The sequence below is a fragment of the Armigeres subalbatus genome, chromosome 1 (assembly GCF_024139115.2).
Source record: "Armigeres subalbatus isolate Guangzhou_Male chromosome 1, GZ_Asu_2, whole genome shotgun sequence".
Lineage (NCBI taxonomy): Eukaryota > Metazoa > Arthropoda > Insecta > Diptera > Culicidae > Armigeres > Armigeres subalbatus.
In genome coordinates this window covers 34,357,184-34,501,362 of record NC_085139.1, presented here as the reverse complement: position 1 = coordinate 34,501,362, position 144,179 = coordinate 34,357,184, and the positions used below count along the sequence as shown (strand labels likewise).

Genomic DNA, 144,179 nt, shown 5'->3' with positions numbered 1-144,179 from the left:
CTCATAAGCAGAAAGTTGTTTGGAGTCACCACTTCTTCTGTTGAGTCTTCTATGGGCACAAATGTAAGAGGGTGGGAGTTGACGATCAATTCGGCTTCTGCAAGAAATGTCATCAGCTCTTCATCGTCTAAACGTTGATTGTGGTGCAATGCCTTGAAAGCGTCCTTGATTGAGCGCACCTTTCGTTCCCACACGCCTCCCATATGAGGAGCGGAGGGTGGATTGAAAACCCACTCGGTTTCGGCGTTGGAAAACGTGGACGCCAGTTCCCTGTTGATAGCTTTTATTTCATCTGCTAACTCATATTTTCTGCGGCGATCCTCTGCGTGAAATGAAACGACGAATTGCCAATTTACATGATGCGGCTGATGTTATGTGCACTGCCTCTACGTGAACAGCTCGTATAGTAACGCACGTGAATAGTGCCACCCACCTCTTCTCATTAGTGCAACGTCGCTTAACGATCAATGGTCCGCAATTATCCAGTCCTGTGAATGTAAACGGGCGAACGTATGGCATCACTCTTGGATGTGGTAGAACAGCCATCTTTGGTTCGACTGGCCTCGCTCGATTGACCTTACACCACATACACAGTTTAACCACAGTTTTAACGACAAATCGGATATTGGGTATATAGTATCGTTGGCGTAGCTCATTGATGACCGTATCGACGTTTGCATGTCCGTATCGCTGATGATATTTGTGTATAAGGAGATTGGTAGCGTGACTTCCTCTGGGAGCTATTACAGGATTTTGAAAGTCGAACGAATGGTAGACATTCTTCATGTTAATGCGACTACGCATCCGCAAAACTCCTGCGTCGTCTAAGAACGAAGAAACTTTCCTGAGGGCACTTGTCTTTTCCAACGATTTTTGCTCATTGATCGGAAGCTCAGAGTTTTTGCGAATAATGGAGATTTCTGCGGGATATGTTTGGCTTTGTACTACGCGCCACACACTTGCCTCTGCTGCCGCATAGTCTTTCTGATCCAGAATTGTCACTCGGTTGTTTGTTTTTACTCTGTGTAGTTTTTGGCAACAATGAACAAAGTGATACAAGTAGCTTAGATTTTTCACAAGGTCCTCCCAACGTGAAAACTTTGAGAAATCGATTGCCGGATCAACAAATGCGACGTGATGGTGGACGGCTTTAATTTCTTGCAACGGCTCCGCAAGTTTGATCGCAGACGTGGCCACTCATTCTCTGGTCGAAGTAGAAACGGCGGTCCTGTGAACCATGAGTTTTCTGGATTGAAACATGGTCCATTGCCCCATTTAGTCCCCTTATCAGCAAGGTTCAGGTTAGAAGGAACGTAATGCCATTCTTCAATTTTCGTTTCCGATTGAATTTTTGCTATTCGAAATGCCACAAATTGTTGGTACTTCCTTGGGTCAGCTTTCAACCAGGCTAACACAGTGGTTGAGTCGGTCCACATATACCGTTTCTTGACTGGAATGGAGTGATTCTCTTGGACACTCTTGAGCAGCCTTACTCCAATCACTCCGGCACTTAGTTCATTCCTTGGTATTGATTGAGGTTTCAGAGGTGTCACCTTTGTTTTGGCCGTTACTAGAGTACACCTTGGAACGCCATTGTCGATGATCCGGAAATAGGCTACAGCACAGTAGGCCAACAAACTAGCATCTACAAAGAAATGGAGCTCAAGGGTATCAAGACGTCGTGGGCTGTAGTTCGGGAAGTAACACCTTGGCATTCGCACCTCCGCCAGATTTGGAATTAATTCCACCCAACGCTGCCAGGCTCCATAATCTTCTTCCGCAATAGGATCGTCCCAATGAATTCTAGATCTCCACACGTCCTGGATTAGTATTTTACCATGCACTGTGTAGGTGGCTATGATTCCGAGTGGGTCAAAATGGCTCATAACTACCCTCAAAATTTGCCTTTTGGTTGGAACGATATGACCGGACAGTGAAGGCTTCAAGGCTGAAGGCTGTGATGAATTTGAATAAATCGTTTTTGGGGTCCCACGACATACCAAGAACACGCTCTGCAACAGTAGACTTCTCCACTGAAAAACGTTTCGTAGTCGCATCGACGTCTACCCCAACCCGTCGAAGAATCTCCTTGGATTGCTAGTTCCTAATGTAGAATCCAGCTCTACTAAAAATCCACCGAACTTCCTCTACGATACGCACTGTTTCTTCTATTGTATCACGGCTATCCAGTCAACGTAGGTGCTATTGATAATCGCCGATGCTGCTTCTGGATAAATCTCCTCGTACTTCTTTGCATTGGTGTTCTTCACATATTGCACAAGACATGGAGAGCATGATGCCCCGAAGATAACTACGTCCATAACTTAAACAATTGGTTTTTGTTCCGGACTCAATCGAAACAGGAATCTTTGTGATTGTCGATTGCTTTGCTTAACCAAAAGTTGGTGGAACATTTGGCGAACATCTCCTACCGCTACGTACTGTCGTTGACGGAACCCACACAAGACCTTCAGCAGTGGAGTTAGTAGGTCTGGTCCCGTCAGTAGCATAGAGTTTAGAGATACCTTTCCTACCCGCGCCACCACATCCCATACAATGCGCACTTGCCCTGGTTTGTGTGGGTTTTGCACTATACCCAGTGGAAGATACCAGACCCGATATGGATCACAATTTTGCAACTCTTTTTTTGTGGCTTCATGCGCATAACCGCGTTCTAGATATTCATCGATCTGCTCAACGACTTTTGTTTTAAGTGCTGGATCCTTGCCCAGTTTCCTTTCCAGGCAAACTAATCGACGTTCTGCCATTTGGTAGCTATTAGGAAATGCAAAGTTGACGTTTTTCCATAATAGTCCGCATTCGAACCTTCTGGAGAGTTCAGTGCGTGATCTCTCATGTTTCGGACAGCAGAACGATCGCGCGGTCGGCCGAATTATTGTGTTCTGCATTGCGCGGCCGGTAATAAAATTAATCAGTTCAGTGCGTGATCTCTCATGTTTCGGACAGCAGAACGATCGCGCGGTCGGCCGAATTATTGTGTTCTGCATTGTGCGGCCGGTAATAAAATTAATCAGTTCAGTGTGTGATCTCTCATGTTTCGGACAGCAGAACGATCGCGCGGTCGGCCGAATTATTGTGTTCTGCATTGCGCGGCCGGTAATAAAATTAATCAGTTCAGTGCGTGATCTCTCATGTTTCGGACAGCAGAACGATCGCGCGGTCGACCGAATTATTGTGTTCTGCATTGTGCGGCCGGTAATAAAATTAATCAGTTCAGTGCGTGATCTCTCATGTTTCGGACAGCAGAACGATCGCGCGGTCGACCGAATTATTATGTTCTGCATTGTGCGGCCGGTAATAAAATTAATCATTTCAGTGCGTGATCTCTCTTGTTTCGGACAGCAAAACGATCGCGTGGTCGGACGAAATATTGTATTCTGCATTGCGCGGCCGGCAATAAAATTAATCAGTTCAGTGCGTGATAATTGTTTCGAAGCGGGCTTGGTAGTCATATGGCTACTGCTTCTGCCTCATACGCAGGAGGTCGTGGGTTAAATCCCCGGTCCGTTCCATTCTCCTACTGTGTATCTTTCTCTTTATTTCTCATGCTCTAGCAATCGCTAGAACTGGAAATGGACTTCCATACCGTTTCCATTACTATTCCTATACCTTCAACTTGAGAATTCTAACAGTAATCTGCTAGAATCGGAAATGAATTTATATAGCTAGTTTCCTACATCCAATTACAAATTCCATCAGTTACCTTTTCCTATCTATCACATTGGCAGCTCGTTAACCAAGACGGACCTCTGCCTCTCCAACCTAACCCAGAAATTCCAACAAATTCCGCATGAACTCGTGGCAAGTGCAGAGGTATATTCGGCTTGCAGTGGGCGAGTGATTGCATCATCATTTTCTCCCCCTTCCCTACATTGACTTGCATTCTGACGTGGCAGGCGCCAGTATGACCTAACAAATGAGATCACCAGTACTTGTACATTGAAGATGTGTGCTAGTCCCAAGCAAACATCTGTTGGTTCCCTGTGCAAGAACAGCTGATCTGGTCATAATGGAGTAGCAACTACGAGCAGTCAATCAAGCTCAAGCTCAAGCTCAATAGTCCGCATTCGAACCTTCTGGAATCGGTTCGTTTTGTGAACTGTTCCAACATCGGCCTAGCACGCTGATCTTTAGGTGACTCCAAAGGCAAAATAGGTCTCACTTCGATGGATTCCAAAGCGAAGTAATCACCAACAAGACTGTTGAGCATTTCGTCCGCCTCACAGTTGCACTTTTGAAACATCACGCGACCGGTAGACTGCTTTGCTTTTACTCCACCTCCGAAGATGGTCCACCCCAGTCGTGTCTTAGCTGCTATCGGTTCTCTGCTGCGTCTCTCCCGTTTATCCAACGTTAACTTCAGCGTCGCATTATCCAGTCCTATAAGTATTCGAGGAACTGCCTTGGAAAAGCTTCGTATGGGGAGTCCTTTCAAATGGGGAAATTGCTTGCAAAGTTCCTCATAATTTAAGCTTTGCTGTGGTAGGCCCAGATTAGGAACAGTTTGCACCTCCGAAAGCTTGTAACCTGGACCACCGTTGACACTTGAAATACGCAACTCCACTTGGCATGATGCTGGCTCGGTCCTCGTGACACTTCCCGTCCATTGAATGCACAGCGAACTAACATTTCCGTTCAATCCTAGCTCCTCTGCGATGTCTTCTTCCACCAGCGTAAGATTTGATCCATCGTCCAAGAAGGCAAAGGTGAAGATAGACTTTCCATTACTAGAAAGAACCACTGGAAGCACTTTGAAGCCTAACGGTCCTGCTTGAGATACAGTGCCGCCTGGTCTGGTGTTCGGTGTATGCAGCAACTTATGATGAAATTCAGTGCAGCCGTCAATTTCACAGGTTTTTTTTTTGACCTACAGGGCCACTTGCCATGGCTACCCAAGCAATGTTGACATATATTCAACTCGCCGACTAAACGCCTCTTCTGGTGCACACTGAAAGCAGCGAATTTCTCACAGTTCCGAAGTTTGTGACTATTCTTGTTGCAAGCCGGGCAAGGTTTGAAGGTTATTTCGGTTTTGGTAGAGAACTCCTTTTTAGTACTTGCTACGCTAGCACTTTTTCCTTCCACAGTGTGTGCGTTTATGTAACCACCTTTCTCCTTCTTGTTTCGCCGACTTTCGTCCTGATAACTATCGGTAGGTAGCGATACTTTGCAAGCAGCCGATTTGATCGAGGTAACGTATTCGCTAAACGCCTTCAGTGATAGCTGGGGAAGCTTCTGCGTGTGAAGTCCCCATTCTAATCGTAGACTTGGTGGAAGCTTTCCTACTAGCTCCGACAATAACATGTGGTTAGATAGATGGTCTTGCAAGTTCGCCCCTTCGATGTAGGTAACCAAGTTCCTCACTTTTCTGCCAAACGTTATAAGAGTCTCGAGTTTGTTAACATTGGGCGTCGGAGCATGTCGTATCTTCACTAGCAGACAGTGAACTAACTGTTCCGGTCGACCACATTCATCTCGTAGTGTTTCAATTATCTCTGGAATCGCCGCAGGGAGTGTTAGAATGCTAAGAACTTTCTCCCTGGCACAACCTATCAAGCTTTTTTGCAGCCTCGCAAGGTTCTCGTCCGGCTGAATTCCGCACATTGCCGTAGTAGATTCGTATGCGTTTATAAACATCGGCCACTCGAGCGGATCCCCCGAAAATCTAGGAAGCTCGCGCGATACCACTTGACGTGCTGCCAACTGCTGCGCACTCAAGACGCTTTCCATGTTGGATACCGGATGGAAGCTCGAGACTTGACCCGGATGTGTCTGTGGAATGCTATATCCTTGATTCTGCTGCACGGTTCTAGTGGACGTTTCACCAGCCGCATTCGTCAACGGGTTTGATGTATTTTGAGACATCCAAGCTGGTATTGTTTGCCATCCCGTGGGGTACGTCTGCTGATAGTGGCTGATCGGATGAGGAGCGTTGAATGGTGATGCGACTGGATGCTGGTTAAAAACTGGGAACTGGTGATGATTTGCTGCATTGCTTACATTAGCATTCTGTGGCCACTGTACAGGAATAGCTGGCTGCGATGTAGCGTTCCGATTGCCTGTTGACGGCGGATAGAAGACGGTTTGAAAGCCACCTAGTTGTTGCTGAGCTTGCTGCCACCTGCTCTTTTCCGGCTTTTCCATATTTCTGGCATCGGCTTGGAAACGACCTTTAGAATTCCCTGGTCCAGAAATTTCACTTTCCTTCGACTCCGCACTTGGTAAAAATGACTCCTTCTGACCTGATTGAAATATCGGTGGAGGCTGTCGTTCCTTCGGATATGATGGATGTTGTTTCTGAAGATCTTGGTCGTTCGTAGACTTATGCAAAACTGGATTTGTTTGAGCAGATGCATGGATTGCAGTACTATAACTTACAGCACCTGCTTGACATGGTGCGCTGGGGACCTCTGAACTATCTGGCGCAACGGTCGTTTGAGAAGGGTATTGTGTACAGTTGTCTGATGAGCACTAATAATTTCCTGAACTACCACAGAAGGGCCGGGTTGAGAAGCAGCTTGGGCTGGTAAACTAGCTTGTTGGAACGGTTTCATTGGATCGCTTTTCGTTGAAATGATGGGAGTTGATGTTGATGCGCCGCCTTGTTGAGTAGTGACATTCGGTGTAGTGTGGGCAGTACCGGAAAAGGTCGTGATCGTCATAAGACAGAGAGAAAAGTGCTTTTTTCTATTTCAAGCGACCAAATGAAAGAATCGTGGGTACTTTGATCAATTTCGCATGAAAGGCAGTCATGAAAGAACGTAGCGCTTTATTTTAAAATTAATATTTCTAAATTATTTCAATAGTTACATGCGAAGAATAGTGACTAGTCGATTAATTAATCATGTTCCTTCAATTTACCGAGTTGACAATGGTAATAAACACTCAAATAAAGCAGATATTGCACACTTTCATGCCCTGTCACGGGACAAAGATTTTTTGAGAAATTTTGTAGCATGCCATTCATCCTTCGCATTTCTATAGATATTGAAAGGGGCAGATATGTAAACATCGCGTGACATCTCTCATTGAAAATGAGAAATTCCAGTACTGAGTGTGGGTCGCCTGATTTACCCACGTTCGAACTTCACTTCTATAATTGCTACGACTTCCGACGCTGTGCCTGCTCTTGAAGCTAAGCATGCTTCCCCTAAGCTCTCTATCCGACTGGATTTGAGCCTCCAATTGATGCTTTTCGGCCAAATAGGCACGCTCCCGTTCGGCTTGTTGCAGTAGAAGGCGATCATCAAGCGCCTTTGATTCTTCTAGTTGCTTCAGTCGTAGGCGGGCACTAGAACTACTGGAACTTACCGATATCGCTGAACTATGTGTACCATCATCGCGGCTAGAGCAATATCCGCAATACCATGGTTTGTTGCAGATAGATGGCTGCACTCCCGCACAGGTGAAGTGGAGCCATGTTCCGCAAATGTCGCATGCCACCATGTCCTCAGTGTGATCCGGCCGGTTGCAGACCTTGCAGTTATTTTCATGATGCGCTTCTGAACTGCTCATAACTGTTCGGAATCTTCTAGGAAGTTGTAATTTTCGAGTTTGTTACAAACTTTTCCGAAGTTCAGTTTTTCCGTAACTCGACTGGAAATATAGTTTATTACGTAAGAAGATCAATTTAACAAATTTTAGTCTACTTACAAATTAGTTTTCACACTGTCTACAAATTCCAATAAGAATTCCGACTCTAGTATATGAGGTGAAGCAACGACTGTCGAATAACAATTTTTATTAGGAAATTTACTACGAATAATGAATTGTACTTACGTTTCGGTACAAATGCGATTGATATTTAAGTTTTAGGATAAATGTAGACTACAACTTTATCGGTGCTATAACTGCTGGTTTTAATTATAATTTTAAGAATAATTAGTTTCAGAGATGAGCATGTTTTAACAGTTTTCAAGGTTGCATGAATGTAATTCTCGCTATAGATAAACTAATATAACCAACCTCTCAATTCTTGCTATAGATAAACTAATAACAAAATCAATAGTTTAGAAAATTCAATAGATAATTATAGAAATTATAAATTAAAATCACTAGCTCTTTATATACTTCACATGGCATATTATTCCACTCGTTTTCTGCTGAGGTCATCCTTCGCAAGCTGTCAGAGACATGTCATCGTTGGCAATCAAAGCACCTCGTCTAAATGCTTCAGCGTCGACTCGTTGATGATTCGATCCAAAGGGCAGGCAATTCGCAACACTCACCTAACCTATGTGAAAAGGGAGGTTTAGTATCATTTTTAGGATTTTATTTTGGATTACCTGAAGTTTCTTCTTAAGAACTTTCACACACATTTGCCATACTGGAGCTGCATAACTGAGTACCGGAAAAATTACACTTTTATAGATCGCAATTTTGTTTTTTTTTCTGAAAAGTCTGGATTTGCGGTTTATAATTGGTACTTTGATAAGGAGTGAACACTTTGATTTAGTCTTTTCTACGTGTGCCCTAAACAAAAGCTTCTTGTCTAGCAGCATGCCGAGAGACGTGATTTCGTTGGACCACTCAATCCTATTGCCACCCATTATCACCGAGCAGTCTGGGGGAGGATCTAATCACGTCGAGTTTTTGTACGGAAAAAATATGACTTGCGTTTTGGCATTATTGACTTTGATCTTCCATGTCTCAAGCCAGGTGGTGAAGATGTTCAGGTACGATTGTAGCTTACGGGTGGTGTGCCTTGTTTGTCTACCTTTCACCAGGATTGTCGAGTCATCGGCGTAGAGATCCAGGCAGGCATCCTCTGGAAGCTCCGTAACATCGGAGGAATATAGGGCAATAGTACCGGTCCCAGAATACTACCCTGGGGATCTCCGGCGGGAATATCTACACGGTCAGACGAAAATCCACTCAGGTGAACCCTGAATGACTTGTCTGAAAGGTAGCTTTGGAGAATTTTCACCAGGTATGATATAAAATTTTAGCGATGAAGCTTATACACAATGCCGCCATGCCAGACGTTATCAAACGCCTTCTCGATATCAAGAAGTGCTATAACTGTTGATTTGGCTACTAGTTCATTTTGCCTAATAACCTTCACCACTCGGAAAAGCTGTTGAGTAGTTGAGTGTCCCCTCTGAAATCGAAACTGCTCGGGCGGGATGATTCCATTACGTTCTGCATGTTCTAATATACGGTTCAGTATTACCCTTTCAAATAATTTGCTTACAGATGAAAGCAGACTAATGGGGCGATAACTATTTGGGCTGGTTGGATCTTTGCCTGGTTTTCTAATTGGAACTATTTTTGCCAGCTTCCAACAGTTCCGATAATACTGAAGATCCAAACATCAGTTTAAAACTTTAGTCAGGTAGTCGTATGCTCTGGTGCTCAATTAGAAGTCATTTTTTTTAATATATTCGTCAATATTGAATATAAAAAGTAACTGTCTTCGCCTTGGGCATTATTCAAGTGCGGACATTATTCATTCAGCACTTCCACAGTTATTAACTGCGAGGTTTCTAAGCCAAGTACCATTTTTGTATTCGTATATGAGGCTAACACGATGATATTTCTATGTCCAGAGAAGTCAAGACAATTTCCAATCCGAAAGTTGCCTAGACCGGCACCGGGAATCGAACACAGCCCCCCTCAGCCTGACGAGTGGCGCCTCAGCCACGTTATTCCGATACCTGAAAACAGTTTCTCCTCCCGCGACGCAGCTGATTATCGGCCTATCTCGCTAACCTCCTGTTTATGATAGGTCGCCGAGAGGTTGGTCAACTGTAAGCTGCGTAAAAAGCGTGAGTCTGACGGACGACTTGGTTTTCGCCAACACGCCTTTTGACCGAGGTATTGTGGGGCAAGTTTGTACTTTTCTGGATTAGGAGACGTACTCCAAAGTGCCTTTGACCAAGGGAAACACGTCGATCTAGTTTCTTTGGATATTTCCAAGGCGTTTAACCGCACTTGGACCTCACTAGAACTTAAGCAGCTGGTGGACAGGGGTTTCACTGGCAACATTCTAGCTTTTGTGTACAACTTTTTCACCCGCCGGTCCTTCCGGATCTTTATCGACTGGGCATCCGCAGAGGTCTGTTCTGGTAGTAACAATGTTTCTGGTTGCCATGATTATCCTAATACAGAATTGTATTATTTTAATACAATATCTGTATTAAAAGCTTACAGAATTGTATATGTCCAGATTTTATACAATAATTGTCAGATTTGTTTTTTGGGTGTAGTTCTAACTGATTCCGCCAGTGCCATCGTTGCGCTACAAAGTAATCACCCGAAACATCCATGGATCCAGGCCATCCTCGCTGGCAAACAACTGCGGAGTGCCAGGCAACGTCACTGCGGACATTCTGGTTGGAGCCGGCCACCAAGGCCGACGTTTCACAACATTTGTTTTTTTGGCTGACGTAAAAAAAGCCTGGATAAAAAAAAATCATCAGCCAAGATTGGAAAAACCAATGGGCTGATTCCAGAACCACGTAATTGCGGAAGATCAAGGGATCCATGGCACCCTGGAATGACAAGGACCAGCAAGTAATCTCCCACCTCTGCACCGGCCACCATCGATTTTCACATAACTTCGGCGGAAGGCCCTTTCGGACTGTCGGTGTCATCTGCGGAGTACAAAACTCAGTGGAACATGTGATCCGCCGATGTCCAAAGTTTCAAATTCCCCTCTCCAGCTACGGAATACCGACAAACATAAGAGATGTCCTAGCGGACGATACCGTTAGCTTATCTGTCCTCATCTGATTCTTCAAAGATGGAGGACTGTACCACCAGATCCAGCTTGATTTTCCGGGCACCCCAACGGAGGTAAACGAGCTTCCCTGGTCTTCCCAGGGCTGTAAGTCCCCACGCTCCCCCACAGTCCCCATGGCCAGTACTGGAAAAGGTCGTGATCGTCATAAGACAGAGAGCAAAGCACCTTCTTCTATTTCAGGCGACCAAATGAAAGAATCGTGGGTTCTTTGATCAATTTCGCACGAAAGGCAGTCTTGGAAGGATGTTGAGCTTTATTTTAAAATTCAAAGTTATTTTAATAGATATATGCGAAGAATAGTGACTAGTCGATAAATTAATCATACTTCTTTTATTCACCGAGTTGAAAGTGGTAATAAACACAAAAATAAAGCAGATATTGCACACTTTGTAGATTTTTGTAGCATGAAATTTATCCTTCGCGTTTGTATAGATATTGAAAGGGATATTGATAGGTAAACATCGCGTGACATCTCGCATTGAAAATGAGAAATTACAGCACTGCCCATGGCTGCGTTTCCTCCCCAGCTTCGCTAACATCGTATCCTCATCTTGATACCAACCGACCAAGTCCTGTTTAGCAGGAATACGAAAGCTGTCGCTCTCAGAGTGAGCTACGCTTGTTTTGAAGTTTTTGGTTTTATTTTTAAATTGCGGAAGGCCCCTAGGTTGAACCTGAGGGTTGCTGCTTTCAGCGCCTCCTCTTGCCAGTTGCTCCCTTTGCGCTGGCAATATCATGACAAGTGAAGAACTGAAGTAATTTCAAAATTCACAGAAATTAAGAAAAAAAATCATGTTTTTTATTACGACGGACATCTTTGTAGAACATTTGAATAATCTTAAAAATATATTGACGAAAGTATCGTAAAAAAACCTGATTTTTGGGGGTGGTTCATAAATAACTTTGCGATCTCAAAGTTGCTACGAAAAAGCTTGCAATATAAATTTTAGCTCTACCTGGGACACCGCAAAAAAAAGGGTGACCTGACTGTATGCGATAACTGGCGAGGCATTATGTTGCTGTGTACCGTACTCAAAATTCTGTGCAAAATTATCCTAGCCCGGATTCAGGAGAAGATCGATGTGACTCTCCGGCGGCAGCAAGCCGGATTCCGTGCCGGAAGATCCTGTATGGACCATATTGTCACGCTCCGTATCATTCTGGACCAGGTCAACGAATTCCAAGAGACCCTTTACTTAGAATTCATTGACTACGAAAAAGCTGTCGACCGTCTCAATGACGAGAATATGTGGGGCGCCCTGAGACGCAAGGGAGTTCCTGAGAAAATCATCGGCCTCATCGATGCACAGTACAAGGCCTTCTCGTGTAGAGTGTTGCACAATGCACTATGGTCCAGGATACAGATTTACGCGGAAAGATGAATTTTACGCCAAAACTATATTTTTTAGAAAAAACTGTTGTTCTACAAAATTGTTCGAAATAGTAAGGCCATCATTATGGTTCTACCAAAAAATAGGGTGGCCCATCATATAAAAAAAAAATAGAAAATATTTTTTTTATTTCTCAGAATATTGACATTTTATGTTCTACAAAGTTGTAGCGCAGCTAGTTCCAATCAATTTTGCTAAAAAAACTTTTTCTGTAGCTCTTAAGTTGGCTGATTTAGAGCAATTATACCTAATTGGATTAGGGTGTACCTCAAAAAAACAGTATTTTTGATCTAATTTTTTTGTTTCAGATTTCTCGAAAAAGTCGTCTTCAGGTGACTTTTAGAGCTCAAAAAAATGCAACTTTTGATGGGTAAATATGCACAATATCTTTTCCGATCAAAAGTTATAATCGTTTTGTCAAATTACATTTTTCATAAATTGATATCTCCGGTTAGGGCAGACCAAAAAATATATTTACACGGCATCTGAAAGAGAAATTAATATTCTTCATTATGTCAAAAAGTTGGAGATATGTTATTTTTTATCTCAAGTTTCACTAATTTTTCTAAAATCATGTTTTTTCAAAAAAATTGATATAACTGGACAACGGAAGAAGATACAGACGATATTCTTATAGCAAAACACGCGTTTTGAAAAGCCTCAAAAGTCTTCAGAAGGTGACATCCGTGAAAAATAAAAAATGAAATGAGCAGATCATAAATCTTGTTTTTTGAGGGACACCCTAATCCTGGTAAGTAAAATTACTCTAAACAAGTGAGCTTAAGAGCTACATAAAAAGTTTATATAGTAAAGTTGATTGGAAAAAGCTGCGCTACAACTTTGTAGAACATTTTACGTCAATATTCCGCAAAATAAAAAAAATGAAGATTTTACATTTTTATAAAATGGCCCACCCTATTTTTCGGTAACTCTATAATAAGGGCCCAAGTATCCAGAAAAACTTTGTAGAACAAATTTTGTTTCTTAAAAGTATGCTTCAGACCGAAAATGCATCTTTTCTCGTAAATCTTGCAATACGATGATAATGATAAAACTTATAAAAAGTGTTAGAGCTGTAGATTTTTTATTTTTCATTTCTCACGAATGTCATCTTCTGAAGACTTTTGAGGCTTTTCAAAACGCGTGTTTTGCTATAAGAATATCGTCTGTATCTTTTTCCGTTGTCGAGTTATATTAATTTATTTGAAAAAACATGATTTTAGTAAAATTGGTAAAACTTGAGATAAAAAAAAACATATCCCCAATTTTTCGACATAATAAAGAATATTAATTTCTCTTTCAAATGCCGTGTAAATATTGTTTTGGTCTGCCCTAACCGGAGATATCAACTTATAAAAAAATGTAATTTTGACAAAAAACGATTATAACTTTTGATCGGAAAAAGATATTGAGCATATTTACCCATCCAAAGTTGCATTTTTTGAGCTCTAAAGGTCACCTGAAGACGACTTTTTCGAGAAATCTAAAATAAAAAAAGTAGATCAAAAATACTGTTTTTTTTTTAGGTACACCCTAATCCAATTAGGTAAAATTGTTCTAAATCAGCCAACTTAAGAGCTACAGAAAAAGTTTTTTTAGCAAAATTGATTGGAATAAGCTGCGCTACAACTTTGTAGAACATAACATGTCAATATTCCAAGAAATAAAAAAAATATTTTTTAATTTTTTTTATATGATGGGCCACCCTATTTTTTGGTAAAACCATAATGATGGCCTTACTATTTCGAACAATTTTGTAGAACAACAGTTTTTTCTAAAAAATATAGTTTTGGCGTAAAATTCATCTTTCCGCGTAAATCTGTATCCTGGACCATATTGCAATGGGGTCTTGTCCGACCCTATCCGGGTCGTAGCTGGTGTGAGGCAAGTATGTATTCTATCATCGTTACTGTTCCTCATCGTAATCGACGAGATTCTGGTAGATGCGATTGACCATGAACCAAACCGCGGGCTGTTATGGCAGCCTATAACCATGGAGCACCTAAATGACTTCGAATTGGCGAATGATGTTGCACTCCTCGCGCAACGGCGCTCTGATATGCAGCGTAAGGTCAACGACCTTGCCGAGCGCTCCTCTTCGGCAGGTTTAGTCATCAACGTCAACAAAACCAAATCGTTGGATGTAAACACGGTGACTCCTTCCAGTTTCACAGTAGCCGGGCAACCAGTGGAGAATGTTGAAAGCTTCTAATATCTTAGTAGCCAAATGGCGTCAGACGGCGGTACCAAAATCGACATAGGCGCACGGATCAAGAAAGCAAGGGCTGCCTTTGCGAGTTTAAGAAATATCTGGAAAAACAGGCAGATAAGTGAACGCACAAAAACACGAAATGTTCAACTCTAACGTAAAATCTGTGCTGTTATACGCTAGCGAAACATGGTGTGTATCAGTGGAGAACACTCAACGGCTGCAGGTGTTCATTAACAGATGCCTGCGGTATATAATTCGGGCCTGGTGGCCTCACAACTGGATCTCAAACAACGAGCTCCATCGTCGTTGTCACCAGAGGCCGATAGCAACAGAAATTCGGGATCGGAAGTGGGGCTGGGTCGGTCACACTCTACGTAGGGGCGGAAACGAAATCTGTAAACAAGCATTAGACTGGAACCTAGCGGGACATCGCAGCAGAGGCAGACCCAGAGGCTCATGGCGGTGAAGCCTCTATAAAGAAATAAAAGCCGGGCAACGCTCAGGATGGAGATCTTTCAAGTCGGCCCTTTGCACCACCGGAGGTGTACAGGAACCATAAGTAAGTATGTTTGCGTTCTCATATTATATTTGAATTAACTATATAATAATCTAAATATGCAATCATGCAAACATGCAAGTGACTTCAACGCCGTTAAAGCGATGATCCCTTTTCTACTTTGTGACCAAATAATCTTGGAATTTTCCCAATCAAACAACAAAAACCAGTAACCAGTCAATGTTAGAGGTCGAGAACTACAAATGCAACACATGAGCTTCGCAAAACAACCTTTTTTTCTGATTTTTTAGCCCAGTGCACTATGGTCCAGGATACAGATTTACGCGGAAAGATGCATTTTACGCCAAAACTATATTTTTTAGAAAAACCCAGATTAATCCACCTAGCGTTGGTGGTGCCTTTCTCGCATTTAGTTAAGACACCAACCTTATATGGGGTTTATATGGTCCGATATACCATTTTCTTCATAACTTTGAAACGCAATGACCGATCGTTATAAAATTCAATAGTGATCAACAAGGCTTTGTCCCCTGTCGAATGAAACTTGTTGCGAGGAAATCGGCCAAGGATTACTATACGAAAAGTTGTCTAATGTTTTTTATAGCTTTTGTGCACACACACATACACACATACATACACACGGACAGACAGACATGTGCTCAGCTCGTTGAGCTGAGTCGATTAGTATATAACACTATGGGTCTCCGGGTCTTCTATAAAAAATTCGTTCTTGGAGTGAAATGATAGCCTTTCAGTACAACTTTGTTGTACGAGAAAGGCAAAAACTGTTGTTCTACAAAATTGTTCGAAATAGTAAGGCCATCATTATGGTACTACCAAAAAATAGGGTGGCCCATCATATGAAAAAAATAGAAAATATTTTTTTTATTTCTCGGAATATTGACATGATATGTTCTACAAAGTTGTAGCGCAGCTTATTCCAATCAATTTTGCTAAAAAAGCTTTTTCTGTAGCTCTTAAGTTGGCTGATTTAGAGCAATTTTACCTAATTGGATTGGGGTGTACCGCAAAAAAACAGGATTTTTGATCTACTTTTTTTGTTTTAGATTTCTCGAAAAAGACGTCTTCCGATGAAAAAAAAATGCAACTTTTGATGGGTAAATATGCTCAATATCTTTTACCGATCAAAAGTTATAATCGTTTTTCTGTCAAAATTACATTTTTTTCATAAGTTGATATCTCCGGTTAGGCCAGACCAAAAAATATGTTTACACGGCATTTGAAAGAGAAATTCATATTCTTTATTATGTCAAAAAATTGGAGATATGTTATTTTTTTATCTCAAGTTTTACCAATTTTACTAAAATCATGTTTTTTCAAAAAAAATTGATATAACTCGACAATGGAAGAAGATACAGACGATATTCTTATAGCAAAACACGCGTTTTGGAAAGCCCTAAAAGTCTTCAGAAGGTGACATTTGTGAGAAATGAAAAATATTCACCCATCAAAAGTTGCATTTTTTTGAGCTCTAAAAGTCACCTGAAGACGACTTTTTCGAGAAATCCAAAACAAAAAAAGTAGATTAAAAATACTGTTTTTTCGAGGTACACCCTAATCCAATTAGGTAAAATTGTTCTAAATCAGCCAACTTAAGAGCTACAGAAAATTTTTTTTAGCAAAATTGATTGGAATAAGCTGCGCTACAACTTTGTGGAACATAACATGTCAATATTCCAAAAAATAAAAAAATATTTTTTTAATTTTTTTTATATGATAGGCTTGTAGAACAACAGTTTTTTCTAAAAAATATAGTTTTGGCGTAAAATTCTTTCCGCGTAAATCTGTTTCCTGGACCATAGTGCAATGTAATTAGATTGCGCCCGACTTGCATGCCGTACGAGAATTAATTATATTCACTCGTCTCTCTTTTGCATGCCTCTTTCTAGTTTTGACAGTAAAATGCCAAACTCCATTTGACGTTTATTAATGATGGATAATTGCTTTTTAACTGGGCAGTAGCCCAAATGGCAAACACCCAGTTAAAAAGCAGCCTCATTAAAGAGCGCCCAGTTAACAAACGGTTACTGTACGTTTACCATATAAAAATTTGACGGTTTACTTTTAGCTGCATTTTGTGTAGTAGTAAATGCCATGGTATTTGCAGCGGTATGTTGGAAACCAGACACAACTTCCTATTCGCTGTTTCATTACCACCTAAACACCAGCATGCTTAATATACACTCCATACCTATCGTATATTTTCTAAATCCAACAGTTATCCCGGATTCTTTTTCTAAGCATGCCAACGTCATCATATTCAATTATATATCTCGCATTTACCACAATCCATAACCGACAATATTTACGACGGGCTATGCGCTGGATAAATATAATATTTCCATATGAATCAGCGCAACGTCGAGCAAAATAATAGAGATATTCCTCCAGCACTAACACCAGCATTGGGGACACATATCATTCAAAAAGATAAATAAAAGTCCATGCCATAAATATTTCATGCCCTCAATCTGTGCGGCAAAAATACTGCACGCAGAGCTTCCACTTTTTTCAATAAACAATAGACGCATAGACTCGCAATCCATATCCAGCAGAACCACTCCACCAACCAACGTTACAGACATCGTCGGCTTCATTATTGTCCTTATCATCGGCCCTCCGCCGGCTGAGGGCTAATTATTACACCCCGCCTTCAAGTGCCATAAATATCCCGTGCGTCGAACTGGTTGTAATCTCGCCGATGCGATGGCGTAGTGCCGCGATGATACGACTGAAATCACAGAAAGTTGCGTGATTGGGCCACGGCTACCGGCTCCGAATGGCTACTGGCGGGCGGTGTGACATCACAAGGCCACCCACACAGTACAATTTCCGCCAGCCACTGGGAAACTAAGGGTGGGGAAGCTGAGAATTTTCCCATTGAGCACGGTCCAACGCGTAACCAAGCATGGCATAGCACAGCATATTGTTTCGATGACACCTACTTTGCCTCGGTAGGTTAGCGCGCGTAATTTGTCATTCTGTGCTCTTCTAAAGCGCGAGCAGAGCGAATGACGTCAAACAAAAGAAAAGCAACACCTACTTTGTGGAAGGAAGGTTCCAGTGCATACACGTGGGTAGATTTGGCAAAACAATAATTGCCACTATCCTATTTCGGCAACTCATGTTTTATTCATAAATTAGTAGACATCCTAATCTAGTAAGAACGTGGATTATTATTTTAAACGTTTTTTTTTTTTAGATTAGGTTGATAGTCAAATCTACTTCTCCATCTCAGAGACACACATCTCAAAAGGTAAGATTCTGCAACCAGCAAAAACCATGTCCTCTTTGCTGCTTTGCAGCATGCATTATAGCATAACTTTTAGATTTGTTGAATGTTGATTACCCACGGTCACGGTGCCCCGAAAGACCGTTATTATTAAAAAATGTCCATCAAAACTAAATACAGGGCTCGATTCTTGTGCTAATTCTGCACCTCTGGAGTAAATTTTTAAAAAATCGCTAGGAGGAATTTCGAGAAATCTTGATTTGAAGATTTTATGTAAGAAATCTTTAAATAATCCATATTTGAATTAGACAATATCACTAGGGTACCTACGAATATGTCCAAAGTCCAAGTTTTCAGCCATTTTGTTATGGTTTATTAATTCTAATTTAGTATGGTTTCTATGTTTGATGAAATAAAAGGTAAAAATGAATTTCAATTCAGTGTTTATGGTAAACGAGTAAGCTAAAACATGTGATTGCTGTTATAGTCGATCACAGCACTCAATAACCGATAACCGCTGCCAAATCTCGTCGAAATCCGAATGAACGAACTCAGAAGCTTGTTGTTTATGTAAGCCTAGACCTCTACCGGTTTCCCTGCAGAAATCTGGAACATGATATTTCAAAATATGGTACATATACGGCAGGCATGAAGAATGTTTTTATAGAAGTCGATTTGAAAGCGAGCGGAGGCAATATTTGTGATGGCACATATCACGACCTTCCTTCTGCCAAGCTCCCGTATGAAGGGGAGGGAAGAATATCAGTGTGGAAGCTGATATATCTCCACTGGCAAAAGGAAGGTGGTTTGACTTGCTCATATGCCATCGCGTGCGGAAGGATTTGCTATCGACGAGTACTGTCTCCAAATTTCTAATATGACATCAGCATTTAGTCGAATAGGATTTTTATTGCACAGTTCTGTTTTCTCATGTAAAACTTGTTGGACGATTTTTTTAAAGTTATTTTGATGGTATTAATCAATTCAAATTCAAAATTCTTCCTAGGGATTTTTTAAAAAATTGAGGTGCAGAATTAGCACAAGAATCGAGTCCTGTATTTGGTTTTGATGGACATTTTTAATAACGGTCTGTAATAACGGTCTTTCTAGGCCCCGTGACGGTGTCTTTGTCCGAAGAGGCCTATTTAAAAAAAAATGTATCTGTATCTCTAAAACACCCACTAAAGTATGGGTTTTCCTTTTAAACGTAGGTGCATTTTTAAAATCGGGGGCCATTTTTCCATACATTTTTGGGGGACAAAAAAAAAAAAAGTGAAAAAAAAAATAAAAATTATTCAAGATCCCCTGATAGAACATTTTAGTTTACCCACGATATGAAAAAGAAGATCATATACTTTCGCGTGGTGGGTGTTTTAGAGGTACGGTTCGAGAATTGATCCCTGGGAACATCTGTTGGCACCTCGATCGGCTGCTAACCAGCATCGGTAGCATACAACAAGATCCCGTACTGAAAATAGCTGTTCAGATTCCGACACAGATAATCTGGAGCTTGCAAGCGGTGTAGAGTCAGCAATCCCGAGCAAAGCTTGAGAGCAAACCGATAACTTGTTTTGATGTTGTGAAATCAACGATTATGATTACTTAATTTGATATCTTTTTGGTCGTTTTAACGGTTAAAATAACAATACATATAGCAGATTTTTTTCACTGTGACATCAAATTAAAAACTATTCCTGCTATTGATGAGAGCAAATCGAAAACTAAATTTGATATTGGTTTCGATAACAAAATAAGTACACAGTTTGATGTCAGATCATACACTTTAGAAATCTACAGCACAATGAGATCAAAATATGTAATCAATCATAATGATTTATATTTGAAAACAAATTATGGTTTCAATTTGATGTCGAAATCAAAATGTATTTTCTATATGCTCTCCTTATGTTTGCTCGGGATAATCTTATTTGCAATTCTTGATCGTAATTCCTAGTTTACATTTTGCGTTTGAGTGATAAATCATTCTACTTTCCATACCATCCAAATGGGTGCATTAATGACCATTATGCAAATTAAATGGGTTGCATAAAATTCATTATAACACTTCTTTGGGTGCTATAATGGCAACCCGACATTGGAACAGTAGTTATATGTCCACATTTAGCTTAATTAGCTTGAGTGAGTGTTCGAATAGTATATTCTCTGTGTTGCGTAATGTATGAAATAGTTTTGTTACTGCCAACACTGCCCCGCGGTGTGACTGCTCCTGAAACGGAAGTTTCTGATGAAATGTCAGAATGACAGATGAGATAGATGTCACGTAATGCAAGTCACTTCGATTTTAAATTGTGCAAGTAAACGAGTGCAAGCTCGTAGTCTAGTCCAGTCTAGTCTACACGTACACAGCCAGTTCGTGACAGAATCCTGAAAAATGATAAATTCGACTAGGTACATCTATCATTTTTTATGTCATTATTTATGTTTGAAACACATCATAAATGTAGTTCAAACATAAAAGCGGCCAGGCCTACTGTGCAGCGTTGTTTAACCTTTGCATCCTCAACCTCTTTTGTGCATCAAAATTTCAGTGATGTTTTTCCTCTAATTCATTCATTTTTCGACCGATTTGTTTGAAATTTTCAGACATAAACCTAAAATTAGTTTCAAAGAATCGATCGATTGGATATGTTGGTCCAACGGTTCCGAACTAATACGGAATCCTAGTGGGGTCTATCTGGTGGCCGCTTGGGACATTTTTGACTTTTATGTTTGTTATTCTTACTAATATCGTCTTTTTATACCCGTATTGTGAAGAAAACTTATTTGCGATCCTTCTGAACGAATTTGGAAGCATGATGGCCACACTGAAACCGGTTCCGTGGCTCTGGCCGGGGACATATATCAGAACACTTCGAACTGTATCATGAGGCATATCAATCATTGGTATTTTTTACCGAAAGTTTTATTGAAACTAATTTTTTATTTCTACTATCAACTTTGATCCATTTGATCCATTTGATCCAAACATCCCGGGACACCTGAAACCAATTCCGGAGACCCTGTGAAACTTGAATTCGTGTTTTCAAAAGAACAGAGCATGCGACAGCGGTTTTGAAGTTTCACAAGTTCGTTAGCAAAGCTGTTAGTTGTAGAAATAAGATCGAGAAGTTTTAACTCTAAAATAATTTTGAACATTATTGGTCAGGTTTCGGGCACCCGGAACCGGTTCTGAGGTAGATCTGTGCGCCGATTGCAATTTAACTGGCGGTGGCGTGATCGGAGGTGATCGGTAGGTAGGTGATCGGAGGAAGCGGTGCGCAATTCCCTGCACCATTTCCTTCGGAAGTTGCTTCAGGAATTCCACTCAAAGTTACTTCAGGAGTTCCTCCGGAAGTTCTTTCCAGAATTCCTTCAAAGTTCCTTCAGAAATTTCTTCGGAAGGTCCTTCATGATTTTTTTCGGAAGTTCTTTCATAATTTTTTTCAGAAGTTCCTTCAGGAATACCTCCGGCAGTTCCTTTATTGATACCATCAGAAGTTCCTCCAGCAATTCCTCTGGAAGTCCTTCAGCAATTCCTCTGGAAGTTCCTTCAACAGTTCCTCCAAACATTTCTTCAGGAATTCTTTTAGAAATTCCTTTGGAAATTCCTCCGAAAGTTCCTTCAGGAATATCTTCGGAAGTTCCTTCAGGAATACCTTCGGAAGTTCCTTCAAGAATACTTCCGAAAGTTCCTTCAGTAACTCCTCCAAAAGTTACTTCCGCAATTCCTCCAGAAGTTCCTTTAGAAATTCCTCTAGAAGTTTCTTATAGAATTCCTCCGGAATTTCCTTCAGCAACTGCTTTGGAAGGAAAAAATATTTTGAGCTTTTTTAGTTGAATGTATTCAAATGTCTAAGACGAGTTTAGTACTCTCCATTTAATTCCACTGATTATTTTGTTATCTTTGCAGATACGTATTTCGACCACACTGCTTTGGAAATTCCTTCAGCAATTCCCCCGAAAGTTTCTTCAGGAATTCCTCCGTAATTTTTTCCAGCAATTCCTCTGAAAGTTCCTCTAGCAATTCCTACAGAAGTTCTTTCAGCAATTCCTCCGGAAGTCGCCTCAGCAATTCCTCCGGAAGTTCTTTCAGCAATTCCTCCGGATGTTCCTTCAAGAATTCTTTTGGAGCTTCTTACAGTAATTCCTCTAGAAGTTAATCCAGGAATTCCTCCGGATGCTTCTTCAGGAATTCCTCCGGAAGTTCCTTCAGGAATTCCTCCGGATGCTTCTTCAGAAATTCCTCTGGAACTTCCTTCAGAAATTCCTTAAGAAGTTAATTCAGGAATTCTTCTGTAAGTTAATTCAGGAATTTCTCCGGAAGTTCTTTCAGGAATTCAAACGGAAGTTCTTTCAGGAATTCCTCTGGAAGTCTCTTCAGGAATACCTATGAAAGTTCCTTCAGGAATTTCTCATGAAATTCCTTCAGAAATTCATCTGAAAGTTTCTTCAGCAAATCCTCCGGATGTTCCATAAGCAATTTCTATGGATGTTCCTACAGCAATTAATCCGGTGGTTCTTGCAGGAATTCCTCCGGACGTTCCTTTAAGGCAGTGATCTCCAAAGTGCGGTACGCGAGCCGCATGCGGCCCTCTAAGCTTTTTCCTGCGGCCCGCGAACGGTTTCTGAGAATACACTACATGTGGCCCATTGATAAGCATTATATGACAGAAAAGCTTTTCATCATTCCCAATATTTCGGTGTGGCGGGAAAATGTCAAGCACACATTATGTTGTTGAAGCATGATTTATTTATCGTAAATAGTTACATCATTATGATTCATAAAATTCATAACTTCATTCATAGATGTTATGTAGGCCGTCAGCAAATATGTTTCGATGTTATCGCCCGGGTTATTATAATAGTCAATTTGTTTGCAGATTTAAAGGGAACTGAAAGTTAGACTATAGGTAAAAGTAAAAATAATGCTATCATACATTGCTTCGTAATAAGAATGCTTTTGAAGGTTTGGCTTGGTTAGGTTTTAGCGAAAATTAACTGAAATTAAGTTTGATTATTCTGTTCAGATTCTCATTCAGATTCAGACTCGCAAACAGATTCTGTTCAGAACCTTCAATAGGATTCTGTTCAAAATCATAAACGGATTATGTTCAGAATCTCAAACAGAATCCTAAACGGACTCTATTCAAAATTTCAAATGAATTCCGAAAGGAAACTGCTCCGAATCTCGACCGGAACTCTGTTCAGAATCACGAACAGATACTCTTCGAAATTCCAAACGGATTTTGTTTAAAATTCCGAACGGATTCTTTTCAGAGTCCCTAACAGATTCTAACAGAATTTCAAACGGATTATGTTTAAAATCCCAAACGGGTTCTGCTCAGAATTTCAGACGGATTCTGAAGAATCTCGAACGAATTTTGCGTAGAATCCTGAGTGGATGCTTCTTAAAATCTCGAGCGGATGCTGCTCAGAATCTCTATGAGATTTTTGTCAGAAGCTTTTCGTAATTTGCCACGACAAGTTAAAATGAACAATAAAGCTCAAGCATAAAAAACATAAGATCGAAAATACCGAATCGGTCGATTTATGAACATTTGGAAAAACAGCTAAGAATATTTTCTGCCAGCTGAGCCAACAAACCTAAGTCCGCTACGGCAAAAACGGTACTATAGACTAAGGATCTGTCTTATTTGTAGAATTAAACCTAAAGTGACAGTTCGAAAATTAAAAAATCACCCCGTTATAAGAATGGCTGGTGCTACCCAGCAATTCCAATAGGACATCGATGGAAAATGATTCGATATCTGTCAAAAGTAATCTTGCTCTGCGAGCAGGGTTATTTGATAATTATTGAAATGTCACTTTTAAGTTTAATTTCAGTTTAATTATCCAATTGAGACAGACCCTAAAGGTTAGCTACGGCGATTAAACATGTAGAATGAAATACTTTATTTGGAAAATATTCACAGGAATAAAATATTTAGTTCAAATATACAATATTCTGTAATATGCAATATGAACTGAAAAACAGATGTTGCAAAAAACTGTGACCCGTTTCAACAGCTTAAAATTTCTGTGCGGCCTTTAAAAGTAGAGGCATTCCACGGGGGCATGTCAGTCGATCCTGAGCGACCATTTCGAAAATATTTGAAACTCTGCACAGTTTTTCAATTTCATCTAAATCGTCATTTTTCGATATCAAATCTTCATATTGAGTCACGACTAACTTTTCAAAAGGGTGTATGTGAAAATGGTTCAAAAATATTTAAAAAGCTGCACAGCAAAAACGGAATGTTCGATTGTCATGATTTTTTCAGCAAAGTTAGACAACTAAATGGTGATTCTTAAGAAAATGTGCACAGTAAAAAAAAATTTTTTTGCCTTTAAAAATATCATTTTTGTCACAAAACTCAAATATCTCAAAACCCTATCTTTTTTCGAACGTAATTTTTTAGGAAAACGGTCCATTATATTAGCTATCTACCATAAAAATTTGGTGATGGTAAACTAATAAACAAAAAAGTTATGACATTTCAAACATTTCACAATTTTCAAATTTAGTAAAAAATTTTTTCTGTGTAAGTTATTTCGAGAATTGCAGTTTGATGCAGATTTTATTGTTAAGGGACGTGATTTAAACAAGTTGTTTTCATGATATTTTGATTTAATTATTCATAGCATCTATAAGAAACTTAGACACGATCCAGTGTTGTGATCAAAAGTATTGATAGTGTCATAATTTTCATTGCACGTGACTGGCGAAAAATTCTTTTAATAGTGTTGAAACCTGTTGATAATCACGTTGATAGAAACATATCAGAAATGTTATTTTTAAGACATAAGCTGCAAAATCAAAGATTTATATACACGTGTACGTCTATAGTTTACCTGCAAAAAATATACCTCTTAGAGAATAGACTTTATGATCGGGAGGAAACGGGTATCTTCAACAACAACAAATGCATGATAGGTACATACCATGACAATGCTCACGAAAGAGCAAAAAATTACTACTACTAAGGTTGTTAAAGATCTTATAGTAATTTTTTCTTCAGTCAAACAAATGACACCAAACTAGTCAGAAAAACTGAAAAGTGATTTTGTTTATTGAAATATTACGAACAACATGAGTAGCCGCTTTCTCAACTGTTGTAGGCCGTTTGATGGAAAAAAGTGTTCAAAAGAGTTACGAAATCTCACCGAAAGCACCATAGATAAACTGAAAGCGACTGGTTATGCTCCAATGTCCACATTGAATACAAATTTACGCATTTGCACGTCCTGCCGTCTAAACGTTGACAAAAGAGCAATCTGTATATCATCGGTTGAGCAGAGCGCAGGAAGTTCGAAAACGACAGCAACTGAGGAATTGCCAGATGTATCGACAACAACTGAGGAATTACCAGAAGTATTAAGTGCTGAGAGCCTTGCCACCGTACCATCAGTTTCAACAAATCAATCGGAAGATGAGTGTATCCAAAAGGTCAACATCGAACGCTTTAACGAGGGCATAGCTGGGATAAAAGTGACTCCGATTAAATGGAGTAAGATGGACTACGTTTATTACCCGGAGAAAAAATACCGTGAAATAAACGAAGCTGTACGAAGAAACCTCTTCAAATTAGGACCTGATGATGTGGAAAATACAGACTACGATGAGGTAATTATAAATATGAAGGAAAGGTTCTCGAATGCAGCCACGACAAGGAAAGAAAAAATATTGATTTTGTCGATGCTGTCAAGTTCGTGGTCTATTCAGGATGCCATTGATGAGTTCAAAACCAATAGAAATACAGTAAAAGAGGCAAAACAATTGAAGAATAACTGTCTTTCAACCAAAAATACTAGGTCTAGTACTGCATTAACAGATGAGACAAAAAGAAATAGTAGTTCAATATTTTGAAGATGATGAAGTAAGTCGAGCTATGCCTGGTCAAAAAGATTATGTATCAGTAAAAAAGATGGAAAGCGTCAAACAATCCAAAACGATTAATGATGACGACTTTGAAAAGAAGCGTACACACGCTTCAAGGAAATTCACGATAATATTAAAATAGGTTTTCCTCATTTGCAAGCCTTCGGCCAAAAGGCAATGTAAGCTTCTTTCCAATTCAGGAACACATAATGTGTGTGTGTGCACAACCCATGAGAATATTAATCTTATTTTACATAGTTTGAAAAGAATCAATTTAACAAAGGATATTAAAATGTTAACTGGTAGTCTTTTGTGTGAAAATACAACATCAAATTGCTATCTACGATCTTGTTCGGATTGTCCAGATTCTTCATCATTGGAAAATACTTTATTCGCTGAGTTTGAAGAAAAATATATTGATCAGTTATCATTTTGAGCAATGGGTGACCACGGATAGGTGTGACATAGAAACTATTGTAAAACCTGTAGATGAGTTTGTGTCATATTTTTGCTTGAAATTAGAAAGTTTAATCCCTCACGATTTCATTAAAACAGAACAATCTAGCTTTTTTAAAAATACGAAAAATACATTTACAAAATGGTGAATTTTTAGTCATTTGTGATTTTCTGAAAATTACAGCTTTGTATTGCAAGATGAAGTGCAGTCCCATCACTGGAACGTACAACAAGCTACAATTCATCCATTCGTTATTTATTTTAATGGAAGTACGCAAATTGAACACTTAAGTTTTATTATAATTTCCGAAGATTTAAGACACGATTCAGTATCCGTAAACTTGTTCATTGAAAAATGATTAACTTTTTACGCGTTGATAAGCATAAAGAAGTCAAAAGATATATTTCATGTCTGATGGAGCAGCGTCGCAGTACAAAAATCGTAAGAATTTTTCGAGCCTATGTCAATTTAAATCAATGTACGGAATTGATGCAGAATGGCATTTTTTTGCTACATCACATGGCAAAGGTCCTTGTGATGCTATTGGAGGAACAATAAAGCGCATGGCCACAAGAGCAAGTTTAGCCAAAGAACGTGAGCATCCAATAAAACTGCGAAACAACTTTTTGATTGGGCAAATCGTAGAAAAGAAAAAGATTTAACCAAATTATCATTTTGTTTTACTACTACTGAAGAGTACGAAATAAAGGCTTCAGAGCTCAGCGAGCAATTTAATAACGCGAAAACGATCCAAGGAACCCAAAAATTTCACTGTTTCATTCCATTGTCGGAAAATAAAATTAAAGCAAAACTATACTCAAACTGTGCTGATAATAATTCAAAAGTGTTCGATATTTTAAAAATTTGAATAAAAATAAATAAAAAAATAAAGTATTAATAAACTGTTTTCATGAAATTATAACCCATACCAAAATTCAAACCCAAAACTCTTAGAGTTTCTATAACAACATTGTGTAACTGCCACATTTAATTTAATACTTAGGATAATATTAATTCATTTTATTTATTTATACATATAATATTTATACATATAATATACATAATATCGATGAATACATAAATATGGAATATCATACAAACAACTTGTTTAACTCACGCAAGGCCCTTAACAATAAAATCAGCATCAAATCTGCGATTCTTGAAAAAAATACACGGAAATTTTTTTTGTTTACTATTTGTGAAAATTGTGAAATGTTTGAAATGTCATACCTTTTTTGTTTATTAGTTTACCATCACCAAATTTTTATGGTAGATAGCTAATATAATGGACCGTTTTCCCTAAAAAATTACGTTCGAAAAAAGATAGGGTTTTGAGATATTTGAGTTTTTGTGACAAAATGATATTTTTAAAGGCAAAAAATTTTTTTTACTGTGCACATTTTCTTAAGAATCACCATTTAGTTGTCTAACTTTGCTGAAAAAATCATAACAATCGAACATTCCGTTTTTGCTGTGCAGCTTTTTAAATATTTTTGAACCATTTTCACATACACCCTTTTGAAAAGTTAGTCGTGACTCAATATGAAGATTTGATATCGAAAAATGACGATTTAGATGAAATTGAAAAACTGTGCAAAGTTTCAACTCAATAGAAAATCATGAATTAAAAATTTTCTTAAATTTTGATGCTGTTGCTTGGAATCGCTCAGTAAACATGCTGGGGACCACTGCTTTAGGGATTCCTGAAAAAAACTTCAGGAGCAATTTCCTGAAGGAACTGCTAGAGGAACTCATGAAGGAACTTCCGAAGCAATTCTTGAAGGAACTTCCGGAGGAATTACTAAAGAAACTTCCGGAAGCATACCTAAAAGAATCCCTGAAGGAATTTTTGGAAGAATTGCTGAACAAACTTCCGGAGGAATTGCTGAAGGAACTTCCTGGAGGAATTCCTCCTGAAGTTCCTTCAGCAATGTCGGCGGAAGTTTTTTCAGCAATTCCTGCGGAGCTTCAGGAGGAATTCCTCCTGAAGTTCCTTCAGCAATGTCGGCGGAAGTTTTTTCAGCAATTCCTGCGGAAGTTCCTTCGGCAATTGCTTCTGAAGTTGCTTCAGCAATTTCTCCGTAAATTCCTTCATTAATTCCTCTGGAAGTTCATTCGGAAATTCTTCCGAAAGTTTCTTTGTAAATTCGTCCGGAAGTTCCTTCGGGAATTCCTCTGATAGTTCCTTCGGTAATTCCTCCGGAAGTTCTTTCCAGAACTCCTCCAGAGGTTCCTTCACGAACATCTCCGTAAATTCCTTCAGGAGTCCCACTGGCAGTTCCTTCAGGAATTCCTTCGGAAGTTGGGGAAGAATCATTTGGCCGAATGCCACTAGGCCGAAAGTTGTTTGGCCGAATATACAATCTATCCGAACAGACCATTAGGCTGAAAATCATTTGGCCGAATGGGTCATTTGGCCGAAAGGGTCATTTGGCCGAAAGGGTATTTTAGCTAAAAGGGTCGTTTTTTTTGGTTTGGCCGAAAGAGTCGTTTGGCCGAAAGGGTCTTCTTCTTCTTCTTCTTCTTCTTCTTCTTCTTCTTCTTCTTCTTACTGGCATTACATCCGTACTCTGGGACAGAGCCGCCTCGCAGCTTAGTGTTCATTAAGCACTTCCACAGTTAGTAACTGCGAGGTTTCTAAGCCAGGTTACCATTTTTGCATTTGTATATCATGAGGCTAGCACGATGATACTTTGATGCCCAGGGTAGTCAACACAATTTCCAATCCGAAAATTGCCTAGACCGGCACCGGGAATCGAACCCAGCCATGGTATTGCTTTGTAGCCGCGCGTCTTACCGCACGGCTAAGGAGGGCCCACAAAGGGTCCGAAAGGTCGTTTGGCCGAAAGGGTCATTTGGCCGAAAGGGTCGTTTGGCCGAAAAGGTCGTTTGGCCGAAACGGTCGTTTGGCTGGAAGCGTCATTTGGCCGAAATTGTCATTAGACCTGAAGTGTCATTTGGCCTAGATGATCATTTGGCCGAAAGGGTCATTTGGCCGAAAAGCTCATTTGAAAAGTGAGAAATTAGGAATGGGAAGAGAGACGTCTCACTTCTCATTCTTCATTTTTCTTTTCTCACTGTTAAAAGTGAGAAGCGCGAAATCAGTAGTGAGACGTCTTACCACTCACTTCACACTACTCACTTTTTACAGTGAGAAGTGAGAAATGAGGAATGAGAAATGAGACGTCTCACTTCTCACTCCTCATTTATCACTACTCGCTGTAAAAAGTGAGAAGCACAAAGTGAGGAGTGAGAAGAGAAACGTTTAACTTCTCACTCCCCATTTCTTACTCTTCACTATGAAAAATGAGTGGTGTGAAGGGGATAGTGGGATGTCCCACTACTCACTTCGCGCTTCTCACTTTTTACAGTGTGAAGAGAAAAATAAACAGTGAGAAGTGAGACGTCTCACTTCTCACTCCTCATTTCTCACTTTTCAAATACCCTATTCGGCCAAATGACCTTTTCGGCTAAATGACCCTTTCGGCCAAATGACCCATTCGGCCAAACGACCCTTTCGGTCAAATGACCCTTTCGGACAAACGACTCTTTCGGCCAAACTACCCTTTCGGCCAAATAACGCTTTTGGCCAAACGACCCTTTCGGCTTAATGACTTTTGGCCTAATTGTCCGTTCGGCCTAGTGGCATTCGGCCAAATGGCTTTCGGCCAAATGGGTTTCAGCCAAATGACCCTTCCCCATCAAACGGAAAAAATAGTATGGAAAAATTGGAACTTTAACTGTTTCCAACAACTAGTTTTCGAGAAATGAAGATTTTAAAATTGATGGGCGAGAAAAGATATAGCAAATAAAATTAGGTAAAAAAAATGACATGATTAAAACAAACCTGTTAGATTCTTTACACATATTTTATTATATGTACCACAATGGGAACACAACTCACATAAAACAGCCCAGTGGCATGTTTTTTTCAATGTAATAAGAGTGATAGATTCTTTTCTGCATTAAAAATTTCAAAATTTTCAACGTCTGTTGTCTATGATTTGTTTCATCAAATGCTGTGTATGGTTGTCTAAGGTTGTCACTGGTTTTGTTTTCTGCATCTGATAGTAAAAAAGAATTGAAATGTCAAATATTTTATTTTTTTTTGTGAGAATTTCCCCGCGTACTGCGTCTGGTTGGCTAGTCATTGGACAGACAAACAAGGCTATTATATTAATGACTATGTAATTTTGATTTAACACAGTGCATATATATTATATATCGCTGAAAAAATTAACGCGGTGTACATGTTGAAATGTTATGTTACATACAACTTAGTTAGAGTCAGCAGTTGGGCTAGCGTTTAAATTAGATTTGAAAACCAAGTAATACCAACTACGATGGGAATTAGCTCACTACCCTATTCATCATTGGGGAATAAATTTGGGTATTGAATGAAGTAAAAAAAATTAATTTTAGGAACTTTTTCCAAATGGGCCTAATTGATTCTGACCTTGATTACTGGAACGGTGGTTGTGATCTTCATTCGAATTATTTTGGTGAGCTAATGTGCCCTACAGAAAGAATAGATTCTGCTGATATATTTGGTAATACACCCAGGTTTTTTTTACACGGTTTGGTTTTAGTCGTTTAAGACCTTCAGCGTCAATGAAACAATGAGTTAACCCCACGAAAAAATTCACAAAAAATCAAAGAAAATTCACAGGGTATTTGAAAAGCAGTGAAAGTTCAGGTTAACCGAGAAATTAATGAATTCCAACCGCGTAAAAAAAAACCTGGGTGTATCGTAAGTTGTATGGAATTTGCTGAGTATTAGCCTTTTCAAATATCAAGGTCAAATACAGTTACTACTTTTTGAAAAAAAAAGTTCCTAGTATTGTAATATCCTCCAATTGTCATATATTGAGTAACGCCAGTTTTGTTCGTAATCAGTGTCATAAGTAATCAAATTTATTGTCTTATCATATTCACGCATGATGGCACTACATTCCTCAATGTACCAAACTATTTAATTCACGTCGGACGGTCGTGTCTTGTACATAGCCCTTCTGATTTTTTAAAATCAAGGTTTGATTATCGAAAGTTTCCAAAAAAAATCATAAACTACGATAGCTTAAAACTGAAATTTGCTGAAATACTGCAAAAAAAAACGAGATGAAAAGTTTGAAACAGAAATTTCATCCTTCATGTCCTAATTAAATCAAGACTCAAGAGCCATCTTCCGGTTGAAACGGTTGAACCCCTTTCACATATCAAGCATGCCATAAAAAGCCATAAAACTAATTCTTTTACACAAGCTATTCATGACGAATATCAGTATAGAGTTCATTCCCTCGAATTCATAGGCACGAGGCAACGCATGCGCGTTCGCATTTCTTATGTCTCGAGGTAGTCGAACATGCTCCCATACGGTTGATTCCGGAAGTTGAATTAGTTTTAAAATGAGTTGCTGATTGTAGCTGATTAGCTTTAAAATCATAAAATGTTTTAACTAGAATTTACTCACATTTTGATTTGTATTCTCAAATATCGTTCAAGGTAACATAGTTCTTCTAGCGATAACGATGTGATCGTCTACCCGTGCCTGTTTAGTCAACCAGCTGTGAAATATGTGTAGGGGAAAATGGGTGAGGTTAACCAGCTTTATGCGAAGCCAAATTGTTGTTGACTTTTCCTACGAGGCGGTCGGCGATAGACACTGAAAAAAGGCATTGAATTCCCAATCTCTATCGGATTTAGCGTTTGGTTTTGTCTTTAAATGTATCTGAAATCTTAATATAGCAAATGTCTTACAGCCTAGGCCAACTGAAATAGTCGGACAACTATTTGAAAAACATCAATACTCTCAGAACCGAGACATATTTTTTCATTTATGATTGTAAGTACTTGGAAATGCTTTAGAGCAGATTTCAAATGGCATTGGGTAGCGCACGCAGTCTCGCTTCCTTTTGTTCAACAAGCTTGTTGAATTTGGCATCGATCACTCTGCCTATACCACCCATCGCATTCTTATATCAATTACATTTTTGAAACATTAGACCACCATATTTAATTACTTATTAATAACATTCTTAGTGATGTAAAAATGCTCATCCATCTTTCCCACATGTTGATCCTACCTAAATCTCCCCTATGATCATGGTTGTTCAAATACATCAGATGAAACAAATCGTTAAGGATTCGATAAGGCCAGGTTGGTTGTGGTTGGTTTTAGACACGAAGCATTGCCAAAAATGTGTTCACTTCGTTACCAGGCCACTTTACGAGTTGCATTCGTCGCAGTATTGCCATAAGAGAAGGTGTGGGAAATTTACTGCCGTCATTATGATGCGGTTCTGGCGATTTCAAGGTGGTCGAGCTGCTGAGAGGATAAAAGACAAAAAAATCCAGTCAGTTGCTAGGCAAATATTTCGAACTGCATATGAATATGGAGCTGGTTGATTGCTTCCCATTCTTGCATAGTGATTATAATAAATGGATAAATTAAAGACATGCCGATGGCATGCGATTGCGATAGTCTTGGAAAGATGTAGATATTATAGTCAGTATGCGGAACACTGGGTAGTCTATGCTCCGCAAATCCGAAAAAAAATAACCGGATCATCTCGTTGATTATGTTGATGGATGGTTTACTTCAAGGTTGACATCTTGCTCAACGCCCAGAATAGCTGTTAGATGCAACAACGAATTCCACTACTTTGTTCAAGCTATATTGTGGTTCTATCACAAACGCCTGAATGACAAACGCCCTAAAGGACCATTTGCCCGAATTGGCAATACAGTCGAACAGATTTTTTTTTTTGAAGAATAATTTCCCATAGAAGTTGTATAATTTGTTTATTTGTTTATTTGTTTGCTCTAGATCAACAGACTTCCTTTAGCCCCAATGATCTTATTATTTAATTACTAATTACACTCACAGTAAACATAATTACATAAATACGGAATTACATCAGAGTTACTTTTAAAACAATCTAATAATACTAACAAAATATAACAGAAATTATCATCGACATTTGCATAAGACATTTACTAGAGACGGCTCCCAGTATTGTGGCTCATGAGTCCAGGGTTGTTAATCGATAAATTATCGTCGTTAATTTAACGCCAACTTCGATAACGATAACGGTTGTACGATGATGTTTCGTTGACGATAAAGTGAGCGTTGAATCAACGTTATCGTTATCGAGTATTCGTTGATTTATCGATAGTTATCGAGTTAACTGTAACTTGTACTACAGTTAAAAGTACAAATATTCACTAGTTGGGTTTGCAATATCTATTTTAAATTTTGTATCGCCTTAGGGGCTGTCCATATACCACGTGGACAGGTTTCGGTCAGTTTTAGATACCCGCCTCTCCCAGCGTGGACATCCGCTCATATAAATTATACAAAAATTGTATGGATCGTGGACATTTGCCATACATCAGCCTTTTATAATATTCAGAAACACCTTTAAATCCTGAAATTGAATTGGGATTCAAGGAGGTCACCGAATTGACCAAAACAAATTTCTTACAGAGTCTCAATTTATTACAGAGAATCTGAGAGCATTTTTAATTACCCTATTTTTGTTTACGGACGAACGAAACTTTCGAACGAATGCAGTTCGTTCGAACCGTTTCCTTATTTGATCTTCCTGGCGTAAACGAGAATGCGCATCAGTTTTCGTCCGAAAGCGCGTTCGAACGTAAACAAGAATAAGGGTGAACGCCCATACTTAATGGGTCGTATGAATAAAAAGTAGTAAGTTCAACTTTACTACATTTTCAGTAGTAAACGTCACTTGTGGAACATGTTCGTATGAATAAAAGAGACTTTACTACACTATACATTTCGAACATACTACAAACAACTGATTCGGTATGAATAAAACAAAAGTTTACTACTGATTTCTTGTAGTCTGCTCAAGACGTTGCTACTCATGTTTCAAATGCAGATTATTCATCAGAATCGAAGCGAATCGGCTTTGTTCTTGAAAATAGAAGTCCAATTTAGGGAAAACAAACAAAACAGACATGTTTTTTGTTGATTAGCCGCAAAAAATGATGAAATCATCATCGTCATCATGGGGTCTATTTTGTTTTGACGTTTCTCCGTGTAGTAAATGGTAGTAAACTGTAGTAAAGGCTAAGTTCGAATGTAGCATATTCTATAAGTTCGAAAATATTTTTATTCATATCAAACTTGTAGTTTTCTCTGTGGACTTTATTTTTGAGTAGATACTACTACAAGCGCTGAGTTTTGCTACTTTTTATTCATACGACCCAATGTTTAATCTAGCATGATAAACAAAACTTCTATTTGAAGATCCAGATCACCCAGTTATATGATTTTATGACTCACAGTATAGACCAATCCCCTTAGCCTTACCGAATCATATTGAATAGGTGACAAGGATAACCCACCAATATATTGAGAGTATATTTACTCGGTTCTGGTGCTCTATGCCTGGAATGCAGCACTACAGATCGGTGCATCAAATAAATTTCTATTCCTAGTTCGCAATATATCGCCAAGGGGTTCCGATTCCAGTTGAATATTCTTGACAAAGGAAAGTCATTATGTGCGCTCAGTAAATCCGCCTGGGTAGTGCAAATTTCCACTATCTTTTTATCGGAACACCTATGCTGCATAGTGAAGAAAAATCACTTAACCACCAACAGATCACCTCCTTTCCCTTCGTTTCATAGAGTAGCAGGCATTAAGCAATAATTCTGGAGTGCCCAGCTTCAATTAACTCTGGTCAACCAGCTGCAAACAATTTGTTCCATTCTCGGCTTCTGTCAAAATTTCACATCAACTTTGTTCGCGTTTTCTAGTAGCCCGTCGCAAAATTATCGAATTAACTTACGTTAAATTAACGAACTTCGATAATAATTCAGTTAATTCATCGTTATCGTAGCAACCGATAACGTTGATCACAATCAACTTTAACGGCGATAACGATAAATCAACGATTAACAACCCTGCCACATGATCATGCTGCTCATCATCATCGACTCGGCTCATGACATACGAATTCCCTAAACAATCAATCCAGCGGGCCACGTCGTTTCCAAAAGAGCTTTTGCTTTGTACTGCATGTCGAATCCCACTTTGAATGAAACGTAACGAGGATCTTCAAAATTACTCCATTGAGGAACAAGTCTCGTCACATCAGGTGGATCGCTTAGATTCAGCGTTCTGATAACCATTTTCCGTATATCGTCACAGAACATATTGATCCGGTTTTGACTTAGCAATATCACAGGCATTTCTCAGCCAAATTCACATGTTTATATGCCAAAAATAAAACTCAGCTCATAATTTTTCGAAACCAGATCAGATCAGAACAGATCATTGTACGGCCGCACCTACATGCTATAAACGTCTGAGGAATGATGATTTAAAGGTCTGACTTAAGGTACACCGGGGCAAGTTGAAATGCGGGGTAAGTTGAAACGGAAGCTGTAATTTGGATCGGAAATGACCCAATGCCCTGAGTATTTTTTACAACAAACTACTCCCCAGAACGCACCAACTGACTGCCATTCCCGAAAGATTGCAGCTACAAAAACGCAATCCCTGTCTATGTTTATTTTTCGCCCTTTGCAAAATTTGAACCAACTTTTTGACGTGCCAATAAAACAGGTTTCAAAATGATGTTTGGAAGAGTGCTTTCCTTAAATTTTCCCGGTAGGTAATCATTCAATGTTAAACAAACATAATGATTATGAAAAATCGATGGGAGATCCGTTTTAATTTTTGTATTTTGGTCGTTGAGGCACGCCGCATGAAGCTTGAGATCCTGGGACTGAGTGCAGTCCGTTGGCCAAACTTTGGAGAACACAGAACGCCGTCGGGACAAGTTCTGCTATACTCTGGTTTACGAGGTGAACACGCTCCTCGGCAACGCGGAGTTGGCTTCCTACTAAGCGCTCAGGCACACTCTGCGCTTATGAAGTGGGAACCTATAAGTGAAAGGATAATCGTTGCCAGATTTAGAACACGGGTCCGAAACCTTACTATAATCCAATGTTATGCGCCAACCGATGCTGCCGATCTGCAAGACAAAGAGAACTTCTACAGTCAACTCAATGCCGTCGTAGATAGAATTCCGAAGGGTGATATCAAGATCTGTTTGGGCGACTTCAATGCGAAGATCGGATCCGACAACTCGAATCATGAGCGCATTATGGGACGCCATGGTCTCGGAGAAATGAGCGAAAACGGAGAGCTGTTCGCAGAATTTTGTGGTAATAATGACATGGTGATCGGGGGATCGCTCTTCCCTCATCGACCGGTTCACAAGGTCACGTGGGTCTCTCGTGACGGCTTTACAGAAAATCAAATCGACCACATCTGCATCAGCCGAAAATGGAAACGGAGCCTTCTTGATGTACGGAATAAACGTAGTGCCGATATCGCGTCTGATCATCACCTCCTCATCGGCGAAATACGCCTGCGCATTGCGCGGATTCGTCGGCAGGAGGAAAGAGTTGGACGACGATTCAACACACGCCGACTGGAAGATGCCACGGTGAAACGGTCCTTCGTTGAAGAACTGGAGACGCGTGCTGCAGATATTCCGGAAGGTGGCAGCGTGGAAGACCAATGGACCGCCATCAAGAATGCCTTCATCGCCACCAGCGAGAACAATCTGGGCGAACTACGCACCCAGAGAAAACAATGGATCACCGAGGAGACCTGGAGGAAGATAGAGGAGCGAAGAGAAGCCAAAGCCGCGATAGAGCGATCAAAAACCAGAGGAGCCAAAGTTCTAGTCCGCCAACGATACGCGGCTCTTGAGAAGGAAGTAAAACGCTCATGTCGACGGGACAAGCGAGCGTGGGCAGACTCTCTGGCCGACGAAGGAGAGAGAGCCGCCGCAACCGGGGACATTCGCCTCCTCTACGATATCTCACGACGCTTAAGCGGGGCGAAGATGAATGCAACGATGCCTGTGAAAGACGCGAATGATCAGTTATTGACCGACCCAACTGACCAGCTGAAACGCTGGTTTGAGCACTTCGAGCAACTTTTTCAAGTGCCAGCCAGGCCATCACCACCTCGGCATGATCTGCCTAGGATCCGACGTATAACACGCGTCAATACCGAAGCTCCATCACTGCTAGAGATTCAGAGAACAGCCATCCGAAGCATGAAATCGAATAAAGCCCCAGGGGTCGACCGCATATCAGCCGAGATGCTCAAAGCTGACCCCATGACATCCGCTCAACTACTGCATCGTTTATTTCATAATATCTGGGACACCGCAACTTTCCCGGTCGACTGGATGCAAGGTATCTTAGTGAAGGTGCCCAAAAAGGGTGACCTGACTGTATGCGATAACTGGCGAGGCATTATGTTGCTGTGTACCGTTCTCAAAGTTCTGTGCAAAATTATCCTAGCCCGGATTCAGGAGAAGATCGATGCGACTCTCCGGCGGCAGCAAGCCGGATTCCGTGCCGGAAGATCCTGTGTGGACCATATTGCCACGCTCCGCATAACTCTGGAGCAGGTCAACGAGTTCCAAGAGTCCCTTTACTTGGTATTCATTGACTACGAAAAAGCTTTCGACCGTCTCAATCACGAGAATATGTGGGGCGCCCTGAGACGCAAGGGAGTTCCTGAGAAAATCATCGGCCTCATCGAAGCACAGTACGAGGCCTTTTCGTGTAGAGTGCTGCACAATGGGGTCCTGTCCGACCCTATCCGGGTCGTAGCTGGTGTGAGGCAAGGATGTATCCTATCACCGTTACTGTTCCTCATCGTAATCGATGAGATTCTGGTAGGTGCGATTGACCGTGAACCAAACCGCGGGCTGTTATGGCAGCCTATAACCATGGAGCATCTAAACGACTTCGAATTGGCTGATGACGTTGCACTCCTCGCGCAACGGCGCTCTGATATGCAGAGTAAGCTCAACGACCTTGCCGAGCGCTCCTCTTCGGCAGGTTTAGTCATCAACGTCAACAAAACCAAATCGTTGGATGTAAACACGGCGACTCCTTCCAGTTTCACAGTAGCCGGGCAACCAGTGGAGAATGTTGAAAGCTTCCAATATCTTGGTAGCCAAATGGCGTCGGACGGCGGTACCAAGATCGACATAGGCGCACGGATCAAGAAAGCAAGGGCTGCCTTTGCGAGTTTAAGAAATATCTGGAAAAACAGGCAGATAAGTGAACGCAGCAAAATACGAATTTTCAACTCTAACGTGAAATCTGTGCTGTTATACGCTAGCGAAACATAGTGTGTATCAGTGGAGAACACTCAACGGCTGCAGGTGTTCATTAACAGATGCCTGCGGTATATAATTGAGGCCTGGTGGCCTCACAACTGGATCTCAAAAAACGAGCTTCATCGTCGTTGTCGCCAGAGGTCGATAGCAACAGAAATTCGGGATCGAAAGTGGGGCTGGGTCGGCCACACTCTACGTAGGGGCGGAAACGAAATCTGTAAACAACCATTAGACTGGAATCCAGCGGGACATCGCAGCAGAGGCAGACCCAGAGGCTCTTGGCGGCGAAGCCTGAATAAAGAAATAAAAGAAGTCGACCGAAATCTAACCTGCCAGCAGGTTAAAGCGATAGCTGTTCAACGCTCAGGATGGAGATCTTTCAAGTCGGCCCTTTGCACCACCAGAGGTGTACAGGATTCATAAGTAAGTAAGTATGATCGCAAGAGGGGTGCAGCGGGGCGGTACTAAGGTAAATCCCTTTGAGAAACTCTCAAAGTCATGCAAATCGGTCAGCACTAACAATTTGAGCAGAGGCGCATCTACGTTCCGAGTCGTGACACAATAGGAAAAAAGGAGGTATTTTTGGCCAAAATTGTGAATCCTGTTATGTAAATTGTGTCCATCACCAAATTCAATTAAAGTGACATTATTGAGTAACTCACATGAACATTGAAAAAAAAAAAGAAGTTCGCCAAAACACCTGATTAATCCCCCTAGCGGTGATGTTGTCTTTTTCGTGCATTACAAGAAAATGTCTTTTGACCACTTTTCAGCACTTAGTCCGATACAGCCTATTTTTAATAGAGAACAATGCACTATTATCCAGGATACAGATTTACGGGGAAAGATGCATTTTACGCCAAAACTATATTCAGGGATGGGAAAAATCAAATTTCCAAAAAATCGAGGATGATCAAAACTCACCCGCGATCCTAATTTTAAATTATCAAGTGATAAAAACTCGCCAGTGATTGAGAATCGTTTGGAAATCGTTTGAAAATCGTATCTTGTTTTCAAGTATTTACCGTTACAATTTGAATATTTTTTCTTTACTACCTTTACTAACGCCAAATAGTAAATATAACGGCACTGTTGACAATTATAAGTATTGTTTGAATGAAAATTATGTTAAGAAAATTATTTTGCTATTTAGTGGAATGTCTTCACTTGTCATAAGACGAGTTTGTACAATCCCATTGAATTCCACCTGTCAACGTATCTGTCAAGATACAATTAAGTGGTGGAATTCAATGGGATTGTACAAACTCGTCTTATGAAAAGGAAAATTATGTGTTTATTATCGTTTGAGTGCAAAATTTGAGAAGTTGTCGCCGGCGACAACGTGAAAAGTTTTCACATGAAAATTGAAATCATTATCGTCTGATAATGATTCAGCACAACACTGACTATATTTTTTAGAAAAAACGGTTGTTCTACAAAATTGTTCGAAATAGTAAGGCCATCATTTAGGTGCTCTTAAAAAATAGGGTAGCCCATCATATAAAACAATTAGAAAATATTTTTTTATTTCTCGGAATATTGACATGTTATGTTCTACAAAGTTGTAGCGCAGCTTATTCCGATCAATTTGGCTAAAAAAACTTTTTCTGTAGCTTCTCAATTGGCTGATTTAGATCAATTTTACCTACTTGGATTAGAGTGTCCATCAAAAAAATAATATTTTTAATATACTTTTTTTTTGTTTTAGATTTCTCGAAACAGTTGTCTTCAAGTGACTTTAAGAGCTCAAAAAAATGCTACTTTTGATAGGTAAATATGCTCAATATCTTTTTCCGATCAAAAGTTATAATCGTTTTTCTGTCAAAATTAAATTTTTTCATAAGTTGATATCTCTGGTTATGGGTAAAAAAATACATTTATACGGCATTTGAAAGAGAAATTCATATTCTTTATTTTGTCAAAAAATAGGGATATGTTATTTTTTTATCTCAACTTTTACCAATTTTACTAAAATCGTGTCTTTTTTAAATATATTGATATAACTCAACAACGGAATACGATACAGACGCTATTCTTATAGCAAAACACGCGTTTTAAAAAGCCCCAAAAGTCTTCAGAAGGTGACATTCGTAAAAAATGGAAAATGAATTGAGCAGATCATAAATATTGTTTTTTGAGGGCCACCCTAATTCTGGTAAGTAAAATCACTCTAAATAAAATCGCGTAAATCTATATCCTGGACCTGGACCACAGTACAATGGAACAACATCCTCTGACGAATGCAACTTGTTGCTAGTAAAGAGTTTAGATTATTTTTGCTCACACACATACAGACATTCACACACACACGTACACACAGACATCACCTCAATTCGTCGAATTCGATCGGTATACAAAACTATGCGTGTTAAGGCTTTCTTTTAAATGCTTTTGGAGCGATCATATAGCTTCTACGTATATTTAGTGCACGAGAAAGGCAAAACTGAGCATTTTTTTAAATTCATGTATCTTACAAAAAGGTGAATTTGGGCAGAATTTTATTCATGGTGCTCAAAGCTTAAGAGTTCAATAGTGTAGTGCATGATGTTTACTGCGGGGTATTGCGGGGTACCAAACTGTTTTTTCGTTAAATATTGCGGAAAATATGCTTTAATATGCCTTCATCGCCGCCGTGGTGAGTGCGACTGGGTGCAGCCGAAAAATCATTTCCAACACCAACCATTCCATTTCGCATTCAGCCACTTACAAGTCGCTCTGACAGGCTGCTCAGTTCGCGCCTTACCGTATGACTGTGAGTGGCCCATTTAAACGCGTGGTGAATTTTTTCAATTTGCTAATCTATCTTTTCAAATTTTTATTGTGAATATTATTGTACATTGTAGTTAGGTTATCAAATTTTAAAAAACACACTAGCGCCTCCTGAAGGCCGTCATGATACAATATATTTTAAAAATTAAGTAAAAACATAAAAACAATAATAATAATAATAACCATAATTACGTACCATTGGTACTTCGCGTACCTGAAGGAATAAAATAGACCCCATCTCGCGGTCCTTAGCCTCTTACCCAGCAACTCCTATCCCTACCTCTCCGCGGTGCTGGCCGGGATACGAGCAACCTTAGGGAAGATCGGGTAACCAACCCCGGTGGGAACTATGGTCGTATGCTGACAGGGAAGGGGGGGTTTGCTCCTCTCCAGAGGTGTAAATCTTATTGAGCGTCTGTTCTCCATGTCAGGATCGGCTCACAACAGCATCTGTTCTCCATGTTAGGGGCGGCTGATCATCGTCCGAGTGCCAGCGAGGGACTCTAAGTGAAACTGTGCACCATGGTCCACCGGAAATTTAGGGGGTTTGGTGTCAGGCCCTGCAAGCCAGCCTTTGAAAAAACATACGCAACGAATAATCAACAAGAGAGTACGGACCGGAACCATTGTCGAATACCACTGACTGCGACGAAAAGGGACTAGCGATTGGAAACTCGGTTCGTGGAACTGTAAATCTCCCAACTTCGTCGGGAGCACACGCATACTCGCTGATGTGCTCAAGGACCGTGGATTCGGCATCGTAGCGCTGCAGGAGGTTTGTTGGAAGGGATTAATGGTGCGTACGTTTAGAGGTAATCATACCATCTACTAGAGCTGCAGCAACACACACGAGCTGGGAACAGCTTTCATAGTGATGGGCGATATGCAAAGGCGCGTGATCGGGTGGTGGCCGATCAATGAAAGAATGTGCAGGTTGAGGATCAAAGGCCGGTTCTTCAACTTCAGCATAATCAACGTCCATAGCCCACACTCCGGAAGCACTGATGATGATAAGGACGCATTCTATGCGCAGCTAGAACGTGAGTACGACAGCTGCCCAAGCCACGACGTCAAAATCATCATAGGAGATTTGAACGCTCAGGTTGGCCAAGAGGAGGAGTTTAGACCGCTCACCGGCTGACGAACGAAAACGGCCTACGACTAATTGATTTCGCTGCCTCCAAGAATATGGCCATTCGCAGCACCTACTTCCAACACAGCCTCCCGTATCGATACACCTGGAGATCACTACTGCAGATAGAATCACAAATCGACCACTTTCTGATTGATGGACGGCACTTCTCCGACATTATCGACGTAAGGACATATCGTGGCGCTAACATCGACTCTGACCACTATCTATGGTGAAACTGCGCCCAAAACTATCTGTCATCAACAATGTTCAGTACCGACGACCACCGCGGTACGACCTAGAGTGACTGAAGCAATCTGATCTCGCCACTGCTTACGCGCAGCATCTCGAGGCAGCGTTGCCGGAAGAGGGTGAGCTCGATGGGGCCCCTCTTGAGGACTGCTAGAATACAGTCAAAGCAGCCATTAACGACGCAGCGGAGAACAACGTCGGGTATATGGGGCGTAGTCGACGGAACGATTGGTTCGACGAAGAGTGCCGACAGATTCTGGAGGAGAAGGACGCAGCGCGGGCGGTCGCGCTGCAGCAAGGTACCCGGCAGAACGTGGAACGTTATAGACGGAAGCGGAGACAGCAGACCCGCCTTTTTCAGGAGAAGAAACGCCGCCTGGAAGAAGCGGAGTGCGAGGAGATGGAACAGCTGTGCCGTTCTCAAGATACACGCAAGTTCTATCAGAAGCTCAACGCATCCCGCAAAGGCTTCGTGCCGCGAGCCGAAATGTGCCGGGATAAGGATGAGAGCATCTTGACGGACGAACGTGTGGTGATCGAAAGGTGGAAGCAGCACTACGAGGAACATCTGAATGGCGCTGAGAGTACAGGCAGTGAAAGTCAAGGCAGCGGAGGAGATGACTACGTCAGTTCAGCGGACGATGGAAGCCAACCAGCCAAAGTTATCAAGCCGGCTTCGTTGACGTCCGCTCGACAACGGACCAGATCTTTACTGTACGGCAAATCCTTCAAAAATGCCGTGAATACCAGGTCCCAACGCACCATCTGTTCGTTGATTTCAAGGCGGCATACGACAGTATAGACCGCGTAGAGCTATGGAAAATTATGGACGAGAACAGCTTCCCTGGGAAGCTTACTAGTAGACTGATCAAAGCAACTGTGGATGGTGTGCAAAACTGTGTGAAGATTTCGGGCGAACACTCCAGTTCGTTCGAATCGCGCCGGGGACTAAGACAAGGTGATGGACTTTCGTGCCTGTTGTTCAACATTGCGCTAGAAGGTGTCATGCGGAGAGCCGGGTGTAACAGCCGGGTACGATTTTCAACAGATCCAGTCAATTTATTTGCTTCGCGGATGACATGGACATTGTCGGCCGAACATTTGCAAAGGTGGCAGAGCTGTACACCCGCCTGAAACGTGAAGCAACAAAAGTTGGACTGGTGGTGAATGCGTCAAAGACAAATTACATGCTTGTGGGCGGAACCGAGCGCGACAGGGCCCGCCTGGGAAGCAGTGTTACGATAGACGGGGATACCTTCGAGGTGGTCGAGGAATTCGTCTACTTCGGATCCTTGCTAACGGCTGACAACAACAAAATTTTAAATAAAGAAGAATTTTACTACTACTTACTTTTCAATTTGATGGGTGAATGTGTACATTTTGCTGTGATAAATTTCATCCTCGCGGCGCAGTGGATGATGTGAGTTCTGTTGTTTACTTTTCTGCCTCTCCGGGAATGTGAGGTTGATTTCAAAGCAGGAAGAAAATAAAAAAATGATATAAAAAAACATCACCTTCATCCAGTGCTGCCGAATATTTACAACCTTGCTAAAAACTAAATTCAGGACTGATCTATTATTACATTATCAAGCCTATTGCATAGGTCTGTTTAAGAGCTTTATATCGATGTATAAATATGTTACTTTTGAGACGAAAATATGGCAAAGCTGCCCGTTTTCCCAAAAAACGTAAAAATATCATTTCTAGGAGAGGCTAGTTTGAACGGCCCCCACCCCTCCCTGAAAAATCTAAAAAATGAAAACCGTCCTGGTTATACTGCCGTCATACGCATATTTGTCCCATGTTTGCTGGGATTTCCTATATACATGGGACAACTATGCGTAGAACGGCAGTATAATAATATAGGTTATAAGATGTATATTTATCACATTTTACTCGCAAAAATCGAAAATTGGCCTTTTGGTAGTTTTGGCCATTCCTTTATATGGGGCTGTCCTATTGTGGCGTGAGTAGGACAAATAGGTAATACCGATTTGAGCACCAGTCCTGATATGAGCATTAGCACTAGATGATTCGCACAAAATCGTACGTGTTACTATTGTTTACGAGATGCATCATTTCAAACCGTTCACAGATAATGATTTGAGACTAATCAATCTCTCTTAGATAAAAGCAAAGCACTCTCCAACAGTCGATATCAGGTCTGGTCACGTTCTTGCGAAAGGAAGGCAGAGAGAACTCTTCTATTTCTCAAAGGGGTAACGGGAGGTTCCTGTGGAAGGTACAATAGCATTATCTACACACTTAACTCATTTCACAGTATTCGGTTAATTTTACCGAAATCTCAACAGCAGAACTGTTCGGTAAATTTTTCACAGATTTTTTGTAATTTTTGTCATTGTTCAACTGTCAAAATCACCGAAAATCAGTAAAATTATTTACCGAACAGTTCTGCTGTTGACAATTCGGTAAAATTTTACCGAATTCGGCGATTTATTTTAAGTGTGTAGACTTGAGAAAATCTTTGTTGGCAGAATACTCACATAATTCGATAAAATTTCTTCAATTTTCAGGACGAATATTGCTTTTCCAAGATTGTTTATGGTTTTCGAAGAAGCATGGCATCTTGGAATCCTTATGGTATTCGAATATCTTTACAAGGTTTCAGTAGAACAGGTCACAGAAATTTTTATAAAACTAAATAATAGAATTTGCAGATTTCAACCGCTTTTTTTCACCTTTGGAGAACCAAGGATATTTTCTATCATTGTTTTTCTTTATTTAGGTGATTGAGTACTCCAGAATTTTTATGATCACCTGAAAAGTATTTATGAATATATAGAAATATTTGATCGAATGAAATGAAATCTCCACGGGGATGACAAGCTACGCCATCTTTGTGACATCTTTTCTGAATCACCAATACGAGTGCACTGCGCATGCAACATAAGCAATTGCGAGGGTGAAAATGATATAAAACGAACAAATGCATAGACCCAGTTAACATTTTTATACTTATTGCTATTGATATAGGTCATCATATACACATAAGATATTATGTATATAATGCACCGAATCGCTATATACCTACTAAAGTGGAGACCATATACGTGCTAAATAGAACTTTCTCGAGTTTTCATGATCATTTATACGACTTTTGGGAATATTTGAAAAAAATAAATGGTAACAACCCTGTCTCGAACATTTGACCTCTGGAACTAAAGACTGATGCTCTACCCGTGCGCTACTCAGCAACTCTTGAAAAGCAGCAAAATTTTGACAATCATAATCTAGATGGAGATTTATTATTGACAAGAGCTTCAGTATACGATATGAACTACATTGATACGATTCGGATGCCTTGTTGTTGTACGTACAAATGTGGCTTGAATCGTATATGATAACAACTTATGATTATCCTGATAATGTTCCAACATAACAACGATTGCGCATCATTCCAAACGATTCGACCCACGTATAAGCGATTCTGAAATGTCAACATCAGTAATGTCTTTCACCGTGTTTACTTTCGAGCTGTGTTTACAGCTCAATTACATTCTAGTTGTTCGCAGATATTGAGCGATAATGGTTGGCAGCACAAAATTATACCGGCAATAATCGGAATTTTGGCAGATCGGATGGAGTAAAGTAAGTAATTTTGAAATTAATTTAATCGGTAAGGTTCAGTGGCTCAGTGCTCAACACGCAGAAGGTGGAAGCTATATACGTACAACGCACATCGGTATATGATTTGCATGACAATATTTGTATACATAAACGATATTTCCGATTTGATCCGATAAAACTGATATTGTTTATATAGGTTTATGACTTTCATAAACGCAATCGTAAATATTGCATACGCAGGTATCATTTATACAATATTATTGATATTTTAGCCATCTTTATAAGCAGTCATATACGGATGTGAAAGAAAATAGCAATATATGCGATACAATTTATCATTTCATATACGATATGTGGTTTACTGGGGACAGTACCTTGTGCAACTAGCATTCTAAATAATTGAGCAAATAAGTTGAACATTCTTAAGTTTGAAGCATGGAATCGAGTGTAAAATTGTTTTAATTGATAATTCGTTAAATTTTTCTCTATTTTCTTATGATTGTATCATGTTGCATTATTGAGTGGTATGGGCGTTTTTCATCATATTCTCCTGTAAAAACGTAAACATTTTAAATTCACGCACATACTACGCACACGGTACCTCATTCAAATTAACGGGGTTCATTTTTAATTTGAACTTCTGGTTACTCTATTTGCATCAGAAAAACTGGTTTCTGGCCGCTCTCTTTGCTGGTTTGTTTTGATTCTGCGTTCCGTTTCACGATGTTTCTATCGATTCCACGTGCTAAATGACGTTTGAACCATTTTTAATTTGAACGATGTTCAAACCAACGGGGTTCAAATTAAAAAGTGTTCAGATTAAAAGCGGTCATATTACCGGGGGCCCACGGTATTGCAAAATAAATCGTATTGGAGTAATTTGACACTGGGGGATAAATTTATCCCCCAAAAAATAACGAACAGGCAAACATGTCAAAATCCATAGTAAAAAAATTGGATGTCGCTCCTCTGGAAATCTCAAATTAAAATATGAAACCATTTTCCATGCTTCAATTTACAGCAAAATTTTGACAGCTTATTGTTAGAATCGAAAAAAAATTTAAATCACAGATTGCTGAGATCCATCTGTCTAATGTTGAATTCGTTTTTAAAAAGTTCCAACCTAGGTTGGAACCAGTTCCAACCTAAGTGCTGTCAAAGTGTTTTTTTATTCGCTCAGGTTGGAACTAGGTTCGCACTAGTTCCAACCCCAAAGCTGTCGGGTTCGCACTGTGTTGTTTCACGGTTTCGCACCGGGTTCACCAATACAACTGTACTTCAACTGTCAAAACCACGTGGGTGGGTGGGACTGGGCGTAATAAACAAGCAGAAGGGAGAGTTTCGTTTCTGTTTATTAAAATGATATGTGCGTTGAAATTCTTTTTTTCCGGGAATTTTGTGATATTTGTTATTGTAGTTTGTAATGAAATTAATCCGGTACTGTTGTCTGGAATCAATTTTAAAAATAATTGTTAGGGAAGCTATGTATTCATAAGTTCATTCAGGTTTTCCTCACAGATTGTGTCCTAAATTAGGCATTCCTCCATATTTTTTTCAAGGGATCCTTTCGAGATGAATTCCTTTGGAAATTCTTCTGGGAATATCTTTGAATACTGTTCCAGGATTTTCTCTGGAAGTTGCTCCAGGAATTAATTTGGAAATTCCTTCTGGAATACAGGAACTTACACGAAGTTTCCTTCAGGGATTGCTCCGCAAGTTTCGTACATAAATAAATTCCCCCGGAAGTACCTTAAGCAATTCCTCCGGGAGATTCTTGAAAATTGAAGATGTACGGGGCCCAAAATCCATCGGAAAATTATCCCAAGATGTGAGGCTACCTTTATCAGGAGAGGTAGCGAGGAAAAAAATTAGCGAATCCTGGAGAATTTTTATTACATGCTTCTGAGTGTTCTCCGAAAAAAAAACTTTTGCAGAAATAGATGAATGTAGAATAGAAAATCTCTTTTACATACGGAATTCTTGGTATAAAAATGTGCAATTATTGAATATAATTAAATAGGGGAACTGTTCCGATCTCCATCTCACTGAACACATATTTATCTCATCGCGAAACAAAGAAATACGGCACCAATTTCGTCGCTTCTTTTTGTCAACATGTGAGCATGCATGTTGCTGAAAAAAATCACAAAAATAAGAAACAAATCGAATACCTTTCCATTGCTTTGTTTTTGATAGGATGAATATCGGAGCCATGAGATGAAATCCAGGAGCAGTTTCCGTATGTATATCCACCCAAAAGTAAATTCCAAAAATCAGTTCACGCACTTAAACATCATGATCATGATTAGTCAAGGCCAACGCACTGCCAGTGCACTGGATGTCCTGGATCATATGTTTCGAATCAAAACAAACACGATGCTACGCACACCAACATATCCAATGACAGATGGAACTGAAAATGTTTTTTTATTCAGGGTTCGGGTTGGCACTGACCAAATTTAAAAACGAATTCGACATAAGAATTATAGTGGACACAGCATATGTCAAAAGGGGTGATTCAATGCTTCATGGCACCGTTGCGTAAAAAGCTGGATACTTTTTTATAAATTTGCGTGAATTTTGAATAATTTGCGTGACGATCCAACGTTACGTTACCTCCCGTGGCCCTACCTAATGTTTTTTTATATATTTTTCTTATGCCTTATTGCGAGCCAATTCAGATTTAGAAAAAATCATTCATTATCTTTCCGGGTATTCCAAATACGGTATATTGCATTATGTGAAACGACTTTACGCCAATCAGATTTCCACCCAGCTTGGCTAAATTTGTGATTCTAGCAAAATGATTTTTTTTGAACATTTTTTTATTTTAATGGGAAAATTTTATTCTGTTTAAGTGTGTTGTCCCTTCAGGCGGTTGGTTTTTTTTTTCGAACGAATGGAACTCAGTCAAGTGTCGTTCAAGTGTTTGTGATAGAATTCATATGAAAACGTAACAACTTATTAGTCAGCCTGTAATCGTGTATCTGTCCAATGTGATTGAAATATTCAACGAATTCGAGACAGGCATAGGGGTCTCCAGTTAGCCTTGCGTGCAAAGGCAAATGATTTCAAATCCGGAGATAGCGAGTTCGATTCCCGGCTCGGGCCAGGATGTTTTCGGGTGGAAAACATTCTTAACTCCTTAGGCACAGTGTATCCATTGCACTTATTGCCACACAAGACCCATATTCATGCATTTGCGGGCATAGAAAGCTTTCAATTAATAGAACACTAATTTGAAAAGCAGCCCAAGTAACATTTTAAGTTTTATAAGGCTCTTGAAGTCCCTAATTTGCTCTTCAAGAGTGGTATAAAACCATCATAAAACCAAAATGTTACTAGGGTGGATTCCAGTTCCAATTGGATTGTAGAGCCATAGAAGAAGAAGAAGAAGAGACAGACATACGATTACATGCAGTATAGCAGCTATACTTTCCTATGGTTTTTCCTGGGCGCCTAATTTACCTTTCTATATTTTTACGTTGATTATCCATAAATACTTAAAAACACCATCCCCAAATCCCCAACACTAAATAAGCTACAAACAACTCTTATGAGCGAAGGCTGGTACATTGCAATTCGGTCTGATCTTACATTACCTACGCCACACGCCCAGCAGTCAATGTGGGGATTCCCAAGCGTGTAATTGAAACCAATGAAACCCGGAAGAAAGGAGGCGAAACAAAATTGGAGAAGCTTTCGCCAAAGTAGTATCAAAGTTCAACGACCCATCACCGGCCAGATAAACTTGGTCACACGCATACCTTCACCCAGCTTGCGGAGAACGAGCCGGCCGCTCGAAGATCGCGCTGAATACTCCGTTGCTACAAGTTGGCGAGCTTTCGAATATCGAACAGGTGATACACCGTCGAACCTGTCGTCGCGGTGCCACCATATAGGAGAGTGAGATAAGTTGAGAAAGATCGCAACACACCTGTGTGTCGCGGCTGAGCGAATGGATTGTACACGGCAACCAGATCGTGTTCGGAAGATCGCTCTCTTTCTATCCCTCCCGTCCGTGTATGATCGCGCAAGCTCGCCACAGCTTTGCGCACAATGTATTCTAATCTACTCGGATCGATGCGGTGTTGTGTGGCAAAGGTTTCATATTTTATTGTTTTTGTTTTTCGTGGCCTGTACGGGTTTTCGGGGTGAGCCCGCTCTCTCTCTTCTGTTGTTCCGAGGTTGCAGCGTCGTTGTTCTGCAGTGTATGTCAACACGGAGATAACATTCCAGAGTATAAGGCCTCCGTCGTTTGTGATTCGTTGGGTGAAGAGGAAAAAAAAGAGCCATATCGCGAACCTCGCACAAAGATCCAACTTCACCTGACAACCTGTCGGCCTCCCCATCGCCTATCCCATCTCATTCAATTGGGAGATCGTGAGTCGAGTTTGCCTGTGTGGTAGTGGATCGCAGCATTTTTGGGCTCGCGAGACTTCAATGCGCACTTGCATCTGGAAGACGAAACTTGTCTTGACGAACTACTCGCGTGATTCTGCGAAACGGGCTCCCGTCGATCGGTAGTGTGCGGTGTAGATTGCATAAGTTTCCAGCTTCACAGCTTCACGTAGGTGCTAAACTGCAATTTGTTGTCAGCTCAGGCGTGTTGATCGTTTTGTGCGGGTGCGGAACAAAGTTCATCGAAAATGTCCTATCAGTGCAAGAATTGTGAGCGTGAGAAGGACCAAAACAATAACTACGTCAATGCCACCTATGCGGCCAATGCCCATGGCACTCGTGGCAATAGGTCCGGTTCAACCCGGTCCAGCAGAAACGCCGCCGGCAATGGGGGCGGCACTAACGAAAACGCTAACGGATCCAGCCACGGCAGTGCCAACGGGGGAACGGGTTCCCAAGTGACAGGGGCCACCCAGGTGACGGCCAAAGTGATGTGGGGAAGTGTCGGAGCGATCAAAGAACTGCGCGAGAAGGAACAAGCCGAACGAAATCAGGTCACCAGGGCCGGACGCCGACAGTAGAGTCGGTGTGTGCAGAAGCAATATTTAGTAGTAGTGGAAAAGGTTGTTCTAGTGAGCAGTGCGCGAAAGCGGTTTGGAGAAGAAGTTATTAATTTTTTGCTTTTGTTGTTGAGCCAGAACGTGTGCGATTTTTCAATGTTATCAACTTTTATTCTATCTAAACTAGTAGTTAATTTATTATCATTAACATTATCAAATCGTTGAGATTTTTATGACATACTGCAGCACCGACCGAACAACGCAAGGAATTACGTCAATGACAACCAGGTGAGTTTCCAAAGATGCAGCTGCCCGGACTGGTGAAGATAGCGTTTCATGCAATCTATTCCGGTTTTTATTTAATATTAATGATTAATTATGCTTACCAGCCTTTCTCAAACTTCATCATCGAGGCGTGTATGCAATGCATAGTAGAGGTCCTCGACTCGTGGTGTGAGAAAGCACAGTTTACAGTTCAATTTATACATAATTAAAAAGTGAATTTGCATTTTGTCTGTTCTTGCATTAGGGATACCGCACCAATAGTAGAGGTATCATTTAAAACATAATTTTAAAACATCAATTTACTTATTGCAATGCTGAAGCTGTCTTGTAACCTAAATCTCTACTGAAAATTGTTTTTAGCAGTAATAGGTGCACAATTAGTTTTGTGGCATTTATTGCACATCTTAGTTTTTCAGTAAAGGTATTCTATGATTTGTAACAGAAATTATATTTCAAAGGAAACTATTCCGATGGTTCATTTCAACTTTCCCCAAAGTTTGGCCAACTCACAATCAGTCCAAAACTCTTAATAACCCTTTAACTTCTTCGTCGGGGAAACTGCTGGTTTGAGTAAAATGATTCGCTGCTGAAAGCAATTTAATATTATTGTTTAAAATAGTGTTCCACCTTACTGGGTAATTTTTTTCAATAGTTTTGTACATATTTTCGGCTCACACGAAAAGCTATATCAAGTGTACAAAAAATAGAATATTGTGAACCATAAAAATATATGGCAGACTTTAGTGAGATTTTCAGTTTTCAAAATAAGCATTATCCACGTCTCGAACTCACGACCTTAACACATTATACGGATGCTTTGTCAACGAAAGTCAAAATGAAATTAGTAATTCACAGCGTTTTGTGAAGAAAATATGGAAGATGGAGACGCATGGTAGGCTCAGGCTGTTTTTGAAATTTTATCGGCGGTGGCGTGAAAGATCATTTTTAGCCAGCGGCGGCAGCGTGGGTCGGCGTGCGCTAATTTTATGCATCAAACAATCTTCGAATAGCTTCGGAAGCTTCCAGAAGTTTCTCTAGGACAGCGGTTCTCAACCTGGGGTACATGTACCCTTGAGAGCACTTTTACTGGCCCCAGGGGGTACCTCGGACAGAAATGCGTAATGGCAGGTGTATTACAATTTCAATAAAAGCTTATTGATACAGTTTTGATAATTATGTATTTTTTTATTCAGAAACTTTGTATTGTACATAATATGCATGGCGATCAAGAAATCAAAACCTATTGAATTTTGTCACTACAACTAGCACAGTGCACAATGGGAAAACAAATGTCCATAACGCGAATAAATTTAATATCTCGCTTCGGTATTGGCGGATTGCGCTGAAATGTTTAAACAAATTATACAACTTTCTGGGAAATCGTGCAAAAGTGGTTAAGTTCACTGCAAGTCCTCGTTTTACCCCAATGCCCCTTATTAGTTAGTTCCCAAGTAACATTTTGAATTCTATTTGGATTTATTCAAGTTTTATTGCAGTTTTATCAAGGCTTCGCATAAACTGTAGAGTTTTATCATAGTTTTCGTCTAGTCCAAGTTACCTCAACGCTAAATTACCTTATAATAGTTTTATGATATGCTCCAGGTCCATCTTAAGCTGTTTATTTTGATAAATTATCTAGCAAGAGCAGTTTATCCCAATTAAAACCAAATAGTTTTGAGAAAGTTTTATGGTACTCTTCATTAAGAAAGAACGATCTTGAGAATGCCATTATAAAACTTCCTTAAAACTAAGTGGTTTTGGTTGGGATAAATTGCTCTTGTTGTAGAATACATCAAAACAAACAAAATATAATGTCAAATTGAACGCAAATAAGTGTATAAATTAAAAACTAGTGGATCAAAGGCAACAATAATGTAGATTTATCCCATATATGGAAACTCCATTTCCGCAAACATCTGTTTTTTTTCTATCGGAGTTTTCTCTCTATCGGATCACAAGCTGCAGTTTTCTTTCTATCGGATCAAACTTATCACCAGCTGTCTTGATGTTCCAATACCAGGCAGAATGCATATCCTCCCATTTATCATATGAGCGATCAATTTTCCTCAAAATACATTTTCTCAATTTTTGGGCATTCATAACCATAACCAACTGGGTACAACACACAGGCAAATTTCTCCAGTTTTCAACGGACGGTTTAGCTACGCAACAAATACTGGCGAGTTTAGTATTTGTTAGATAGATTTTTGAAATCTTTAACATATTGTTGCAAAATCGCAACCAAAAACTATTATCAAATTATCAAATCTACTCGTATTTCGAAGCAGGGTTATTTTTAATAAAGAGTATTAACTATTTACTTTTTGAATAAAAATAACCCTATAGATGTTTAACTAAAGGTTAACAAATAAGTTATACGCATTTCTTTCTCCAGTTGAATTGCATGTTATTATATGACAATATTCGCAAAATGGAAGATTTCGGCTTAATCTGCGTAATTTTTTATTGCAATCATGCGTGCCCACTACTGAAAAACATCACAAACATGGAATACAAAACATTTTGGACTCCAATTCTTTGTTTTCTATTGTTATTGATGTAGATAGATATTATGAACCCGAGGAGCAGTAACCCTATTGAGTTTTAATTTAATTCAGCATTTTGTGCAAGTATTCAGTTTAGTAAATATAAATATTTAACGGCGAACTCTTTCCAAATTTGTTTTCAATGGATATGCAAACAACATGTTATAATGAAAGCTCCAAACTTATAACGCTCTTCAATAAAACTTCTTAGTTTTGACCAGTACTAGTTAGTTTTATTCAGGACAAACTAAGCTTCGTCAAGATTGCGATAAATCTAATTCAATTTATCATGCTCTTGCATAAAGCTAACAGGTTTTGTATGAGATAAAATGGGTTTAACCAAATCCTATGATGGTTTTAGATAAAACTATTGAAATCATGGCAGATTATCGTCTGCGTCAAATTTTTGATGGATGCCATTTCTATATGAACGCTGAAAACTATTTGATTTCATTTTAAATGCATGAGTCCTTTCACAGATTGGGACCTAAAACAAATATTGTTACATCTGCGAAATAAAATGTAGAGCAACAATTATTTTTTTGAGTGTGTACATTTTTTTGAATAGAAATAGTTTTTCAAAATAATACTATATCTTGCAATATAAATAAGGCGCATTCATTATTTGTTACATTTATTCAGAAAAGCTTCGACAAAGTGGTTGTGGCATGTGGAATTACACGATCACAATGCAATTAAGTTTCAATTTTTCAACGTATCCATCATCATTTTCATCATTATGAGATACTGTTCGATTTGTTTAAGTCAAAGTTCAATATAAACAAGTATGCACATCAGCGGATCTAGATAACGAAAATACATTCTGTCAAATTCCTTAGTAATCCTAACAGGGTTTTATGCTGATCTTTCATGCCATCATAAGCTCACTTTGATAAAACTAACAAGTTTTAAGCGAACCTTGGAAAATGGTCTTGAACACCTTCTCAAGAGTGGGCCTTTTTCGTCTTATAGTGGTTTTATGGCTGTCTTGGAGCAAGCTTGTAGAAGAATTGGTTTTAAATGTGGTTTTAAGGCACAAGTCTAGAAGTGTGCTTCAAGGGCATCATAAAATTAATTTTGTTACTTGGGTTAGGTAGTTTATCAAGTTCGGAGTTACTAATAATCGACAAAACATAACACATTTGACCTAAAATTCTACCAAAAATCTTGTTATGTGCGTTCTGTTTATTGTACGATGTTGGGAATTGAGAACTTGCTGATTTAACTCCACGCTCTCATATGCTTCAATTTGCTTTCTAATAACCTCACATTACTAATCGCATCTAGAATTTTCCAGGAAATTGAGTGAAGTTATTTTGTGCACCACATGACTAAAAAATCTAAAATGTTGCTCCTTTGCACGATTCCCCCAGAAAGTTCTACGATTTGTGTAAAAATTTCAGCGCAATCCGCCAACACCGAACCGAGATATTGAATTTATTCGCGTTATGGACAATTTTTTTCCATTGTGCAGTGTATGATAAAAGATCGAAAGGACAAAACGTCGAGTGACTAAATTCTTGAATCTAAAGATTCTGAACAGTGTTGTGATGAATCATTCGCAATAACTAATACCAGCTAAATGTCAACAGTCTCGTTAAATCTACTACTAAGCGTTATACTTTCGTAAAAATGAATGCTTCAAATTAAGATACAATTTTCAAACGATTCTTATTCGCGGGCTAGTTTTACCAATGGATAATTTAAAAGTATGATCGCAAGTGAGTGTTGATCAAATCAGATTGTATGAAAATTTGATTTTTCCCACCCCTGGTTCGGAAGCCTCCTTTCAAGAGGCTCGTAAGCCTCCTTTCAAGAGGCTCGGAAGCCTCCTTTCAAGAGGCTCGGAAGCCTCCTTTCAAGAGGCTCGGAAGCCTCCTTTCAAGAGGCTCGGAAGCCTCCTTTCAAGAGGCTCGGAAGCCTCCTTTCAAGAGGCTCAGAGCCTCCTTTCAAGAGGCCTCAGAGCCTCCTTTCAAGAGGCTCAGGCCTCCTTTCAAGAGGCCTCAGGCCTCCTTTCAAGAGGCCTCAGAAACCTCCTTTCAAGAGACTCAGGCCTCCTTTCATGAGGCTCAGAAGCCTCCTTTCAAGAGGATCAGAAGCCTCCTTTCAAGAGGCTCAGAAGCCTCCTTCAAGAGGCTCAGAAGCCTCCCTTTCAAGAGGCTCAGGCCTCCTTTCAAGAGGCTCAGAAGCCTCCTTTCAAGAGGCTCAAGCCTCCTTTCAAGAGGCTCAGAAGCCTCCTTCAAGAGGCTCAGAAGCCTCCTTTCAAGAGGCCTGAAGCCTCCTTTCCAAGAGGCTCCAAGCCTCCTTTCAAGAGGCTCTGAAGCCTCCTTTCATGAGGCTCAGGCCTCCTTTCAAGAGGCTCAGGAAGCCTCCTTTCAAGAGGTTCAGGCCTCCTTTCAAGAGGCTCAGAAGCCTCCTTTCAAGAGGCTCAGAAGCCTCCTTTCAAGAGGCTCGGAAGCCTCCTTTCAAGAGGCTCAGAAGCCTCCTTTCAAGAGGCTCAGAAGCCTCCTTTCAAGAGGCCTCAAGCCTCCTTTCAAGAGGCTCAAGCCTCCTTTCAAGAGGCTCAGAAGCCTCCTTTCAAGAGGCTCAGAAGCCTCCTTTCAGAGGCTCAGAAGCCTCCTTTCAAGAGGCCCAGAAGCCTCATTTCAAGAGGCCTCAGAAGCCTCCTTCAAGAGGGCTCGAAAGCCTCTTTCAAGAGGCCTCGAAATCCTCCTTTCAAGAGGCCTCAGCCTCCTTTCAAGAGGCTCTGAAGCCTCCTTTCAAGAGGCTCAAAAGTCTCCTTTCAAGAGGCTCGGAAGCCTCCTTTCAAGAGGCTCAGAAGCCTCATTTCAAGAGGCTCAGGCTTCCTTTCAAGAGGCTCAGAAGCCTCCTTTCCAAGAGGCTCAGAAGCCTCCTTTCAAGAGGCTCGGAAGCCTCCTTTCAAGAGGCTCGGAAGCCTCCTTTCAAGAGGCTCGGAAGCCTCCTTTCAAGAGGCTCGGAAGCCTCCTTTCAAGAGGCTCAGAAGCCTCATTTCAAGAGGCTTGGAAACCTCCTTTCAAGAAGCATGGCAGCCTCCTTTCAAGAGGCTTGGAAGCCTCCTTTCAAGAAGCATGGCAGCCTCCTTTCAAGAGGCTCAGGCCTCCTTTCAGAGGCTCCAGAAGCCTCCTTCAAGAGGCTCAGGAAGCCTCCTTTCAAGAGTCTCAGAAGCCTCCTTTCAAGAGGCTCAGGCCTCCTTTCAAGAGGCTCAGGCTTCCTTTCAAGAGGCTCAGGCCTCCTTTCAAGAGGCTCAGGAGCTTTCTTTCAAGAGGCTCAGAAGCCTCCTTTCAAGAGGCTTGGAAGCCTCCTTTCAAGAGGCTTGAAGCCTCCTTTCAAGAGGCTTGGAAGCCTCCTTTCAAGAAGCTTGAAGCCTTCTTTCTAGAGGCTTGGAAGCCTTCTTTCAAGAAGCTCAGAACCCTCCTTCCAAGGGGCTCGGAAGCCTCCTTTCAAGAGGCTCGGAAGCCTCCTTTCAAGAGGCTCGGAAGCCTCCTTTCAAGAGGCTCGGAAGCCTCCTTTCAAGAGGCTCGGGAGCTTTCTTTCAAGAGGCTCGGAAGCCTCCTTTCAAGAGGCTCGGAAGCCTCCTTTCAAGAGGCTCGGAAGCCTCCTTTCAAGATAATGATGATGGTTTGTTTTTGAGGGATATTAACTCAGGCGGTCATTCATCCCTATTCTCCTTTCAAGAGGCTCGGAAGCCTCCTTTCAAGAGGCCTCCTTTCAAGAGGCTCGGAAGCCTCCTTTCAAGAGGCTCGGAAGCCTCCTTTCAAGAGGCTCGGAAGCCTCCTTTCAAGAGGCTCGGAAGCCTCCCTTCAAGAGGCTCAGAAGCCTCCTTTCAAGAGGCTAGGAAGCCTCCTTTCAAGAGGCTCGGAAGCCTCCTTTCAAGAGGCTCAGAAGCCTCCTTTCAAGAGGCTCCGAAGCCTCCTTTCAAGAGGCTCAGAAGCCTCCTTTCAAGAGGCCTGGAAGCCTCCTTTCAAGAGGCCTCAGAAGCCTCCTTTCAAGAGGCTCAGGAAGCCTCCTTTCAAGAGGCCTCAGAAGCCTCCTTTCAAGAGGCTCAGAAGCCTCCTTCAAGAGGCTCAGAAGCCTCCTTTCAAGAGGCTCAAAGCCTCCTTTCAAGAGGCTTGGAAGCCTCCTTTCAAGCTCGGAATCCTCCTTTCAAGAAGCTCGGAAGCCTCCTTTCAAGAGGCTCAGGCCTCCTTCAAGAGGCTCACAAGCCTCCTTTCAAGAGGCTTTGAAGCCTCCTTTCAAGAGGCTCGGAAGCCTCCTTTCAAGAGGCTCGGAAGCCTCCTTTCAAGAGGCTCGGAAGCCTCCTTTCAAGAGGCTCGGAAGCTTCCTTTCAAGAGGCTCGGAAGCCTCCTTTCAAGAGGCTTGGGAGCTTTCTTTCAAGAGGCTCGGAAGCCTCCTTTCAAGAGGCTCGGAAGCCTCCTTTCAAGATAATGATGATGGTTTGTTTTTGAGGGATATTAACTCAGGCGGTCATTCATCCCTATTCTCCTTTCAAGAGGCTCGGAAGCCTCCTTTCAAGAGGCTCGGAAGCCTCCTTTCAAGAGGCTCGGAAGCCTCCTTACAAGAGGCTCGGAAGCCTCCTTACAAGAGGCTCGGAAGCCTCCTTTCAAGAGGCTCGGAAGCCTCCTTTCAAGAGGCTCGGAAGCCTCCTTACAAGAGGCTCGGAAGCCTCCTTACAAGAGGCTCGGAAGCCTCCTGTCAAGAGGCTCGGAAGCCTCTTTTCAAGAGGCTCGAAAGCCTCCTTTTAAAAGGCTCGAAAGCCCCCTTTCAAAAATCTCGGAAGCCTCCTTTCAAGAGGCTCGGAAGTTTTTTTTCAAGAGGCTCGAAAGCCTCCTTTTTAAGAAATTCAAAAGCCTCTTTTTTAAGAAATTCGGAAGCCTCATTTCAAGAGGCGCGAAAGCTTTCTTTCAGGGGACTCGGAGCCTCCTTTCAAGAGGTTAGGAAGCTTCCTTTCGGTGCTCGGAACCCTCTTTTCAAGAGTCTGGGAAGCCTCCTCTCAAGAGGCTCGGAAGCCCCCTTTCAAGAGACTCGGGAGCCTACTTTCAATAGGCTTGGAAGCCTCCTTTCAAGAGGCTCGGAAGCTTTTTATCAAGAAGCGTTGAAACCAATTTAGCGGCTTGGAAGCCTCCTTTCAAGAGGCTCGGAAACTTCCATTCAGGATGCTCGGAACCCACCAAAAGTCCTCAGTCTTATACGAAGCTTGAGATATAAACTTTATTGGAATAGAAAAGTTTCACGGATTAATGAAGATTTCAAGCAACTTTTGAACAACCATGTATTCCGTTAGTTTTCAGGTCCGTTTTTCAAAAAAAAAAATAGGGAGTACCAATGAATGTAAAAGTTCTTACTTACTTACTTACTTATGGATCCTGTACACCTCCGGTGGTGCAAAGGGCCGACTTGAAAGATCTCCATCCTGAGCGTTGCCCGGCTATCGCTTTAACCTGTTGCCAGGTTAGATTTCGGTCGACTTCTTTTATTTCTTTATTGAGGCTTCGTCGCCATGAGCCTCTGGGTCTGCCTCTGCTGCGATGTCCCGCTGGGTTCCAGTCTAATGCTTGTTTACAGATTTCGTTTCCGCCCCTACGTAGAGTGTGGCCGACGCAGCCTCACTTCAGATTCCAAATTTTTGTTGCTATCGGCCTCTGGTGACAACGACGATGGAGCTCGTTGTTTGAGATCCAGTTGTGAGGCCACCAGGCATGAATTAATTACCGCAGGCATCTGTTGATGAACACCCGCAGTTGTTGAGTATTCTCCACTGATACACACCATGTTTCGCTAGCGTATAACAGGCAACAGCACAGATTTCACGTTAGAATTGAAAATTCGTATTTTGGTGCGTTCACTTATCTGCCTGTTTTTCCAGATATTTCTTAAACTCGCAAAGGCAGTCCTTGCTTTCTTGATCCGTGCGCTTATGTCGATCTTGGTACCGCCGTCTGACGCCATTTGGCTACCAAGATATTGGAAGCTTTCAACATTCTCCACTGGTTGCCCGGCTACTGTGAAACTGGAAGGAGTCACCGTGTTTACATCCAACGATTTGGTTTTGTTGACGTTGATGACTAAACCTGCCGAAGAGGAGCGCTCGGCAAGGTCAATGAGCTTACTCTGCATATCAGAGCGCCGTTGAGCGAGGAGTGCAACATCATCCGCCAATTCGAAGTCATTTAGGTGCTCCATGGTTATAGGCTGCCATAACAGCCCGCGGTTTGGTTCACGGTCAATCGCATCTACCAGAATCTCGTCGATTACGATGAGGAACAGTAACGGTGATAGAATACATCCTTGCCTCACACCAGCTACGACCCGGATAGGGTCGGCAAGAACCCATTGTGCAGCACTCTACACGAAAAGGCCTCGTACTGTGCCTCGATGAGGCCGATGGTTATCTCAGGAACCCCTTGCGTCTTAGGGCGCCCCACATATTCTCGTGATTGAGACGGTCAAAAACTTTGTCGTAGTCAATGAATACCAAGTAAAGGGACTCTTGGAACTCGTTGACCTGCTCCAGAATTATGCGGAGCGTGGCAATATGGTCCACACAGGATCTTCCGGCACGGAATCCGGCTTGCTGCCGCCGGAGAGTCGCATCGATCTTCTCCTGAATCCGGGCTAGGATAATTTTGCACAGAACTTTGAGAACGGTACACAGCAACATAATGCCTCGCCAGTTATCGCATACAGTCAGGTCACCCTTTTTGGGCACCTTCACTAAGATACCTTGCATCCAGTCGACCGGGAAAGTTGCGGTGTCCCAGATATTACGAAATAAACGATGCAGTAGTTGAGCGGATGTCATGGGGTCAGCTTTGAGCATCTCGGCTGATATGCGGTCGACCCCTGGGGCTTTATTCGATTTCATGCTTTGGATGGCTGTTTGAATCTCTAGCAGTGATGGAGCTTCGGTATTGACGCGTGTTATACGTCGGATCCTAGGCAGATCATGCCGAGGTGGTGATGGCCTGGCTGGCACTTGAAAAAGTTGTTCGAAGGGCTCGAACCATCGTTTCAGCTGGTCAGTTGGGTCGGTCAATAACTGATCATTCGCGTCTTTCACAGGCATCGTTGCATTAATCTTCGCCCCGCTTAAGCGTCGTGAGATATCGTAGAGGAGGCGAATGTCCCCGGTTGCGGCGGCTCTCTCTCCTTCGTCGGTCAGAGAGTCTGCCCACGCTCGCTTGTCCCGTCGACATGAGCGTTTTACTTCCTTCTCAAGAGCCGCGTATCGTTGACGGGCTAAGACTTTGGCTCCTCTGGTTTTCGATCGCTCTATCGTGGCTTTGGCTTCTCTTCGCTCCTCTATCTTCCTCCAGGTCTCATCGGTGATCCATTGTTTTCTCTGGGTGCGTAGTTGGCCCAGATTGTTCTCACTGTTGGCGATGCAGGCATTCTTGATGGCGGTCCATTGGTCTTCCACGCTGACACTTTCCGGAATATCTGCAACACGCGTCTCCAGTTCTTCAACGAAGGACCGTTTCACCGTGGCATCTTCCAGTCGGCGTGTGTTGAATCGTCGTCCAACTCTTTCCTCCTGCCGACGAATCCGGGCAATGCGCAGGCGTATTTCGCCGATGAGGAGGTGATGATCAGACGCGATATCGGCACTACGTTTATTCCGTACATCAAGAAGGCTCCGTTTCCATTTTCGGCTGATGTAGATGTGGTCGATTTGATTTTCTGTAAAGCCGTCAAGAGAGACCCACGTGAACTTGTGAACCGGTCGATGAGGGAAGAGCGATCCCCCGATCACCATGTCGTTATTACCACAAAATTCTGCGAACAGCTCTCCGTTTTCGCTCATTTCCCGAGACCGTGGTGTCCCATAATGCGCTCATGATGCGGGTTGTCGGATCCGATCTTCGCATTGAAGTCGCCCAAACAGATCTTTATATCACCCTTCGGAATGCTATCTACGACGGCATTGAGTTGACTGTAGAAGTTCTCTTTGTCTAGCAGATCGGCAGCATCGGTTGGCGCATAACATTGGATTATAGTAAGGTTTCGGACCCGTGTTCTAAATCTGGCAACGATTATCCTTTCACTTATAGGTTCCCACTTCATAAGCGCAGAGTGTACCTGAGCGCTTAGTAGGAAGCCAACTCCGCGATGCCGGGGAGCGTGTTCACCTCGTAAACCAGAGTATAGCAGAACTTCTCCCGACGGCGTTCTGTGTTCTCCAAAGTTTGGTCAACGGACTTCACTCAGTCCCAGGATCTCAAGCTTCATGCGGCGTGCCTCATTGGCAAGTTGTGCCCATTTAGCTTGCTTGGCTAGGGTTAAAACGTTCCATGTTCCTATTCGTGTCCGTTGTTTCGCGCTAAGAGTCGTCGCCGTAAAACCAGTCCATATTCTTTCATTATCGGATTCTCGAACAAATTGATGTTTCGGGAACAGTAGGTTGTTGGCCCGAGGTTCCCTATCCACCGGGATGGGGCTGCCATCTTAGGTATAGCTTCCGGGGAATAGCATTTCATACTCAGCCGCTGGATGCCAGAACAGACGCTGTTGGAGCCGCACCTCCTTGGTGGACAGACGCTCGATCAGTCGGGTCAAATTTGTTTAAAGTCCCACCCAACACCAGGACTAGGCTAGTGCGCTTTGAGCGGCACACGGTCGCTTTGATAGGGCCTGCTTGGGGACACATGCAGCTTTTTATAGAAGTTCAACAGAGCGCACTGTCGAACCCCACCACATCCTAGGCAGACCCCACAGGACGCACCCTCTCACTCTAGCTGATGTCAGCGTGGAAGCGCGAGTATTGGTACTTGTGAGGACCAGAGCTATGTTAGGCGCCCCTTCCCGGATGTCAACTCACCATTTCGCAGATCATTGTAAAGATGAGGACATTGCAAAAGCCTTGATTGAACTGGTAGATACAGACGGCTGAACTTTAGATTATTTTGGAGTACCTTGAGCATCTCGTATTCAAGAAAATTGGATTTGCATCATGCGCATATGCTTATTGAACCGAATTGGGGGAGTACCTGTACTGACGATGAGGACATTGCTAAAGCCTTGATTGATCTGATAGATTCCATGGGCTGATCTCCAAAATGTTTTCGAGTACCTTGAGCATCTTGTTTTTATGGAAATTTGCTTTGCATGATGCGTATATGCTTATTGAACCAGATTGGGTAAATACCAACGATGAGGACATTTCAAAAGTCTTTGATCTGATAGATAACGTGGGCTGAACTCGAGAACGTTTTTTAGTACTTTGAGCATCTTGTATTCCCGGAAATTTATCACAGGCATAACTTTCAGGATAGCTCAACTTGTCTGAGTACCTATTCAGAACTATCAAACAATGTGATTTAGGATTCCATTATGCCAGATTTATTCGCATGTTCTCAGAAGTGAAATCTTCTCAGGGTTTCCTTTATTTGGGTCTTCAACCTGATATTTTGCTTGCAAAGCCAACATCCTGGTGAACAGTTTTGCAGAAGATCTCTCTTCTGTGATTTTACACAGCCAATCTTAAACGCTGGGCATATATGACCCATCCGTCCTGAAAGGGTGAAAGTGAAAATTCACACAAGAAAAACAAAAAAGTGTATAGGGACACGGCAGGTATTTCCGTCCTTCGTCGTAGGGGCTAAAACCAACGAAAGCAACGTACATTTGCTAGAACTCCACTATAGCAGAACGTTTCTCCTGAGCTTACGATTTGGTACGTATGAGTTTTACAAAAAAGCGTCTTTTTTATTGGTTTTCGAGACTATGACGAACAGATGAAAATACCTGCCGTGTCCCTATAAGCATAAACGTCTGTCTGCGATATAATGAAGCGTTGACTCTTTATTGATCGAATGGTACAAAAAAAATTGAGAATCCATCGAAAAACGGCTGAGCTGTTAACGTTCAAAGTCTATAGCTTGAGCTTGAGCTTGATTGACTGCTCGTAGTTGCTACTCCATTATGACCAGATCAGCTGTTCTTGCACAGGGAACCAACAGATGTTTGCTTGGGACTATAGCTCACATCTTCAATGTACAAGTACTGGTGATCTCATTTGTTATGTCATACTGGGGCCTGCTACGTCAGAATGCAAGTCAATGTAGGGAAGGGGGAGGAAATGATGATGCAATCACTCGCCCACTGCAATCACTTTGCACTTGCCACAAGTTCATGCGGAATAGGGTGTCCCAAAATTGGACCAAGTCTGGGATTTTAGGGGCTCAACCTTCAAATGAAAGCTTAGGGTATAACAAAAGAAAAATTGTTCTACGACAACTCTGGGAAATGACGTTTAGGGGTGGCCCCGACGCGTTTTATGAAAAAATTGCATTTTTTATAGGTAACATCGAAAATACCGGTATATCGGAAAGAAATTCGATGAAACCCATCCATTTTATATTTTTTACATTTAACTTAGGGTCTATACTTTATGGTAAAACTTTGATACCACATGTTTTAGGTCTATATATTTTTCACTGATGCTTTAAATGCCCAAAAATGATGAATTTTTCTTAATATTTTTTTATTAATGCATCCAAAACGGGTATCCATCATAATGCTTTCGAAACTAGATATACATAGAAACATGGGGAATTTTATAACGAATATTTTGCTAAAAATAGCAACCTTCTATCTCTATCCGTTTAAAAGTTATTCACGATTTACTGCAGCTTGGAAAAAGACTTTTTGAAATTTCGGATCATAATACCTGGATCATGTTTAAGTAAAAAAAACGCCTACTTTTCCATACCAACCAAATGAGCGCTTTAATAATCAATATAGTATTCATATGAGTTGCATAAAATTGATTTTAATACTTATTTGAGTGTTATAATGGAAACCCAACGATGGACCAGCAGTAACATGACTGACTACAAATTGTTCAGTTAGTCTGGGTGAGTGCTCAAATAGATTAATGAATATGGTTTCAAAACTACCCATAGGTAGGTTCAGTTTTCGTGTCATGGTTTGTCGAGCTGTGCAATGTTTCTCGATAACATGGAAATTAGTTGTTTTGTGACCAACTTGATTTTTTAACCAGCACGATCATGTGAAGTTAATCCGGCTGGATCATTTTGGTCCCGATTTATCGATGCAAGACTAAGTTTCGAAAGCATTATGATGGATACCCGTTTTGGATGCATTAATAAAAAAATATTAAGAAAAATTCATCATTTTTGGGCATTTAAAGCATCAGTGAAAAATATATAGTCCTAAAACATGTGGTATCAAAGTTTTACCATAAAGTATAGACCCTAAGTTAAATGTAAAAAATATAAAATGGATGGGTTTCATCGAATTTCTTTCCGATATACCGGTATTTTTGATGTTACCTATAAAAAATGCAATTTTTTCATAAAACGCGTCGGGGCCACCCCTAAACGTCATTTCCCAGAGTTGTCGTAGAACAATTTTTCTTTTGTTTTACCCTAAGCTTTCATTTGAAGGTTGAGCCCCCAAAATCCCAGACTTTGTCCAATTTTGGGACACCCTAATGCGGAATTTGTTGGAATTTTTGGGTTAGGTTCGAGAGGCAGAGGTCCGTCTTGGTTAACGAGCTGCCAATGTGATAGATAGGAGAAAGCAACTGATGGAATTTCTAATTGGATGTTTGGAAACGCTTTTTATATTTCATTTCCAATTCTAGCAGATTACTGTTAGAATATTCAAGTTGAAGGTATAGGAATTGAGAAGGAAACGGTACGAGAGTCCAGTTCCAGTTCTAGCGATTGCTAGAACATGAGAAATATAGAGAAAGATACAAAGTAGGAGAATGGAACGGACCTGGGATTGAACCCACGACCTCCTGCGTATGAGGCAGAAGCAGTAGCCATATGACTACCAAGCCCGCTTGAGCTGTTAACGTTCAAAGTCTATATCCTATTTTCGTGACGGTCTACGATTTTCGCAATCGCAAAATGTATACCCCCATATAGAAAATACAGACGTAGTCTTACGTCAAAACAAACGGAATAGAAAATCGCCACGAGGATTCACACCACCAACTAAAAAGATTACGACAAAGACAGTCGCGAACGATTTTCGGACCAGAGCATCCCATTATCACAAGCTGACCCTGCGATCGGAAAAGTCTGTTCAGTATGATTAGAGAGCCAACCACCTTATACACCAATATCATACCTCACTTGCGTCATTGATACTCAATACAGAATTATTTAAAACTAATCCGAACTTCCCTTCACAAGCTTCATATGACACGCCACCCAGCAAGGATTTGCCAATTTATTCTGCAGGGTTTAAAGATCAATTTACATCTACTTCGGCACCATTATTGATGACAGAAAAGAATAATCGATCAATTGGGTACGCTGACCTCCTGTTAATATATCATTGAGATACATCTGTGCTAAAAATAGATCAAAGATACTTTTCAGTTGGCAAAACTAATCGGCTGAATGACGTCATTGCTCGTTTCCCGGTGAGCTCCAAACTTTCCAATATTTGCTCCAAATTCCACACTGCCTCCATCCCTCACAGTGAAAATCGCATATGGTGATTATGACGTAGATTGGGTAGCGTGGTTATTTCCCCCTTTATTATCTAGCTTTTGAAATCAAACTTTTCGCAAACTGAATTGAAAATACAATTTTAAAGGAAGAATATTAAACTTCAACTACGTGTACTTCAACCTCGAGTTTCTCGTACTTGATTCAACAGAAAGTCGACTTGCTAATTTGCAGATGATAACTTCCTGCTCACATGAGTTTGTAGAACTTTAAAAATGATTGAAGTACTATACTTTAAAATTGGAAAATCGCCTAATAAATAAGTAAGATTTTAAAATCATGAAACCAGTCAGTAGGGTTTTAATCAAATGAAAGTCAGTATTTCGTGATTCTCTTGTGCTTGATCTTCATCTACACATAACATATCATCATCAAAACAGACACAATATTCAAAATCAGCTGATAACACTTGGTAATTAGAAATTTACATCATTGGCGTCAATATGAGAGATTTTACACGTTTATGATCATATTATCTCTCTCAAACAAAATAAGGTTTGAATGCATCAGAAAGCATACTCAACCAGAAAACCAACGCAGCGATAAATAAGTCAAAGCTCTGTGCTTTCCAATCTCTCTCTCCCCTAAAGCTCACCTTAATTGACTAGAGCGGGTCTTTCTCGCAGCGTGCTCTGCTTTGAGTCTAGGAAACACAAAGAACCAGAGTTGTATACAACAACCGTTTTCGTCCATGGACTGCAACTTCTCTCGCGCTCTCTGTATGACATTGACCTAGACTTGATCGGTAGCTCTCTCGCGTATTCTTTGAACGATCGTCATCGATCGGCGATCCTTCGTTACCTTCTTAGCGCAGTACCTTGAAGGTATTGGCTATGACTTGACCACCTAGGAAATGATTGACTGCAAAAGCTGGTGAGATATGGAACTGTTGTGTACCGCCAAATGAAACAGAGGATTTCAGAACAAACTCTGTGAAGCAAACTAAAAATCCCCATTAAATTATGTCTAAAGTACAAAGATGTCAAATAAGTAATTTATTACAACCATTCGTCTTGTATATAATGCACTACTAACAAGTTTATTCTTAATGCTTTCTGAAACTCAACCATGATGCTTTGATGTACTAAGAAGGCTGAAGCTAAATTTGAGCTTAAAAGGCTATAGAGAGGGCTGCAATAATAAAAGAATTTACTAAAGAAACTTATTGCTTGAAAACGGGTCTATACGTATACGTACTTGCAAAGCTGCTAGTGAGCAGAGATATGATTTCAAAACACTACTTGGAATGCATAATTTAATGTTTAGAAGACGATTTTTGCTAATTTTCCTATCTTTCAGGAACAAAAGTTTCAGCGAAAACACTTCCAGATCTGAATCTTCACCTTTAAAACATAATGGATTCCAATCTGATTACCGCTCATTGTCACTTTGACACGGCACCTACTTTATGTTCCCAGGTGCTCCATAAAATATGCGACCTGGAATCCCCCCTTGATTGACACCCAACTGGAGGAGAAACGCGTGTGGGGATTAACTTCCTTTTCATGTGAAATGCAATTTTCGCGGTGGATGATGGTTGATGATGCACCGGCACCCGCGGCAGTCCACTACTGCATTGTTCCACAGTCAGCTGCGCCGCACCACGAAGATGCATCTATAAGACGCTGCAGCGTGGTGCGGTGTGCATTTTTGTCCAATTATGGGGATTGCGTTCGGTTCGTAACCTTTTAGGTAACGGTACGGAATGGAGGCCTGATATGACGCAATAAGGAGGCAGCATGGAAACGGTGCCAATGATAGACACACGATAGGAGATTTTTCTCGTGCAACTTCGGCCGTCGCCGTCGTCTTTGCCGGCTTCTATTCATGATACATTGTAAAAGCAAAATGTGAATGTTGTCGAGATCAAGAACCAGTTTGAAGGTTACTAATTACGGAGAAAATACTTTTTTTTATCTAGATTCACGAGAGTTGCGTGGTGAGATTCAGGTACTGTTTCTTTTTAACGGGGGGCTCAGCAGTCAGCTCAGACAGACTACACTGGATTTTGTTTTTACGCGATTTACATTTTCTCAATTTTCCACTCATCCTATGTAAATGTTTAACGTATATTAATTACCATGTGATTTTTCTTTTATTTATTCTGGATTTTTTGAAACATGTTGCGAAGAGTTTGGTGGCAAATTGAAGTCACACGATCAAAAATACGAGCGAAAAAAAATCGTGTAAAAACAAAATCCTGTGTATTATTTATTACCGATTATCAGTAAATTGCGCAGAACCAACACTGTAATGAGGAATAAGACAAGATCAAACATATATCCCAGATATGGAAAAGCTTATTCTTTCTTAACTGCTCTTTATAATGGATCAACAACACCGATCTACTTTGAATTTGTGCTAAGAATCATCCATTTATTTTTGTTTTATCACAATAATGTTTCTTTTCTAATGTTTTGTTATTACAATATTGATACAACTTTTCAGCCCATCGTTTTTGTTTGTTCTAATGGATTTTTCTTGATTTAACAGTTAGAAATTAATTGGCGATATCTACTACAAGCTAACAACCTAACTACTATAATTGACACATATCGAACGCTGACACTATATCCTTACGCTCACCAAAGTTTTCGTACAGTGTTCTATTAACGGCAAGACGGTGGACCTCAAATATTCGTGCTCTGAAGGAGTATTCATGATCATCGTCAGGAACTCATTTTAAATCCGATGGAGTGCTTTAGGTGGTGGACACTGACGGCGCCAGAGTTCTGGTAAAGGTGGGGCACCAGCACCAGATCAGCTGGTATCAAACCGAAATCAACCCACCATGCCCATTAGAGTGATTCAAATTTTGACTTTTTTGCCCCCCGATGCTTAAACGATTGCATTTGCCTTTTTATTAACCCACCCAAATTTTTATCTAATTTGGATGTAAATTGAGGGACCACGCGCAATTTGAAGTTTGTATGAAAATTACTATGAAAACAGTAACTTTCATGGAAAACCGTTCCCCAACGCTTCCCTTTAAGCTCTAAAAATATTTGAGTACATCGTCAACATAAGAAATTTTACAAGGAAAGAGGTCGTCTTTGTTGTGAAACGATTTGATGCTCGCAGTAAAAGTTATTAAGGAAATACTGAATCGTGAGAAATTCAATTTAACACGTAAAAGAATAACATCAATATCAATAATGAGCATTTTTGTTTTCTTCATAACTTTGCTTCCAAACGAGAAATCGCTTCGCAACAAGAACTGCCTTTCAGCTTGAGAAGTATTCTGTGTAGGCAATGTGTTGATTATATTTGAATCATGGGCCACCACACGGAACGGTCTTCCACATAAGGGTCAGTTTTCACAGTAATTTCCATACAAACTTAAAATGACGTGTGCACAGTCAAATTACATCCAAAATTGCTAAAAATTTAGGGGGGTAATAAAATGGCAAATGAAATCGTTTAAGCATCGGGGGGCAAAAAAGTCAAAATTTGAATCACTGTATTATATGTAGTTTAAATAAGTTCAATGCGGATGTTCTAGGTTCTCCAAATTGCTCTGGAGCTCAGTTAAATTGATCTAACAGGTCAACCACCTTTGGTATCAAACCGAAATCAACCCAGGATGTCCATACAAGCTTCTTGAGCCCGTGCGTAATATTTGCAGCTCAAATAAGTTCAATGCAGATGTTCTAGGTTCTCCAAATTGTTCTGGAGTACAGATCAATTGGTCTACCAGGTCAACCGCCCTTCGTATAAAACCGAAATCAACCCAGCATGTCCTTACAAGTCCCTAGAACCCTTGTGTATTATATGTAGTACAAATCAGTTCAATGCAGATGTTCTAGGTTCTCCAATATGTTGTGGAGTACAGATCGAATGGTCTACTGGTGCGGTTGATTTCGGTTTGATACAAGGGGTGGTTGAAATGTCAGAAGGGATTTCTGGATGAAGATTTGAAGTAATTCAGAAGGATTTCCAAGAATTCTTTCATCTTCCTAGAAGGATCTCTTAAGGATTAACTGGAAGAATTTCTTTAAGCAATTCCTAAAATAATTGCTAAAACAATTTCTTAAAAAAACTTCGAAGGAACTCCTAAACCAATTTCCGCAGGAATTTCTAAAGCAATTTCCAAAAAAATCCTTAGGAATTCACTTTAGAGAATTTCAGGAAGTTCACCTGATATAATTTCCGAAGGTATTTCCGTACAATTTCCGTAGGAATTCCGACCAAATTTCAAAAGGAGCTTCCAAAGAAATTCTTTTAAATAAATCGTTGAGAAAATTTCGAAGGAATCTCTTGAGTAATTTCCGAAGGAATTTTCAAGATGCAAGTGTTCCTTAAGATTTTTCTATAGGAATTTTTGAAGGAATTCTTTAGGGAAAATCTGAAAGAATTCCTAGAATTCCTTCTTTGAATTTTCGAAAGAATATCTTGATGCTTTCCAAAAGAATTTCTGTATCTATCACAAAAGTAATTTCCTGAGAATTTGCCGAAAGAATGTCTGGAAAAAATCCGAAGGAATTCCTGGAGGAATCTTCAGAGAAATTCAAGAAATTCAAGTTCTTTTGGAAATTCCTTTGGGAATTTGTTTGACAATTCCTGAAAGTAATTCCGGTGGAATGCCGAAGGAATTCAATAAGGAAATTCCGGAAGATTTTCCGGAAGAATTCTCAAACAAATTTTGGAAGAAATTTTCAAAAGAATTCCTAAAGGTATTCCAAAAAGTGTTTCTAGATTTATTTGCTAAGGATTTTTGAAGAAATTCTTTGAGGAATTTAGTAATGAATCACTGGAAGAATTTCCGATACGATACAAACTCTTCTAGGAATTGCATAGGAAATTCATTCAGAAGTCCCCTCGAAAAATCCTTTAGGAATACTTGTATGAGATCCTACTAATTGGGTCCTAAAGCTCTACCTCGTTTATATCTGCAAACGATAGTGCATCGGTTAAGAATACTTGAACCGATGTTATAAAAAATCTGGTAAAAGTCTAAATCAGTAAAAATAATATTTTTGTGTTTAAGACATTTTAAGGCAAATTTCGGGCTGTGCAACATTTCAAAACGAATCAACCATCAGCCCAAAACGTCAGGCCCATATATTTACTGTCAGAGGTTGAGTCAAGTGCCCTGCGGTGTTTTGCTTACGCGTTTGAATCATATTATTCCATACGTCACACAAGACCGAAAATGTTGAGGAAGCGTTTTTCATCAATGTTTTAATTACAAATTAAACAACGTTCCTTTCGACTTTTGAGTCGAAAGAAAAACTGTGGCGTTCATGATGATTAACTTCATCGTTCCCTGAAAGAAAATCGAATATCGATTCCTCATTTTAGGACCCAATTTTAGCGAATATAATTAAATTTCAGTGGAATGTTCGATTTGGTGAGTCACGTACCCCATCGTGCCTCAGCTTAACTCCGCCAGTGGCGGTGGATTTTAGCGCATCTCTTTCGGTATGTCAAGTCGTACACGTCCTTCAGTTGATCACTGGATAGAATAGCTTCAACAAAACGTAACACTTCGTCACTGTTTTTGTGCAGAAATTTCTGAAGTTGTTTATGATCGGCTTCCTGAGAATATGCTTGAATGTTTTAGTGTTTTATTTGTCTTATTTGTCTTATTTGTCTTATTTGACTTATTTGTCTTATTTGTCTTATTTGTCTTATTTGTCTTATTTGTCTTATTTGTCTTATTTGTCTTATTTGTCTTATTTGTCTTATTTGTCTTATTTGTCTTATTTGTCTTATTTGTCTTATTTGTCTTATTTGTCTTTATTTGTCTTATTTGTCTTATTTGTCTTATTTGTCTTGTTGTCTTATTTGTCTTATTTGTCTTATTTGTCTTATTTGTCTTATTTGTCTTATTTGTCTTATTTGTCTTATTTGTCTTATTTGTCTTATTTGTCTTATTTGTCTTATTTGTCTTATTTGTCTTATTTGTCTTATTTGTCTTATTTGTCTTATTTGTCTTATTTGTCTTATTCGTCTTATTTGCCTTATTTGTTATGATAACTAGAATCTTTTTCACTGCTCCTGAAAGACCTTTGTCCTTTATACATAAATTATCTTATGATATTTTCTAATGTTGTTCCTGAAGTGCAACATGTTTTCATATTCCAGAACCTCACTGTTATGAGACGAGTTCTTTTAATTCCCCCAGGTTGTAATCTTCCCACCTCCATGAAAATAAAAATTCAAACAACTTGTTAAATAAACTCCAAAGAATTTCTTATGGAAATTCCAAAGAAAGTTCCTCGAAAATTTTAAGATTTTTATCCATTGAAATCCAAATAAATTTTCGTTTAAACTAAATTCTTGAATGGAGAAGGGCCATTCAGTTGAAAATTGTTTGGTCGAAAGCTCTGACCGAAGGCAACAAGCCCGAAAGTTGTTTGGTAGAATATGACTAAATGTCATTTGACCGAACTAACAGTTTTGCCGAAACCCATCTGACCTAAAGTTATTCGGCCCAAATGGACATGCGTACAGGTCATTCAGCCGAAAAATACGATTGGTCAGCCTTACATATCTTCCGGCCAAATAACATTTTTGACCAAGCCAAACGTTTCAATTCGGCTAGATGACTTTCGTCTTCATCTACTTCTTCTTCATTGCAACTGGAATTTGGCCTGCTTTCCAACGAGAATCGAACTCGCCATCTCCGGATTGGCAATCCTATACCTACTGAGCGATTCCAAGCAACAGCATCAAAATTTAAGAAAATTTTTAATTCATGATTTTCTATTGAGTTGAAACTTTGCACAGTTTTTCAATTTCATCTAAATCGTCATTTTTCGATATCAAATCTTCATATTGAGTCACGACTAACTTTTCAAAAAGGGTGTATATGAAAATGGTTCAAAAATATTTAACAAGATGCACAGCAAAAACGGAATGTTAGATTGTTAAGTTTTTGTCAGCAAAGTCAGACAACTAAATGGTGATCCTTAAGACACTGTGCCCAGTAAAAAAAAAATTTTTTTGCCTTTAAAAATATCATTTTTGTCACAAAAACTCAAATATCTCAAAACCCTATCTTTTTTCGAACGTAATTTTTTTAGGGAAAACGGTCCATTATATTAGCTATCTACCATAAAAATATAGTAAACAAAAAAAATTTCCGTGTATTTTTTTTTTCAAGAATCGCAGTTTGATGCTGATTTTATTGTTAAGGGCCTTGCGTGAGTTAAACAAGTTGTTTGTATGATATTCCATATTTATGTATTCATCGATATTATGTATATTATATGTATAAATAAATAAAAATGAATTAATATTATCCTAAGTATTAAATTAAATGTGGCAGTTACACAATGTTGTTATAGAAACTCTAAGAGTTTTGGGTTTGAATTTTGGTATGGGTTATGATATCATGAAAACAGTTTATTAATACTTATTTTTTATTTTTTTTATTCAAATTTTTTAAAATATCGAACACTTTTGAATTATTATCAGCACAGTTTGAGTATAGTTTTGCTTTAATTTTATTTTCCGACAATGGAATGAAACAGTGAAATTTTTGGGTTCCTTGGATCGTTTTCGCGTTATTAAATTGCTCGCTGAGCTCTGAAGCCTTTATTTCGTACTCTTCAGTAGTAGTAAAACAAAATGATAATTTGGTTAAATCTTTTCTTTTCTACGATTCAAATCAATCAAAAGTTCTTTCGCAGTTTTAATTGGATGCTCACGTTCTTTGGCTAAACTTGCTCTTGTGGCCATGCGCTTTATTGTTCCTCCAATAGCATCACAAGCACCTTTGCCATGTGATGTAGCAAAAATGCCATTCTGCATCAATTCCGTACATTGATTTAAATTGACATAGGCTCGAAAAATTCTTACGATTTTTGTACTGCGACGCTGCTCCATCAGACATGAAATATATCTTTTTGACTTCTTTATGCTTATCAACGCGTAAAAGTTAATCATTTTTCAATGAGCAAGTTTACGGATACTGAATCGTGTCTTAAATCTTCGGAAATTATAATAAAACTTAAGTGTTCAATTTGCGTACTTCCATTAAAATAAATAACGAATGGATGAATTGTAGCTTGTTGTACGTTCCAGTGATGGGACTGCACTTCATCTTGCAATACAAAGCTGTAATTTTCAGAAAAATCACAAATGACTAAAAATTCACCATTTTGTAATGTATTTTTCGTATTTTTTAAAAGCTGGATTGTTCTGTTTTAATGAAATCGTGAGGGATTAAACTTTCTAATTTCAAGCAAAAATATGACACAAACTCATCTACAGGTTTTACAATAGTTTCTATGTCACACCTATCCGTGGTCACCCATTGCTCAAATGATAACTGATCAATATATTTTTCTTCAAACTCAGCGAATAAAGTATTTTCCAATGATGAAGAATCTGGACAATCCGAACAAGATCGTAGATAGCAATTTGATGTTGTATTTTCACACAAAAGACTACCAGTTAACATTTTAATATCCTTTGTTAAATTGATTCTTTCAAACTATGTAAAATAAGATTAATATTCTCATGGGTTGTGCACACACACATTATGTGTTCCTGAATTGGAAAGAAGCTTACATTGCCTTGGCCGAAGGCTTGCAAATGAGGAAAAACCTATTTTAATATTATCGTGAATTTCCTTGAAGCGTGTGTACGCTTCTTTCAAAGTCGTCATCATTAATCGTTTTTGGATTGCTTGACGCTTTCCATCTTTTTTACTGATACATAATCTTTTGACCAGGCATAGCTCGACTTACTTCATCATCTTCAAAATATTGAACTACTATTTCTTTTGTTTCATCTGTTAATGCAGTACTAGACCTAGTATTTTGGTTGAAAGACAGTTATTCTTCAATTGTTTTACCTGTTTTACTGTATTTTTATTGGTTTTGAATTCATCAATGACATCCTGAATAGACCACGAACTTGGCAGCATCGACAAAATCAATAATTTTTCTTTCCTTGTCGTGGCTGCATTCGAGAACCTTTCCTTCATATTTATAATTACCTCATCGTAGTCTGTATTTTCCACATCATCAGGTCCTAATTTGAAGAGGTTTCTTCGTACAGCTTCGTTTATTTTACGGTATTTTTTCTCCGGGTAATAAACGTAGTCCATCTTACTCCATTTAATCGGAGTCACTTTTATCCCAGCTATGCCCTCGTTAAAGCGTTCGATGTTGACCTTTTGGATACACTCATCTTCCGATTGATTTGTTGAAACAGATTTCGCTGATGGTACGGTGGCAAGGCTCTCAGCACTTAATACTTCTGGTAATTCCTCAGTTGTTGTCGATACATCTGGCAATTCCTCAGTTGCTGTCGTTTTCGAACTTCCTGCGCTCTGCTCAACCGATGATATACAGATTGCTCTTTTGTCAACGTTTAGACGGCAGGACGTGCAAATGCGTAAATTTGTATTCAATGTGGACATTGGAGCATAACCAGTCGCTTTCAGTTTATCTATGGTGCTTTCGGTGAGATTTCGTAACTCTTTTGAACACTTTTTTCCATCAAACGGCCTACAACAGTTGAGAAAGCGGCTACTCATGTTGTTCGTAATATTTCAATAAACAAAATCACTTTTAAGTTTTTACTGACTAGTTTGGTGTCATTTGCTTGACTGAAGAAAAAATTACTATAAGATCTTTAACAACCTTAGTAGTAGTAATTTTTTTGCTTTTTCGTGAGCATTGTCATGGAATGTACCTATCATGCATTTGTTGTTGTTGAAGATACCCGTTTCCTCCCGATCATAAAGTCTATTCTCTAAGAGGTATATTTTTGCATGTAAACTATAGACGTACACGTGTATATAAATCTTTGATTTTGCAGCTTTTGTCTTAAAAATAACATTTCTGATATGTTTCTATCAACGTTATTGTCAACAGGTTTCAACACTATTAAAAGAATTTTTCGCCAGTCACGTGCAATGAAAATTATGACACTATCAATACTTTTGATCACAACACTGGATCGTGTCTAAGTTTCTTATAGATGCTATGAATAATTAAATCAAAATATCATGAAAAACAACTTGTTTAAATCACGTCCCTTAACAATAAAATCTGCATCAAACTGCAATTCTCGAAATAACTTACACAGAAAAAAAATTTTTTTTACTAAATGTGAAAATTGTGAAATGTTTGAAATGTCATAACTTTTTTGTTTATTAGTTTACCATCACCAAATTTTTATGGTAGATAGCTAATATAATGGACCGTTTTCCCTAAAAAAAAATACGTTCGAAAAAAGATAGGGTTTTGAGATATTTGAGTTTTTGTGACAAAAATGATATTTTTAAAGGCAAAAAAAATTTTTTTTTTACTGTGCACATTTTCTTAAGAATCACCATTTAGTTGTCTAACTTTGCTGAAAAAATCATAACAATCGAACATTCCGTTTTTGCTGTGCAGCTTTTTAAATATTTTTGAACCATTTTCACATACACCCTTTTGAAAAGTTAGTCGTGACTCAATATGAAGATTTGATATCGAAAAATGACGATTTAGATGAAATTGAAAAACTGTGCAGAGTTTCAAATATTTTCGAAATGGTCGCTCAGGATCGACTGACATGCCCCCGTGGAATGCCTCTACTGGAAACCCCAAACGACTTTCGTCTTAACGCGTCATTTTGCCAAAAGGCATTCGAACAAACGGCTTTATACCTTTATACCTTTATAATGACTTTCGGCCGTCGGGAAAGGCTGTTCGGCTGATGGACACAAGACAGAAAGTGGTTTGGCCGAATGTCGTTTAGGCGAATAAACCAATAGGCCAAAAATGTTGTTTTGGTCCTTTGACCGAAAAAAAAATGTTTAGCCGAATAGATCATTTGGGCGGAATGGTCGTTTGGCAGAAAAAGGCCATGTGGTATAAAATATCAGATGGCCGGATTGGTTGACATTACTAGTTTAGCAAATATCATTTTCGGCTGTACCCGTTCGTTTGTTTTCGGATATTTCGAATAGTTTCCCTTATAAATCCCATATTTTTATTTGGCAGTTTCCAAGTGAAAATTCTGAATAGTTATTAATGGGGAAAAAATTTCAAACAATTTTTCGTGGGAAATCCGAGAAAAAAAAAATCCAAACCAATATTTTGGAAAAATGTAGAATCATTTTGTTAGGAAGATCATTAGATTTCTGCAGTGAAATGCAAAACATTCTCTCGTTAATATGTTAAAAATCTTAATATATAAAAAGGAATTCGCTTTTCCTTCGAGACATTATAACTCACGAACGAGTTGACCGATTGGCAAGATTTTATCTTCGAATCCCAAACATTCCTTTTCAGGACCATTATGATCCCAAAACAGGTGTAAACCGCTGAAAATCATCCCCCAGAGAGAGTTGCAAAATTGTTCCCGCTGAAATCAACGACAGAAATGGATTTCCGCTGGAACCGCTATCGACGTGATAATGCAAATTTATTTTTTGTAGTCAGTTCCTCGATAATTTCTTAAAAACTATCTCTGCAAACGCTATCGATGCTAACAATATGGCCACAGTAACCGTTGCCGAGGACCACCTACGATACAAATAGTCTAACTGTTAACAAATTTCCAATGGTAAATGATTATAAACCTATACTTAAATACATTGGATATGAAGCGTTGACTCTTCTTTGATCGAAATGGTCCAAAAATTGAAAATCCATCCGTTTCTGAATATTAAAGTGCAAATACTCGAGATCAGAGTGTAAATAATCGAATTTTTTGGTGAAATACACCTTTCTTCACTTGTCAGCTCACTTTCAGACACATTCATAGTCGGCTCTAGACTGTCAATATTAATGCATATCCTACAAATTGATAAATTATCTGAAATCTGAACACGTTTTAAATGAGTAAAGTAGTTTATCACATAGAACTGAATCCGATTTTACCTGCGAGGCACTTTCAACGGTAAATATCAATATAAAAAAATACTAATTATGTTTTTTTTCTGCACATAGTAAGCACACTCAGTGACAGTCGAATGAATGAGTTGGTGGAGTAGTCGTCTAACTATGTCATTATATGTTTTGAATAATCATCCGATGTTTGTCAAAATTCGGACCGAAGTTGCTTCATGAAAATGAATATTTTATGCTCTTCTCGGGATATATACAAATACTCGGCAAATACTCTGGGATATTAAAGCGCAAATACTCGGAAGTTGACTGTTTCAGTCTGAAGGATCAGGACATTGTTTTTTTATACTTTCCCGACGTTTCGGCCGATGGGTTGTGGCCTTTTTCAAGGGTCGCTAAAACATGTAATTGCATTAGACATATACATGAATACTTATAACATAAAACATAAATGTTGAACTCACTATAAAATAACTATCGTAAATAATTGTAAACCACGTTCAATCAGTGGTGGAGAGTGTGCTTTTCATGCTTGCCTTAATGTTGAGTTAATGAGTGATCATAATTCATAATATTTGATAAATTATCAAATTTACTGTTTGTAAATTTTTGAAAAACAAGCATGAAAAGCACCATATTATCGTGACGGGTACCCCTTTATAGAAAACAAAGACGTAGCTTCACGTGAAAAGCCTTACTCAGGCAATTACATGATCAAAGAATTTCCAAAAGACAATATAATCCTAAAACGATCCTCATCCTTATTCACCGCACTCCATAAAAGATACCTAAAGATCCTAAAAGATAAAGGTAGCAAATCCGTTGTTTTTTTTTTTCAAATGTTCATATATATTATATAGGAGTTGTTGGGTATTTATTTTTGTTTTAGGCATTGTATAATATTGTCTTCCGCAATCATTTACCACATATTATTCCTTATCAATTTCATAGATCACGCTGCCGCAACCCATGAAAAGGAATTACTTGTTCCATGCTTTTATTTTATGTTCCGGAGCCAAAGACGAATGTATCTTTTTCATGTTGATCTCATTTATGTGTTTTGAATCTATGATGAATCTTTGCCGGGTGTATAATGCCGTTTGCTTATCAATTTTTCGAAAACACTCCGTGAATAAGCGAAATCTCCAATAAGTTGAGAGCAAAATCTCGTCTATCTGTCATTTGGCATAAAATTTGGTTTACAGTTTTGAAGCAATGCATGTACATTAGCATTAGCATTTTAGCATTTAGCAGTTCGCACAAATTCGTAGGTGGTATAAACCAAGACTATTGTATGAGAGTAGCATCACTTTCATCCGTTACCACAGATACTGATTTGGGACTAATCACTAACTCATAGATGGAAGCAATGTACTCTCCAATAGTCTAGATCTGTCCTGGCCACGTCCTTGCGAATGCTGAGGAAGGGGGAAGGGTGATTTGTTGGACATCTACTTAAGAAAGATGCAGAGAACCCTACGACCTCTCATAGGTGCCACGGGAAGTTTTGGGATTGTGTCGAAGGTTATAACAGTAGGAATCGTTTTGGTATAACATGAAACACAGAAAGAACTAAGATAGAAATACAAAGTAGGAAAGGGACGAATCTGGAATTGAACCCACGACCTCCTGCTTATAAGGCAGAAGCGGTAGCCACTAGATCACCGAGCTCGTCTTGAAGCAATGCATGTACAGGTGTAATTTGAGGAAGACATTTTACCACACTCCTAGTTCTGCGCTAACCTTATGCCTTCCACCATATGCGTCATGGAATGTTTACTTTAAAATTATTTACATAGACATAATTACTACTTCCTCGGCACTAAGTATACGTAACACAATAAGCCAAGTAGAGAATCGAATATTTCTACCAAGTCAGTTTCAAGTTATTTGCAACGGAATTATAAATCTCACATAAGTTAAATACCTTAAGAAGAAACGAAAGAGTTTCGGAATGTAATGTACTAACGTGCACTTTCACCGATAAATCTTAATTTTCTTAGCCTAATCACGCCGAAGAAGAAAGTTTAACAGTCAGATGAAAAATAGACGCGAACGTGAAACGGAAATGGAACGAACAAAAACAGACGGAGCAAATAATGGCTTTGCGCCTTCTTCGTCCACTTCCACATTCATCTTCTTCTGTTTTTCGCGCCATCATCGGAGGTGACCGATCCAGTCTGGTCTCAGCAAGCGCAAGCGTGCCTTTCATCGCGCTTACCGGCCTGTCCGGTGGTGACTACGACGAATGCAATCAGTTCGCAGATCTACCCGCCGGCACCGAAGAACCCGCTCGGACCTTCCTCAGCTCAGCTGATTGACGCACGCACGGGTGAAATGCGAAACGACAAGTCTGATGAGATTACTACGCAGTGGCGAATCAATGGAAATGTTCGGATAAAATCAAGCGCCAAATAGAACAAAATTATTGTCAGTCATACCAGTACAGTCAGACTACGCGAAATGGAGTATCTGGATGTGAAACGTATACTTACACCTACATTATTTCCAGTGAAAAGTAAGTAAACTAGGCCACTTATCAGCAATTAGCTGACAAATTATCGAATTTTGAGCTTACCAACTTAATACAAAGTCAACCAAAATACAAATGTTACAAATGTGCTAGTTGATTCTCCCGTACTTTTCCTTGGGAAAATCGGAAAATCAATTCCACAAAACAATATTTGGTACATCTTTTGTGAACCACACGATCCAATTATCTCACTCCAGTACGGGCAGCATGCTCCACAGTGCGTGGAAATTGCGATCAAATATGTTTGTTGGGGTACAAGAAATTGATTGTAATTTTTCTGACGACGAATCGAAATTTCTGCCAACTTCTCACTGTGTAAGCTCTCAAGAACCGAAACCTCCTATTTGATTCTGTTCAGTTGCGCACGGGAAGCAATCGTGAGATGAATCAACGACAATTACATTCAGCAGTAAGACTCGCAATAATTTGATGCGATGCAAAAAAAATGACTGCAGTTGCATTGCACCTAAATATGTGTTTCTCCGACGGATAACAGCACACCACATCACATAGAGAGCTTTTTTTTCAAGTTCGTTTATTTGGTAGGCTCAGGCGTGTATAACACTTTACAGAGCCATGGTTCTTTGTGATATATACAATCAATATCATTTTATTATAAAGTTAATAAGAGAGGGGTAGAAGCCAGCGTACTCGTGGTGACTCGAGGTTAGTTTACAATGTTCAAGGATGGACGGGGCTTAGGATTTGGGATAAGGAAATTTCAACTTCTCATCCGGGCATTTGGCGTCAGTGACGATGTGGCGTGTCGTCGTGCTCGAGGAATGGTTCGACTGGGAGCATCTTCTGGGTGGCAAGAGCTATGGAGCTCTACGGAACAAAAAGGCAGAGACTCAAAAAAAAAAAATTTGAAGAGAGAAAAAAAACGAAATCTTAAATTTTTATGTCAGAAGAACAAAGAAAACTATAAATGGCCTGCATATAGACAACATCACGATCTCCCAAAACACCTCGAACTTCCCTGAAGGGTTGTTTACCTCGGACCACAAGGGTATCCAATAATTGCTCTCTGGAAGCGTCGTTTTCCGAGCAGGTCCAAACTACGTGATCGATGTCATCGTAACCGACTCCGCACCTACATAAGTTGCTATCGACAAGGTTGATTCTGTACAAATGTGCGTTTAATGAATAGTGATTAGACATAATCCTCGACATCACGCGAATGAAGCCTCGACTTAAATTCTCACTTTTGGAACTATGAAAAATAGTCACCGTCCAAGTTCGTTGTGTGTCCAATTTCTTTGCCAACTTTGAAGAGTACTCTGACGGACTAATGGGAAAAACTCGTTGCTCGAGAATGGTCCATCACCTTCCTGTGCGCCCACCTTTGCCAGCGAGTCCGCCTTCTCATTGCCATAGATTGAGCAGTGGGATGGGACCCAAACAAAGGTAATCTTGAATGATCTTTCGACCAAAACACGCATCTGCTCTCTTTTGTTTGTAAGAAAGTAAGATGCGTGCTTAAAAGGTTTCATCGACCGGAGTGCCTCGATAGAATTAAGACTATCCGAGAAGATGAAATAATGGTCTACGGGCTGATTGGAAATTATCCCCAAAGCGAAGTTAATTGTTGCCAGCTCAGCATCATAAACCGAACACGGTTCCTGAAGTTTTCGGAAGGTGGATGAAGTTACATTGAAAACACCGAAGCCAGTGGATCCGTTGATGCGAGAACCATCAGTGAAATATCTGTTGATGCAATTGACATGTTTATATTTTTCTGAAAAAATGGAGGGAATAGATATTTGTCGAAGATGATCTGGTATTCCTTGAATAGCGTGTTTCATGGACAGATCGTATTCAATTGAGGAACTGTCGTTGATGAAGCGAACTCGAGGTGGATTATAACACGGAAGACAAAGATCTGAAGAAATGTAGTTGAGATAGACTCTAAGGAATCTTGACTGACGAATCAGTCCAAGCATATTATCGAAGTTATCTAAGACAAGTGTGTTACTTGTTCCACATTTGACGAGTATTCTAAGCGAGAGCTCCCAGTAACGGTGCTTTAAAGGAGTGACTCCAGCAAGCACCTCCAGGCTCATGTTATGCGTTGAATGCATGCAGCCAAGGGCAATACGCAAACAACGATATCGAATTCGTTCCAATTTGATCAGGTGGCAATCAGCTGCTAAGAGGAAGCAGAAGGAGCCATACTCTAAAACAGAGAGAATAATCGTTCTATAGAGTTTGCTGATGTCTTCCGGGTGAGCACCCCACCATGTTCCGGAGATAGAACGTAGAAAATGGATCCTTTTCCAGCATTTTTGTATCAAATACTCAAAATGGAGTTTCCAGGTACATTTAGAATAAAAAATGACCCCAAGGTATTTAGAAGATAAATATTGGTTGATGTCATCATTTAACAGTTTTAGTTTCAGTTGAGCTGGGTACCGCTTCCTAGTAAACACAACCAACTAAGTTTTTTGCGGTGAAAACTCGATCCCTAAATGTCTGGCCCAAACAGTCAGATCATCCAGGGTACTTTGCAATGGTCCTTGCAAGACATCTGCACATGGACCTCTTAGAGAGACCACGGCATCGTCTGCAAGTTGTCTGAGCATGCATTGTACTTCCAAACAATTGTCAATATCTTTAACATAGAAATTATAAAGCAAGGGACTTAAACACAAACCTTGGGGAAGGCCCATGTAGCTATTTCTGGAAGATGTCAGAGTGCCGAGTGTGAAGTTCATTTGTTTTTCTGACAACAAATTGTACAAACAATTATTCAAAATAACAGGTAATCCACTACTGTGCAGATTGCTTGACAGTACTTCTATGGAAACTGAATCAAAAGCGCCCAACAGAATACTGAAGCCAATTGCTCCTTGTGCGCAAAGGCCAGTTGTATATCTGAAGAAAGCAACGCTAGACAATCGTTTGTTCCTTTCCCTTTTCTAAGTCCAAACTGAGTATTTGAAACCAATTCATTTTCTTCGACCCAATAGTCGACTCTTGAAAGGATCATTTTCTCATACATGATAGCATGGCAATCGGTCGGTATGAATTGTGATTAGACGCTGGTTTCCCAGGCTTTTGAATAGCTATTACTTTGACCTGTCGCCATTCAGGTGGCACAATTTTGTACTCCATGAAACAGTTGTACAGGTCAAGTAATCGTCTTTTTGCGATATCTGGGAGGTTTTTCAGAAGATTGAATTTGATGTTATCGCATCCCGGAGTAGAGTTTTTTTTTATGAAAGAAGAGGCATAGAAAGTTCCAGCATTGAGATTGGTCCACCCAAAGAACCGGGATCAGTGACTGATTCTCGAAATAGCGGTTCTGCTGGTACGGAATCTGGACAGACCTTTTTTGCGAAGTTGAATATCCATCGATTGGACTATTCTTCACTCTCGTTGGTGGAAATGCGGTTCCGCATGTTCATGCCGTTTTCCAAAGTGTTGTCATTGAGGTTTCTCGTGATAGTCCCTCGACAAAACGTCGCCAGTAGCTACGCTTTTTTGCCTTGAGAAGGTTTTTGAGCTTTCTTTCGAGTCTCAAATACTCTTCGAAAAGCTCGGACTTTCCGTGTTTACGGAAGGCCTTGAAGGCATCAGATTTTTCAGAATACAATTTAGTACATTTATCATCCCATCCAGGAGTGGCTGGTCTTCTTATGAACTGAATCAACTCAGTAAGTAATCGATATTCATCGAAAGGTGAAAGAGATCAGTTGATTCAATACCAATTTTTACCGCCGATGCAAATTTTTGCCAGTCAATGTTTTTCGTGAGGTCGATAGGAACATTAACTGGCTCAGATTGTCGATAGCTACTTTTAATTGTGGTAACTATCGGCATATGGTCACTACCATGAAGATCTTGAATTACCTTCCACGTGCAATCTAATGATAGAGAATTTGAACATAAAACAGATCAATACGGCTTTGTTGACCATTTGGTCCTATTCGAGTTACTTCACCAGTGTTCAAAATATTCAAATTTAAATCGTCACACAAATCATAGAAAACAGGAGCTCTATAATCGTCAGACGTTTCGCCCCACCCAATACCATGTGCGTTCATATCACCCAACATCAATACTGGAGATGATAGGAGGGAGGCATTTGGAGGAATGTACACTGAAGCTATGTAAAGATCTTTATTCTTCACATTTACTTGACATGCGACGATTTCTAAGCCGGGAACAGTCGGAATGGGAATTCTGTAGAAGGAGTAGCATTTTTTGATCCCCAAAATAACACCACCATAATGATCATCCCGATCATCACTTGGCGATTAATGTAAAAACCGTGGAAGTTGATTTCATCTTCAGAAGAAAGCCATGTTTCACAGAGTGCAAATATATCGCATTCGGAATTGCGAATCAAAAACTTGAACGCATCTAATTTATTTTTCAGACTATGACAGTTCCACTGCAGCACAGTGATTGTGCCTTGGGTATGGACCGTATTATCCATCGAAAGATACAATTTCTGCAAGAAGGGGCCATGAAACAGTCAATTGCTTCAGATAACTTTCAACTGTTGGAATAAAGAGGTCAATGATTAGCCTCAATGAATTCGGAATATTGAACAAGTTCAAAAAACGGTCCACAAGGTCCTTGAAAGAGATCAATCCTCGCTTGGACGAAATACTTTTTCTAGAAGTGCGAATTCGTTTATTTTTTTTTCGTTGATTCTCCTAGCCGGATGTTTCTTTGAAACATCGGATTTAGACAATGGCGGGAATGTCTTACTGAAACCAGGATCAAAAGAAGCAGTAGGGACAGATTGCTTCGGGATTTTAAATAAAGATTTTGGCAAGCTTTTTTGGATGATTTTTGTTCTCTTATGGCGCGATCCCGGGGAAGACGGTTGCTTCCTCTTTTCGGGCACGTGTACCTCCGCAGAATCATCCATATCGGCTGCGTCAGAGTCCAATTCGTCAATTGATATGGAATCATAATAATCACTTACATGAACGGTGGCTGAAATAGCAGTCGATGCAGTGGCTGTGGCGGATGTGTTTTGCGACTTAACCATTTCTGCATACGACTGCTTGGAGCGCTGTACCAACGAGCGCTTCACTTTTTGGGTGCGCTCTTTGTACACCGGGCATTCTTGCAAACCATGGGGAGAATTCAAACCACAATAAGCACTTTTTTTTGCTTGTTGCTGGAAGGACTCCTCCCGATGCCTTTCTGAACATTTGCCACAACGTGGTTTGTTGGCACAAAACTCGGCAGTGTGACCAAGTTGTTTGCAGTTGGTACAATACCCTTGGCACAAAAAGGCGCACCGGAAACAACATATTTTGGATGCATCGAACCGGCGAATGTCACCCGAAGCGAGCCTGTCTTGGAATAAACCTTTTTGCCATCTACCGTGGCTGCTGAATGCAATTCCTTGCAGTCCACAATATCCACGGTAGAATGCTGGGCATTCTTTAGGCGACCTTTCCCTGCAAGCACATTCTCGCAAGTCAAGCTCGCTGCGTTGATTACGCCTTCTATATCGACCTCCCGCGAGGGCACATAAACAAAATATTCAACATTGCACACCCTGTCGCCAGCAATTTCATTCGCCACCTGATATGTAGGTGCGGTGATGCCTAGGTGGTTCCTGTTGATCTGATTAAAATCAAGCTTCGGAAAACGACGCGTCAAATCTCGTTTAATTCCGAGAAAATCTTGGCTTTTTACTTTCTGTCGAAAGTAAACAACCCAAGGTCCAGGCGAGGCTGCATAGTACAATCGTGTGCGCCCTGCATCTTTTGGAGGCCCATTGCCTTCCACTGTCTCTGTCTCCATTCTCACCCCGCAATGTGGAAGGATGTTTTTGCTTATGTTAACTTAGAGCTAACAGCTAATCAGAAAAAAAACTAATTTTATTTAACCTATCAGTCCCACTCCGAATAAATAAAAACGTTTCTACTTATCTGCGCCTGCTGCTGCAGGTAGCAGCAGTAACAATAGCCTGCTTCACTGGCGTCGCCAGAAGCAGCTAGGGGAGAACGGTCCAAAATGCACCCCTTAAGCTTTTCCGATGTTTTCGCCCATATAAACAAGAATATCCAACCATTTCAACGTGTAGATGCAACATTCACAAAACTAGCTACATTTCACAATGATCTTCTATTTAAAACAAGGTTTTTATGGCTTTCTAACGCATTTAAAATGTTTCAAAAATTGGCCTGGGGCAAAACGCACGAATGGTGGTGTAAAATGACACAACTTGCACGCCAAGTGATGGTGAACGCATGGTTGTTTGTTTTGTCTTAATGGATTGAACTACAATCTTACGGGTGTGGTGGAAGAATAGCAAATCCTTAAATTTGAGTGAATATGAAGGGATTTTGCTAAATTTTTCCAATGGAGCTCAATGATGGATAACTAATTATGAATTGTAATGTAATGTAATCGTTCATAAATGTACTTCAACAGATTATTTGAGTGATTTTATGAGTGAAGCCATTTTGCCCCAAGGGTGCATTTTGGACCGTTCTCCCCTACTTCATTCGCCGACAGCGATCGCCTTGGATCCGTAGGTAGAATGCGCACCACACAATAGCACTCGCACCACCGAACACAATCCGCGATGAGACACAGCACACACGTCTGGCTCGTTCGAACTATCGGCACGGAATGATGGAATTGATCTGTATGTCTTATCTTGTTTTTCTATTTCAAGTTGCGATGGACTGGATGGAGAGATGTTTTGAACTGCAGGGAAGATGTTTCCTTGATTTTGTTGCTCTGGTGGCGGTGTTACTGATTGTAAGGGGGTGGGATTAGCTGGCATTATGGCTGGTTGGGTGGGATGCTGACATGATGGTTGGCTTTGTGTAACTGCTGATGGTTCGGGTTCTTGTGTTTTGCTGGTGTACAGATGTAATAGCCGGTTTATTAGATGCTTGGGGTAGTTGTTACTATGAAGATGGCTATGAATTATTTTGGTGATCTCTGCTATGGATTTGTTGTTTGTGAGCGAACACACTCTTATATGAAATTATTCGCTACGTTAATTTTGTGTTTTGGTTGGTGAAACGACGTGTAGTTCAGCATTCGTCCTGAAGCAATTTGTAACATGCACGGGTGTGCTGCGGGGTCATTGTGGCTCATCTGAGGTACGATCTGAGATGTTTTCTCAGATGTCTGGTTGCAGATTCGCCTTTAAATACCTTACTCCAAGTAATAGTACGATACACTGAAAACAACCCTGCTTTTTTGAGAGTTAAAGTTCCACTTGTTTTATGAAAAACCAGACCCGACGAATTTCGTTTCGCCTAAAATTAATTAGTTCTCGAGCTATGCAGAAGTTTCTTATTCATTTGTATGGAAGCTCCTCCTTCCAAAAGGGGAGGGGTTCTGAACCACCACTGAAACATATCTTCCCTTCCAAAACCTCCATATTCCAGATTTGGTTCCATTTTCTTGACTCATTCTCGAGCTATGAAGAAATTGGTGTTCCATTTCCGGCCCCAAAAACCTCTGTATACAAATTTTCACACTATAAGTCTATAAGGTGCAGACAAACAGAAATTCATTTTTAACCTTCCGGGACTCGCATGGTCCTGGATTACTCACGCAGTCCCGCCACTCTTGTGCACGACACTTGTGCTTTTTTCAAAGATGTTGTATTTTTTACAACGGTGCGAGTCCCGCAAGGTTAAATAAATCTATATAATAAAAATAAGTTGAGATTTCCTTCCTGACGATTTAACTCGCAACCGGGTTGATCGATTTGCGAGATTTTTTCCCTGATCGATAAGAATACAATTTTGGGACAGCTGGAGAACAAAACAAACGCACGGAAATTGATCTAGAGTGCGGTGCTGCAAATAGTACATTGTGACATTTGCAACACTCGGGCAAAGCTGGGTTTCTTTCGCTAGTCTATATAATAAAAATGAGTTGAGATTTTCTTCCTGACGATTTAACTCGCAAACGATTTGACCGATTTGCAAGATTTTTTCGATTCGTTTTGGGATCCGCAAGGTTTGTATATATAAAAAGTTGGTGAAATGTAAAGAGGCTGCACTCATAACAAAGAGATGAAGTGTCAAAATTGGAACAGCGCATTTGCTGTCAAATCGGTTGTTCCAATCGAGCACAAGGTTGTTAAAGGTAGGAATATTGCGTCTCTTTGTTTTTAATCCAGGCTCGTTAGTGAAATGTAAAAAAAAAACATTAGAAGACAATTTTGGGTCAGTTGTTAAGGAAAACAAAACAAATGCACGGACATTGATCTAGACTGCGGTGCTGCGAATAGTTCATTGTGACATTTGCAACACAAAGCTGGGTCTCTTTCGCTAGTAGATAGATAAAACATTCTTCGAAAAACATAGCGATGGGTATTGTTTCATTGTTACATAGGCTATACGCCACTGGGAATTGGGTCCTTCTCTCTCCATCTTTGACTTGGCCCCAAGTCTGACTCCTAACGACTTCGTTAGGTTTTCATCGCCAGGTTATCTCAGGTCTACCTCTGCTGCGATGTCCTGCCAGATTCCTATCCAACGCTTGCTTGCAGATTTCGTCTCAGCTCTTACGCGGTGTGAGGCCGGTTAACGTCCATTCACACTGTGGAGTTGCTGTTGATATTGGATTTCGATGGCATTGTCGATGGGGCTCAGCATTCGGGATCCAGTTGTGAGGCTACCAGGCCCGAGCTGTAAAACGTAGACATCGGCATTGCCTGGGCCGATTGGATCCCCATGTTCTATGTTGATCTTGGTCCGCTACCCGACGTTGGCTGGCTTTGGTTTTCGACCTTCTCCACTGTTTGCCCGGCTACCGTGGAGTTGGAGTTGTTCATATACAGCGATTTGGTCTTGCTGACGTTGATGAGTGGGAGTGTACGACCAGGTCATTCAGTTTACTCTACATGGTAGAGCGCTGTTGCGTTGGTAGAGCAGTATCATCTTCTGAGTTGAGGTCGTTCGATTGCTCTATGGTGGTGGGCTGCTAGAGCGGCCCTAGATTTCGTCAATTACGATGAGCAACAACAACAGAGATACAATACATCTATCCTTGCCTCACTTTAGCGACTCCATTGCACAGGACTCTCGATTTTGTCTAGACCTCCCTGGGACGCCCACAGTTTTTGCGATTCAGACGATGGAAGGCTTCTCCGTGGCTAATCAGTACCAAATCAAATATTATATATTAACAATATAGTCCACTCTTGCTAAAAACAGGCGAACACGACTGAAGCGCTACGATGGATGGCGGTCGAACTATTTTATCAAAGCAACGCGTGGTTACGCATCGTTGCCTACATTTCGACGCTTTTAGGCGTTGAGCCATATCAATGCGAAGACGTTCATCGGTTCATCGTTGCATCCGAAACAATCAAAACAAAATGAAATGCTAAACGTCTTTATCTTTTCGATTTATTGGAAAGAGCTACCCTACCCTCCGGAAAATTTAAATTTTTCGCCGTTTTTTATTTGTGATCGAAAAATTTGATGGAAATATTCGTTTTAACGCACAGACCATATAACAATTCAAAACATATGAAAAATGAGTGCTTCTGGTGGCTACCTACTCGCAAATCTCAAATTGCTGAACATGTTGTACAATTTTGACTCCACCCCCAGCAAATTTGGTTCGGTTCGAGTAAAGTCGGGCAAGTTATACAGCTCAACTCAGTCGTACAACTTGCACACAGATGGTCTGACTCTATACCGACCGAACCGAATTTCCTGGGGGCGGAGTCAAATTTGTTCAACATCATGTCGGAGCGTGTATGGAGCCCAAAACTTCGTTGAATCATGATCGTTGTTGTTCGAAGTTTTAACATTTTCTTTTTTCAAAAACATTGAGCTTTCGCGTATACTCCGACCCCTTTTTCCAACAAAAAATACGCCTCAATTATCATCCAATAGCCCTTCACCAAAATGATACGAAATATGCTATGAAGATTTAGTAGATTTAACTGCTCAAAGGTCAGCTCTCACTAGGTTCTGATGAACACACAACGGACCAAACAAATAAAAAATCGGATCATCACATTACAGTACAGTACAAACCTAAGTATCACCCAACCATCGGATGGCAGATTTTAATACAGTTCTCCATAATAACCTTACAGAAACTGTATAATAATTGGGCATATTCAATTTCGGAAGATTTTAATACAATGTTTGTATTGAGTGCAAGTTGGCTCTTGTTTCGGACGATAGAACGATCGCGCGATTTGCCGAAATTTTGTGTTCTGCATTGCGCGGCCGGTAATAAAGTTAATTAGTTCAGTGCGTGTTGGCTCTTGTTTCGGACGGCAGAACGATCGCGCGATTTGCCGAAATGTTGTGTTTTGTTTTGTTTTTCCTTAGGACGGTTCGTAAGTAAATTGATGAATATATTTTATTATTTTTACAGCATATACTGTTATTGACAAACGCTCTATATTGTCGAATAGAGCTACCTATTATTCACCTTTCCCACTAACACAAATTTTCCTTCCCGAGACATCTATGAAGGTAGTATGGGTTCCCTGCATCTTCACTAGTAGATGTTGAACTAACATTCCTTCCCTTCCTTCCGTGATTGTAAGGACGTGGCCAGGTATACAACTGCTACTGTATAGGAAAAGGTACTAATCCCAAGTACCAATTTGCGACAATATACAGTAGATTGCTCAATTGAGCATTGTATAGCCACCCACGATTTGTACAATCACATATGCTATGCTATGCTATGCTATGCTATTTTAATACAATGTTTGTATTCAAATCTAACAGATTTGTATTATTTTAATACAATATTTGTATAAAAAGCTTACAGAATTGTATATGCCAAGATTTTATACAATAATTGTCAGATTTGTTTTTTGGGTGTACAAACACAGAGAAGATTAAATATTTATTAAATATGTATGCATTCGTACTCCTTAACAAATAGAAAAGCATGTGACCTTTAGTTCTAAGGACGCCTGCCCATCAGTCCTTCCGAGGTCTTCAGAGCCGATTTTTGTCCAGGAATCCTCCTCGGGTAGCACGTGCCGAATTCGTTTCAGAGGTCCAAAGTAATCCGATTGCGCCTGAGGTCCTAGCATCTGTTCCAGTTGAGTAGTTCTCGCTGAAACCGGGCCACTATTTGCACGAGATTCTTAAAAATGCCTAAATTTATATTCTTTCGAAAGCTTTCGGCGAGTATATTAAGGATCCGAGTTAAATTCTTCAGAAAGATGAACACCTCGTTAGTTATACATGAAATCATTTTAATGGACCCCTCGATTTTTGTCAATTCTTGACTCACCAAAACTGTCATAACTCCAACAATTCTCAACCGATTATGAAGATCAGCATATCGTTGGAAAGAGGAAGAGTGCCATAATAAAAATATAAGAAGCCATATTAAATTTGGCCGCCATATTGGATTTCTTTTTAAAAACTATGTTTTCGCCAGGTTCGCAACCACCGATTTTGAATATTGATACATCGATGGAAAGCTTAGCTTATATTGTGCATTGTGTCCAAAAATCTCAGGTGTATGTTTTTTCTATCAAAAGTTATGTACTATTTACCAATACCAAACTTCTTGAATTATTTAATACAATAACTTGAATACGGCTCCGTTATGCTCAAAACTTTTGAGCCCTTCAAATAAAATACTGTTGTAGATATGGTTTTCATTTTTGAAACATATTTCTCTTAGAATAGTGTATGAAATCAAGGAACTGACGTCGTAGTAGCATATTAACCATAAAAACCCAGATTAATCCATCTAGCGGTGATGGTGCCTTTCTCGACCATCGTAAAATGTGTTTGCTTGAAAGTAGATGAGCTAGTAGCTAAGAGTAAAAAGGAAAAACTTCTAGGCCGGAAAAACTTGAAAATCGGATTTTTTCAAGCAAAGATATTGTAGATCCAGTTGAGAACGCGAGATCTCGGTTCGGTTTTCGACTTGATCTACAATATGCTAATAAGAATTTCGACAATTTTTTTCCTATTCCAATCTTTTTGATGTACATACCCCTGTTTTATTTTACCCAGTTATATATTTTAAGGATATCACATTTGGATGTTTGTTAAACTGAAGCTCTGACTACACAAAAAGAAAACGGAAATGTCATTCCCATCGAGCGAGTGGAGGGCAATATTTGTTATGATATAAATCTCATGACAGTCCTTCTGCCAAACTCCCGTATGAAGAGGGAGGGAAGTGTATCCGTGTGGAAGCATCCGATGGTTCGTTTTCGGAGAGAAATAATAGCCTTCCGGTACAACTTTGTAGCACAAGAAAGGCAAAAAGTATTTTGGCCATATGTTCTAAGTTGGCCAAGCTGGCCAATTTTCAATAGAAAATAATAGAATAGGATTCCGCGTGCAATGCAATTTGTTGTGAGTAAATCGATTGAGGGTAAGTGTATTAAAAATGAGCTAGACTTTTTACGCGCTTTTTTATAACATAAAGCATTTTGGCCATAATTTTTGTGCCCATAGTCCGATCTTCCAAATTTTCAATAGAAAACAAAACGACAGGATCCCGCGTCGAATGGAATTTGTTGCAAGTAAATCGGTTGAGGATAAGTACCAAAAAGTGAGCTAAACTTTTGCACTTTTGGTGCGCGCACACACATACATACACACACACACAGAGACATCATCTCAGTTCATCGAGCTGAGTCGATTGGTATATAACACCATGGGTCTCCAGGTCTTCTGTAAAGTTTGGTTTTTGAGCGAACATTTAGCCTTTTTGTATACTTTGTAAACAAAAGGCAAAAATGGTGTTTCGGCCATAGCTTCCTGATCCCATATTTCGATCTGGCCAATTTTCAATAGGAAACAATGGGACAGGAATCTGCGTCGAATGCAACTTGTTGCATATAAATCGATCAAGGTTAGGTGTCCGGAAAAATAGGTGACATTTTCTTTTCTGATTTTTCTATTAAAAAAAGGTGGTTTGGCCATAACTTCCGATCCCATAGTCCGACCTGGTCAATTTTTGATAGGAAACAATGGGACAGTATTCTGCATCGAATGCAACTTGTTGCGAGCAAATCGGTTGAGGATAAGTGCCCGAAAAATGAGTGACATTTTTTGAGTAGTTTTGCGCACACACACACACACACACACACACACCCACACACCCACACACACACACACACACACACACACACACACACACACACACATTGACGTCAAAAACGCGTTCAATAGTGCCAGCTGGGAGGCCATCGCCGCAGCGCTGCATGGAATGCGAATCCCCGACTTCCTGTGTAAGATCCTTAGGAGCTACTTCCTGAACCAGATTCTGGTTTACGACATGAACTCGGGGCAGAAGTCGATCAGGGTTACGGCGGCGTTCCACAAGGGTCCACACTAGGCTCGACGTTATGGAATGTGATGTACAACGGGGTGCTGATGCTGAAGTTGCCCATAGGTGTAAAGATTTACGGATTCGCGGATGATGTCGTCCTAACGATAACCGGTGAGTCACTGGAGGAGGTGGAAATGCTGGTGGCGGAAGCGACCGACGCAGTAGAAACCTGGATGAATGGAGTCAAGCTGCAGCTGGCTCATCACAAAACGGAAGTTATGCTGGTCAGCAACTGCAAAGTAATCCAGCGGATGCAGATTACCATTGGAGGGCACGACATCCCGTCGGTGCGGACTCTGAGACATCTAGGTGTGATGATTGATGACCGGTTGAACTTCAACACCCACGTGGACTATTCCTGTGAAAAGGCGGCTCAAATGATCAGTGCGTTAGCAAGGATCATGCCGAACGTCGGCGGTCCGAAAGGCAGCAGTAGGCGTCTTCTTGCGTCAGTATCATCCTCGATACTAAGGTACGGAGTTCCAGCCTGGGAGCTGCGCTCAAGACGAAACGTAACCGGAGGAAGCTGAATAGCGTGTTTCGTCTAATGGCCATTCGAGTCGCGAGTGCGTACCGAACTATTTCGTCGGAGGCAGTTTGCGTTATCGCAGGGATGATTCCAGTCTGCATAACCCTAGCAGAGGACATCGAGTGCTACCAACGGAGGGATACCAGAAATGTGAGGAAGGCGGTGAGACTGGACTCTATGGTGAAGTGGCAGCAGGAGTGGAACAATGCGGATAATGGAAGGTGGACCCATCGGCTCATCCCCAATGTGTCGACGTGGGTGAACAGGGAGCATGGTGAGGTGAACTTTACCTCACACAGTTCCTGTCCGGACACGGTTGTTTCCGCCAATATTTGCACCGGTGTGGCCATGCGTCATCGCCATTCTGCCCGGCGTGTATCGACGTAGAGGAGACTCCAGAGCACGTGATATTCGACTGCCCGAGGTTTGCGGAGGCACGTAGGAGAATGCCTGCCATAAGGGCGGACAACATCGCAGAGCGAATGTGTCGCGATGAAGGTACGTGGCATGCGGTAACCAGAGTCGTGACACAAATAATGTCAGAGCTGCAGCGTCGATGGAGAAGGGACCAGCAAGTAAGCGTCGGTTTGGAGCAAAATCCAGCACAGTGAGCAGTGTTGGGTCTCGAGTCGTCGGGGCGCCAGCGAACCGGAAGTCTTCTGCCAACCGGAATCGTCGGACCGACCTCGGCACTCGAACCGTCAACCTGCTGAAGAAAGAAGAAAGAAGAAGGAAGTGCTTCGGGTATGTAGGGCACCGCCAGTGCGGACGTTATCCACCACCGGAACTGTCGGACCACCTCTGCAACCCGAAGACGAAGTCGGCGCAATGCGCGAAAGCGTCCCCTGCGATAGCCACCGGTAGTCGGGGCACCATCAGTGCGGAAGTTTCCTTCACCTGAACTGGTGGACCACCCTCGATGCCGGGGGAAGTCAGGAGGATTCGAGTGAGGAAGTTTGCGGCACAACCGCCGAGGGATCGAGACGTAGCAGTGGATCTCAGCAAGCCAGTCGGCGAACTAGCCTAAGCTAGGGGCCGGAATTTTAGAAGAAGTGCATGAGCACAGCCCCCCCCCCCCGAAGTAGTCGCAGCATCCAGTGGTCCCGGGGGGATCGAGGCAAGGAGGATAAGGGACCCGGTTTATCCGGGAGGCACATTTTTAGCAGGTCGGGAGGAGCCCATCCCTGTTCGCCTTCGAGCATAGTGTGGATGCTCGAGGTGTCTGTCGCGCAGATTTTTGATGGCCTTTAACCCTTGCAAAAAAAAAAACACACACACACACACACACACACACACACACACACACACACACACACACACACACACAGACATCACCTCGATTCGTCGAACTGAGTCGATTGGTATATAACACTATGGGTCTCCGGGCCTTCTATAAAAAGTTTGTTTTTGGAGCGATCATATAGCCTTTACCGTATACTTAGTATACGAGAAAGGCAAAACAATGTTCGTTGGTCAGATGGCCTTTCAAAAAATAATTTGGTAAATCGTACATCACTTTTGATAGAAAAAACATACACCTGAGATTTTCGGACACAAAGCACAATATAAGCTAAGCTTTCCATCGATGTATTAATATTCAAAATCGGTGGTTGCGAACCTAGAGGAAACATAGTTTTTAAAAAGAAATCCAATATGGCGGCCAAATTCAATATGGATGCTTATATTTTTATTATGGCAAATTGAAGATACACTCTTCCTCTTTCCAACGATATGCTGATCTTCATAATCGGTTGAGAATTGTTGGAGTTATGACAGTTTTGGTGAGTCAAGAATTGACAAAAATCGAGGGGTCCATTAAAATGATTTCGTGTATAACTAACGAGGGGTTCATCTTTCTGAAGAATTTAACTCGGATCCTTAATATACTCGCCGAAAGCTTTCGAAAGAATATAAATTTAGGCATTTTTAAGAACCTCGTGCAAATAGTGGCCCGATTTCAGCGAGAATTACTCAGTTGCTCTGTTTATTAGCTCGTTACCGAAATACATGGATGAGTCAAAACCTTTCTCAAATATTCTGTCAAGTTCTGTCAACAATCAACATGTTTGTTGTTGTTGTTTAAAATAGGACAGTGAAAATTCAAGGTTACGTTGATAGTTTTTACTAAAATAGTTAGACTTTTAATCATCAGTTGGCGCTGTACTACAGGAAAGTTGTTCGCCAGCGGATTGTATGGGATAATGAAGAGTGGACTATCTTGTACTTTAAAATCTTTGACCAAATGGAGGGACTCTTGAAATTCAATGAACTGCTCCAGGATAATGTGAAGCATGACAGTATAATTCTCACATTATCATCCGGGCCGGAATCCTGCCAGCTGCCGTCAGAGAATTGTCAACCTTTCCCTACATACGAATTAGGATAACTCTTCATAACTTTTTTTTTTTTTTTTGTGTCTTTATTAAGGAGACTTTCAGCCCGAGGCTGGCTCGTCTCCGACTCTTCATAACTTGAAGAAGTTGTTCTTAGTGGTCGAGCCAACGTTTAAACTGATCAGTTGGATCGGTGAGTGACTGACATGTCGCGTCTTTCTCTGGCATCCACCAATTTGTCCTTGCCCCAAATCAGAATTCGTTGCGGCTTTTCTCCCCTTGCATTGTCGGCTGGGGAGTCCACCCGCACCCGCTACTCCCGTCTGCAACCAGCAGCATTTGATTTACTTCTCAGGAGCCGCTTTTAGTTGGCAGGACCAAGATTAATTCATTACTAGGTTTCCAATCTGCCAAATTCATGGAAGAGTAGAAGGCGGGGTGGAAAATTAATTTAAAAAAAAATAAATTTGCTGTCTCTGTCATATTAAATCCAAGATGACTGAATCGTGAATCTGGCAGATTGGAAAACCTAGTAGTGGGCAGGACTAGTATTTGGATTCTCTAGAAATGGATCAGCTGAAAACGGAGGCGGTGCCTTCTTGAGTCCTTAATAAACGCAGAGCTAGCATCGCGTTTGACTATCATCTTCTAATTGACGAGATCCGACAACGCATTGCTCCGATTTAGCGGCTGGAGGAGAGGCTCGGGCAACGAATCAACATAGACCGACTAGAAGATCAAACTGAGATCGTTTGAAGAAGAACTTGGAACTCGGGTAGTGCATGTTCTGGAAGGTAGCAGTGTAGAAGAGAAGTGGGCGGCGAAGAATGCTTTTATCGAAACCGGCGAGAACAACTTGGGTGAGCTGCGCATTGAACGAAAAGAATGGATTACATATGTTACGCGGCGGAAAATTTAGGAGCGTAGAGTAGCAAAGGCTGAGAAACGAGAAAAACCAGAGGAGTAAATACCGAGTCCAGTCAACGGTATGTTTATCTGTAAGTGGGAGACGGGCGCTGCTGCAGACATGACAGCCGAGCATTGGTGGATATCCTGACCGATGAAGAAAGGATGGCTCAGCATCCGGAGATTATTGCCTCAATTTCTCACTGACTTGGACAGCTGAAATGTTGGTTCGAGCACTTTGAACAGCTTTTTGAAGTCTCTGCCAGTGTTCTTCAAAAAGCAGCCATCCGACGCATGAAATCTAAAGAGGCCCCCAAAGCGATTGCATTTTGGCGGAGGTGTTCAGGGCTGACCCTATGCTGTCGGTGCTAATGTTAAAACAACTATTATGCAATATCCGTTCCACATCATTCTGGAGCAGGTTGAACAGGTGGAGGTGTCCCTTTATTTGCTAAATATTCATTGACCACGGAAGGGATTTCTACTGTCTGAATCACGAAAATCTGTGTGGCGCCCATTGAAGCAAGCGATTATTAGATAGGTTCGTACCTTCACCGACCCCATTCAGATTGTCGCTGATGTGAAGTAAGGACGCATTCCATTTCCACTGTTACTTCTCATCGTGATCAATGAGATCTTGGTAGGTACGATTGACCGTGTGCCATACCTTGAGCTGTTTGACAGTTTATTTTTGTGAAACACCTAGACAACTCCGATTTGGCTAATGATCACGAAACGCTATATCAATACTGCATCGCTCTTTTCTGCGGAGTGAGCTCAACGAGCTGACTGTATGCTTCTTTGGGACGTCCCTTTAATATCCGTGACCTGATAGGATATATTGAATATTTATGCCGATAGAGATATATGCTCGTATTTTCACTTTAAATACTCTTGGCGACAAATGTATGGTCTATAAATGATATATTTCGTGCCAAAATAAAAACAGTGATACATAATGCTCAAAATTAAAAAAAATCATCCAAGAAAAATTGTTTTTGTCCCTCGATATTTCTGGAAATTTGAAAGGAGGGGGGTGACATAAAATAAATTTAATATTTGTATCGGCCAAATCAAAATCAATCAACTTAGAGAAAAAGGCATAGGTTTCACAAAATTTGAAAAACTTAATAACTCGAAAACATTTCAGTGGACTGGGGTCGCATCAAATGATGATACTAATAATGGTTAATTACATTTCTTTCATAACAACAAAATATGTGAGAGTTTTTAAATGCTAGATGCGATGGGTTCTGTGCTGTGCACCCGAATGGTGGAAAGAGCCGATTTGAAAGATCTCTATTCTGAGCAATATCCAGTTATCGTCAACTGTTACCAAGTTAGATTTCGGACGACTCAGGAGAGTTTTAAATCTTGAAGTGCATCTTAATTTAAAACATTTTTGGAACAAAAGAGATTAATAAGCTGTTTATTGTTTTGTAAATTCATATTTTTTTAGCTTTAGATAGAAAGTTCAGCCAAGTACCCACCGTGTGGGTTTGGAGGCATGTGCCTTACGCATCGCCGTACTTGAGAAGACGCGGTGCGGTACCCGCTGTAGATAACCAAACAGCGTAAACTTATTAAACAGAAATCAGCTACTCGGAATTAATGGCTAGCATACAATGGCTAGCTAGGCCCTCTAGAGCCTCTTCCTGGGCCCTTTATTTACTCTGCTTTTGAAAATCATTATCATCTTCCCGGCCACGGTGCACCACCGTCGCTTATGATTATGACCGACCGGATAATGATCGCGAATGGACTCTGCAACCCGGAGACATGGTGTAGGCAGGCAATGATGATGGCTGGCAGATCATAAACAAAGGTGCTACGTCTCCGAAGGCGCCGATCTTAAGCCGCACGTTCTCATTAAAGAGTAAAAGGCAGTGTAGTAGAAGATATGAAAAAAAACAGGAATCTACCGTGAGTCCGCAAGTCTTCGCGATCAACAGCGCCACAAATCGCGTGCCAAACGGAGCGGAGGTATCGTTCAATGGAAATCGGATGCTGTGGGTCAGTTACTCCGCGGATAAAGTCAAGTTCAAACGCGTCATGTAGCAAGAGAAGCTCGGTAGTTCCATTCAATAGGGAATTTCTTGAAGACTTTTAACTGCAATTTAGTAAATATTCTAATGCGGTGAGAAAACTAAAAGTGATCAGTGAATTAGTTTTAGATGCGATCAAATAATCGCCGAAAATGGATCACTTTCGGTAATGTTGGCATCCTGTTTTGAGTGACCTCCTTTCAATAACATACCTATTCATATTTTTATGACTCGCGTTTCGAACATTTCACCAATAAAACTTGTGCTCGTTCAATGAAAAACGTGAAATCATTATGAAGAGAAACCCCACGGACGGTGATCTGATGTGCAAAGAAGAAAATATGCGGCTCAAGAATGATTGACGGTCACTGTCCTGTTCTTTGTACTGAGTGACCGATTTAATAACTGTATATAGTGGCTCCAGTTATACCGTTACAATAATATCGATTACCATACAAACCATGAAGAACTTGGAACTTGGAACTTGGAACAGCAGTTATGAGCAACGAATTTCAGTGTTGTAATGCATCGAAGTTCTGCATGAAGCCAGCATCAATGAAAGTGCTGATGTAATAAAGTCTTAAGACTTTCCTGGTTTGACGATTTGCTATCTGATTTGATATCATTGACGGGTGTAGGGACACATCAGGTATTTCCGTACATCGTCGTAGGGGCTAAAAACAACGAAAGCAACGTATATTTGCTAGAACTCTCCTCCTCTCTTCCTTAACCCTATTATACATTTCTTTATTCCGTTACTGCATTCAAAGGAGGTCAGAAAATCATCCTTCCATATAGCTTGTTTTGTTCGTAATTTCTTAATTTGGCAGCGCGATTGTTTGAAATTTACGATGATTATTAAATGTGACTCTCGTGAATTCAAGATGAAATCGGTTGCTTGCTGAAGCGGCTCAGAAATAGACGCGAAGCCTCCTCAACCTCGACCGGTGTTACTTCTGATATTAAAAACCATTAAATCTGTGTGACATGTTTTCGCTTTGCAGCTGGCAATAAAACACTAATATCACTCAGAAAGCGCAATAAATTTCCTCACAGTAGATCAATAAACCCACTTGAACCACACAGGTCGCCATTATCGGAACACTATCAGGATGCGGCATTGCTTCATAAATAAACAGATGATGGTGGGCAACTGGAACACCAATCTAACGACTTCTTTTTCACCACCTCGAAAAGCATCGATGCGTCTAATGACTTTATGTGCACTTCAAGTTGGTGCAGCAACAAGCGAAACGCGCACAACTGAAGGGAATAAATACAAACCATTATCCAACATTTATTTGTTTTAATTAGCTGCTTACATCAACAACTACTAAAGCACCCCGTCCATTGCGGTTGGTTCCCCGTTGCATCCTTCTTCACATCAAGAAACGCACGTGTACTACTAATTTCTTGTGGTACTACACAGCAAGTGGCCGGTGGGTGCGACCACGAGCGATGATGGTAGTAATACAAATAGGTGCGTTGTTACGATTTGTTTCGCTAATTGCTTTTGCACGTCACGTCATTCGGGATGACCGAGGAGCATACAAATGATCCATAATTATTGTTAGTTGAGTATTCTGCACAGTTTATATGCTACGTGCCACTAGACTGTTGACAATCGTACTATGCTTTTACGTTTATGGTCATTCTATGTACACCTCCGGTCATAAATTATGGGCAATACTCTGAAAAATTTGAGAATGCTTCTGTTACATATTTCTATAGTCTTGCTTACAATCTGATCTGTAAGATTTATTAAAAAAATATAAGTGGTAGGTACCAAAAGTTCCTGAAATAAACATTTTCATACTGGCGGAAATTTGAGTCGGGCTAATGTAGGCTTTTGGGGCCCTCCTTAGCCTTGCGGTAAGACGCGCGGCTACAAAGCAAGACCATGCTGATGGTGGCTGGGTTCGATTCGCGGCGCCGGTCTAGGCAATTTTCGGATTGGAAATGGTCTCGACTTCCCTGGGCATAAAAGCATCATCGTGTTAGCCTCTTGATATACGGATGCAAAAATAGTAACTTGGCTTATTTAGAAACCTCGCAGTTAACTGTGGAAGTGCTTAATGAACAATAAGCTGCGAGGCGGCTCTGTCCCAGAGTGGGGATGTAATGCCAATAAGAAGAAGAATGTAGGCTTACCAGAGAGAAATACCCTGATAGTTAACAAATTAATTGCAATGTTTGAAAACTCGTTTTAATTTTTGCAGTTATGTTAAATAAGTATGCTCAAAAACTAGAAAAATCTCACCGGTGCTCGTACCTTTAAAAATGTCTTTACTGACCTATGACAGTAGGGTCTTATGACAGTGGGTCATTCCATACCAAGTGACCGAACCACTTGTTATCGACTTACACCGATTTTTATCAAATTTTGTGGATTTGTTCATCTACCGATTATATGTAAAAATCCAAATTTATTTGACGATTGGACAATAGGGCAGTTTACATTTCAAAAATGTTCTAAGATTCCAACTCCCACATGTTTATTAGCATCATTTTGATAATATAGGAGTCCTGGCCAAATTTCAGGCAATTCGGTGGCCATTTAAGGGTGGCGCAAAGTCAATTTATGTTTATATGGAAATTTGTATGGGAAAAACTTAAAATTTTTTCAAATCCCCCTACAATTCTTAAATCGTGATGAATTCAAATAAACATCCCCAACCTCCATTTTTGGAATCGATTTGAGCTCAGCCAGTGGGTAACTCATTAATTTTGATTTATATGTCCACTGCTACGTTGAGGCTAATTACACCATTTTAGCCATTTATACCATATTCACACTGTCAATAGACCCGTTCAATCCACTCATAACTAATGTTTTATCCGGAAGACTCATTTATATAGATTTCAAAAAAGGAGGTTGGGGATGTTTATTAGAATTCATCACGATTTGACAGCTGTAGGGAGACTTGAATAAATTTTACGTTTTTCCCATACAAATTTCCATATAAACATAAATTGACTTCGCGCCACCCCTAAATGGCCACCGAATTGCCTAAAATTTTGCCAGGATTCCTATATTATCAAAATGATGCTATTAGACATATGGGAGTTGGAACTTTCAAACATTTTTGAAATTTGAACTGCCCTATTGGACAACCCCTCGGCAAATGCGAGCACCCCCCGTTTTTGACGATTTGTAAAAACCATATTTTTGAACGACTAATATCTCGGACAGTTTTGAAGCTACAAATAACTTCTTTTTATGCATTTTGAAGAGAATTCTTCAAACTTTTTGAGAAGAATATTGATTTTTAGTAAAAGTGTTGCCAACTGTATTGTTTTTGCGTTTTAAGTATAAAATTGTATTTTTCTGCCAATGAGTATATCCATTTGGATAATAACGCCAGCATCGTGTTCTCCAGAGAATTTTGCATAAGAAACACTCGAAACCCCAAGGTACTATGAGCCATTTTTGAGTTATAGAGTTTTGAATGTTATATGATTCATATGAAACATATCAATCACATAAGATTTTGTTATGCATACCTAACCTTCACCCTTTTTGCTAGAGTGGTTTTATGGAGTTGCCAAGAATGCAAAGATATTATTTTCTTAAAAGAAATTGTAAAGCATGTAACTTTGAATAGAAAATAATGTACTCGGCAACGTAGTAGTTTTGGGAGAAATAGCGTACTGTTAAACTATTACTCACATAGGTACTATAGTATTTCACCTGCTATGGAAAGATTTTTTTTTTTGATTTTATAAATCATTAATTAATTTCAAAAGCTTTCGGCTCATATGCTGCTCATATCTTTTTTATACTATTTTATTCTTACAAATAACGTCAGATTAAGTAAACCGAAAGACTCGTGTTCTAATCATAGAAACAAACATTTTCCTAAAAACAGCAAAAGAAAAACATACGAGAGGCAATTACGACAGAAGAAACGATAAGATTATCTAAAAAAATCTGATTAATTACCTTGCGGGAATGGTGCATTTCTCGTGCATTTTGAAAATAGTATTTTGACCATATATTTCGAGCCCATAGTCCGAACAAGTTAAGTTTTAATTGGAAATAATGGGACAGGATTTCCCGTTAAATGCAACATGTTGTGAGCAAATCGGTTAAGGGAAAGTGCCTAAAAAGTGGATGAAACTATTCTGCGCACACACACACAGACATCACCTCAATTTGTCGAGCTGAATCGATTGGTATTCAACACTATGGGTCCCCGGGCCTGGTATAAAAAGTTTGTTGTCAGAGCGAACATATAGGCTTTCAGTACGCTTAGTGTACGAGAAAGGGAAAAATAAAGTAGTTCATAAGGAAGTAGATTTTCACTATGTTATTGTGGAAAAATAGTTTATTGTTTATTCTCCCAGCACTGCCAAACTACGTGTACCAATCATTCAATTGAGCATTATTTCAAAAATTTTAATCTTTTAGAGCTGAGGAACAAATTGTAGTGATTTTTTGTACATTGTAAATTAATTTTTAAAGGAAAATTCCGGAAAGAGAAATGGTTTTGCCGTCTAACAACCACAGGTCGCCAGATAGTGCTGGCAGAAACATTGATTTCTTGCATATGATTTCAACAATCAAACTTCAAAGCGTTGTAATATTTCCAGCATTGCTTAAAGCCTGTCCACGTTAAATTTCGGACACCCATCATACAATGCGATTTTTTTAAATTTTCACAATCCACCAAACCACAATTTACACGACAGATGAATCTCTCCGCTTTACGTGATGCTTTCAGCATGTTTTCATTCTCGTTCAAATTGATAAAATGGCTACAAATCAATTAGACATTGTCTAAGTGTCCGAAATTTAACGTGGACAGGCTTTATTCTTCAGCAAACTCTTTCGGCATCTTTTAGACTATATGCTAATGTATTGAGTCAGATGATTGAATTAACGATAAAATAAAGCCGCTAGGAGCAAAAATGCCAAAAATAATCTACATATAAATTTCAAACGTGTTGCGGAAAGTGGGGAAGCAACCAATCGAGCTGTGTATGTGTCAATGCGAGTGTGTATAAAATATTCAATGTTCTCAGTGAAAAAATTGACTTTCATTTTTTAAATCCTGTATCTCAAGATCGGAACGTAGTACCTCGGGGTTTCAAGCGTTTCCAATGTAAAAATTTCCAAAGAACACGTTGGTGAGGTTATTTTTGAAATAAAAATATACTCTTTGGGTAAAAAATGCATTTGTCGAACAAAAACCTAAAAATTGTTTATTTGACAATACTACACAAAATATTTATTTAATAAATTCCTTGAAAAATCTTCTTTTGAATATTATAGACCTCACAGTTCCAGAAATATTAACAAATCAAAATTATGGGTTTCATACATTTGTCCGAAAAGGGGGAGGGTCCAATCACTACGAAATTTTGGATTTTGGGGTATATCCCATACATAAACAATTTAATTCTAAGAAAGTTGATTGCACGTTTTCATTTTTTTCTCGGTCCCCGGATAAAAAATACCATTTAAAAACTATAAACTTGACTGTTACAACACCATGCAGTACATAATAATAACCATTCAATGTGATGGAAATTTAACAATAAAATTGCATAAGAATTTATTGTTTTGCACGATTCAATGAATGGTAAATGGGACTTTTACAATAAAAAATAGGGGTTGTTATGTATCTTTACAATAAAAAAATCGAAAATTTTCCATACAAAATTCAGAGCAAAACAATTGATTTTACGGTTCTTCAATTGGATGATTTCTTTGAACAAAACAATAGAAAACAATGTATTTTAAATGTATTTCCTTACTTTTTTATTGTTTAACCATTGAAATTCAATAGGATCTAGAATAAATTTCACTCCATAATTGATAATAAAAATACAATACAATCAACTGTTTCACAATTTATTTTATAAACAGAATCAACATTTTTTGTGAGATGCAAAATAAAAATTCAAATCTTTACAATACATCATTACACTTTGTAATTTTGAATTGAAATTACCAAGTGCAAGCATATTTTGTAATGACGAAACACATTTTTTTTTGCATCTATGTAATAAATGTGGATTTTCCTGTTTATAAAATAAATTGCAAAATTGTTAAGTATTTTAATTTAATTTAACTTAAATTTAATTTTGATTTAAATTTAATTTTATATTGTTCAAGTACGCAGCATCGCAGAACTTTAATTTCGAAATCTCCGAGTACGCAATGGTAGAGGCACGTAGAGGACTATCGGTCTAATGAGCGTTTTGTTAATATGTATAGTCAGTTTGGCACGGCAGCGATTTGTTTTCGTTCGGAACGTCTTGAAGAGTCCAAAGTCCGAAGTATGTACAATTTCTAACAACGATGCGTCTCCGAATTCCTTGTGCTAATGCTGCTAGTTTTGAATTGGTCCCACCAATAGGCGATGTAACCCTGGAGGGTCTACCAAATATGGCGCTGGTGTAGAGAATAAAAATGAATAGAATTAGAACATATGAACATGTGGAAAGCAATTCCAAACGAATAATTATGTATTAATCCACATTGAGCGTGCTTAGAGCGGCACATTAAGAGTTATAACTTTGTGAAATCAATATTGTGACAGGCATCTTAAGTTTGATTCCTCGAAATTAGGCACCTTTATCAAAAAAATATTTGATAGCGAACACATTAGTGCTGTCCAATGAGCAGCTCGAAGTAGCTCGAAGGTGTTCCCGTCCTGCTCGTTCTTTATTGTCAACAAATGGACATGAGCAGAACAGGGAGAAACTTCGCTACTTCAAGCTCTCATTGGACAGCACTATTCTTACTTAATTGGTACCAAATCGTTTTTTTTTGTCGTGAAAAGTTCCTTCTAACTAACCTACTCAGTGGCGTAGCTACGGGGCAGGTTTTGGACATAACCCCTAAGGGACAACATTTTATCACACCTTAGGAAATTAGCCACTGCTCGTGTTCCATTAATTAACGACATAATTTAAAAAATGTATTTATATGAACAACTCACTTTGAATTAGCGGCAGTAGCTAACGATCCGGAGTCGGTATCAAAAATTGGTGACGCTCAGAAGCAAGTAGCCATCGATGTCCCGTCGGCAACATAAGATTCAAACCCAGTGGCATCGTTACTGCTGGTGGCCGCGACTGGGGCTGCTGTCGTGACGGCATTTTCGAACGAAAAGGTAAAATATGTAGAATGCTCCTGACGAAACGTTGGTTTAGTAACACCAACTGCTCCCTCAAAAATGACAGTAGAATGTGGCTTTACCGTGGAAATGCTGGAAGTGAAGCTGCCGTAGTAGGAGGAATGATGGGTGCTACTTAACTAAAATCGGATTTCGATGCCGCAGAGGAGACACCGAAAATAGGCGCTGCCGTTGCCGGTGTAGCAGCCACAGATAACTCTAGGAATGTTTCTTGTTCCGAAGTTGAAACCATCAGTAGCTGGAATGTTGGTGGTTGTTGCTGAGGTTGAACCGGACGAAATATTTCAAACAATAAAACAGCAGCGGGCTCAACTCGCCGGAGTTGAACTGATGTGGTAAAAGCTGCGGGAAAAGCGTATGCAGGAAGATCCGGAAGAGCATCGGATTATGTAGCGTTAATACTTGAAGCAACGGTGATTACAAATGAAAAAGTGCCAATAGTTTTCTCTGGAGGTTTGGTGTCCGCTGACGTTTATGCAGGTTTTGTCGGTGTTTGGAAGTTGAACGTAGCGTTGTTGTCCGTCGGCATGGATATGATGTCCCAAAGCTGAATTGTCCTGTTGATATTAGTTGTTGATTTAATAATTAACGGTTTTGGAGGTCCAATCTTACCTAAGCCAGCATTCTTGAAGGGTTTATTAACCAAAGCTGCAGTTCCACTCAGTTTAAGGACAAATATAGGGATCCTACATTCAGAGATATGCGAAAGCGGCCATCTTGAGCCAATCGAGCATTGAGAGCTGTCAGAATCTGAGCCAAATGAACATTGTTATTGTTGCGGATTGAAAGGTATTGCGATTGTAATGAAAAAGATTTTACGAAAAGTTTTGTCGAATAAACAATTTGTTTTATATTGCAGGGTTGTTACGACTACGCGGATTTCGCGATTTTCGCGGATTTCGCGGTTTTCGCGGATTTGGCGCGGATTTACATAACTATTTTAAGGTTTCGCGCGGATTTGGCGCGGATTTAGGTTTAGGTGGAAATTTAATAAATAAAATGCCAAATCTAATGATTTTTTTTTAATAAATTTGTTTTATGTCTGTCTAGATGGGCTTTATTTTCATTAGCAAATGTTGTTCAGAACAAATTTACTTTTCAAGGTTACTAACATTATTTTTCAGATATTTCCAAGTCCTTATTCAATGGCATGCGTTACACTCTCAAACATTCTTTAAACAAATGTTATGATGAGAGATACGTTACTTGTTGTCATTTTGAATCCATTCTAAACACGACGCACATAAGCCATGTCCATTGAAGGACATAAACACCCATTTTCATCTGGTCATTTTCTTTGTAATTCCAAGATATTTGTCAGTTTCTGATTGGTTATTTCTTTTACGATGAACCACTCAGCATGATATATTGTATCATTCTTCAAAAGATTTTCGTCAGGATTTTTTTCAAAAGAATTCCGCCTTGAATTTACAAAAGAGTTGATCACAGAAATTTCTGTAATAAATGCTCAAAAATTGCACCGGGTGTTTTTCCACAGGAAGTCACCAATCAATTTATGCAAGAATTTCTAAAGCGATTTCCACAGGAACTCATGAAGGGATTTCTGCAAGTATGCCCTGAAGTTTTTCCGCAGCTTATTTAGGAAAATTTACTTGAACTCACGACAAAATTCCCAAACGAATTACAGAATAATTTCCCAGGGGATTTTTTGTAAGAATACTTGGAGGAACTCCCACAGATGTTCTCGGAAGATTTTCCACAGACAATTTTGGAGCGACTTTCGCACTTCAGCAGATCCAAGGGCAGTCTTGATTTCTGCAAACATTTTCATGAAAATTTCCGCGAGATTTTCCGGAGGATGACCCGTAGACATTTTTGGGATGAATCTGCGCACGCATGATAAATTTGTATAAAGAAAGTTCTCGAAGTTTTTGGATGAATTTCAGTAAGAATGGCCATAAAAATTTCTGCATGAACTTTTAGAAAAGCTTGTTACAAGAATTGAAGGAAAAATAACGGACTAATTCTGTTGGAGCTTACGCAAATTATACTGCCGGATTTCCAAAACAAAAATCTCCTGAATTTTTTTGAAAATATTCCTTTGGAAATTCCGAAGGAATTTACGCTTGATTCTGACTTAAAAATCAACGCTTGAGCAACTTTTCTAGATTACGTATTATTTGTTTCTTGATACCAATTCAAATATTTGTTTTACAGAAGTTTTGTTTAAAAAATGGAACTTCATTATTCAATTCCTTAATATCTAAGCAGGTTTGTTTTGTGATCAATAACTACAACAAAGTTGCATAGAGTTGTCAGAAGAAATTGAGGTTTTGTCAGATTTTTAAATATTTGCCAAGTTTATTTTTAATCGATTATGATCAAAACGCGCGGATTTGGCGCGGAATGGATTTCATGTCGCGCGGAAATGGCGCGGGTATGATTTTAGTCGGCGCGGATTTGGCGCGGAAAATAATTCAGGATCTCCGTAACAACCCTGATATTGGCAAGTTGAAGTAATCTAGTTTATGCATGGTACTTTGTTCATTTGTATTGCACTTTTATTTCAGTGATAATGCACTGTTGGACGTTAGATAACGAAATCTGAAAACGCCATTATACGCAAAGTCATGTTCGAGCTCCAACATTTTGCGCCACAGCAAGTGCTGGCAGCGTTTGTTTACGAAAGTAACAGCGTTGCTAAATCGTCTGGAAAAGTATTCGCACATCTCTTAATATAGGATCCCTAGACAAATATTTCCTATTTCCTTTGTCACTACGTTTATATACTTGTCACAAAGACGATGTTTATATTTAGAGACCAGCAAACAGTGAAGCCGAAAGTCGCAGTTCCAGTCGATCAACGTAAACATTCGGTGGTACTATGCGAGGCTCGAGACAAGGTAAGTATTGCAATCAACATCACAGAAAATATGGAAAAGTTTTAAAAGTTTAATAAACCAAGCTAATTCCAGAGTTTTCATAGCAATTACGTATACCGAATTCAATATGGTTTGTTTCTGAAAATATGTCGATGGTGCTACAAAAGGCTGCTGCGCTGCAGGGAGGCGATGTGGTGTACAAAATGGTGTCGCCCATAAGGTGGCAATGGGGGGTTGGAAAAGGTCAATTTTTGTGTTATGTAATTTGTGAATGGGCCCCCCCATGGCTTGTAATAAAATAAATATATTCAAAAAAAAATGGAAGTTTTTTTTTTTAAATAATGTCACCTATTGTTATTTTATTGTTTTCAATTGTTATTTCTTCATCATATTTTATATGTTTTTTAACTTTAAGCAGGATTTTCTTATTAACGAAGTAGATAAATGTATTATTCGTAAATTTGTTGATGCGCAGCACAAAACACAAGAGAACAATAAAAATATAATAGAATGTATCAGTAACATTTAAATGTATTGTGCTCTTTAAGTAAGTACAATAAAGGTTTTTCCAACCGTGGAAATTTTACATTAAACGTGCAACAGATTGTATTGTTTGACATAAAACCTATAGTATTTCAATGAGTCAAACCATTCAAGGTACTGTTAATTTTTATCCGGGTCACTTCATATGGAATGACCCAGTACTAAAATAGTAATGGTGTCACCATTTCATGAAAGAAAGTGTTTTCCGAAACGGTACACTATTCGTATATTAATAGAAAAAATGATTCAAAACCGTAAAAAGAGCATGGGTGTGCTTAGTATTGAGTGACTTGGTCCTTTATTTGTTACACGACTTAATTCTAAAACAATTGCTCGAAATATTTGAAGTTTTCAGCGGAAAACTTGAAATCTGAGCGTGTGCTGCAATTTACCTCAGTTACCCCACATGTGGGATATTTTGATCAACTTCTTGTGGAAGCTATGAAGAATTGTCGAAGAATCCAACGGATTTCCGATTGTTTCCCGTCAAAAAATTTCTCGATGAAATTAAATTTTTAAATGAGGAAGGACCGTTTGAAGAAGAAGGAGTTATTCGGCCGAAAACTATTTGGAAGTCATTTGGCCCAATGATTTGTTCGGTGAAATCCAATATATTACGGCCAAAAAAATATTGTCAGCAAATTGGCATTTTCGGCCAAATGACCCATTTGGCTAAATAACGTGTTCGAACAAACCATTTTCAGCCTAACAACCGTTTCGGCTAAATGGAATTTGGCTAGATGACTTTCAGTTTAATGTGTTATTTGGCTTTCGGCTAAACGACGGGAAGGGCCACAAGGCCGAAAGTAGTTTGACCGACTATTTAATTTTGTCGAAACTCATCTGGCCGAAATGGACATACGGCCGAAAATATCGTCGAAATGGACATACGCTCGAAAATATCGTTTGGCCTAATTGATTATTTGGCCGAAAAAGCCGTTTGGGCGAAATGGTCATTTGTCAGACAGGGCCATTTTGTTGATAATGTAATTTTGCCCAAATGGACATATGGTCGAAAACGTCATTCGCCTTATCTGATTCTATGGCCGAGTAGGTCATTTGGTCAAATGGGTCGACATTTTTCACCACATTAGCTGTTCATCAAAATGCATTCGAACGTATGTCCCATTCGGCAAAATGGGTTTTCCTGCCAAACGGATCTTTCAGCCTAATCACCTATTAGGGGAGTTTGGCCGAATACCGTTCGGCCGAATGCCATTTGGCCGAAAGCCACTAGGCCGAACAAACCATCAGGCTGAAACCCATCTGGTCGACAGGGTCATATGGCCGAAAGGGTCGTTTGGCCGAACGGGTAATTTGGCCGAAAGGGTCTGCATGCCGAAAGGGTCATTTGGTCGAATAGGACATTTGGCCGAAAGGGCCGTTTAGGTCATTTTAAAAGTGAGAAATAAGGAGTGAGAAGAGTCTCAATTCTAATTCCTCATTTCTCACTTCTCACTGTAAAAAGTGAGCAGCGTGAAGTGACTATATTGTCACTACTCACTTCGCGCTTCTCACTTTTTACTATGAGAAGTGATAAATGAGAAGTGAAAAGTGAGACGTCTCACTACTCACTTCGCGCTTCTTACTTTGTGCAGCAAAAAGTGAGAAATGAGGAGTGAGAAGTGAGGCGTCAAAACGACCCTTTCGGCCAAACGACCCTTTCGGACAAATGATCCTTTCGGCATAATGACCATTTCGGTCAAACGACTTTCTGCCGAATGGATTTAGGCCAAACGACCCTTCCCCAAATAGAAAAAAAAAAACAAGTGACACCGTGCTGTCAAAACTCCAGGAGCCTTTATCAATTCGACAATAATCCTTTATCGTTAATGAGAAAACTATCTTACACGTTGACACTAGAATGTTATTTATATCTCTTTCGATTTCAAAACTTAAAAGTGTATGCATAGAATTTCAATAAGTCAATATATCTTCTCAAACAAAAAAAACTTGTTATGTATAATACCATCTAGCAACACGTTGCCGTGGCTCGATTATATTTTTGTTTACGTCGCATTTTCTACCGTTCCAAGAGAGAATGAAAGATTAAGATGTTGACAGATTGGGTTAAACTTCCTTATGTCGGGAATTGAATTTAAGTTTGCCGGAAAAGCAATCGCTGTGACTGAAATAAATACCGTTAAGAGATATGATTTGTTTTCATCGGGAAACGCTTCCGGGATTGTACGACAATTTCCCGAATGCAATTTCCCCGAATGTAACAATTCCCCGAAAATAAAGTACCTCTTCCAAACACACTTCCGCAATCGACTGTATGCGTTCAAAGATACGTTCAAGAGTGTCTTATTGGAGATTATCAGCTCAATATCCTTTGGAAAGTTTAGATGTTCTTGACCCTCCACATCTGTGTTAAATTATTAAGATATCAGAGTACAGAGTTTTCCAAGGTAGTTTTTTTTTAATTGTCGAACAATTGCTGTATTTGAAAAAAAAAAGGAAATCTCAAACAGCAATTCCAATTGAAAGCGTTTTGATGAATATTTTTACTATCTTTGAAATTAAGCTCCCGTCCTGCATATACCTTCTTAAGGAATGTAAGGTAATGGTGGATTTCAATCCTTATAAACAAAAATAATTAGTTTGCCCGGAATGAGGAAATGGTGAATGTGTGTCCTTCATTAAAAAGAATGCATCTGCTCGGAATAATGCAATCGTAAATGTGTCCGTTCTTCAGTAAGTGTTTCCCCATATAATGAATATTATTATTCTTCCTTTAATAACATGTATCTTCCCGGAATAATTTGGGGGGATGTGATCCATTCTTTCGAAAAAGCATTTTCACGAAATAAGAAAATGGTAGATGCGATCCTTTCTTCAGAAATATACTTAGCTCAAAATAAGGCAAAGATGAATGAATTGAGAATGAGAATAAGGATTATGTGATGTGATCTCTTTGTTTGATGTAGGCGAATTTCGCCAGAATAAGGAAAAAAATATATAAGATCCCTTCTTGAGCAATATGCATTGAATGTATAATATTTCAGCGAAAATGTATTTGCCGAATCCATTTTCTTAGAATAGCATTACGCGGTATGACATTTAATGGATTATACCTTTTTTCCAGAATGCCGTTTGGCGGAATGTTATATTAAACAAATTGACATTTTCTTAGATAAGTGTGGTGTAGTATAGCAGCAGTTTTGGAACATATAATTGCTCCATATCTATCCTTTATTATATCTGGCAAGCGTGCTCCTTTAGTAAACGAATTACCTTTTCTAATTGCGGACTGACGTTCTCTCTCGAGACGCCTTATATCGGATAGACGAGTTTATTTAAAGAAGACATTATCTCCTCCATTCGCATTACACCGGGCAGACGCGATCATTTAAAAAGGCATTGTCTCATTCTTTCACTTTATTCCAGACAAACGAGTTCATTTGAAGAAGGGATTATCTATCCTCTTTGCCTTATACTGGACAAATGTATTCATTTGAGGAAGGCATTATCACTTCCTTTCCCCTAATACCGGGCGATGCTATCACCTAAAGAAGGCATTATCTCCTACCATCGTCTTATACCGGGCAGACGCGTTCATGTTAAGAAGACATTATCTTTTCCCTTTGCCTTAAACCGGGCAGATGCGTTCATCATACCGAGCAAACTTATCCATTTAAAAAAGGATTATCTCCTCACTTCGCTTTATACCGACCAAATGCGTTCATTATAAGAAAGCATTGCCATTTTTCAGCGCATTGTCTATGGCTCTACATTCTATATGAAACTTTGACTGTTCTTCAGCTTACTACGCCGTTGCTCGCTCGCTGCTACCCATCACGTTGTGCTGCACTCAACAAGAAAAGAGAAGCATTCGGGGAATTGTTACATTCGGGGAGTTGTTATTTATTCTGGGAAATTGCATTCGTTGCATTGTCGCACAATCACTTCCGAAGCGTTTCTTTCCTGTACAAGAGAAAGATGATAAACGTCAGCAAGCCTTAAACAAATGTCTAAGAATAGATAACTTGTGGATTCTGTACAGCAGAATACCACAGTAGTTCACGGGAAAGGACCGGTTAAGAAACACAGAGTGCCTACCAAATAAAAGAAGGGAATAAAAAAACTTTCGAGATCCCATGTTTGCACTCCTATATCATGGAACTTACACGATGATACATTTATGCCCACAGAAGTCGAGTAAATTTCCAACCCGAATATTCCACGGCGTGTGTATGGGGGACATTTATGTCAAAAAAATGAGCCTCGCCAAAACTACCAAAACTACGTGAAAATATAGCTGCAGTTTTCGTTTCGTGACTAGTTGTAAAAAAACTACCGAGGGTCTCGAACAACTTTTTTTATGATGTCTGTTATGTTTGTATGTACGTATGTATGTGTTTGTATGTGTGTATGTGTACAAAATTTTGTAGCCACACTTTTTGGAACTTAGCATTAGGCAAATTACTCGCAACAAGTTCCATTCGACGAAGAATCCTGACCCTTTGTTTGCTATTGAATTGACCAGATTGGACGATGGGATAAGAAGACATGGCCAAAATACTATTTTCTTTGTGCAAAACACGCTAAAAAAACACTCACTCATATTTTTAGTATTTTTTACACGAGAGAGGCACAAACACCGCTAGGTGGATTAATTTTTCTCTCTGAAACGGAACTTTTGAATTGAAAAACCATAGTTTTATTTATCGCATCTCCTTTAAAATGAGATTCCTGATTTTTTTCCAATTATCATATAAAAACTAAGGGTGAATTACCAAGTTATAGTCTGAATAACTTGTTAATTCGAGCTCAAGCGTCAAAGTGCATAACGAAGCCGAACTCGATAAATTTATGTGTGTGTGTGTGTGTGTGTGTGTGTGTGTGTGTGTTATCCCCTGAAAATAGCTAAGAAAGGCTTGGATGGGGATTATGCTCTGCACCGTCATCTTATTCACATATGCACCCAATTCTTCCCCAACACATATGTGACGAACTTATTAGACTTAAGATATGACAAAAATAAAGTTTTTTTTCTCCAAGATTTTTTTTTTCTCACAATCATCTTTTTCTCACACTCAATACACTAAAAACAATGATTTTCCGTGTATATTATTTCTGTGTGAGTGCTCAATCCGAAAACAAATAGACGTCAAATCATGGCGGGAATCGATTTAGTGTACACGATTATATGTGACGAACGAGTAATAAGTTATGATTGGGTAGATTTCAGTAACAAAAATCGATAATCCTGAAATGAGAGTGAGTGTGTTAAAAATAGGCTGACCAGATCCTTTCGGTGAAAAAACGGGACAAATGCACTTGCAAAACGGAACATGTCAAAAAACCTTGTGGGAAAATTCAAAAGCTGTGAAAATTTCAAAATGTGTGGGCTTATTTTCATTTTCCGTGTAAAAAGTTAGAGATTTTTTTTAGAGTGAATCATTCACCACCATAACCTTCTCTTGTATTAAGTTAGTTGTGGAAAAATATAACAAATAATTCTCTCGCGGAAAAACACGAAGAAGTTATTTAAATTATTAACGCATTCTTCATTTTTTTTAATTGTGGAGCTTTGAAATTTTTAATCTACTCTTAAACATGGATTTTATTACTGACCAATATCGAAAACTTTTCCAATTGTGAACTTGAAAATAACAAAAAAATAGTCGAAGTACACTGTCAAAAGGCATATGCGAAAAGAGCAACAGGATTATAGATTTTTCGTGCGAAAACCCTTTTTCATGAATATAAGTGAGGAAAAATCTACAGACAAGAATAACAAGAATATCAACAAGAAACGAACATTACTTCTTCTTCTTATTGGCATTACATCCTCACACTGGGACAGAGCCACCTCGCAGCTTAGTGTTCTATCTAAGCACTTCCACAGTTATTACAGTTATTAACAGCACCGGGAATCGAATCTAGCCACGATTTTTTACAGTAAGTATATGATTTCGAAATATTAGGAATTATTCAGAAAGACTGAATTATTCCTAATGTTTCGAAAAGAATCAATCCTTCGCAAGAAAGGAAAATCGTAAATAAACTTAATCTGGAAATTAGAATGTCTGTCCCTGCGCTTCATTTTCTTGACGTTGAGGCCTGACCTGATTTTCAGGATGTACTTGCCTACCAAGTTACCGGTTCCGTTTAATTCATTGATGAAATTGGTCAAATTTTTCGGCTTCAAAATAAGCAGAAACGAATCATTGAAATGAAACTGGATGAAGAAACCTCCCGTTGTCACCCGTTGTCATTAACTGTGAAAAACCTTAAGAAAGTCAATCCATGCGAAATGCATAACGGCAAAAATAGCTTCCTTTGAAAATCAACACAATCTCACACTTTTTTTATTGGTTGGATCCTCCACTTTCTTTGTATTTGGTTTGAGATTCCTGCCTAAATTATTGTTTTTTTTTCTTTTGGAAGAATCAATGAAAAAACGGGACAATTTGAGATTTTTTTAGATTACGACGGGACAGCACAATAAGGTCTAAAAAACGGGACTGTCCCGTTAAATACGGTACGTATGGTCAGCCTAGTTAAAAAGAATCGGGCAAATCACAATCTACACATAAATTGGTGAAATCGGCAATAAAAAGACACACTTTTGCATGACTCTAGGGAAAAGAAACTAGATGAACAATGATAAGAAACGTTATTTCAGAAAGGTTTACTAAAGATTAAGCCCCGGTAATATTTGCCAGAACTAAACAGAACAAATCTGTTTCTTACTTTCAAAAAACAAACATTTTTATAAAACCATCCACCATAGGAATGACGAGAAAACATCTAAAAGAAATCCTAGACCGAACCGGGAATACAACTCAGCCACCACCACTCAGCGTGGATTTGGCATGCTTTTCTCACATGTAGGTAAAAATGGTTCGATAATAATATCCTTGGATATGCGATATTATTCGGTTTTAGAAACCGTTACCTATGTCCGGAATCCCATAGTTTCTCAAGCTCAAACAATGTAAATTCTCATATATCTGGATTATTTTTTACGAATTTACATTTCAATCCAAAAAGTGTAACAAAAAATGAGGTTATATTATCAGGGAGAGTTTGCTGTTAAAAATACCAAATTAAATTATTAAACCAAATTTAAATATATTAAAATACTGAATTTAATTATTTCGGCTCCGTTATGTTTTCCGCATTTGAGCCTATGAAATTAGGTTTAAAATAAAAGAACATTAAATCTATGAAAAATTGTAAAAACTCAAAGGTGCAGCCCAATCGGGTTGTACGCAAAGGTGACGTAGGACTACGTAGCTATACGAAATGGAGGGTATTTTTCATCATAATTTGTGCCAATTTATTGGCATTGTGCAAATTGCTCGAAGGTCAACCGAATCAAGAAACTGAAAGTAGCTCCCATTGGATGAACCAGCCGTGGAAAAAGAACGACTCATCTGCCGCATCGCTACTGAAGCCACTCGTCTATCTTTCAGTGGATATCATCAGATTCCTAGAAGACATTATGCTCAAAAATGTCCGGAATGACAGAAAAATAAGCAGAATCGGAGGTGGCGTGAAACCAAACACAAATATATTAATTTGCAACGTTCGACTTCCGTCCGCGATGGAAGCGTACATGCATCGTTTTCTATAGCGCTGGTGGCAAAATGAGCGGGAGAATAAATTACAAACAGTCGTTTTCAGGACTTAAACTTTTTATCCAAGAAGAGGTTTTGACCGTTGGAAAATTGTTTACCCAAACAAACAGACTGTTCGGCTGTTTAAACGACAATGACGATTTTGGAAAGATTTATTGTTTTTAATAATGCGCCATCTGGAAAACTAAGGCAGCTAAACGACATTTTTCACTAAGGCGGCGTCTTCATCGATTTCGTGAAGTGAAATCAACCACAAGCGCGCGTCAGAGGGAGATGATGCAATGAGTTTGTTCAAATGGATGGCGTCAGTAGCAGTCAAATGGAATTTCCTCACAAGATTTTGATTTGTTGTTGAGGTTGAATGACGACCACCAACGCAGACTTCCACCACCAATTCGATGATTTTCCTTTGAAAATGCTACCAGAGCGCCTTCTTCGCTCCGCTGCGTTTGCTTTGCGTAAAATCTTGTTCAAGCGCTCTCTGCGAAATCCCGATCAAATTGGCTCGCGCGCGCTGGTAAGCAGCTTTCTTGTATTCAATAAATTGAGCCCGTTAGCTCCGCCCCTTTGTGATCTGATATGGGTGTAAATATAATGTGCACTCATAACGATTAACGAAGGGGCGGGGCTAATGGAATTACTTCATTAGATATAAGAAAGCTGGTTTTCGGCGAGCGCGAGCCATTTTGATTGGGATTCCGCAGACAACGGACCGTTCGGAGAATGACAAATTCTAACATTCCTATGACGTTTTCTCGATTCTGATTTTGGTTATGAGATGTTGTTTATCTTAGATGCGTATTGTTGCGAGGAATAACAGCAGAAATTTGACTCAAGACGAAGTTTCTCCAAATTACCAAACATTAGGTCTTGGTATCTGTCTGTCCGAGTGACGTTCACCGATGGGTGGTTACTGTAGAAAGTTTCCACTGAGCAGGGTTCGGATTTCTCACTCACTCACGCGACAACAGATCACTCCACCATGCATTTTATCCGGATAAATTACAGTGCGATAAACTCCGGCACAAGCGATGGTGCGAAAAATTGTTATCCTTCTTCCCATGTTTCGCGAAAATCAAATGCTGCTTACTTTGCCTCTCCAAGCTGATTGAATCTGACGATGCGCCACGATAAGCAGAAGGTTCAATACAGCAGTTTTTCCCCTCGCTTTCAATCAATTCATGTGGTGGCGTGGTTTTAGTGGGCGCTCTGAACATTTTAAAATTGTTTTGGGTTCGAATCCCGTTGCGGTCCTAAATTTTTGTAAATATGCTTGTAAAATGTATCTGGTGAGGCGGCGAGAAGGAAAATTTGTGGATTAAAATTAATTTATCCGGCGATCCGGCGCTAACGAATTTATCACCCGCCATTCTATCCGGATAAAAATGTTGTGTGAGAATACTTCCTCACAGGGGGACCATGAAAAATCACACTCCGCTAAATGGATTAATCGCAGGTTTTTATTCATATGAGTGAGAATTCCGAAGCCTGCCACTGAGGTGGCGTCTTCATTGATTTTAAACAAAAGCCACCATTTTATACAAAAGAGGTTGATCCGACTATCCGAAATAAACTTTCTTCAAAGTGCAAAACTCAATCGTAACAAGCGAATTTGACAGCGCGTCGGAGGGAGATGATGAAGTAAATTTTAATGAATGGAATCACAAACAGCAACCAAGCTACCACGCCAAACCCGATGCCACCGAAACAGTCCATTTTCGCAATTAACTGTTTCTTTTCATAAAATGTTGGTCCTGAGAAGAACCAATTTTCTTTTCCCAATGCTCCTTTCCAACTAACCGACGCCACAATTTGTAATAAATTTTCAGCATCGGCGATGCGGGATCACCACTTTCTTCATATGAAATGCTGGTTCGTTGAGGTTGAATGATCTGCAGCATCGGCGATGCGGGATCACCACACATCGAGCACCACCACCAATGCGATGGATTTCCTTTGAAAATGTTATGCGCCTCCGTGATGCTGTGTCCGCTCCGCTGCGATCGGTTTGATGCGTCCGCTCTGCGTATAATCTTGTGCAAACTGAGGATTAGACCCGCAAGTGATTGATTATTGATGTCTGTGCTAGTGATGCATGTACGTGATTGATTAGTTTACCTATTTCTAAACTTTTTATCAATTATCGATAATAAATAGTTGAAAAATAGTATTTTCATATAAATACAAGAAGAGTTGACTCATCCTTGATCGAATAGTCCAAAAAAATTGAAAATCCATCGTGAAACGGCTGAGCTATTAAAGTTTAAAGTCCAGCTTGAGCTTGAGCTTGAGCTTGAGCTGATTGACTGCTCGTAGTTGCTACTCCATTATGACCAGATCAGCTGTTCTTGCACAGGGAACCAACAGATGTTTGCTTGGGACTAGCACACATCTTCAATGTACAAGTACTGGTGATCTCATTTGTTAGGTCATACTGGCGCCTGCCACGTCAGAATGCAAGTCAATGTAGGGAAGGGGGAGGAAATGATGATGCAATCACTCGCCCACTGCAAGCCGAATATACCTCTGCATTTGCCACGAGTTCATGCGGAATTTGTTGGAATTTCTGGGTTAGGTTGGAGAGGCAGAGGTCCGTCTTGGTTGACGAGCTGCCAATGTGATAGATAGGAGAAGGTAACTGATGGAATTTCTAATTGGATGTAGGAAACGAGCTCTATAGTTCATTTCCAATTCTAGCAGATTACTGATAGAATACTCAAGTTGAAGGTATAGGAATAGTAATGGAAACGGTATGGAAGTCCATTTCCAGTTCTAGCGATTGCTAGAACATGAGAAATAAAGAGAAAGATACAAAGTAGGAGAATGGAACGGACCTGGGATTGAACCCACGACCTCCTGCGTATGAGGCAGAAGCAGTAGCTATATGACTACCAAGCCCGCTATATTAAAGTTTAAAGTCTATCATATTTTCGTGACGGTCCCTGATTTTCGCAATCGTAAAGTGTACCCCAATATAAAAAACACAAACGTAGTCCTACGTCAAAAAAAATAATGAAAGACTTAATTCGTGAGTGGTTCGTGAAAGGCGGCTGGTATTAGATTAGATTGTTGGTTCCCTTCGGAAAAGAAAAAAAAGTTGTTCGGGACCGATAGGTAGATTTTTATTTGAATACCCAGGAAATGAAAGATAAGAAGCTATATTTTCACGTAGTTGAAATTTTAGCAATGCTCATTTTTTATGATAATATTGTTCTGCTGAACACGCCGTGTATATTTCTTTGACCGGATCAGGAATCGATCCCCAGCTACCTTCAGCATTGTCTTGCTTTGTGGCCGTGCAGCCATCATCCGCTAAGGAAAGGCACCGCATTGAATTGCAGATGGTACTCCCACTACGGTCTCACTCCCGGCACAGGGTTGAAAACCAAAGATAGAAACATTCTTCTTCTTCTTCTTGGCATTACATCCCCACACTGGGACAGAGCCGCCTCGCAGCTTAGTGTTCATTAAGCACTTCCACAGTGCTTTAACTGCGAGGTTTCTAAGCCAGGTTACCATTTTTGCATTCGTATATCATGAGGCTAGCACGATGATACTTTTATGCCGAGGGAAGTCGAGACAATTTCCAATCCGAAAATTGCCTAGACCGGCACCGGGAATCGAACCCAGCCACCCTCAGCATGGTCTTGCTTTGTAGCCGCGCGTCTTACCGCACGGCTAAGGAGGGCCCCTAAGGAGGGTTTGAAGAAACATTATTTTGCCAAAATCCTCCATAATTGTGCTAATAATAATAATAATTGTGCTAATAATAAAAATTATAGCTTTTCAAATACCACCTCAATGTTCTTTGATTTTTTATGATTTTTTTCGTGTGATTACCTCATTGTTGACGCTAAAGGTCTAAATCGACTAAAACCAAACCGTATAAAACCTGAGTGTTGATGGATTAAAATATTGTCTACATTGTCCCACTCCTACAACGTATCTTGAAGACATATACAGGTTATTATAAATACTTAGGATGGGATTCTACAAAGCATGAATAATGGACCAAGTCTTCAAACGCAGGTTTTTAAGAAAATACTCAACAATAACTTGCTGATGCTAGCGGTGTACTTTGGTCATCCACACGTATGTCACCAGAATGTTTGGTCGTTGCTGCGTGGAACTTGCCGTTGCCGAGGTCACCGATATCGAAGATGATAATTTGATATCGGACTTGATGACGACGTTGATGTTTTCGGTATGGTGTTAATCGTTTCGTTAACTTAATTACATATGCTGAAATTACTTCAACGACGTAACAAAAAATTAATAAACGACAAACCCCTTTTAGGTTTTTTCCCCCTAACAACATTCCGTTCTTATTGCCAGAGTATGAGCAAATATTTTGGCAATTGTCGACATTTTAAAAGCATATTCAGACACATCATCTCTAATTACATATTCAACTATCTTTTCAAATGTTAGAATTGTCGATTTTATTTATGTGTGGATTAGTGTTGCATACAACGGAAACAAGTACAACGTAGTTGTAGCTCTATTGAAGTGAATGGGCCACTAAATTTATGCCACATGTTCATAATTCACCCTTCGTACACACAACACGGTTAATAATTCTCTAATTGTGCACAGTTAGCTCACTCAATTCAGAAGAAAGCAAAAGTAAGTGGCTTTCATTTTCATTCTCTTCGTTGCCTATAATGGCTGGTAAACGAGCAAGCAACGCACCCACTCAAGCAGCAAAAACTAAACAATTGCCGATGTTCAAGCTAAATTAGTTGAACCTAGGATCCATTCTTTTCCCCCATCCGAACGCAACAGCGCATTTCTAATGAATTCATTAATTAATTACAAGCATTTTTCTCGCCTCTGTTCTTTTCTTTTCTGCCCACATTTCCCGCCATCAGTTGCATCATTATCACAACCGCAATTGCCGTCGTACTCGTTCTCATTCTAACCACGGAGCCATGCGATGGCTCCACCGAGGAATCCTCAACCACCCCCGCCGTAACCGTTCCCAACGATGACCACAAAGACGACACCAACTGGCAACATGTCCCTATGCCACCAATTAATCTCACCGGAACGGACCTCCCACGACCCATCGTTACCCCACTGGATCCCAGTCTGGTGCAACCGAAGCGAATGAAGCTGAAAGTGTCCACAAAGCGGCGCAATCATCATCAGAGCAACAAAAATGGAACCACCGTAGCCGCTACAACAACGACCAGTGGGAAGTCTTCCCGACCCAAACACAAGCGGAAGTCCACCATGCAAAGTGCGCTGCAGACGGCCGCGCGGAAAGGACTGGAAGCGATGGTTGAACTGTTCGATAAGCGTGAACCGGAAATGATTAGAAAAGGTTAGTGACGCCACGCTGCTGCGTACAGATCATGTGAACTGGGTTTATTGTAGCTTTGTTCTCTTTTAGGAGCCGTGCTGGATCCGAATGATCCAGGGGCGCTGCTCTCGAAATTCAGTTCATCGGACGATTTGCCGGAAAATTTTACCAGGTCTGCCTATGCTGCACTAGTTGCGGCCAAACAGCTGAAAGACAGGTAAGGTTAGCTTAAGAACGCTTATCATGTTATTGGCAAAGTTCAAACGGAAAGCGGATTCCAGTCTAATTTGTTCTGTAATTCGGGCTTACTGATCAGTTGATTAGCATACGTGCCGGAATTCTAATCGCACTGCTCTGTGAATAACAGATTATATCTAAGGGCTGATGCCCATTAGAATAATTTTATCAAAATCCATTAGTAATAAATAATGCTGTCTTGCATATGATCTCAAGGGAATGAATTGATGGCCCCTGTTTGCGGAGTCTTCGATTATTGAGATTTGAGAATGATTCCACCAACACTGGTCATGACTACATTAAACCTTTGAAATAATGAATTAAAATTAATGTACACAGTCGTTATAAATGTTATGGATGAATTTATGTTACCATTATGTTACCAATTTGTATTTTGCGATTTTCATGGTGTCTGACCAGAAGGCCGTATAGCGCCGTTTTATATTTTTTCCTTAAAAATTCGGACTGTTCACTTAAAATTTACACAACATATAAAAAACGCGTATTTTTTTTGTTATCGAAATATATAGGGAACGGGGGGTAATATGCCTTAGCTAAGCAAAGAACTTGGGTTGCACATATGTCACAAATAAGCTGCAGTGACTTATATATAACTAGATCTGGTCACAAACAAGTTGCTGCAACCAAAAGTGATTGAATTGTGCTACTAGAGAATGTGTTATTGTCTTAGCTGTAAGATTTTCATGGGCTTCTTCCCCTACTTCAAAGTTATCATGTTATGACTTATGGGTTCTTGCGACATACTCATATGCAAATAAACCATCATGCGTCTCCGCGGATTTATTGTGACTGTACTGTAACAATGATTAGATTAGAGTGATTCAAATTTTGACTTTTTTTTTGCTTTCCTATGCTTAAACAACGGTACTTGCGGTTTTAATAATCCTCCTAAATTTTTAGCTGATTTGGTAGTAATTTGGCTGAGCTCGTGCAATTTGAAGTTCATATGAAAATTACTATGAACAATTAGCTGCCCAACAACAACTGCCTTCTAGCTTAGGAAGTAATCTATAAAATTAATGGGTTGATTATATTAAAACAGTTTATGGGCCACCTCACGAATCGGGTTTCCACATAAGTAACAATTTCTATAGTAATTTCTAACAAATTTCAAGCTGCGCGTGCTCGATCAAATAACAACAAAATCAGCTAAAATATTTGTAGAGTTATTTAAACCATAAATATCATCGTTTAGGCATATAGCAGCAAAAATGACAATTAAATATAAATAATTTTAATAAAATTTATAGATTGCTGTTGGGTATCATAAATTGTCCCAGGGATCCGTAAAATTATAAATAAAAATGCATAGGGCATCAAATAGATTATCAATTAATTAAATTTTGATAATACATCTTTCACATTCTGGTGCCTGGTGGTCAAGCTACGATCTCCATTGGCGTTGTTACCAGATGCCAATAGCAACCGAAATTTGCGTAGAATAATCCGATTTTGATAAAATCAGAACCATAGGAAGCGGATGCTCTTCTAGTATTACTGTTCTCCTACAAAACCTGAGATTGGTCCTTAGCCACCGGAGATGTTCCGGGTTTTCCGAGGGTATGTTCAAGATGCATTTTTTCCACTGCTTGTCATTTTATACCACGTTTATTTCCATCATGTTTTATGCTTTCTCCAAAAACTAGAGCTAATATGCCGATCAATGGTGGCTGTAGATCGAGAATCTATCAAAACTACGCAGAGATATGGCCATTTCCGTAGAAAATGGTTCTTGGAACACGATGAAATGCTGACAGATCGGAATAATGCAAATATGAGTATCTAACTTCATGACTTTGCGAGACGATGATTATAGACACGTTTCCAGCATGATAGTGTCCACTGCCACCCTTATAGCAGGTTCCAAGGGCCTTCCAGGAGGGGCCGGTCTTCGCACCATCTGAAGCCATGCATATATGAGTGTCAAAATTCATGTTTTCCCAAGACTATGAATATAGGATCTTTATTAAAGTTATATTTTGAGGACTGTAAGATTCTCTGGTCAAATTGTAACAGGTTCCGGATGTTCTGCGAAAGCGACTTTTGTTCAGTGTATGACCAATACCGTACCGTTTTCACGGAAATGGCCATATTTCTGCGTATGCCTAACGGATTTTCAATCTGCAGCCAACATTGGTTAGCATATTAGTTCTAGTTTCTAGGAAAAGCATAAAACATGATGGCAGTAAATGTCACATAAAATGACAAGCAGATGAAAAAAATGCATTTTTAACATACCCTCGGTTAACCCGCAATATCTCCGGTGGCCAAGGGCCAATCTGAGGTTTCTGAGTATACTAGAAGGGTTTCCGCGTCGGATGGGCCCAGTTTCATCAAAATCGGATTATTCTACGCAAAGTTATGCTTATTTGAACTTCGACAAAATTTTGCCTACCTCAACCTTTTTGTCTAACCCCTGTACATTTTCTCGAAAACCAGGGGTGGCATTGCGCATCTCGATTCGAAACGAGCAAACCATGCAAACTGTCTTACGAAAGAAATGTCGAAAGGAGATGCGCAATGAGGCCCCAGTTCTCATAATGCAATTTCCTCGAATACATAGGGGTAATGACGGCTTTGGCAGGTTTTGTTCTATTATTGGCAGGGGGTTTTTTATGACTGATTATGCTCAAATTTGGCAAAAACATTCTTTGCATATCAAAGAATATTGTGGCCAAATTTCATAAAATTCGGTCGACAAAAACCCCCCCGCCAATAATAGAACAAAACCTGCCAAAGCCGTCTGTTCCCCTATAACAATTCTCCGATAAGAAAAAAATCCTTACAAACACGTCAATACGATCGGCTGTACGCGTCCAAGCAGAGCAGCGTTCAAAGATTCGTTCAAGAGAGTGTCTTCTTGAAGATATTGAACAGAATTAGTTGAAGTTCCTTTGATAGTATTGGATGTTCTTGATTTTCCAAGATGTATTGATAAATTATAAAGTACAGTGTTTCCCAATGTAGTTTAATTTACCACAAACGGTTGTACGACAATTCCCCGAAAACGAATTCCCCGAATGCAATTTCCCCGAATGTAACAATTCCCCGAAAAGAAAGTATCTTCTGCAAACACATCTTTGCGATCGATTGTATGCGTCCGAACAGAGCAGCGTTCAATAATAGGTTTGTGTTTTTGGAGATTATTACCGGAAGATCCTCCAATAGTATTGAATGTTCTTGATTCTCCAAGATGTGTTAGTAAATATTAGAGTACAGTGTTTTCAAGGAAGTTTTTTTTCTAAAATAATCCAACAACGGCTGCTTTTCTTGAAAAAGTAAATTTGCAAACAGTAATTCCCTCCTAAAGAACTATAAGGCAAAGGTGGATGTGAATCCTTTTGAACAAAAATAATAACTTTAATGAGGCAACGATGAATGTGAATCAAATTCTTCAAAAAGAATGCATCTGCCGGAATAATGCAATAGTAGGGGAGGAGGTTCGGTTGTGGGCACCCTTTTGTGTTTGGTCCATAACTTTGGCCCTGGTTGATCTTATGTCGACATTTGCATAGCAATCGAAAGCTAAACTTATAACCTTACTACTAGCAAAGAAATTAATATGATTTCATCGATTTAGAAAAAATATTGACAATTTAGAAAATTTGACATTTTTGGACATTTTCATTTCGTGGTTCGGTTGTGGGCACCCTTGAAAACTTTGCTAAAAATAAAGAAGCATGAATAAAAACCACCCAGATTTAAAGACAAGAAATAGTTTATTCATTCTAAAAGCCAGGAGACGCTAAAAAAACTCAAATCAATTCACCTAGCAGTGATGATGCTTCCCTCGGTGCATTAAGGAGGATGTTGAAAAAAACCACATAAGAAAGGTCCAAGATAGCACTTTAGGTAAATGGGTTTTAATTTTTCATTGATTTACGTTTTATTGGTATGCATCACAGTCAAAAAAATCCTGATTAATCACCCTAGCGGCAATAGTGCCTTTCTCGTTCATTTCAAAAAATAATATTTTGGCCATAAATTTTGATCCCATAGTCCGATCTGACCAATTTTCAATAGGAAACAATGGGAAAGCATTCCCCGTCGAATGCAACTTGTTGCCAGCAAATCGGTCAACGCTTTGTTCCAAAAAGTGTGTGTATAATGACTAGACATGCCCAAAGAACAAAAATATTAAATAAACTCATTATTTCGAACAATTATGTCAAACTAATTATAAAAACTGCCTTAAAACGTTATTAAAAATAAGTTAAGGGACAAGTAAAACGATATTGAATGATTTATCAATAAAATGAGGGTGCCCAGAACGAGAAGAAAAAAAAATCGCGCTAAAATTTTGATGGCTATCGACATTGGGCCTCAAAATAGATTAAATTTACCGTATAAATACGCATTAGAACTCACTTTTTGAATTAAATCCTTTAATTTATGACACTTTGAAAAAGGCCAAAAAAACTTTCGTGTTGTTTTTCTTGTACGAAAAATTTATTTGTTTCTAGTTCAAAGTAGAGATGCCCATCCGGTTTGATATTGAGCACAAAACATCATGCTATTATAGCAAACAAATGACGGTTGGCAGAATGACAGCATCTCTTATCTGTCAAAAGATACATAGGGGTGCCCATAACCGAACGGTGCCCACAACCGAACCTCCTCCCCTATATGTGTTCCCTTCTTCAAAAATGGGTTATTTCCCAGAATAATGGAACAGTGAATTTATTTTATTTATATATATTCTTTAATAAAATACATCTCCTAGGAATAAGGAATTGGGCGGTGTGATCCATTCTTTAAAAGAAGGCATTTTCACGAAGTAAGGAAATGGTAGATGTGGCCCCTTCTTCACAAACAGGCGCTAGCTCGAAATAAGGCAAAAGAGTTTCCTTTTTGGGAAGCAGGTGTTTGTCCGCAATAAGGATGAATGTGATCTCTTATTTTGATATAGGCCAATTTGACCAGAATAAGGAAAGTATATATGAGATCCCTTCTTAACCTTCAAAGAACCGCATTGTTGCGGGAGGTGCAACTAGACGCCGATTCTTCCAGCAGACAGACAAATAATACTGTCATTTTGGTCAGCTACAAAGCTGTAATATACATTTATTTAATAATACATATAATCAAAAACATACTACAGCGTATTACTCACAAATTCGGTGAAATTATTACGGAGCACAATAAGCTCCTGCTTTGTTACACCTCCTCACAAAGTTACAATACGTACATTACACATAGGGCTACTGTGGCTCTAGGGATGCTTAAATTTTAAACAATTATTAAATATTGGAAGTTCTAATTTAAAATGCGTTTGCGCAACACTCCCCTCCGTAACACGTCTAACACAAGACGTTTTACAATTACGCTTGAAATTTGAACGTATATAATTGATCATTCCTTATTATGCATTATAACTAGTTCTAATTAAATTATTTATTTCGTAATCAGTGTTTATGATAATAATTAAAAGTTACCTGAACAACCCTATGCAACTCAAATTATCAATCGAAGGCATTTGCATTATTTTTGCGCTTATCTGCGTCTCGATATTGTGAGAAAATACATCACACTCTGCTGGTTCCAGCACCATAATAGATCGCTTACTGTAACAAAAACAATTGAGCATGCATCCAAAGTACTCCGAACGGGTTTGGTGGTGCCATTAGACAATCGGAATTTGCGATTTACATTGCCCTCCTGCAGGCAATCCGCGGTTTCCTGCTCACTGGCGATGATCAAACTCCACTGTTATGAGTGCTTTGAGCAATAGCCTTGACGTACTTATCATTGTGGTACTGACTCCTGCTCGCGTTGTCAATTGTCTTCTCAAATGTCTGCGATTCCTATTGATGAATGGTCTTCGTTAGCCGACAGGGGATCGTGTTAAAAGACTCTCAGGCAGTGCTGCAAAGTGTCACCGTACAAGTCACGCAAAGCGTGACAATAAAAAAATCCAGGTCATGTGTCAAGTACTCAATTGTGATGCTCAATGTGGATCTCACATGCTTGGTGTAACGATCACCATGAAAGTGACATTTTGGCAACTAGCGCTTGGTCACTCACCATGTCTTCACTTCTTCTGCCTGTGATCACCAGCATGAATGATAGGAAAACTTTCCTGGTGTTGTGGTTGTCATCAGGGATGCCAGACATACAGACATGTCTGTATTTGTACAGACATTTGGTCTTGCATACAGACATCATAGAGATTACAGACATTATACAGACTTTTGACTAAAGTTACAGATTTTTACAGACATTCAGTTTTCGAAAACTTTGGGCTGCCAAACAGAATCCTGTTGGGTTTTCCAATCAAACCATTTTGAGTATTCAAACAAAATTGTTATGGGGATTTCGTAAGGAATTCTATAAGAAACGATATTTTGTAATTCCGAACGGAGCGTTTTAGACTTCTGAACGGGATTCCTTTTAGGATTTAGGATTTCCTTTTAGAATTCCAAACGGAAAGATTGTTTGATTCCTTTCGAAAACCTGAAAAGATTCCGTTCCGAAGTCCAAAATGAATCCATTCTGAAGACCTGTTCGAGAGCCCAAAAGAATTCCATTGGGGTGCTCAAAAGATATCCGTTCGTACGGATTTCCGTATTATGTGAACTTCCGAATGTAACTGGGTTTATTAACGGAATCTCTTCGAGTTTCTGAACGAAATTCTTTTGGGCTTTCGAAAGGAATCACTCTGGGCCTCTCTAGAAATCCTTTTGGACTTCCAAATGGGATTCTGAACAAAATCATTCTAGAACTCCCGAACGTAATCTTTTTGGACTTTCGAATGAAATACTTTTGGACTTACGATTGGAGCGTTCTGGGTTTCTGCACGGAATATTTTTCTGCTTCTACAAAAGGGGTTCTCATTGGAATACTTAAGGGATTTCCACCGAAGCCTTAAAAGGAGTTTGTTTGGAACTGCAAAAGGAATCGATTCGAAAACCCAGAAGAGTTCCTTCTGAAAGCCAAAAAGAGTCATGTTCGGAAACCCGAAAAAGTTTCGGTTCGTAAATCCAAAACAAGTCTTTTCTCTTGGTTTCTGGACAAAATAATTGGGGATAATGAAAGGAATTCTTTTACATTTCTGAATGAGATTCTTTTAGGGTTCCAAACAGAATTTTGTGGGGCTGCTAAACGAAATTATTTTGGACTTTACTTTCAAACGGATTCGTTTTAGACTTCCGAAAGGAATGCTTTTGGAATTCAGAATGGAGTCGACGTTTTTTATCTTTCGTTACCAGTTATATCCTTTTAGAATTCCGAAGTCTAAAAAGATTCCGTTCGGATGCCAAAATATTTTGTTCGAAAACGCAAAAATAGTTCCGCTTGGAAGCCCAAAAAGTTTGAAAGGTTCTCCGTTTGTAAACCCAAAAGATGTCCATTCCGTTCTTTGGGTTTCCAAATGGATTTATTCCTTCCTATGCCTCTCCATCGAACCAAAATCTTTTGAACTTTCCAATGGATTTTCAGATAAAAAATTGCGTAAATATTATCAATTTATAGTTATGTAACAACATTATATAAGAAAATTATTCAAAGCTTTTTAGTGGAATATATTCACTTGTCATAAGACGAGATAGTATTGTCCATTTAATTCCACAACTTGATAGTAACTTTACAGTAATTTTTCGACATCAACAGCAAATCCTCATCGACTTTTAGATTATTGAAACCCCGATATTTTACGTTTTTAAAAGTGCATGGTTTTGAATAATTTTCTAATTACCATACCACTTCATACAGACAAATACAGACATTTTGCTGAGATTGATACAGACTTATAAAAATTATATCTGGCATCCCTGGTTGTCATATCCATGTCATCTTGACTATCGTGATGATCACTTGACCAATGCGGTGTTTGGTTCGAAATCAACGCTCGACAGCAATGGAATAATCCACTTAGCGGAGTTAATGGATTTTTGCTGTGATGAAAATGCATGAAGCCAAAATAGAATTTTTGGGAACATTTAAGTGTTCTTATTGTTTATATTGACTTTTTGTGCAATATTTTAAGAGGTGCTATTAAAAGAAAAGTACATACATAGTTTTTCCAAATTTGATCCAGACTATCTTTTGAAAAAGGCCAAATTTTTTTTATTGATTTTTTCAAATGGATACAATTAAAAAACGACGCATCCTACAAAAAAATGTTGTATGGGTGACTATCGCAAAATCAGTCAAAGTTTCTAATAAAGATATCGGAAACAATTCAAATTGAGCCCTACACTGAAAAAAAATCAGTTTCAACAGTTTCAAAAATTAAAACTCGATTTGCGAAAAAACGCTTTTTTTGATTTGTATGAAATTGTGTCTCAAGATAGGTGATTATGTTCCCTACCAACCGTCCATACATCGCAAGCTTGACACTTTTAAGGGAAAAAAGTTTTTCTAACAAAAAAATTTTCTTGTCGGAATTGATTTTTTTCTCAGTGTCAAGGAGTGCCAGTGGATTTAACATATACATACATATATTTAAATATTCCTGTACAGTCAAGCAGAGTACAATATTTAGGTCGTAACTAATCGCAATGGATAAAAATACACTGAAAATAATTTCGACAAGAAAAAGTTTTTGTGAGAAAAACTTTTTTTCCTTCAAAGTGCCCAGCTTGCGATGTATGGACGGTTGGTAGGGAACATAATCACCTATCTTGAGACACAATTTCATACAAATCAAAAAAAGCGTTTTTTCGCAAATCGAGTTTTAATTTTTGAAACTGTTGAAACTGATTTTTTTTCAGTGTAGGGCTCAATTTGAATTGTTTACGATATCTTTATTAGAAACTTTGACTGATTTTGCGATAGTCACCCATATAACATTTTTTGTAGGATGCGTCGTTTTTGATTGTATCCATTTGAAAAATCAATAAAAAAATTTGCCTTTTTCAAAAGATAGTCTGGATCAAATTGGTAAAAACTTAGTTAGAGCCATTCACAAATACGGCCCATACAAATTTCAGAACCCTCCCATACAAAATACGTTACGAGAGGGTGGGTGGGGGCTTTCAGCCCCAGGTCCATTTTAGCGTTATGTAATTTGTGAATGAACTCTTAATTTAACTATTGATTTGTCCAATTTATCAATTAAAAACGACGTCAGTCCAATCAAACGACAACAAAATCAATCAATAACGGTGCTCACCTGCACTTTTGACAGCTGACCGACCTGATGCTCTTTATGGCTCTCAGCTTGTGGTTGTCAATCTGGGTGTCACGCTTACCGAAGGTACTCACGTGTCAGCTTCTACATGTCACGATGCGCTTGCAGTGATTGTCAGTAAAGAACATCGTTTAAAAGCGTGGTGGTTTTTGTTTTCATATCTGATCATCTGGTGATGGTCACGACATTTTGCAAGACTGCTCTCAGGGTTTTCTTCGTGCATCGCGCGTTGAAGAGTTGGTCTGAGATGTAGTCTTTTTGTTTTGATCCCAAGCCGCCGTCAAAGGGATAATTCGATGGATGAGTGAAACGAATTTCTTTGTAGTGTTGCGGGAGGTGCAACTAGACGCCGATTCTTCCAGCAGACAGACAAATAATACTGTCATTTTGGTCAGCTACAAAGCTGTAATATACATTTATTTAATAATACATATAATCAAAAACATACTACAGCGTATTACTCACAAATTCGGTGAAATTATTAAGGAGCACAATAAGCTCCTGCTTTGTTACACCTCCTCACAAGTTACAATACGTACATTACACATAGGGCTACTGTGGCTCTAGGGATGCTTAAATTTTAAACAATTATTAAATATTGGAAGTTCTAATTTAAAATGCGTTTGCGCAACACGCATGGTCCTGGATCATTTACGGAGTCCCACCGCTCTTGCAAACGACAAGCGTGCTTTTCTCTCTAAGGTGCTGCACTTTCTACATCTAGGCGAGTCATGAAAGCTTAAGCAATAAGCATTTCACCGAAAAACATTTTGCTGAATTCATTTTCGTGGAATAACATTTGGTGGTATGTAATTCTCGTGATATGACATTTGATAGATTATACCCTTTCAGAAAGACTAGGAATGCCATTTTGCACAATGTTCCATTAATTGTCTTGTATAAATTTAGTGTAGAATATCGACTGTTTTATGGCATAGATTATCTCCTCTCCTTGCATTATTACGGACAAACTTTTTTTTTCGAACAATTCCTTTTACCTCATACCGGGTAGACAAAATCATTTAAAGAAGGCATTATCGACTCCTTTCGCATTATTCCGGGCAAACGAGTTATTTTTTTATTCTTTATTAGTGCGTTTTTTTAATCTTAAAATTAAGTTCAACACCAATGAAACGAGTTCAGTTAAGGAAGGGACTATCTACCATCTTTGTCTTATACAGGGCAAATGTGTTAATTTGAAGAAGGCATTATCTCCTTCCTTCGCTCTGTACCGGGCAAACGCGATTATTTAAGGACAAACCTCTCGGAATTCAAAACTAAATGCACTATGTCATGTCACAACTGTTATTTTTATTATTACAGGCATGCTGCGACGCAGCAAAGCAGGAGTAATAAAAAATACAGTTGTGCGTGGCTTATGTTTTGAATGGGGCGCCTTCGAAAACGCGAGTGCATTTAGTTTTGGAATCAGGGAGGTTTGCCTTTAAAAAGGAATTATCTCTTCGATTTGTCTTATACCGGGCAGATGCCATCATTCAAAGAAGGCATTATCTTGTCCCTTTGCATTAAACCGCGCTGATGCTCCATCATACCGATCAAACGTCTTCATGAATCACGTCGACGTGATCAAACGTCTTAAAGAATGCTTTTTATCCTCACTTCTCCTTATAACGGCCAGCCCAGATGCATTCATTCAAAGAAAGCATTGCCTTCTTTGACGACTTTGTTTTTGTCTTCTTCAATTGCTCTACTTTTCACCTCAAACTTGGCCTACTTTTCAAATTGGTGTTCTATTACCATTACCACGATTAATAAATTGAAAGTTTCCCTACGCCCAATAGTTGCATGAGTATGTATCTTGTGTGGCGAGGATTGTACGACAATTCCCCGAAAACCAATTCCCCGAATGCAATTTCCCCGAATGTAATTTCCCCGAATGTAACAATTCCCCGAATGCAATTTTCTCGAATGGAACAATTCCCCGGAAACATAGTACCTCTTAAAAACACATCTTCGCAAACGACTGTATGCGTCCGAAAAAAAGCAGCGTTTACTGATACGTTCAAGTGTGTCTTATTGGACATTACCAGCGCAATATCCTTTGGTGAAGATGGGCGTGGCCAGGAGTAGTAATCTTCGCTTTCGTGATTTTTATCCTAGATTGAAATCAAGGATCACACCTTCCTTGATTTCTGATAGCAATTCGAATAAGGATTTAAAAAAAACATGACACTAGTGTTCAATCTACAAAGTACACCGTAACTATGCTACGCTTATCAGCTCAATATCCTTTCGTAGTATTAGATGTTCTTGATCCTTTAAGATGTGTTTTTAAATTATAAAAATATCAGGGTAGAATGATTTCCAAGGTTTTTGTTCTATAATAGTCGAACAACGGCTGTGTTTTTTTAAAAAGCAGAATCGCAAACGGCAATTCCAATTGAAAGCGTTTTTGATAAATATTTATTTTATCTTCGAAATTAAACTCCTGTCCTGCAAATACCATCTTAAAAAGTTTGAAGCAATGGTTGATGTGAATCCTTTTGAACAAAAATATTACGTTTGCTCGGACTAATGTAATGGTAAATGCGTCGCTTCTTTAGGGAGTGTTTCCCCAGATTATTATTGTTATTATTCTATCTTTAATAACACGTATCTGCCCGAAATAAGATAATATGGATGTAATCCATTCTTTAAAAGAAATCATTTCCACGAAGTAAGGCAATGGTAGATGTGGTCCCTTCATCAGAAATAGGCATTAGCTAGAAATAATGGAAATCTCGCGCTTAGTTTCATAGGGGCGTAACTGTATTGATCGATTTCTCTTAATCGATTTTATATTTTGTTAATACCTCAATTGTTTCAAAAGCTACAACCGTGATTATTGATTCTGGTGCAAGATTCAATCATCCTTTATCACACCAAACCATTAAAACATCGACAAACTAGCGCAATTCGGTACAATAATAAAAAGAAAACATCGACGAAGAGAAATCGATCAATATAGCTACGCCCCTATGAAACTAAGAGCGAGAAATATGATTGAATTGAGAATGATAATAAGGATTAATGTGCTCTCTTATTTTGATGCCAATTTGGCCAGAGTAAGGAAAAAATATATAAGCAATATGTATTGAATGTATAATATTTATTCGAAAAACATTTTGCCGAATTCATTTTCTCAGAATAGCATTAGGCTTTTTTTATCAGATTGTTCTAAAAATTAGCTTTTTCTTGGATAAGTGTAGCATAGCAGCAGTTTTGAAACATATAATTGCTCCACATCAATCCTTTATTATATCTAGCAAGCGCGCTCCTATAGTGAACGAATTATCTCCTCTTCTTGCCTTATTATGGACAGACGTACTTTCTCGAGACGCTTTATACTGGATAGACGAGTTTATATAAAGAAGGCATTATCTCCTCCATTAGCATTACATCGGGTAGACGGGATCATTTAAAGAAGGCACTGTCTCATTGATTCACTTTATTTCAGACAAACGAGTTTATTTATACCGGGCAAATGTGTTCGTTTGAGGAAGGCATTGCCACTTCCTTTTGCTTTAAACCATGCAGATGAATTCATCATACCAAGGATACTAATACTTTTTAAGAAAGCAATATCTCTTCACTTCGCCTTGGGCTGTTTTTCAACTTAGTGTTCTACTAGCATTTCCACAGTTGCCAGTTGCATGAATGTCTTGAGTGGCAAGTGCAATGGACACACTGTGCTCAAAGAGCCGAAAATGCTTCTCACCCGGAAGCATCCTAAGCCGAGCCGAGAATCGAGCTCGCAACCTCCGGATCAGAAATCCTCCAATCGCTTTACGCCGCACTCAAGAAGAAGAGAAGCATTCGGGGAATTGTTACATTGGGGGAATTGTTATTCGGGGAAATTGCATTCGAAGAAATTGCATTCGGGGAATTGGTTTTCGAGGAATTGTCGTACAATCGTGGCGAGTGCAACGGATACACTATGCCTATGCCAATATACAAGTATGTTTCCCACCTGAAAGCATCCTAGGCCGTGACGAGAATCGAACTCGCAATCTCCGGATTGGTCATCCTACGCCTTTGCTCACATGGCTAACTGGATACCCATCGCTTTGTACCGTATTCAAATAGAAGAGGGAACCATTCGGGGAAATGTTACATTCGGGGAATTGTTACATTCGGGGAATTGTTATTCGGGGAATTTGCATTTGGGGAAATTGCATTCGGGGAATTGATTTTCGGGGAATTGTCGTACAATCGCCACAAACATCTGCATGCACATAAATGGAACAACATTATTATCGTTATTGCACAGCGTTTATATCCTTAATAAACACAAAATTTGACGTTAATGATCGATATTGCATACAAATTTCAAACAAACTTGTTAGGAAAAGGGCCATTTAAGCGTAGAATAGCGTAAATTTCCGAATCTTACGTGCTGTTTACTTTTACTTTACATATTGTTTTCAGTGTATCCCTCCTCCAATTCTACAATTATTTATTTATTTGTCATCAATCAAGCTTGTACAATACGGTCTATTGTTACATTGAAAGCATATAATACTAAACTAAATGTTTTAATTATAGATTAGAATATTGTGATGTATAAATAATTGTACAATACGCGTCTACAGACAACGATTTCAAAAATACAGTTTTAATTTTGATTTCGAAATACTGAAGTCAATGGCATCGCAATTTTTATGTAAGTATATAGCCATCATTCGATTCAAGGGACAATAATTTTGCATAATTTGTTAAAAATATTTGACGTCGACGTAACTGCCGCGATGGGGTGTAAAAATTTATTTTTGTTAATAGTTCATTGAAATCAATTTTTTGTGTAACTATATTATTACCCAAGTAGCACTTGCAACTTTACTTTAGTAGAAAAAAATAAAAATAAGTTGTATACAAATTGTAAACAGGTTTTGATCGTCACTTTGTGTTTTCGTGTGATCGTAATTCTGTTTTATTTGTTTCTAGATTTATAAATTATTCTTTTTCATTTAAAATTTGTTTATAACTGATTTCAAACTATATCTGAAAACTTAGGTTTATTTGTTATATATATGTTTACTTCATACTTATATATAACTATAAAAATTATCCCCAAAAATTGGTCTTTGGGTATAAGACATTATCATGATGTAAAATTATTTCACTTCAATCAAATCAATTTATGATCACTTCTTTCTATAAAAACCTACTATACTTACTATTCATAATCCAGTACACCTCTTGAAGCAAAAGAATTGAGGCAAACAGACGAGGTAGAAAATATCGATCCATGCAATGGCCATCTAATGCTTTGTCCTGCGTCAGATCTTGTTTCGGTTGACTTCCTCGACTAATTCATTGGGGCTGCAGGGTTATGCGCATTGGAATCACTCCCGACTCTGATCAAAATTTATTCACCTTATTATTATACACAATCACTCTGAATAATCTCAACATAAAACTAAGCACTCAATAGATTCGCGATACTCTTGTTTTTGTTTTTGCTCGTGACATGTAAAACTCGTTTATAATATGAAGTTATTTCGAAAACTGATTTATGACTGTGTTATACCAAACTCCAATGTTTTGGTCAAAGTAGCATGTTACTTATGAGTTTTATATCAGAAATTAAGCAACACAGATATTTTTGACAGGTTTGCATTACACTGGTGCTCAAAAGTATGAATATTAGTTTTTAATTATAAAACAAGGATTGTAATTATTTTTTCATAACATACATTTCTGTAACTCAAAAAGAATTTGAAATGTTAGTCTAGACATGCTTCTGAATTGTTAATATTTACCACCAAGGGTTGCATTTCAATATTGAACAAAAAAAAAACGACGACGCACCGCCACATGTTGTCCAACTCGTGCACTTTCAGCAGAGAACGGTTTGCCATGCATCATACACGCATTATTATGTATGTGTAGGTCATCCGCTTTAAGGTGGTCATACAACAAAGTCACAAATCGGCCATATTGGAAACCACGTGTTTTGACGTAGGACTTACGTCTTTCTTTACTATACTGGGTGTCATTTAGATTTTTGGAAATCGAGAGCGTTACGCTGGAAGGAAAGATTTCAAACGATACTAGCGCCTTTATCGTTCGATGGATTTTTAATATTTATATATCAATCGACTCGGATACTCTCCAGCAATTTGCCTATTTCATTGAAAATTAAGATTCTTAACGATAGACTATTGAAAATTTCACTTCTTGTCAAAGCCAGCAAAAATTTTTCAGCATTCCTAACACTGACATCAGAATGCGGTATGTTACGGGCCTTCGGGTTTTGCGGAAGATTTTCTTCGTGTATAAAAGAATCCATTACAATTTGTGACTGCAACGCGTACTGACGTGCATTTTGCTCGCGCATTGCTTGTTTCGTTCGTTCGTTCGTTCGCTGTGTTTGTTTACCTCACAGCATGCAGTCGCCAGCAGTAGAACTACCGGTGGGTCTGCGAATATGCATGAAAAAAGTGGGCGCATTTTTTTGTCATTCTTTGCTTGATGATGGTCGGATGCAGTGGTGTCTGTTGCGATGGATGCAATTGCCCATCGCATCGCTCGGAATTCACGGCTAGAGGCCGATGATGGCTGAGGCTGCGGTGGTGGATGAAGAAGAACAAAATTAGAGAGATTTGGTCTGCTTATCCACGAAAAGTGATTGGTTTCATAATCCACATGATCCCGAGATGAATACGACTCATGGCATATGACGGACCATATGTTAAGTTGTGCTTGGTACTAAACGACAGGTACATTAAAACATGGTTATACTATAACAGTTCTGATTTCCCAGCAAAAAAAATCAACTACAAATGTTCGACATCTGTCCACGTGGTATGAAAACAGCCCTTCGGAAAAAAAAAGATCCATCTAAGAAATAAACTAAAATAGAATAATTAATAATTGAGTAACGTTTAGATTACAGATATGTTCCGATTTTATCACGTTCCGATTTTGTCACGCTCCGATTTTGTCAACAAAATTATTCCGTTTTATCAACAAGAAAATTCAATCATTTTTTTTAGAGATTTAGCCCAACTAGGGTTAGTTTTTGGTTAAATGTTATTTATATTATTTCAAGCACTAACGGTAATAAGACCGTAACTATCAAGAGAGGATTCTTTTCACCGACTTCCCCTCATCGTTATAAAAGTGATAAGATGCGGGTTTGTTTGCCATTTATTACTTCAGGATGAAGTATTTCATTGTTATGTAGCGTTCTGATATCGTTGAAATACTTTTTTGGATGTTCTGGGCCGTCCAAACTATTCTGGAGTACATATCCTCGAATGCATTAAGAAATATGTCTACAAAAAAAATATCCTAAGCTGAGATATATGCCCAAAAATATTTATGTGATCATAAGACATAACTAAATCGCCTGCCTTGAGCGTGTTTACAGCGGCACACTAGGAGTTCACTTTCTCAAATCAGTATGGCGAAAGACTTATTCCGATTTTATCAACTGAAAATCACGGACCGTGTTGATAAAAACGGAACATATCTGTATAAGCTTCATTGTAGAGACCCCATTGTTCTGATATGTATGACATGCTAATTACAAATGTGTATTACCTGTCTAATCATTCAAAATATATCAATTTTATGAACACATAATTATTAAGACTTGTCTCATTCTACAAAATAACTTGAATTAAAATTAAAAGATACCGTTTCATTGAATAGCTGTCTTATATGTCATATTGAATAGCATTATGATTCCCCTGATTAGTTTGTTTTTCAATTAAACCCACTTTCACTTTAAGTTTAGTTTGAGCTTAATTCGATAAATTAGATGTACCGTCAACTGGGGGGAAGATGATTATTGAGGTGAAGATGATCATTTGATGTGTCAGTCAAAAGTGCCAAATTTTTTTATGAAACGGTAGTCAACAATATTCTCCGTTCAAGTAATGTTACCGCTAGGTAGAAATCCGAGTTTTTCGATTATAATCATGAAAATGTATTTTGTGGAAGAAAGAGATAGATAGTCATAAATGACGCTATTTTTGTTTCAAATATTGACTTCGTAGAATTCTTTAAGTAGTAAATTCAACATTCATACAAATAACCTAGTGTATTTTGACTACTAGGTCATAATGATTTTAGTAGAGCTGTCTTGATCAACTTCACCCCAAACCAGATTACTCAAAAAATGTGTGATAATTTAATTTATTTTAATAAATGCGAATGTATTTCAGAAAACTAAAGTTGTTGATTATTGCAACGTATAGCAGTACATGTTTTGAAAATATTTGTTTCGATTTAAAATGTAAACACACATTGTTATTGCATGTTTTGTCTTAAAAATGATCATCTTCCCCCCAGTTGACGGTAGCTTAGAAACAGATAGACGAAACATATGGGAAACACGGTTGAAGATAGATCGTTCTTATTGGATGTGTCATTTCAGGTCAGGTTTTTTCTCAAAATATTTAACTTTGATACGGGAAGCACGAGCCCTCCTTAGCCGTGCGGTAAGACGCTCGGCTACAAAGCAAGACCATGCTGAGGGTGGCTGGGTTCGATTCCCGATGCCGGTCTAGGCAATTTTCGGATTGGAAATTGTCTCTACTTCCCTGGGCATAAAAGTATCATCGTACTAGCCATGATATACGAATGCAAAAATGGTAACTTGGCTTAGAAACCTCGCAGTTAATAACTGTGGAAGTGCTTAATGAACACTAAGCTGCGAGGAGGCTCTGTCCCAGTGGGGGATGTAATGCCAATTAGAAGAAGAAGAAGAAGACGGGAAGCACGAACAATTATCAACCCGTCATAATTTACATTATTAAATGCTTAACGTTTTTTCTACAACAACTATAATTTAAAAACAGTATCACCGGCGCGTGCTTACTCGTCATTTTAATGCTGATACTTTGACAGCTACATCAAACAACTGAAAACCGAAATACACCGCTCGGTGCACAGGTTGAAGAATTGACCACGCGACGCCTCTGTATGATGTCAAATTTTAATTTTCTTCAGGATGTAGGAAGTGAGTGCTAGTAATGGTGTGTGAGGTGTGAGCCCTGTGGAACTCCAGAGGTGGCACGAACAAGATTTTTTTCCATTGAATTTCACTACTGAATCGCGATCAGTCAAATATAATTCAACCCATTTACAGAGTTCTGGATGAAATTCCATCTTTTTAACTTAATATGAAGCAAAGGTTTAGTAGGAAAAATGAATGTTTTGGCTAGTTTTATTTACGAAACACGATGCTGATACCTGTTGCTTGTCATCTGGTGCAGCAGAACTATAATTAGTCAAGAGGCTCGTTCTAGCGGAGCGACTGAAGTATATTTCAGTCGTTAAGGGGTCCATTACTAGCACTCACTCCCTATGCCAACGCGATCGAATGCTTTACTGAAATCTGTGTATAGAGCCTCTACATGATCACCTTTATCCATTGCTTCCAACGAGTATTGACCAAATTCAAGCAGATTGGTGGTAGTAGAACGACCCTTGAAGAAACGGTGTTGAGTAGATGTGATTCTGTTTTTAATTTGAGAAAAGATTATTCTATTTACAATTGCTTCAACATTTTTTGGAATAGAAGATAAAAGGACTATACCACGATAATTACAAACATCCGATTTTAAACCAGACCTAAAAATAGGTGTCAAATAGGATCTTTTCCATAAGTTAGACATATTAAATAACCAAAACAATGGGGCAGTGCACTCAGTAGCTAAGGATTTCAGGAAGAGTGTAGGAATTCCATCAGGACCAGGTCTCTTGGACGCATCTAAACCTTTGAATAGCTGTAGTTATTCTTCTTCTTCTTAATGCCAATATTACATCCCCACACTGGGACAGAGCCTCCTCGCAGCTTAGTGTTCATTAAGCACTTCCACAGTTATTAACTGCGAGGTTTCTAAGCCAAGTTACCATTTTTGCATTCGTATATCATGAGGCTAGCACGATGATACTTTTATGTCTAGGAAAGTCGAGACGATTTCCAACCCGAAAATTGCATAGACCGGCACCGGATATCGAACCCAGCCACCCTCAGCATGGTCTTGCTTTGTAGCTGTAGTTATTACACTTACTAAATTCCTACACAAATCCAATTCAATCCATTATTCAAAACTAACAAGAATGATTAGCAACGTTGAACATGTATTTCATATACATCCAGCAATCAATTTTTTTTACATTGTAGACAAAATAAAACGTACCTAAGAAATAAAACTGAAATTTCAGAAGTCACGGAATAAAAAGTGCTTTATCCTCGTGTTGAAACCCTACTAAACAAAGGGCCGTTTGTTTGTCAGTACCAATTGCAACGCCCATCACGTTTTCCACCGTGCGTAGTACCTTCATAGTTATAAAGTAGCCACTCCACCCACCCAAGGATAATAGCGCAATTTTCAAAAAATGTCGAAACATAAGTAACGCATCATGCAAAAGGCGTACCTGCTGGATCAGCAGCGTCGCACGATCAAGAGCACACAATAGACAAGGGTACGGTCACCGTAAATCGTCACCCTGCCTCAGCAACGCCCAGCCATAAAAACGGGCAATTAATCACTCCAAGCACGGGTGACGTCTAGTTAGCTAAACGTGCCCCCTGAGCTTTGATGCGATGGACACCCACGAAAATCACTTTCATTTCGCGCGAATGAAAAAAAAAACGGTTTTATTGCATTTTGGCTGTGCGATTCTATAAACAGTAGTCGACGACGTCGCCGTCGTAAAAAGAACTAATGTTACCTTTTTTTACTAATTACCTTTTTTAGCACAATAATAAAAGAAATGAAATTTTATGAACAAAAACGAAATTATAAAGTAAAATTCAGAGAGGTCCGTCTCAATTCAAAACTATCATTTTTAGGTTCAAATTTTGGTATAGACTAGAAATGAGACAATGCCTAATATTAAGTTCCTAGGTTTTGTCCGGCCACTGTTCGGAGTACACCCTATGCTAATATTACAATCACGTCAAAGCACCCAGCCTGCAGCCTGACACTGGCACGCTTTTTGATAAACGCCTGAAAAGACCAAAATGTGTACGGCCAGAGGGCAGAAGACAGCTTAGAGACGATTCAACGAAGCAACCATTTCTAATGAAGTGTTTTTGTCGTCACCTATGCCTGTTGTGCGGTGGTGGTGACCATACAGACAGTTGTGGCATGGCCATCAATATTGTATGTTAATTTTGTCCCTATTATTGTTGCGTTTTTATCGGCAATGATTATGGTAAGCATTTGTACCGGCTCTCAACTATTATTGTTGCAGAAATTTGT

General features: G+C 39.5%; 1 protein-coding gene and 1 long non-coding RNA gene across 2 annotated transcripts; one reads left to right on the top strand and one right to left on the bottom strand.

Annotated features, from left to right (window-relative positions):
* The first annotated feature begins 50,490 nt into the window (after positions 1 to 50,490).
* Positions 50,491 to 123,269, top strand: LOC134208268 (transcription factor SOX-4-like). The gene is made up of 2 exons (XM_062684296.1): positions 50,491 to 51,652; positions 123,133 to 123,269. The coding sequence occupies exon 1, from the start codon at positions 51,053 to 51,055 to the stop codon at positions 51,383 to 51,385; it is 333 nt and encodes a 110-aa protein (XP_062540280.1). The 5' UTR covers positions 50,491 to 51,052; the 3' UTR covers positions 51,386 to 51,652; positions 123,133 to 123,269.
* LOC134208267 (uncharacterized) lies at positions 106,298 to 107,956 on the bottom strand. Its single transcript, XR_009978584.1, has 3 exons — positions 107,896 to 107,956; positions 107,086 to 107,840; positions 106,298 to 106,535 (listed from the first exon to the last, which is right to left on the bottom strand). It is a non-coding gene; the product is annotated as an uncharacterized LOC134208267 (long non-coding RNA).
* Positions 123,270 to 144,179: the final 20,910 nt, after the last annotated feature.

What these genes read in the sequence shown, in the direction of transcription:
- LOC134208268 (XM_062684296.1), top strand. Translation starts at nt 51,053, where the DNA reads ATGTCCTATCAGTGCAAGAATTGTGAGCGTGAGAAGGACCAAAACAAT.